The following is a 121,896-nucleotide window of genomic DNA, read 5'->3' as shown; positions in this document are numbered from 1 at the left end:
GGGTTGGAGTTCTGTGAGACGATTGTAACACTGCGACAACATACATCTCCCCACATAATTGTCAGTGTACAGAACCCTACGGATCATGACCTACTGTTAGCAGGCAAGATGGTCATAGGCACAGTGCAACCTGTACAGGCAGTGTATCCAACTGCTACTTGTGAGGGACCTGACTTAACTTCTGTGAGGGTCAATCAAATAACAAATGAAACCAGCCATAACTCTGACATCGCATGGGAACCACCGCTGGACTTAAGCCATCTCAGTGAGTCGAGAAGACAAATTGTAAGACAGATGCTGAGAGAGGAAGCAGCTTCCTTTTCAAAATCCGATGATGACATTGGCTGTATAGATGGGCTGCAGTTGACTATCAAACTAACAGACACGATCCCAGTCGCACGCACTTACCAGTCAGTACCGCGTCCCCTGTACAAAGAGATGAAGGATTACCTACACGATCTCATTGCCCAAGGATGGGTTAAACAGTCAAACTCGTCGTATTCCTCACCAGTGGTCTGCGTCCGGAAAAAGGATGGTAGCTTGCGATTGTGTATTGACTACAGAGAATTAAATCGGAAAACAACCCCCGACCGACAGCCCATTCCACGTGTTCAAGATATCATGGACAGTCTCGGAGGAAACAGCTGGTTCTCACTACTTGACCAAGGAAAAGCATACCATCAGGGTTTCATGGCCAAAGAGAGTAGACCCATGACAGCTTTTGTAACGCCATGGGGATTGTATGAATGGATTCGTATCCCTTTTGGTCTGATGAACGCTCCCGCGGCTTTCCAACGCTGCATGGAAGAGTGCCTGAAAGATCTCCGAGACGATTGCTGTGTCCCCTACCTTGATGACACGCTAGTGTTCAGCAAATCCTTTGAAGACCATGTCAATGATGTGAGAAGAGTCCTGCAGCATTTAAGGCGATATGGGATCAAGCTCAAGCCTAGTAAATGTGAGGTGTTCAAGCGGGAAGTTCGTTACCTGGGGAGGATTGTGTCCGCGGAAGGAAGTAAAATTGACCCTGCTGACACCGAGGCTGTGAGAGCCCTGAGAGAGAAAAGACCTAGCACGGTGGGTCAGTTGAGAGCCGTACTTGGCCTGTTAAGTTACTATAGGCAATACATCAAAGATTTCTCCAAGATCGCCGGGCCGCTCTATGACTTGCTGAAAGGAGAAGTGGAGACAAAGGGCGAAGGACACAAAAGAACCACCACCAAGTGTACAAAAAACAAAAAGAGAGGAGTGCCTTCCCAGAAGCTCATTTTATGGACAGAAAAACATCAGCAGAGATTGGAGACACTAATAGACTGCTTGGCGGAACCTCCGGTCCTTGGATTTCCTGATTTCTCACAGCCGTTTATACTCCATACAGACGCCTCAAACCAGGGACTTGGTGCTGTTCTGTACCAAAGGCAAGATGGGAAACTTAGAGTAATTGCTTATGGATCCCGTACACTGACAGCCTCTGAAAGAAACTATCATCTTCACTCTGGGAAATTGGAGTTTTTAGCTTTGAAGTGGTCCATCACAGAGAAGTTCCGTGATTATCTGTACTACGCACCTACCTTCACTGTGTACAGCGACAACAATCCGCTGACTTATGTATTGACCAGTGCCAAGCTCAATGCGACTGGATCCAGGTGGGTTGCGGAGCTCGCGGATTTCCATTTCACCATAAAATACCGCCCTGGCAAAGAAAACATTGATGCGGACAGTTTATCCAGGATGCCACTGGAAGTTGGAACAATGATGGAGCAATGTACGGAGGAACTCTCATCCGATTGTGTCGAAGCAACCATACAGGCTGTAGAAGTTCAAGATCTTGCCATGTCATGGACAGCCATGAGTTCGCCATATGACCCTACGGAGTGTGCTGAGTCCGGCCAGTCTTTTTCCACCGATGATATACGTCAAGCGCAGAGTAGTGACACCCACATTGGACCTGTAGTACAATGTAAGATGGCTGGCGAAAAACCCTCCAGACACTTATTAAGGACATTCAGTGCACAGGGTAGAAGTTTGCTGCGTCAATGGGACAAACTGTGCATTGGAGAAGATGGAATACTCCGCCGGAAGACAGCTACCCGATCTCAGCTTGTGCTGCCTGAAATATATAAACAACGGGTCCTTCAGGAGTTACATAGTAAAATGGGGCATCAAGGAGTGGAGAGGACGACGTCATTGATTGGAGACAGATTCTTCTGGCCAAAAATGCAGGGTGAAATTGAACATTTTGTGACCAAGAGTTGTAACTGTCTGAAACAAAAGAAACCAAGTAGAGAAACCAGAGCACCACTCATGAATATTGTCACCACTCACCCATTTGAACTCATTTCCATTGACTTTCTGCACCTGGACAGGAGTAAAGGAGGGTATGAATATATCCTGGTGATAATTGATCACTTCACAAGATTTGCACAAGTGTACGCCACCACATCAAAATCTGCAAAAACTGTCGCTGATCGAATATTCAATGACTATGCACTAAAATTCGGATTTCCCCAAAGGATTCATCATGACCAGGGAGCAGAATTCGAGAATCAGTTGCTTCACCAGTTAAAAAAGAATTGTGGAATTGCAGGATCGCGAACAACCCCATATCACCCGCAAGGAAACGGACAGGTTGAACGTTTCAACCGGACGTTGCTCCAGATGTTAAAAACCTTGACGGAAACGCAGAAGTCCAACTGGAAGGAGTCATTGAACAAACTTACTTTTGCCTACAACAGTACGCGATGTGAGGTTACTGGATTTTCGCCATTCTATCTCTTGTTTGGGAGATCGCCGAGACTACCCATTGACTTGCTCTTTGGATTAACGGCAGCGGAAGGGACTAACAACCATAAGGAATACGTTAAGAGATGGAGGCAAGGAATGCAGGAAGCTTTCGAGATTGCCAAAGAGAACAGCAAGAAGACAGCAGAAAGAAACAAAAGGAACCATGAGGGTAAAGTGAGGAACTCAGTGTTGCACCCGGGAGATCGTGTTCTGGTGCGAAATCTCACACCTAGAGGAGGTACAGGAAAGCTTCGCAATCACTGGGAAGATGATATACACACAGTTATTCGTCGAGTGGGAGAAGAAGGCCCTGTTTATGAAGTCAAGCCGGAACGAGGGAAGGGAAGATCAAGAGTCCTACATCGAAATCTCTTGTTACCGTGTGATTACCTGCCAATGGAATTGGAGCTCAGAACACAGCCAAAAACAAAGAAAAAAGTGGATAAACCTACCTCTGTAGAAAGAGATGATTCTAGCTCAGAGGAAGACGATGAAGGATGTAGTCAGTGGTACTTACCTGCGGTCCAGTCTCAGCAACCTGTGGAGGGAAAAAGTGAGTTAGCAAGTGGAAACTTACCAGTTATCTGGCCCAGTGAACCTGAAAAGGAAAGGGAAGAAATTGGTCAAAAGGTCGTGGAGGAACAGGAAACAGAAGTTCAAAAGGAAAATAAGGAGATACCTCAACAGGAAGCTGATGTGATGGAGGAGGAACAACTTGGAGAAAAATCTGACGACACAGCAGATGGACATCGAGTCCTGTGGGAAACAAACAGTGAAGAGGAACAGGAGTGTAGATTGCCTAAGAGAGAGAGGAGACCACCAAAGACATTCACCTATGATTACCTGGGTACCCCTGCATGCTATAATGTAGAGCATATGAACACAATAGCGTTTCAGCCCACGCCATATGAAATACACAGCATGACTCCATGGACTTACCCAGCATCACAGTATCAGCCAGTATACTTTTACCCATACAAAGACTTGTATGCACACTGAAAAGAATGGATTAGAAAAAAAAGCAGTATTAGGAGGACAAGAGATACACATACCTTTATTGATGAACTGAACATACAGTTAACCGGGAGTGCATACATAAATTAGAACATTTGCATATAAAACAGCACCACCTAAAGAAAGAAAGTGAAAACAAAGTAATGTCGGGACGACATGTATTTTCGAAGGGGAGAGTGTGGTGGTTATAAAAATATATAAAACTAGTAATAATTAGTGTCATCAATATGTCGTCATTGAAAAATAAACTGAATGTCATTAATGCACAGTATATGATTTTGGATGATGGCGATTGGTATTCCTTGCCTAGTATGGATGATTGATCATTTGATTATTTTTGCCTTGGGGATTTTCACCTGCTGGGGGAGGGGCGCGCTGCTCAGACAATACAGAGACTCAGAAGATATTGCAGCAGCTCCGTGTCCTGTGTCTTTTATTGACTCTTTATCTCCCCTAATCAGGTATGATATTACTAAATTGTAGTGAAAATACACTTTATATAAGTCAAGGCTGTGAAAAATGGCAAGTGTCATTGTTTGAAGTGTATTCATTGTATATATATATATGTCTAAAAGTTCGGTTCAAGTTTCCCGCGTGTATCACATGTACAACTGGTGAATGCTAAACTGATGGCAGAGACCATGCGGTCATAGAAATGTGAAAACGGAGTGAATTAATACCATAATATTGGTGTTATTGTGAACTAATTTAACAGTTAAGTTACAGGTGATAGTGCTTAAAGAAAAGGAATCTGTTGGTTCATAAGAGAAAGTGTAATATGTGTTCATGCTAATGGTGTGTAAAGAGATAATTAGTTTTGCTAATATGCAATAATTCCTGAGCTAATTTAAGAAGTTTAAATGAGTTGAAGATATGGTAAACGGCACATATGTTTAAAATGTAGAGTATCATATGTGAATATTGTATGTAATATGCAGTAAGTATTATTAATATGCATTGTGATTCAAGTTTGTATTGAAATTATTTGTTTAATTGATGGAAACCGTATCTGAGAAACTATATGTGAGTAATTCTATATTTTTTTGTATTGTTTTTCTCTAAAAGAGATATGTTGTTATACTTTTCATTGATATATGAGAATGCAGAAATAATTGCATTAATGTCAGACAATACAGAGACTCAGAAGATATTGCAGCAGCTCCGTGTCCTGTGTCTTTTATTGACTCTTTATCTCCCCTAATCAGGTGGTTAGGGTGCTACACTTTCAGGTGATATTAGTCTCTAAAATCACACGGATAATACACACAACTGTCTTGACACTTCTCTTACTTGTAATTGATACGCTTATGTTGAATAATTTACTTTTATAGACATGGCTTTGTGTCTTCGGAAAAAGTCCGTTAGCATCTCAACCGTTTTCAGAAGAGGTAAGTTAAGTTAACGTTAACTCGGTTGAGCTTTTGTTTATGAAAGTTTGGGCTTTTAATCACCTCTTATGTGTATATGAGAGGTTTTGTAAAGGTTTTACTTGGAAGTGAGCTAATTTATTTTACACAAACGTAAACATAAACGTATGTAATCGGTGACGTCACTTATATGGAGAACTTACACTTAAGTTACATGGTTGAAACTAGCTCAATGGTAAACAAATATTGATTAAACAAAATGTTCTGTGCAAATTTCAGCAGGAACAAAATAACCCATAACAGAGGGAAAGCTCCACGACTTCAACATTTCTGAAGAAAGCTACTGCCGGAGAAGTAGGAAATACAGGTAGGTAGGTAACGTTAGGAAATCCAAAACTAAAGAATTAATTACTGATTTTAGGAAACAGAGTCCCCCTCTTCCCCTTACTATCATAACCTATTGAGATAATACAAGAATACAACCTTGGCACAATAATTGATAGTAAGCTATGTTTTGAATCACACACTGATGCTGTTTGTGCCAAAGCCCAGCAGCGAATGTATTTTTACCGTAGACTGAGGAATTTTAACATTGACCCCACTTTGATGAGAATGTTTTATTCTTGTTTTATTCAGTCTGTTTAACCTTCTGTTTTATCTGCTGGTTTGGTTCCTTGTCTACAAAAAACGATTAGAGAGTATTGTTAGGACGTGTAGCAAGATTGCAGGCTTTAACTTTCCCCCTCTCTCACACATTTAGCCACTACTCCAACAGAGTGGCAAAGAAGGCACTATCTATTGCAGCTGACCCTAGTCATCCTTTGTCCTGCCAGTTCAAGCTACTTCCCTCAGGCCGTAGTAGGTACTCCATGCCCAGATGCAGGTCAAATAGATGCAGAAACTCATCTCAGAAAAACATTTCACCTCTGCTGTAGCTTATATATAATATAGCTTAGCTATAGCTTCTTACTTGTAATAAACCTGGCATTATATAATAATATTGTTGGCTCTGTGACAAATGGTTTGTTGTGTTCCTAGATCCTTCAATGTTGATGCCCTGGCCTCCACCTTAGCAGAGTTGGGCGGATCATCATCTCTAAGGCGCCATGAACCATATGATTAGTAAGTAAAACTTCAAACATACACTAATGTCTAACATGCACTAATTGTGTTGGTAAAAAAATTATGTTTTGAAAGAAGTCTCTTATGTTCACCAAGACAGCATTAAAAACAATAATATTGTGAAATAACATAACAAATTTTAAATAACTGTTTTCTATGTGAATATATTGTAAAATGTAATTAATTCCTGTGATCAAAACTGAATTTTCAGCATCACAGCTTCATATGATCCTTCAGAAATCATTCTAATTTGATGATTTGACGCTCAAGAAAAATTTATGATTATTACCAGCTTTCATTTTCTCAAAGGCGTAGCAGGATACCCAGGGCTTGGTTTACACCTATCGCAATTTCTAGCCACTGGGGGACCACAGGCAGGCTAGGGGAACTCATTAATGTTAAAAAAACTCATAAAGTGAAATTTTCATACCATGCAACCTTTAAGTGTTTTATACTAGTTTTCTATGTGAGGAAAATGCTTAACTGTACATAGTAGTCTATTTTTAATTAGTATGGTGTTTACAGAGTTATCATTTATTTATTTTAATATCACTGTCTATGCGTTAAGTCACGTTCTGCAAGTGCAAATCTCTAAATTCAACTTTGAACTTTGGTATTTTACAGGGGACAAGTTCTCAAATTCACATCTTTATGCTCTTGAGTTTTGCTACTCTTTTACTTTCATAAATAACCTTCCTGATATGTTCGGGGCTCAGACACACTCTCCCAATTTAAATCTAGACTAAAGACACAACTCTTTAGCCAAGCATTCAATTAACACATCTCATAATCTTGTTTTACAGTTAATATGTGATGAAAAAGTGCACATGATCATCCTTTGCCTGAAATAATATGAACTGCAGCTATGCTAATCTTTCTCCTGTTGCTTCCCTGTTTCTATCTCAGGATGCTCAGCAAGTTCACTAGAGATTATAGCAGCTCCAGTTTGGATCCAGCCTCACTTGTGAAGACTTCAGATGATGGCAACTATAGATGGACATAAAAAAACTGCCAGATATTAAGGTGGGGTAAGCGATATTTCAAAAACGCTGTTGGACACTGTTGATATTTGGAATTAACCCAAACAAACACACCCCTCTCTTCAATGCTCCACCTCCAAAACTCACCAGATTTCCCAGCAGCCGCATCACCTTATTGGTGTAAATAACTAATTTATGTTATTGCATGACCTGCTCAATAAAAGCGCAACACTAAGAACGTTTCAGGAAACACGTTTTTAATTATGATAAGGGCTGGATTTCCCGAAACCTTCTTAACGCTACATCATTCCTAAGTTATACCTTAAACTGTACCTTATCGTTAATACGTGTTTCCCGAAACGTTCTTAGTTAATTGTACCTTCTGTAAGTCATACGTTCGGATATTTCCCCACCGGTTAATCAAAGTGTGACAACACCGGTAATACCATAATAGAAGTGACGTGCATGCGATGCGGCGTGCTCGTTTTTCCAGGCACGCATATGCCACAGCAAGATGAAAACATCTCAACTTTTCAGAATGCCACAAGCGCACCGCGGGTCATGTGACAAAAACCAACCGATCAGCTTTGGCCTTTCCGTAACAACATGGAAAACTCGGCCGAACAGCCGATCATAGCTGTACAGGGCGAGTTTTAATTTCTCATCTCCATAAATATATCTAGTAGTAAAGCTAATGCAAGGGCTAGAAATCAATTAATCCTTTGCTGATACTTCCTCGTCATCATGGAGAGCGCAGTTCATGGTTGCATAGCAACGACAGACGCCACAGGAGCGCAAGAGCTTGTAGAAAGGAGAGAGCGCTTTCCACACGTTTTAGACGCGATATGTGAACGGCTCCTAATTCAGGATAAACTGAGAATCTATTTGGTTTAAAATCATTTTTGTTTTGTTTAAAATGGAGATCACGATAACATACATCAGAATAACATGTTCTAGTCTATTTAAAAAAAAGATACTCAATTGAATCATTAATTCAAACACTTTTAAAACCAATTAATTCAGTGTCTCATTCATAAACACCTGGGCTGGGTTTCCCGATAGCGTTGTCTCTTAGCATGCTACGAAGACTCTTAAGGTATAACTTAACTAAAGGTATACCATTTATAGGCGTGTTCCCCGGACCATACCTTAGAAAGCTGCTAAAGATATTCCTTCTTACGTGTGACGTTACCCAGTGCTGCCCGTGGCGATGGTGCTGAATCTGCTGATATCGATGGCTCGAGAATCAATTATTCTCTCGTGCAGGGGCTGCTTCACTGCGTTAACTGAGAAAGCGGTGTTCTTTATAAAAGCAATTAAGAAATGTATGCGGGTTGGGTGAAAATAAACACTGACATTATGGATTCGGATGGCAATAAAATCACAGACTTACCCCTGTAAATGTTTAAAATACCATACGAACCCATGAGAAACAGTTAGCGTCTACTTACAACTTAACTGACAGTATGCTTTCACTGGCCTTTGAAAGCGCTCCGCGGACGGCGCCGTCTTTTAGCACAACTATTCGCTGTATCGCTGCCATAGTTTGAGCAAACTCCCCACAACAATCATTCCCTTTAAATAGACTATTAAACCTATTAAACTATTAAATGGTTTGCCAGCTGATGTACCTTTGATTGTTGTTAGATTTTTAATTATATTATCCAGTGTAATGACAATTTTATTCTTAGCTTTAGTCCTAACTGCATTTTCTCAATGTTTTTCACTCTGTTACAGGTTGCCAGGAAGAATCCTTCTCTACATTGTTGCAGTTCCTTTTTGATCCCTTTTCTCCTGGAGTTCTTTCTGGTGTCATTAAAATGTCTTAACTTGAATTGTGTCTGCTCATTATATACTAGAGACAGTTACACACAACATTAAGAAGATATTTTTCAATGTCAGTATAGCCTACTTTTTTCATATTGGATAGTCAAGTAACTCCAGGGCTGTATATATGTACATAGACATTGAGGGGGACAAGTCCTACACTGCAAAACATGCTTTTCTTACTTAGTATTTTTGTGTTGTTTCCAGTCCAAATATCTAAAAATTCTTAAATCAAGAAGCATTTACTAGAGAAGTAAAATGACATAAGAAATTCTATTTTGTTTTCAGATAAACAGAGTAATTTAAGTAATTTTTGCTTAAAACAAGCTAAATTATCTGCCAAAAAATAATCTTGATTCAATTGGAAAACAAGATTATTTTTTCTTACCCCACTGGCAGATAATTTATCTTGTTTTAAGCAAAAATTACTTAAATTACTTTATGTTTATCTGAAAACAAAATAGAATTTCTTATGTTATTTTACTTCTCTAGTAAATACTTCTTGATTTAAGAATTTTTAGATATTTGGACTGGAAACAACACAAAAATACTAAGTAAGAAAAGCATTTTTTGCATTGTATAATTATACGTCAATAATAACAATAGTATGTCAATAGTTAGAAATGGCCAAACTGGAAATTCAATATTGGAAATTCTTGCTCCGCTCTGTTTTTAGGATGGCAAAAAGGTTTAAAAGTTACATTTTAGGCTGGTCTACCTTACAGAGACCATCCAAATAGATAGCCAATCAAATCATAGAAGGCGGGGTTTACTGTTCACAGAAGCAGAGCATGTATTTCATCGGTTTAACGTTGAAAGAGTGCGAGGTAAGATGGAAGTGTAAAACTGCTCCACTTTTTTTTCTTGAATATGGCCATTTTGAGGGATGAAAGTTGCATGTGTTCAGTATCAAAGCTATTTTATCAATTTAAGTCTCGGGGCAATGTTGACAGTTTATGTGCTGCTGAGTGAGTGTTGCAGCGCGATCTCCGCGCTCTGTGTGTGTGTGTGTGTGTGTGTGTGTGTTCGTAAGTGCGTGCGTCAATGAAAGCAGCGCATGGTGTCTAATGTAAAGAGTAGCCCGAAAGGTCCGACCTATAAATAAAGGTCCTATAAAACCCATGCAGAGCTGCCAAAAGATTTACAGCTTTGCATCGTTCAAACATCGGCCGGAGATCATTTGCGATCAAAGGCCGACGTCGAGGAGACATATTGCCGATGAGCAAACGATCTCTGAGCGACATCGTGCCGATGGAACTTTGTACATCGGGCCAACGTCGGCCCGACGTACGTGTGCTATCTGGGTTAATTAGTTATAGTTAACTGTCTAAATATGCCCATTTAAAATGTAGTTGTAGCCTATATTCTGAAAAGACATTGTTCAACATGTATTTTCACATTAAAAAACGGCTTTTTCCAAGCTTAATCTAATTAGGTTATGTGTGTTTGAGCAAGAGCACCAAACCAGTAGGTGGTGCTAATGTCCAATATTTTACGTGTTAACACGCAATTTACGTGTTAACACGTCATTTACGCGTTAACACGTAATGACGTGTTAACACGTAAATCGCGTGTTAACACGTAAATTGCGCATTAACGCGTAACTACGTGTTTACACGACAGTTTCACACGTTTTGGCCCTTTTGGCCTTCCATATGCAATTTACGCGTTAACACGCAATTCACGTGTTAACACGTCATTTACGCGTTAACACGTAATGACGTGTTAACACGTAAATTGCGCGTTAACGCGTAATTACGTGTTTACACGACAGTTTCACACGTTTTGGACCTTTTGGCCTTCCATAGGACGGAGGAGAGAGGAGAGAGGAGACGAGGAGGGATATTGAGAAGCACCACAGGTGTTGTGCCGAATTCTTACTCCCTGCCAGAATCTGACTCCCCTCGCGAGCACGCGGATGACGTCAATTTGAGTCGCCTCGCCAGTTGCTAAAACAGAAACGCGTCAGACAGCGTAATTACATGATAACAATTTGTGTGTTGATCTTTGATCATGTATTTATTAGTTATGTGTCTTTGATCATGTATTTTATTATTTTTGATTATGTATTTTTATGTATTATTATTTGATCAAACTCGTATAACTGTCTAGCTGTGCTTTTACGCTTGTATTGTGTTTTTTACTACAGTATTATAAATCAGTGTGGTTTTTTTAAACACTACAGTGTTTTTTGTAGTAAAACAATGGTTTAGTTTCTGGTAAAGTTTCTACACCTAAACATAAACATCATTACTAAAGAGATTTGACTTTACTGCCTGCACATTTTCTTTATGAAAACAAAACAGTGCTGCCAAAATCATACTGCCCTATGTAAAATACTTAATATTGAATATAAACACTTGTGCTTTTTTGCAGGTAGTCTTTGGGATGAGATGTGTCTCCAGAATGAGTTTTGTGGGTGTCTGACCCAGCTAAAGTGATCCCAGTGTGGGGGGTGTGAATTCAGCAGTGCTGCCAAAATCATACTCCCCTATGTAAAATACTTAATATTGAATATAAACACTTGTGCTTTTTTGCAGGTAGTCTTTGGGATGAGATGTGTCTCCAGAATGAGTTTTGTGGGTGTCTGACCCAGCTAAAGTGATCCCAGTGTGGGGGGTGTGAATTCGGCAGTGCTGCCAAAATCATACTCCCCTATGTAAAAATACTTATTATTGAACTTATACACTTGTGCTTTCCTGTAGCTTAGTGGTAAGAGCATTGCGTTAACAACGCAGATCCCAGAGGATTGCACATACCAATGTATAATGTATAGGATAATGGAATGTAAGTTGCTTTGGATAAAAGCGTCTGGCAAATGCTTAAATGTAAAATATCTGTTCTTCAGATTTCATTTGCAAATTGTTATTCAGTTGTTATTTAAAGGATAGTTCACTTTAAAATGAAAATTCTGTCATCATATGCTCACCCTCATGTTGTTTTAAACCTGTATACATTTCTTTCTTCTGCTTAACACAAAGGAAGATATTTAGAAAAATGTCAGTAACCAGTTAGTTTCTGGTACCATCGTAGGGAAAAAAATATATACTATGGAAGTGAATGGGACCAGAAACTGTCTGGTACTGACATTCTTCTAAATATCTTCCTCTCTGTTCAGCAGAAGAAAGAAATTCCTACAGGTTTGAAACAAAATGAGGGTGAGTATATGATGACAGATTTGCATTATATAAAAAACAATCTATTTCAAAGTGAACTATCCCTTTAAGGCATCAGATATTTTACACCCTATTACATATCAGATAACATTCTACCATACATAGTTCACTTGTATTTTCAGTAGCCTACTACTCAATACTCCATATTTACCATCCTTGTGCATTGAGGTACACTTTTGCAGTGTCATTGTATTGTAGTATCTTTTGTTAATAAAATATATATTTTTTTACAACTGTCTGTTGTGTTGGTTATACAAAAAGTTACCTAGAACCAAGGGATTGCCTCCCACTAATTGATTTTTTTTTCTTATTGTATAATTATTTTGAATAATTTAAAGTTATTTCCTGTTGTCTCATCGTAAACCCACCCACCCAGACACTCACTCACCATCAGCTTGCAGACGTTTCTTGGCGTTTTTTTGGTGATTAACATGGATCCTGATATATACAAACAAATATTAAACTATAAAAAGAATGGTTCATACCCTGATGGGTATTCCAAAACGGAGAAATCTAATTTTAGAAAAAAGGCCAACACTTTTGACCTCCAAGGTAAGAGAGCCATACAATATTTCATATTACAAAAAATTTAAAGTATGTTATCAGTTCTCTTTGTTAAAATGGTTTAAAGTTTGATCTTAAATGTGTATATCATATGTTAAAGCCAAGGTGAGGCCAGGCCTTATACAGTCAAATTATATGCTATGGGCCAGGCCAGGTTCACGTGCAGCTAGCCATCCTTTTTGCTTTTAGGTAAAAAAACAAAACAATATACTTTATATTTGTCTGCAACGTATGTTATTTAACGTGACGACATGCATGATTAAACAATGCACACGTTAAAAAAAATATGAACGTTGCAAAGTTGAATCGCCATCAATACAAATTCGCTGATACGTTACTGCGGTCAAACCAGCCGCCAAAAAAAAGAGTGTGCGCCTATTACTATCTATCTATCTATCTATCTATCTATCTATCTATCTATCTATCTATCTATCTATCTATCTATCTATCTATCTATCTATCTATCTATCTATCTATCTATCTATCTATCTATCTATCTATCTTTCTTTCTTTCTTTCTTTCTTTCTTTTTATCTTTTTTCTTTCTTTCTTTCTATCTATCTATCTTTCTTTCTATCTTTCTATCTATCTATCTATCTTTTTTCTTTCTTTCTTTCTTTCTTTATTTCTTTCTTTCTTTCTATCTATCTGTCTTTTTTCTTTCTTTCTTTTTTTCTATCTATCTATCTATCTATCTATCTATCTATCTATCTATCTATCTATCTATCTATCTATCTATCTATCTATCTATCTATCTATCTATCTATCTATCTATCTATCTATCGTTCTGTGAGAGACGATATAATAAGATGTCATATTTCAAGAGTTTTTGCACTTTACTGTGTTATACTTTTAATTTACACTCATGTTGTCTTTGCAAGTTGTGTATTTCTTTGACTAATGTTTTTTTTTCTTTTTTTCTTTATAGGTCACATCTAGAGAATTTTTATGTAGAGGTTTACAACATAATTATTTGGGGGAAAAAAGTAAAATAAAGTATACATTCTTTCTAAATACATCTTTTGTATTTGCCTTTTCATATATATTTTTTACTATATGAAAAGTTTCTGGAATTCAATGTCCCACCTAGTATGCACACCTCATATCAAAACATTTTACTGCAGCATTTTGGAGTTATGTCACATTTTACTACTTCAGAGGCCTATAAAGACCTAATTTCTAATAAGTAGAAAAAACTAATGGTCAGTTCTTAAAGGGGACGTCCCATACAGTATACACACCTCATATCAAAACATTTTACTGCAGCATTTTGGAGTTATGTCACATTTTACTACTTCAGAGGCCTATAAAGACCTAATTTCTAATAAGTAGAAAAAACTAATGGTCAGTTTTTAAAGGAGACGTCCCATACAGAATACACACCTCATATCAAAACATTTTACTGCAGCATTTTGGAGTTATGTCACATTTTACTACTTCAGAGGCCTATAAAGACCTAATTTCTAATAAGTAGAAAAAACTAATGGTCAGTTCTTAAAGGGGACGTCCCATACAGTATACACACCTCATATCAAAACATTTTTCTGCAGCATTTTGGAGTTATGTCACATTTTACTACTTCAGAGGCCTATAAAGACCTAATTTCTAATAAGTAGAAAAAACTAATGGTCAGTTCTTAAAGGAGACGTCCCATACAGTATACACCCCTCATATCAAAACATTTTACTGCAGCATTTTGGAGTTATGTCACATTTGACTACTTCAGAGGCCTATAAAGACCTAATTTCTAATAAGTAGAAAAAACTAATGGTCAGTTCTTAAAGGAGACGTCCCATACAGTATACACACCTCATATCAAAACATTTTTCTGCAGCATTTTGGAGTTATGTCACATTTTACTACTTCAGAGGCCTATAAAGACCTAATTTCTAATAAGTAGAAAAAACTAATGGTCAGTTCTTAAAGGGGACGTCCCATACAGTATGCACACCTCATATCAAAACATTTTTCTGCAGCTTTTTGGAGATATGACACATTATTCGACTTCAGAGGCCTATAAAGACCTAATTTCTAATAAGTAGAAAAAACTAATGGTCAGTTCTTAAAGGGGACGTCCCATACAGTATACACACCTCATATCAAAACATTTTACTGCAGCATTTTGGAGTTATGTCACATTTTACTACTTCAGAGGCCTATAAAGACCTAATTTCTAATAAGTAGAAAAAACTAATGGTCAGTTCTTAAAGGGGACGTCCCATACAGTATGCACACCTCATATCAAAACATTTTTCTGCAGCTTTTTGGAGATATGACACATTATTCGACTTCAGAGGCCTATAAAGACCTAATTTCTAATAAGTAGAAAAAACTAATGGTCAGTTCTTAAAGGGGACGTCCCATACAGTATGCACACCTCATATCAAAACATTTTTCTGCAGCTTTTTGGAGATATCACACATTATTCGACTTCAGAGGCCTATAAAGACCTAATTTCTAATAAGTAGAAAAAAGTAATGGTCAGTTCTTAAAGGGGACGTCCCATACAGTATACACACCTCATATCAAAACATTTTTCTGCAGCATTTTGGAGATATGACACATTATTCGACTTCAGAGGCCTATAAAGACCTAATTTCTAATAAGTAGAAAAAACTAATGGTCAGTTCTTAAAGGGGACGTCCCATACAGTATACACACCTCATATCAAAACATTTTACTGCAGCATTTTGGAGTTATGTCACATTTTACTACTTCAGAGGCCTATAAAGACCTAATTTCTAATAAGTAGAAAAAACTAATGGTCAGTTCTTAAAGGAGACGTCCCATACAGTATACACACCTCATATCAAAACATTTTTCTGCAGCATTTTGGAGTTATGTCACATTTTACTACTTCAGAGGCCTATAAAGACCTAATTTCTAATAAGTAGAAAAAAGTAATGGTCAGTTCTTAAAGGGGACGTCCCATACAGTATACACACCTCATATCAAAACATTTTTCTGCAGCTTTGTGGAGATATGACACATTATTCGACTTCAGAGGCCTATAAAGACCTAATTTCTAATAAGTAGAAAAAACTAATGGTCAGTTCTTAAAGGAGACGTCCCATACAGTATACACACCTCATATCAAAACATTTTTCTGCAGCATTTTGGAGTTATGTCACATTTTACTACTTCAGAGGCCTATAAAGACCTAATTTCTAATAAGTAGAAAAAACTAATGGTCAGTTCTTAAAGGGGACGTCCCATACAGTATGCACACCTCATATCAAAACATTTTTCTGCAGCTTTTTGGAGATATGACACATTATTCGACTTCAGAGGCCTATAAAGACCTAATTTCTAATAAGTAGAAAAAACTAATGGTCAGTTCTTAAAGGGGACGTCCCATACAGTATACACACCTCATATCAAAACATTTTTCTGCAGCATTTTGGAGTTATGTCACATTTTACTACTTCAGAGGCCTATAAAGACCTAATTTCTAATAAGTAGAAAAAACTAATGGTCAGTTCTTAAAGGGGACGTCCCATACAGTATGCACACCTCATATCAAAACATTTTTCTGCAGCTTTTTGGAGATATGACACATTATTCGACTTCAGAGGCCTATAAAGACCTAATTTCTAATAAGTAGAAAAAAGTAATGGTCAGTTCTTAAAGGAGACGTCCCATACAGTATACACACCTCATATCAAAACATTTTTCTGCAGCTTTTTGGAGATATGACACATTATTCGACTTCAGAGGCCTATAAAGACCTAATTTCTAATAAGTAGAAAAAAGTAATGGTCAGTTCTTAAAGGAGACGTCCCATACAGTATACACACCTCATATCAAAACATTTTACTGCAGCATTTTGGAGTTATGTCACATTTTACTACTTCAGAGGCCTATAAAGACCTAATTTCTAATAAGTAGAAAAAAGTAATGGTCAGTTCTTAAAGGAGACGTCCCTTACAGTATACACACCTCATATCAAAACATTTTTCTGCAGCTTTTTGGAGATATGACACATTATTCGACTTCAGAGGCCTATAAAGACCTAATTTCTAATAAGTAGAAAAAAGTAATGGTCAGTTCTTAAAGGGGACGTCCCATACAGTATACACACCTCATATCAAAACATTTTTCTGCAGCATTTTGGAGTTATGTCACATTTTACTACTTCAGAGGCCTATAAAGACCTAATTTCTAATAAGTAGAAAAAACTAATGGTCAGTTCTTAAAGGAGACGTCCCTTACAGTATACACACCTCATATCAAAACATTTTTCTGCAGCTTTTTGGAGATATGACACATTATTCGACTTCAGAGGCCTATAAAGACCTAATTTCTAATAAGTAGAAAAAAGTAATGGTCAGTTCTTAAAGGGGACGTCCCATACAGTATACACACCTCATATCAAAACATTTTTCTGCAGCATTTTGGAGTTATGTCACATTTTACTACTTCAGAGGCCTATAAAGACCTAATTTCTAATAAGTAGAAAAAACTAATGGTCAGTTCTTAAAGGGGACGTCCCATACAGTATGCACACCTCATATCAAAACATTTTTCTGCAGCTTTTTGGAGATATGACACATTATTCGACTTCAGAGGCCTATAAAGACCTAATTTCTAATAAGTAGAAAAAAGTAATGGTCAGTTCTTAAAGGGGACGTCCCATACAGTATACACACCTCATATCAAAACATTTTACTGCAGCATTTTGGAGTTATGTCACATTTTACTACTTCAGAGGCCTATAAAGACCTAATTTCTAATAAGTCGAAACAGTAATGCCCGGGCTTAAGTTTGGGACCCCCGGGTTCGCCTGGTGCACGGGTGAGGGTCCCTGCCCGGAGCTCTGGTTCTCTGAGTCGGGCAGAGGGTGGACCAGGGTGGGGGTCCCTGCCTGGAGGTCTGGTTCTCTAAGAGCAGTCACTTAGGTGGCACTTTAGGCACGCCGTGGACGAATTGGTGAAAAATAGGCACTTAGGTGGCACTTTAGGCTGTTCGTGGATCGTGAGGAAGACTACGGTGAAGAGTAGTCACTTAGGTGGCACTTTAGGCACGCCGTGGATGAATTTGTGCAAAACAGGCTGCTAGGTGGAGGTTTATGCGCTCCGTGGACAAAATGATGAAGAATATGGAAGCTAGGTGGACAAAAAGGCTGTTTGTAGGATTGTCCCCTCAGCACAGCTCAAGAGCACCCCCAGAGGTGTCCCCACGGTCCCTATTGCGCAATCTTGCATCATATACGTTATTAAGCAAAATCCTCCAATTCGTAACATATTTAAGTGCGAAAATGGATCCAAATGCAACTTGCACAGCCTATGAGTTAAATGGCAACTTTTTTGAATGGGCCGAGCTCCCATGAAGTGAGTATTGGTCCTAACTGTGGTCAGGGGTTCTCAAAACTCATCAGGCATTATAGGAGAAGACTCAAGAGGAAAATAATTTTTCCCAATGTGTTTTGGAGAAAAAAAAATATTTCCTAATGCCCCCCCCCCCCCACTACCACACACCCTCAATAAATTTACTTCAATAAAAGGTTAGAATTTTGCTAATTATTTTGCTAAAATAACAAAAGGATTAACAATGCAGATTTATTTTTTACAGCCATCTTTGATCATATTTACCAAGGGTGAAAATCATTCTGGCCAGCACAGTATATACACGTTGTATATTTTTTATTAATTTGTCTCTTTTGTCTATTTTTTCTTTTCATAGATGGTGAATTGTATTACATTCGAAACAAAGGCAAAAAACAACAGATCAAACCAAAAGTTGTGTGTGGGACAGAAGAGGCAAACAAAATATTCAAGGAGTTCCATGCAAGTAGCCTCGGAGCTCACACAGGACAAAAAAAAACACGCAATGCAATATCAATACGATTTTACTGGCCTGGCATGTCACAGGACATTGACACCTGGGTAATAACATGTACAGAGTTAATAATTTTGCAATATTGTAAAATGCAAATGATTTCCAACATTATACTGTTTTGATCACAGGTGGCACAGTGTGTACCATGTCAGGCCAGCAGGTCATCAGTTAAGGAACAAAGTGAAATTATTCCAATTGTGGTATTCCTTTCCATCACACACTTATATCATATATATATATTTTTAATTAATTTAGAAATCACAATTAAATTATATAATTAATTATCGTTTTTCTATTTAATGAACTCTAGGTTAAACAGCCTTTCGAACTTGTGGGGATGGATCTAATTGGAAAATTAACACCTACAGAAAATGGAAATCAATATATCTGTGTCATCATCGATTACATGACCAAGTGGCCCCAGGCTTATCCCCTCAAGACAAAGGCTGCCAGGGAGGTTGCTGATTGCCTATTGAAATTTGTGCATCAGTTTGAGGCACCGAAGAGAGTCCTCACCAACCAGGGGAAAGAGTTCGTTAACAAAGTGAGTCATACATGTTCACTGTTAAATCATTGATAAACAATGATTAAATGTAAACTTTTTTCAATATACACACCTTTCATCTTTTCCATGATAAATTTAAGAGTCTGTTTTCTTTTATAAATTGCAGCTGAACAGTAATATCTGCAAGGTTTTAAATATTAAAAGGTCCTTGTGCGCACCCTACCACTCACCGGCATCTCCACCACCACCACTCCCTGGCCCGTCCTCACCGGCGTCTCCACCACTACTTCCTGGCCCCTCCTCACCGGCATCTCCACCACCACCATTCTCTGGCCCGTCCTCACCAGCGTCTCCACTACTACTTCCTGGCCCCTCCTCACTGGCATCTCCACCACCACCACACCCTGTGGTCTCTACAGGCCCCTCCTCAACGGGATCTCCACCACTACCTGGCCCGTCCTCACCGGCATCTCCACCACCACCACTCCCTGGCCTGTCCTCACCGGCGTCTCCACCACTACTTCCTGGCCCCTCCTCACCGGCATCTCCACCACCACCATTCTCTGGCCCGTCCTCACCAGCGTCTCCCCCACTACTTCCTGGCCCCTCCTCACTTGCATCTCCACCACCACCACACCCTGTGGTCTCTACAGGCCCCTCCTCAACGGGATCTCCACCACTACCTGGCCCATCCTCACCGGCATCTCCACCACCACCACTCCCTGGCCCGTCCTCACCGGCGTCTCCACCACTACTTCCTGGCCCCTCCTCACCGGCATCTCTACCACCACCATTCTCTGGCCCGTCCTCACCAGCGTCTCCACCACTACTTCCTGGCCCCTCCTCACCGGCATCTCCACCACCACCACACCCTGTGGTCTCTACAGGCCCCTCCTCACCGGCATCTCCACCACCACCACTCCCTGGCCCGTCCTCACCAGCGTCTCCACCACTACTTCCTGGCCCCTCCTCACCGGCATCTCCACCACCACCACACCCTGTGGTCTCTACAGGCCCCTCCTCAACGGGATCTCCACCACTACCTGGCCCGTCCTCACCGGCATCTCCACCACCACCATTCTCTGGCCCGTCCTCACCAGCGTCTCCACCACTACTTCCTGGCCCGTCCTCACCGGCATCTCCACCACCACCACACCCTGTGGTCTCTACAGGCCCCTCCTCAACGGCATCTCCACCACCACCACTCCCTGGCCCGTCCTCACCAGCGTCTCCACCACTACTTCCTGGCCCCTCCTCACCGGCATCTCCACCACCACCATTCTCTGGCCCGTCCTCACCAGCGTCTCCCCCACTACTTCCTGGCCCCTCCTCACTTGCATCTCCACCACCACTCCCTGGCCCGTCCTCACCGGCGTCTCCACCACTACTTCCTGGCCCCTCCTCACCGGCATCTCCACGACCAGTTCATGTGGTCTCTTCAGGCCCCTCCTCACCGGCATCTCCTCCACCACCACTCCCTGTGGTCTCAGGCCCCTCCTCACCAGGATCTCCACCACCACTCCCTGGCCCCTCCTCACTGGCATCTCCACCACCAGTTCATGTGGTCTCTTCAGGCCCCTCCTCACTGGCATCTCCACCTCTAGCCAATGCCACAGTATCTTCAGGAGCTTTAATTTTTTCAGGGTCTTCAGATATAGAATCACGTATGTACTTAAACAACAATTTAGACAACAATTTAGACAGTTATAATACTACTACTACTGAAAATAATACAAAATACACATAGTAGTTACACATGAATTCACCAGTTGTGAGTAACACCAATGCATAATTTAAGATAGACATGTAACCTCAATTAGGATTTTTCCTCAGAGTTTCATTTTCTAACTTTTCTGGACTTTGCATTGTTTTTCTTTTTTTTTTACAGGTGTCAAAGCAGCCTGGGAAGGAAAAAGCTTATATGTGCTAATTTCCAAAATAGGGCCTTTCAAATTGTTTTACTCGGATATTCATCAGACTGCACCCACACGACATTTTGAAAGTGAGGTGAGTTGATTCTTTTAGAAGCACCAACTCACTTGGAAATTGTTATCTTGCTAGGTTCTAAAGTTTTAACTAGCCATTATAATAATGTGTTTGTACAACATGTTATGTTGGCAAAATAAGTAAATATGTTTTTGTTTCTGAAATGGTTTGTGTTTTCTTATTGGTTTCCACAGTGTACATATTTGTATACGTTAAGTACACATCTTATATATAATTGTGTTAATAAAATCGAACAGTTTGTGAATGAAGCCACTTCATATCAAACTGTTTCAACATTTTATTCATTATTTTGTTAAAATAATGTTTTACAAACACATATTGTCCAAAGAAAACTATCTAAAGTTCAAAATGAAAAAGTAAACATTAAACATCATTAAACAGATCACCTCTGTGAATATTTTTTTCTAATAGGAAACTAATATGTCTTCATTTATTGCTGTCAGGTCATGAATGCTTATATGTACCTTTTGGTACAAAAATACAATAAGGATTCAACAAAAAAGGCTGTGTGCATTGATTCTTATGAAATGAGCGACATCTGGAAGCACAAAAAAGCAAAGGTCAAGGTAAGTACAACACAACACTTTTTGAAAACTGCAATATAAATGTGATTAACATAGATGTAACTCATGTAGTGATCTTCATACAAACATCAGTTGTGTATTATATCATACAACAGACAATAGAGGTAATGTGAGTTTTGGTATAAGGAAAAAAACTTATTTCTGATGAATATATTAATGAATTATTATTATTATTATTTCAATAATAATTATATATGAATTTCTGATTCTAAATAAACAGTCCAGTGTGGCCATGTCAGGCCGGGCCATGTCACATTGGAGAAAGTGTCAGATTTCATTTAACAGCAATCAAACATGGGTCATGGAATGCTTTTTTGTTTGTTGCTCACTAGATCTTAAAATACTTGTTGATTTTATTTTAAATGAAATTTCAGATGGATCCAAACAAATTTAGGTACATTTTTGGGGTCATTAATGAGAACCATCACTGGACTCTGACGGTACGTGTTATATGTTTTATAAGCAGTCTTAATTATCTTTTAAGTGGTTGAATACAATATTTGTTTAGCGTTTAAGGTTTTGTTGTAATTATTTGCAATATCTTTATTATTAAGATAATGATCCCACAAGAGAAGAGGGCTCTGTTCTTTGATCCTCTTGGAGAGTCCACAACGAACATCAAGAGGTGTCAGAATGTAACAATGTAAATCAACATTTTAAACAAGATCTTCTGAAATTCTAAAGGTGTTTCTTAGTATTCTATTTAATTTAATAAATTCCAAATTCAAGATTTTTATTGTCATGTGTATCTATGTACAATGAAATTCTTATTTTGTTTTTACCCCATAATCATAAATATTACAGGTCCTTCATGATACAGAAGGGCTACAACGTGCCCAAATGCACTGAAAAAAATGATTCTGACCCCTTGTAAATGTTACATGTTTTTATCTGGTTAATTTCACTGATTATAATGTGTTATTTAATCCTACTTATTTTTTATTATTAATTTTCAAATTCACTGCCCTTGTTTAAAACAAGTTAATTTCATTCAATTAAAAGTAATTAGAAAAAAATAAGTTTAATTTAATTTCCATATACACTGTAAAATTAATACGCTATATCTACTCAATAAAATTGTGCAGATTACAAGCAATATTATTAATTAAATTTAACACATTAGAATTGAGTAATAATTAATCAAATTAATTCCTTAAAAGTTAACCATTTAACAATTTTTAAACAAAAATATCTGAATAACAGACAGACGTAAAAGATTAATTAAAAACTCTTTATTTTGTATTGCCAACATTGAAGACATTCAAGAAGGAGAAAACTGTAATGTTACAACCGTAATTTTAAGTTACCATCATGGGGATCAGTGTGTGTTTTAGTTGGGCTCTTTACCCTGAAACCATCAACTTTAGATTTTGTTTGGCTGCTGTACCTGAGTTATAACAGCCAGCTGAACAAATAGAAAAGGGGATCTGATGGTGTTGGTTGTGTTTTAACATAATCATTATTTCATAATCGTTTGACCTGAAACACTGAAACCGATCACCTCTGAACATAAGCTCATTATTTATTCATGCAGCAATGCATGATGGGATCCATGAATGATTTTTGATTGGTGGCACCCAGAATGCACTGCAACATGCTTTATAATTGTCACCATTGTTGAGATTCACAGGCTGATTCTTGAAAAAATTTAGTAAATTCAACTTAAAATAGTTTAGCTAAAATTATGAATATTATTAATCTGAAATTACTAATAAAATATAAGTACAACCAATTTACAAAATATAAGTACACTCAACTTAAAAAATATATCTGGATTTAGATAAATTTATTTCGTGCAACCCCTTGACGTAATAAAATTAAGTAAATTCAACATAACATTTTTTTCAGTGTGGGCATGTGGCACGTTACCCCATTCGTGCCAACAAGATGGCAGTTCCTGTGGGCCTTTTGTTTTGAAAGTATGTTAAATTTATCATTATGCCATATATGACTTTCTTTCCTTAGTGTAACACCAGAGGTAAATATTAATGGAGATGGTCATCCTAGATGGTAAATGAATGTCAATGATAAATATTAAAATGAATGTGACTTCCATTGAAAAACAACACAAGGAGATATTTGGAAGACAATAGAAGGGGGACTTCCTTGTAGTTATCATTCTAGTAGTGACATCATTCTTTAGAATTCCCTTACTTCTATTTTATTAAAGACAGTCTTGCAGCCTTAAATCATAAAGAAAAAAAAAAAAGATAAAATGTCATTCTCAATTACATAATCACTTTTCTTTTTTAGTTTGCAGAATGTTTTCTAAATAATGAGCCGCTACTTTTTTTCCACATCTGAGAAAAGTGTGGCAGCCTTGAGGATGACCATAGCGGCTTGTGTCTTACAGAACACTGGTAAGTTTCACATTTCCAATATTCATTAATTCTTTGGTACCTTAACCATTTAACAGTGTTGGTAAATATGTGATTATTCATGTGCTTGTAAAAAATGTGATGTTTTAAGAACTTGTTTTATGACAACAATGTTTCTTCTGCCTTGGCATGATACTCAACTAGCTAACCTTAAGGACTTGTGCCATCTGTGTGGGGACAAGAACAGTGGGAAAAAAGTAACTAACTGGGTAAGCATTGGAAGAAAGAATGTTTTCCTTTATCAAACTTTTATTGAATTTGCCATATGAATTGAAGGTGATATAATAATGTTCATGTAAGTATTGTTCGATATGGATTAAAGAAATACCTATGCTTGACTTCAAAATTTGTTTGTCGACATGTTTAGATTGGCTGTGACATGTGCCCACGCTGGTTTCATTGCAACTGCGTGCAACGCTCCAGGAAAAACAAACACTTCATCTGCCCAGTTTGCGAACCTTGACTCCTCATCATATTTATAATGATTTATGTTGACCATTCATTTTATTTAATGTAAAGTATCTTTTTTTTTCTGAAAACTAAATTGTACACTTAAAATATACCATTTGTTTGCTAGCTTAAATATCTTTATTCTAAATCAACAAAATGTATGTAAATAGTTAATTAAACCCAAATCAGAAACAGATTTTCCAATGTAGAATGTAAATAAAAATATTTAATGATTTTCCCATGACATGTTATTGACAATAGAACAGTGAATTTATAAAAAAAAGTACTAAAAGTATACTGATTAGTAAAACTGGCAACTGATAAGTAACATGACATGATTTGGGTTTGAAGAGGTCTGCGAGAGATAGTAACATTGTTAGTGGCATTGAAAAAAGTGTTTGCCTGAAATCAGTTATAAATAGTTACAAAATTATATAAATTTACCTAAAGGCACAGGGTCATCAGGACACTGTAGTCTATTTTGATTATTTTAATTTTGGCAGTACTGCTTAAATTCATATTTTAGCTAGGTCAGAGACTCAAAAAACTCATTCTGGAGACACATCTCATCCTAAAGACTACCTGCAAAAAAGCACAAGTGTTTATATTCAATATTAAGTATTTTACATAGGGCAGTATGATTTTGGCAGCACTGCTGAGTTCACACCCCCCACACTGGGATCACTTTAGCTGGGTCAGACACCCACAAAACTCATTCTGGAGACACATCTCATCCTAAAGACTACCTGCAAAAAAGCACAAGTGTTTATATTCAATATTAAGTATTTTACATAGGGGAGTATGATTTTGGCAGCACTGCTGAATTCACACCCCCCACACTGGGATCACTTTAGCTGGGTCAGACACCCACAAAACTCATTCTGGAGACACATCTCATCCCAAAGACTACCTGCAAAAAAGCACAAGTGTTTATACTCACTAATAAGTATTTTACATAGGGGAGTATGATTTTGGCAGCACTGCCGAATTCACACCCCCCACACTGGGATCACTTTAGCTGGGTCAGACACCCACAAAACTCATTCTGGAGACACATCTCATCCCAAAGACTACCTGCAAAAAAGCACAAGTGTTTATATTCAATATTAAGTATTTTACATAGGGGAGTATGATTTTGGCAGCACTGCTGAATTCACACCCCCCACACTGGGATCACTTTAGCTGGGTCAGACACCCACAAAACTCATTCTGGAGACACATCCCATCCCAAAGACTACCTGCAAAAAAGCACAAGTGTTTATATTCAATATTAAGTATTTTACATAGGGCAGTATGATTTTGGCAGCACTGTTTTGTTTTCATAAAGAAAATGTGCAGGCAGTAAAGTCAAATCTCTTTAGTAATGATGTTTATGTTTAGGTGTAGAAACTTTACCAGAAACTAAACCATTGTTTTACTACAAAAAACACTGTAGTGTTTAAAAAAACCACACTGATTTATAATACTTTAGTAAAAAACACAATACAAGCGTAAAAGCACAGCTAGACAGTTATACGAGTTTGATCAAATAATAATACATAAAAATACATAATCAAAAATAATAAAATACATGATCAAAGACAAAGACACATAACTAATAAATACATGATCAAAGATCAACATTTCTGTTTTAGCAACTGGCGAGGCGACTCAAATTGACGTCATGCGCGTGCTCGCGAGGGGAGTCAGATTCTGGCAGGGAGTAAGAATTCGGCACAACACCTGTGTCTACACGGCCGAACTGTCACTGAGATTCTCCAGCACAAAAGCGGCTCCGCGGTTCCGAAGAATGGACTATCAGGTAAAGCTTTTGAATTCCCTTGTCTAAATGTTAAGCGTATTTATGTGAAACAATACAATAAATGGTAAGTTTGTGGACTTTTTTTCGGACTTTGGGCTGAAAGTGTTTGTTTAGATAACAAAATATTATTTAAATCCAGCGCACGCGGATGATGATTCATCCGTGTCAGTTACATCAGCCGTCAAGTTTTTGAAATCAAAGAGCGGCAATTTTTGTGCGCGGTGAGAGTGAGTGAGTCTGACTCCATTGAGGTCTTACGGCAAGCCGTACAACATTTAACGTTATCCATAATAAATGACAATCTATTGTTATTATGTTTTATGTATGTATAATGCTATTAACGCTTATTTATGATATACTGCTCACTTCTAGTGACTTTACTAGTAGTTACAACTCGGTTACGAACTAGTACACATTGTTACCAGTTACAAATAATAGAAACTTGTCACTATTTGGATGACAGAAAGTTGGTATTAATATGTAGGCTAATTAATAATTACATTGGATTGGAGTAATCACTTGTAACTAAAAAGTACTAGTAACAATAATAGAAGAATACAAGTAAAGTTAGATACAAGTTAGGCTAAGGGTTAAGTTAAGGGCAATTCCGCGCAAAACTGTCACATCCATAACGCCAACTAAATACCATGGCATTGTGTTGACGTTATGGATGTGACAGTTTTGCGTGGAATTGCCCTTAAGCAATAACTGTCAAAACAGCTTGCCATAAGTATGCAAAACTTATGGCAAGCTGTTTTGACAGTTATTGCTTAAGGGCAATTCCGCGCAAAACTGTCACATCCATAACGCCAACTAAATACCATTGCAGGGTTGCCAACTCTCACGCATCTCGCGTGACAGTCACGCATTCAGCCTCAATCTCACGCTCTCACGCTCAACAAAGAAATCTCACGCAAAAATAGACATTCTTCTGTGCTCTATTTTTTTTCACTCATGTGCACTAAATTTCAGAATTACTATAAACAATTCAGGCTCTTAACTACTGGATGGACCACTAGTTATGGCGCAAATTAGTTAAACATCTCCCAGAACCTAGAGCGAGCACGCATGCGAGACTGTCGTCCAAACCAACCGATAGCGCGCGCACGCACGGCAGAGAGGGAAAGTCTTACAACTGCGCATTTTATCAGTTGCGGCGCCTTCATCTATAGTCTACACTGCAGCACGACGTATATTCACATCAAATGTTAACGCAGAGGAACGGGACACTGCAGAACACAAAAGTTCATTATTTGCATGTGCTTTAAAGCCTTGCCGGTTAAACATGTCATTCGCTGCTGATGCGCTGTTCAAATATGCCCTTTACTGAGCGCGTACACTCGACGCGCACATGCACTAAAAGCCTGTTACTGGACTAAGTTATCTTGTGAGTCTAATATTGCGCTAATACTGTCAAATACAGACAATGTTTACATAAACAAAGTTGGTTATGTCTAAAGTGAAAGCAAACAGAGAAAATTAATTAAAATCTGCTTGTCATATATATATATGCGTGTATATTAGACGCGTCGCGTGCAGTTCTTACAGAGACAGTAGCCCTAATAATAAACATGCTGCCGCTTGTTCTTAAAGAGATAGTTCACCCAAAACCAAACAGTTGCTGGTCCCCATTGACATACATAGTAGGAAAAAAATATACTATGGAAGTCACAGGGGTACATCAACTGTTTGGTTATTGACATTCTTTCAAATAACGTTTATTTTCAACAGAAGAAAGAAACTTATTCAGGTTTAAAACAACTTAAGAGAGTAAATTATGACTTTTTGGGGGGAGAACTATGCCGTTAATGTTAATAAAACAACAAAACACACAGAGGAAATCATTCACTGCTCTTGACTGAGAACTTTAAGTCTGTTGTGTTTTATTTTCATAGGCTATTTGTCCATTTAATTACTTTCTTCAATTCTACTGTTAAATACACCTATAGCTGAAAAAATAAAGCACTGTTTATTTCATTTGTATATTAAGCTGTGTATGTGTAATATGTATCTCTGTTCTTAATTTTTAATAACAAAGAAAATAGTGACAAAGATTTTAGCTTCGCCACTTTGACCTAAATGTCTGCCATTCTTTTTTATTTTATATTTTGTTACCTATATTTTGTTATAAGGCTTTGTTTTTAAAATAGGGACATTAGTTTGGCTGTAATGCTCAGTCACATGCAAAATAGTAAAACCAACATGAAAAAGAATCATGATAAAATCGTGATTTTTTCTGAAAAACAAAACAAAAATTGTGATATTATTGCCATATCGCCCACCCCAGGTGTAAAAAAGTGCCTAGATGTGCTTAGATGCTAAAAATGTGTTATTATTGATCATTATATCACACTACAATTAAACATAATGAAACATTCATTTGAATTGAAATTGTTTTATTAGCTTAGCTAATATTATTTATTAGCTTTTTCTAGAGATTGCAGTCATGCATGACATGGTGAAAAATGACTTGAAATAATACTGAAAATAGGTTAAGATGAATGTTAAAGGTGTGCCCCCTAAAAGCACAAGTGGCCCCTGCCTGCCCCATCCCACCCCCCCCTGCAAAACTATGCAAAACTTATGGCAAGCTGTTTTGACAGTTATTGCTTAAGGGCAATTCCGCGCAAAACTGTCACATCCATAACGCCAACTAAATACCATGGCATTGTGTTGGCGTTATGGATGTGACAGTTTTGCGTGGAATTGCCCTTAAGCAATAACTGTCAAAACAGCTTGCCATAAGTTTTGCATACTTGTGTTCAGGCCATGTGCGAAGTGTGCTGGCAGCCATAACTGAGGATTAAAAGCATTTGTGTGAAGAAAAAAAGATCTTATTTCATTTATAATTGTGCTAGATGTGTTATTTATATCTATTAAAGAATTAGATGGCAGTTAAACATATTATTATCAGCACCCAAGGACGACTTCCTGGAAAACAGCCAGGGAAGCCAGGACAGCATATTACAGCCTCCTATAACACCAGAGCAACAGCCCCTTTCACCAGACACTTTCTCCCTCTCCCCTGCAACGCCACTACTGTGCTTCTCACAGAAAATGGAAGAACTGGTGCATGCTGGAACCAGACTATCCCACTCTTTTGCTGCAAGCCCCCAGATACCAACTAAAAAAAGACAGGCACCATTACCACCAAAGCCTGCGGGCCCAGCTCGCCCTCCCCCTCCTCCTGTGAGAGCTCTTCGGCCTCTGCCACAACGCCAGGGCCCACACCCTCCTCCTTCTGCTCGAGGTGAACCAAAAACAACTGATACCAGCTCTCAGTGATATGTGTCGGGTCCCCGTTTTGATAACAGTAACTTTCTCAAATGTTTACAAAACAAGCGGGAACCCAGTGTGCCTGTATCTTTCTCTATTGCTGTTCTATTACATGATAGAAAGTCTAAGGCCTTCAATAGCCGTACAGCAAACCCAACTAATCTGGTGCCTATTACACGTCAAACTAATATTGCTGTGGGGAAAAGTAAGTCTGTTAAGTTAGCTCTTTTAAACATTCGCTCACTTAAAAATAAATCACTTCTAGTCAACGACTTAATAACCACAAACAACCTGGATTTTATGCTTCTAAATGAAACCTGGCTAGAAGACAGCTTCAGTGCAACAATCCTCAATGAAGCAGCCCCTCCTAACTTTACTTTTATGAGTGTCTGCAGAGCTGTTAAGAGAGGTGGGGGTCTAGCTGCTCTTTTTAAAGATATCTATCAATGTAAGCAAATATCATTTGGGAATTACTTGTCTTTCGAATATCTGGGTATTGTGTTAAAAGGTGCTCCACGCATTTTACTTTTCATTATTTACAGGCCTCCAAAATACTCTCCAGCCTTTGCTGAGGACTTTACAGAACTGTTATCAACAATTACCTCAGAGTTTGACTGTTTTGCCATTGCTGGAGATTTTAACATCCATATAGATAATGCAGAAAACAATATGGCAAAAGAAATCAAAACTGTTTTAAAAACTTTTGATCTGACTCAGCATGTACATGGACCCACACACAATCATGGACACACTCTAGATTTACTTATCAGTAAGGGTCTAAACATTTCATCGATTGTTATTAAGGATGTAGCACTGTCTGATCATTTCTGTATTTTCTTTGATATATTGATCTCTCCTGCCACTGAAGCGAGATCTGTGTCTGTCAAGAAGAGATGCTTAAATGAGAACACTGGTGTCCTATTTATGAAGGCTATATCTTTAACACCAAGCATATCTGCAGACTCTGTTGATTTTCTCCTTGATTCTTTTAACTCAAAAGTTAAAGGTGTAATTGATGATATTGCTCCTGTGAAAGTCAGGAAGAAGAGTGGCAGACAAAAGGCACCTTGGAGAAACTCAACAGCAGTGCAAAATATGAAAAGACAATGCAGAAAAGTAGAGCGCATGTGGCGTAAGACAAAACTTGTAGTGCATTATAACATCTACAAAGACAGCCTTCATGCTTTCAATATGGAACTAGGCAAAGCTAGACAGACTTTCTTCTCAAATATTATAAACAGCAATTTAAACAACACACGCACTCTTTTTGCTACTGTAGAGAGACTGACAAACCCCCCAAGCCAGATTCCCAGTGAAATGCTCTCAGACAACAAGTGCAGTGAGTTTGCTTCTTTCTTCTCTGAGAAAATCAATAATATCAGAAAGGTGATCAGCACATCCTTGACTTGCGCTGGGGTCAGACAGATCAAACCACCTGAGAAAGTAGTTACTATGTCTGATTTCAAAGAAATTGATGGCAAAATTTTGGAAGAAACCGTACAGCACCTTAAAACATCAACCTGCGCTCTTGACACACTTCCCACATCGTTTTTCAAAAGTGTGTTAAACAGTTTAGAAGCAGATCTTCTAGAAGTGGTAAATGCTTCACTTCTCTCTGGGAGTTTTCCAAACTCCCTAAAAACTGCAGTTGTCAAGCCCCTCCTGAAAAAGAGCAATCTGGATAAGACCATATTAAGCAACTATAGACCGATCTCAAATCTTCCTTTCATAGGCAAGATCATTGAAAAAGTTGTATTCAATCAGCTGAACAAATTCTTGAGCTTGAATGGATACTTTGACAATTTTCAATCTGGTTTCCGACCGCACCACAGCACAGAGACAGCGCTCATAAAGATAATAAACGATATTCGCTTAAATACTGACTCAGGCAAATTATCAGTGCTGGTGCTACTCGACCTCAGTGCTGCATTTGACACTGTCGATCACAACATACTTCTGGACAGGCTGGAAAACTGGGTGGGGCTTTCTGGGATAGTCCTAAAATGGTTCAGGTCATTCTTAGATGGGAGAGGTTATTATGTGAGTATAGGAGACCATAAGTCTGAGTGGACATCCATGACATGCGGAGTCCCTCAAGGCTCAATTCTTGCACCACTCCTGTTCAACCTGTATATGCTCCCAATGAGCCAAATAATGAGAAAGAACCAAATCTCTTACCACAGCTATGCAGACGACACACAGCTCTACTTAGCCATATCGCCCAACGATTACAGCCCCATTGACTCCCTGTGCCAATGCATTGATGAAGTCAACAGTTGGATGTGTCAAAACTTTCTTCAGTTAAACAAAGACAAAACTGAAGTCATTGCGTTTGGAAACAAAGATGAAGTTCTCAAGGTGAACGCATACCTTCACTCTAGGGGTCAAACAACCAAAAATCAAGTCAGGAATCTTGGTGTGACACTAGAGTCAGAGCTTAGTTTCAGTAGTCATGTCAAAGCAATAACTAAATCAGCATACTATCATCTGAAAAATATTGCAAGAATTAGATGCTTTGTTTCCAGACAAGACTTAGAGAAACTTGTGCATGCTTTCATCACCAGCAGGGTGGATTACTGTAATGGACTCCTCACTGGCCTTCCCAAAAAGACCATAAGACAGTTGCAGCTCATACAGAACGCTGCCGCCAGGATTCTGAGCAGAACCAGAAAATATGAACATATCACACCAGTCCTCAGGTCTTTACACTGGCTCCCAGTTAAATTTAGGATTGATTTTAAAGTATTATTACTGGTATATAAATCATTCAATGGCCTAGGACCTCAATACATTGCAGATATGCTCACTGAATATAAACCCAACAGATCACTCAGATCATTAGGATCATATCAGCTAGAAATACCAAGGGTTCACTCTAAGCATGGCGAGTCCGCTTTTAGCTATTATGCCAGCCGCAACTGGAACCAGCTTCCAGAGGAGATCAGATGTGCTCCTACTGTAGTCACATTCAAATCCAGACTCAAAACACATCTGTTTAACTATGCATTTACTGAATGAGCACTGTGCCAATGTTCGTCCGACTGTTTGTACTGTATTTTATTTTTTATTTTTCTAAACTGTTTTAATCTTATTTCTTTTTATTATTTTAATTTCTTCTATGTAAAGCACTTTGAATTGCCATTGTGTATGAAATGTGCTATATAAATAAACTTGCCTTGCCTTGCCTTGCCTTGCCTAGTCAGTGTCAACAAAGCTTTATTAGCATAATTGTTAACGTTTGGAATATATATACAAAAATTACAAATATTATATTTTATTATATTATATTACAAAAATGCGACGTCTTATGTCTGCAAGAAACTTTTTTACCTAAGCAGGATCTAGAAAAATTAAACTTTTTTAATGACAGTTTCCACGGAGCTGGGGAATCCACAGCGGACCTTACTATGGGTATAGTGAGAGGTCGGATATCAGGGGGTGTGGCTATTCTATGGCACAAGAAGCTGGACTCAGTGATAAATGTCATTAGGACTGGGTTTGACTGGTGTATTGCGGTACAATTGAGGTTTAATAATAAAGAACTTACTATTCTCAATGTATATACACCTTATGAGTGTTTGCAGAATGAAGATTTATATTTAAATAGGCTTGCTTATATACATTCCTTTATTCATGAGAATCATTATACAAGTGTTTGTGTTGTTGGGGACATGAACGCAGACCTTACAGACAGTAAGTCTTTGTTTGCCAGGCATTTAGTACAGTTTTGTGATGATAATAACCTCATTTTGTCCAGCCAATTGCTTCTTCCAGCAGATAGCTATTCTTATATAAGTGAAGCATGGCACACAACATCATGGCTTGACCACTGCATTACCACTGCTGATGCCCATGCTATTGTGCAATCTATAGAAATTCTATATGGGACTTCCATGTCAGACCATGTGCCGTTTGCTGTGAAGCTTGATGTGGAAAGTCTTCCTGAGTTGATTCAGGGGGTGAATGATAGCTGCAAGACTAAATTGGATTGGGCTAAATTCACAAATGATGATCTCCTGACATATTGTATGAAAACTGAGGTTCTTTTCAGTAATATTTGTTTACCCAAGAATGCTATTATGTGCTTGGATGTGAACTGTATTGATATCTCCCACCGTGAAACCCTCTCTGCCATGTATGACAGTATTGTGGGTGCAATGTATGAGGCTAGTAGACCATACCTTGCACTACCTGTAAAAACTATCAACATTAAGCCAGGCTGGAACAGGCATGTTGAGGCACATCATTCAGAAGCTAGGGTAGCATTTAAGGCATGGGTGCATGCAGGCAGACCTAGAAATGGTCCGATCCTTGAGCATAAAAAATTTACTAGCACTACACTCAAATATGCCATCCGTTACATTGGTAAACATGAACAGGCTATGAGAGCAAACTCAATGGCTGAGAAACTTAGGGGTAAGGATGTTAATGGCTTTTGGAAGGAGGTGAGAGCTCTGAATAGGGCCAACACATTGCTTCCATGTGTCGTGGAAGGGGTGTCTGGAGCTGAGAATATTGCTGAGCTGTGGAGGCAACACTACTCCGCCTTATTTAACTGTGTTAAAAGTGATCCCTATAGAGTGACAAATATTGCTAACAGTAGTCCAGTGATAATCACCTCCAGTGAAGTCTGCCAGGCAGTAGCACAGCTATCTGACAAGAAAGCAAGTGGGTTAGACCACATTACAGCAGAGCACCTTAAGTTTGCTAGCCCTAAGGTGGCAGTATTGCTTGCCATTTGCTTTTCTGGATTCATGACCCATGGTCTGCTACCTGAATCTATGTTGTCTGTTACCCTTGTGCCAGTTATTAAGGACAAGGCAGGCAAGGTTGGGAGTTTGGATAATTATAGGCCAATAGCCCTAGCCAGTGTGATATCCAAAGTACTGGAAAGGATTTTGCTTGATCGTTTAGGTCCTTTTATTGGTACCACTGATAATCAATTTGGCTTTAAAGCTAAGTTTGGTACTGATTTGTGTATTTATGCTCTGAAGGAGGCAACTCATAAGTACATAAGACAGAACTCATCCATGATAATTGGGTTTATTGATGCTTCTAAGGCCTTTGACAGAGTCAATCACCATAAGCTATTTGAAAAACTGAGACAAAGGGGTGCCCCTGATAGCATTATAAGAATCCTGGCTTACTGGTATGCCAACCAGAGTATGCAGGTTAAATGGGGTAATATAGAATCTGCCACTTTTGGGGTAAATAATGGGGTACGTCAGGGGGGGCTACTTTCACCAGCCCTCTTCAACTTTTACATGGATGAGTTATCCCATCGGCAAATGGAAGTTGATCTAACATTATGCAAATGCTTTTAAGGTTTTTTTTTTTTTTTCTAATCTGTTTGTGTGATGTTTATCTGTGATGTAACTGAATGTATTGCTGCACATTTTGGCCAGGACACTCCTGTGAAAGAGATTTTTAATCTCAGAGAGCTCTTTTCTGGTTAAATAAAGGTCTAATAATAACAAGTTGCAAAACAGGGTGTATGATTGGTAGCACCTTGGTTAATCATTTTATGTATGCTGATGATTTGGCCATTTTCTCTCCCAGCAGTGCTGGTTTTCAGCAGCTACTGAATATCTGCTCTGAATATGGGGTGAAATATGATGTGTTGTACAATGCCAAAAAGAGTGCTGTATTGATATGTAGGACAAAAGGGGACAGAGATCTTTGTTTTCCAGACTTTTATCTGTCAGGACAAGTGATGAGTGTCTGTAATAAAATTAAATATCTGGGTCATTACATTACAGATCAGTTATCTGATGATGAGGATTTGTACAGGCAGCGTCGCATATTATATGCCCAAGCTAACATGTTGGTAAGAAAATTCAACATGTGCACGGATGATGTCAAAATTAGCCTGTTTAAAGCATATTGCACTCCTTTGTATACTGCTCCTTTATGGACTAAGTTTAAAATGGCAAGTATGCAGAAGCTTAAGGTTGCTTATAATGACTGTATGAGGATACTGCTCAACAAACCCAGGAGCTCCAGTGCAAGTGAACTGTTTTGTAATGCAGGGGTCAGTACCTTTCAGGCATTATTAAGGAGACTCATTTACAAATTTATTTGTCGCTTGAATGCCTCCAAGAACAGCATTGTTATGCGGTTGGTAAATCCTGGGTTTAGTACCATACGATATCAATCTTCACTGTGGAAACACTGGTATAACTGTCTTTTATAGAAATGTTTTAGTGTTGTTTCTCCTGTTTTTACCTCTTTGTATATGTTTATCTTTCTCTTTTTCATGTATGTTGTATGTCATGTCTCTGCCTTCTGAATGGACCATGAGTCTGGAATAAAAGTTGATGATGATATACCACAGTGCAGTAATGTTACTTGTTAAATAAGGTGGACAAATGTTAGAAATAACGAGAATTATTAAAAAAACAAGGTAAAAAAATATCATTGTTGTGTGTATGTATGTGTATATATACACAGGTTTCTTGTATACAAACAATACCGGATGCGCGCGCATCCAGGAGGCAGAAAACCGCTAGCTAGTTATGCCGAGTTCTGTAAAAGAACATTGTAATTAACGTAGATTTTGCATTGTTTGTAATTTCTTGTTGACTCAATAATAAACTGCAATTTCAGAGTTGGATCTGTTTGTTTGTGTCTCATATTAATATAACATTATGTAAAACGTCCAACTGTTTACGAATCAAAATCCGGACATACTGTGATGCATGTATGAATTATCATGTTAGACTAAGTTAGTAATGTAATAGCCAATGTTAGCAGTGCAGCATCTATTTTAGCCCGAATTTGCTTTTATATAAGTTAACCTTGTTTACGTTACTTTACGACCTGCAACATTTCATTACACATATAACGTTACTTTACTGTAAATCAAAGATTTGACGATGGATTATGTGGGAAGCCATTAGTACCTCCGACTGTGGCGATTATATTAAAAAACTTACTCTCAGCAGTGGTGAGATCTTGCCGGTGTTGTGCCGAATTTCGACCCCCTCGTTGAAGTCAGTACCTGATTGCCTAATCCTAACCCCACAACTAATCCTAAACCTACCAATACTAGGGGGGTAATAATTCGGCAGGGGTCGAAATTCGGCACGACACCTGATCCCTACGCAATACATGACGATCTTTGGATTGTGGATGACAAGAAGTGGCCAGCAATTGTATGGCCTGATATATATAATTATCTTATTCAGACACCAAGTGTGTATACAAGAGAAATGATTAGAGCGTACAAATCCCTTGATGCAAATAACTACGCTATGTGGTCGGTCATGTGCAGCTCGTCAAATTATGAATAGAAAGAATATAACATACAACTTCCTCCTTCTGTCCCACTCTTCCATTCGCCTAGATTTGGAGTTACTTACAACATGTATAATTTAAATGAGCAGATAAAACACAACAGATAGGCCTGCATGTAAATAAGTTACGCAACAACTCCTTGGCATTTTGACTTAGCGACAACACCACCACTTTGTTACTAGCCTAAACCCTTTACTCCGGTACGAAGACCGCGGGTCTTTTGCCTCTTGGTTGCGTGCGCAAGCAGTGATGACGTCGCCGAGAAATCCATGTATACAGTAGTCGATTAGAAAATTACAAATAAACTTTTTATTTTACTTTTGTCTGAGATTTCCCTTATATTTGTTATGGTGTCAGGACTAGATTCACCTCATCTTACATTATATATGTGCCAGTTGCTTGTATGATTCATCTGATCAATTTTACCAACCAACCAAAACATTTAGCAGCTTTACATATTTAGTTTTCATTAGTCAGTTGTAATATGATTGTAGTACATACACCAGATCTGGCTAAACATTGACTAAAACCGTATTATGAAAGAGTTCAGAAGTTCAGTGTGTCTATCAAAGCAACAGTAAAGCCTCAGTTTCACTAGTTCACACTTACAAATAAGTCAGATAGAATAAATGCGTATTTGGCGTGCTGTCCGAGGAGAGGGCTCCGGGCTCGGTATTCGGCCCGAACCCAGAGTACTCCCCCCGTATTCCTGGCTGTGAAAGAACAAGCCAAGGGTGAGGAGTCGGGGTGGTGGAGGGATGCTGAAACTGTCAAGGAAGTTAGGTGAGTTGACAGAGTGAATATATATATGCTTCCTCTCATGCTGATAGGGTAGACATGGTAATTGTTTGATGAGATGATTGATAGATTGGTTGATTGACTGATTATTTGAACGTGCTCCTCCCCATATGAAAAAAAACCTGCATGGTTCATATACAGCAACCATATATCTTCCTTACTTAAATCGGCCAGAATTACCTTCTGTGTTTCATATAAGACCAATATATGTCCTATACAAAATCAGACCGATTATGGCCACTTTCATACTAAATAGCACACATACAACTTGTAGGGGATTTTTGCGTTATATATGAATACTGTTAAAAGACTTATATGAGTTTTACATGACAAAAGTATGCAAATGTGTATGGTATTAGTAGAAATATATAAAACTCATATAAAATTCATATATAAATCATTTAAAGTTCTTATATTGAATCATATGCTAGTCAAATTAAAGTCATATAGAATTTATACACATTTTGTGTCATTTGTTTATGTGTTTCATACAGATTTCATGTGTTGATGACCAACATCTGATTCACTTATATGCAGTTGGCAAATTTTTAAAGGGATACTCCACTTTAAAATGAAAATGCTGTCATCATATACTCACTCTCATGTTGTTTCAATCCTTTATGAATTTCTTTCTTCTGCTGAACAGAAAGGAAGATATTTAGAAGAATATCAGTAACCAGTTTCTGGTCTCATTGACTTTTTTTCCTACTATGGAAGTCAATGAGACCAGAAACTGTCTGGTTACTGATATTCTTCTAAATATCTTCCTTTCTGTTCAGCAGAAGAAAGAAATTCATAAAGGATTGAAACAACATGAGGGTGAATATATGATGACAGAATTTTCATTTTAAAGTGGAGTATCCCTTTAAACTGTACAGTGCAGAAGCCGGTTCGAGGATTACTAGCTGTCAGAATATCACTGACCTTTATGAAGACTGTTAATTTTCCTACAGGATTTGAAAGAGCAGTTATAAAGCAATGACATTGTAAGACCGTGCATTTACATTAATTGTGAACTGTCTGGGCCTGTTGTTTGTGAACAAATCATAACATATTATTGCAAATGAACAAAGTTGAGTCAAATATGTTTCTAGAACAGTGATTAAAATGTTGAAAATTGGCTGGAATATGCTTTTGTATATGAACTCTGGTGGTGATGCACTCTAAAAACTTTTAATATTATTTACTCAATTTTTTTTGGTGAAACATTTTTACACTTAGAATATTTATTAGATTTTTAAGCAGTGAAATAAATTACATACACTGTATTAACTGAGTAAATGTAAGTAAAACTAATTAAATAGATCTGAGTAACTGCATTTGGTACATTAACAAATAAAATTGAGTAGAAATAATTTGGGGAGAACATTTAAAAACAAATATTTATGAGTAATATTAACTGTGTTTATATGCCAGTAATATTAACTTTTTTTATTTCCTCTAAACCTCTGTAAAAAATATTCCATACAACCACCGGTATAACTACATGACATTGGCCTTTATTGTCGATGAGTAGCCTACAGCAATACAGCATATTTTATAATCTTTTTAACACGTATACAATATTTAAACTCATGTAAGAAACATTTTCGAAGTAAAAATTAAACATTTAGGCCTAAACATTCAAGTAATTCAAGTGTAATCAACCGGTCTGTTATCCAGTATCCACCGGATCAGCGCTGGTTCCCATCCCGGAGATGGACTCGCCTCTGCGGGGGAGCCTCTAACTTTACACCGCCGTCCTGCGTCACTCACAGCCGAAAGATGCTGCGACGCGACTGACTCCATAACCTGCCAATAAACAAATAGTGCACAGTTATGAGGACATTTTATCATCCAAATTAGTTATATTCATTATCTTTAGGAATATAGTCGTGTGTTTATGCAAGGCGTTACAATCATGCGAAAAGGCAGACGCGAGCCGACACTCGGTGAGTAACATTGCATCTCTATATGTTCTTTCGCATTAAATAAAATGATTTAAAGCACATTAATGATTATACAGATCAAATAAAACATGCACACACCTGAATTTCACAGAGGAAATGCACCAATTCTGCGCCGCTGAGAAGAGAAGAGAAGAACTCTCTGAAGACTGAAGAGAATTCAAACAGCGCGCGCTCACTCAACCGCTGAGCTGTCGTCACGTCCCGTCAGGGGGGAGGGGGGAGGTGCGCGCATTGTTTTAATTGAGTAAACTTAATTTCTTATGCGTGTTAAATATTAATAATATTGATTTTATTTAAGTAATATTTGTGGTTCTTGAAACAGATCATTTTAATTATCCATTCTCAAATATGGTGATGGAAATTTCACAAATATATTAGCTCAGTGTATTTTAAATAAATAATTGGTTAGTCAAATACTAAATTATTTTAGTGAAAAACTTCAAACTTAAATATAACTGTAAATTTCAGACACAATTAATTGTTGGAGTTTTAGTCAATTAGCCTATTTCGGTACGTTCAACTCAAACTATCAAGTAAATGATATTCAGAGATTTTATTAAGTGAATAAAGTTAATTATTGCTGTGATATTTACTAAGCCACTGAATTATTTTTTTTAGAATTTATTTTTTATTTTAACCATAAGAATCACTTCGACATTTAGGAAAGTTATATGTTAAGAATAGAACTGCATGTTGCATACAATAGTACTGTGATAATGTTTAGAGAAATTTTCACAAATGAAAATGAAATCTGGTGATGCAGGATTTAAAATGAAAACTATTTATATGTGAAATATGCAACTGTATCTTGTAGAACACACTCTAATAAATGTGTGCTTGTTAGTGTAGTTTAAATGTTGTGTTTCATCTAAGGCTGATTATACAGTATATACAGTAACCATGATTGACTACAGGCATAGGGCTTGACTTAGGACAAGATAAGAACAATGAGTGAAGTACAGCCTTATACTGATTGGTAAACTGCACTGTTTTATACACATCCATGTTGGACATTAATATTAAATTAGCATTATTTTCCTATGTTTTTACATCATGAAAATCTATATGGATTCAGTTGTATGTAGGACATATATGACATAATATGATTAAAAATACACTAATATTATACAATTTATATATGTGGTTTTTGCAGCATATATGTCCCTTACAATATTCTGTTGGAACATATAAGAATCACAGGAGTTTTTAGCAAACCTTTTCCATATGGGTCCCGAACTTTGTTTATAAAACATCATTTGTAGAGACTAAAAAGCTCCACATGGATATCTAGCTATCCTCTGAATTTACTTCCAGCACATGTAATGCGAGTCATAAATCTGGATTTGATGTAAACATGAAATGTTCTGGAGCCCCGGAGCTGGTGTTTTGCTCCATTGGTTGGGGTTTGAGGTGTTGAGATGGCATGAAGTCTTTGAGATCCAGCTGTAGCGTCATGAATGTCTTTCAGGATGCGGTGTGCACCCTCAACACACTCCAGACCAACGCCAGCGCTCTGGAGCAGTTGATGAGAGAGAGAGGTCATCCTCAGCTCCGGCTGCGGGCCATGAGAGGCTTTCTCCAGCGGGCAGGACTCAAGGTATCGAACACCGCTACACGACACGAAAATTACTCATGACGACGGTATGACCAAAATCCTTTTATCACAGTAGGAGTGGTTTTATATCACGATAACTCTATTATCACAGATGATTGATAATAACGAAATAACCATTCCTCCTTAGCCGATTAACATTTCTATTTTAAAATCTTGGTTAGTAGATAATATGCAAATTTGGTGTTCAAATATTTTTTGAGTGAGTTAAGTTGATATTGTATATAAATATTTGTTAATTTTCAGTGTATATGCGTACATTACATTTCTATAATTACATTGCATTGTCTTTTGTATATTTTTTGTATGTTAAATAATGTGGTAAAGCCTATTTGTGGATAAAACAGTGCTTTATAAATGAAAGGTGCTTAATTTTGTTTAATTATTGTCTCTTTATTTGCAACTTAACAGACACAAAACAAAAGAAACGCTACATAAATGATTGATAAGTTTGATATCACCGTGCAAAAACAGCTTCATATTATGCATGTCATTTAAAATAAAAGGCATTATAAATAGTAAATATATGCCTAACTGACGGCACATCAGCAGCTAAAATCAACTCAACTCTGCTTTGCATCGTGAAACCAAGTTCTTCCTACGGTTGACTTGTTGAAACATGTTCAATTCAGTATTTTAGTTACAAATTATTTTTATAAATAACCATTCAACTGATGTGCTCTGTGTGTCCTCAGGTAGAAGAACTTGATTGTCTCAATATTATTCACGTAACTGGAACAAAAGGAAAGGTAAGCCAGTTCATGAATGATTTAAAGGGATAGTTCACCCAAAAATGAAAATTAGCCCATGATTTACTCACCCTCAAGCCATCCTAGGTGTCATTACGTCGTGCGTCAAGTTCAAGTGTCACTCTTTTGGCGTAAATCGATGCGTACGGCCGTCTGCCGGAAGCTAGTTATTTTAGTCGAAGTTTTAAATATTAATATTTTTCTTACACGAACGCATCGCTTCACTTCAGAAGGCCTTTATTAACCCCCGGAGACGCGTGGAGCACTTTAATCATGAATAGATGCGCTTTGATGGACTTCCAAAGACAAACAGCCATTCACTGCCATTATGAAGCTTGGAAGAGCCAGGACGATTGTATTCGTCTGAAAGAAGCATGTCATAAACACCTAGGATGGCTTGAGGGTGAGTAAATCATGGGCTAATTTTCATTTTTGGGTGAACTATCCCTTTAATCACTGAATGAAGTTACAAAAGTTCAGTGAAATCTCAATCTCTGTTACCTTAAATTATACGTTTATCTCTGTAAAGCTGCTTTGAAACAATCTACATTGTTAAAAGCACTATATAAATGAAGATGACTTGACTTGAAATGCTGATTATTATTCTTTATTTGTTTCAGGGTTCAACGTGTGCCTTTACAGAACAGATTTTGAGGAACTATGGCTTCCGCACTGGATTCTACAGGTATTATAACCAGTCAAAATAATGCAGTGTTTGGAGATGAAGTGTGTGTATAGTCATTCTGTAGTGATTGTGGGAGTGGTAGGGTTTTTAAACCAGAGTAAGTGTTGTGTAACTCTACTGTTCATTGATGCATGCAGTGCACATACATTCATGCTGAACTTTGCTTGATCTTTCCACTTAAATAAACCAGCTCTCAGAGTAAACGGTAAAGCTATGTGTTGCGTCAGTATTACCTTGTAAATGATGTAATCGATCAGTCCTAAGTTTTGTTTAGTTGAACTTTATCTCAAGCTTAGTGATTTACATAGTCACTGACCAACCATTGTTCACAGTGAGACATCAGTGGGTTTTATAGGGCATAAACAAACACTGTAGTAAAGTCGTTACATTTACTGCATTATCTTATGTCAGTTTGATGTTTTATATGATGTCTTCATTTTTAGTTCACCTCATTTGGTGCAAGTGAGAGAACGAATCAGAATCAACGGGCAGCCAATAGGAAAAGAGCTTTTCACCGAATATTTCTGGCAGGTGTACGGGCGACTGGAAGAGACAAAGGTGAGCCGGATGTTATTCCCCCCCCCCTCCCTTTTGAAATAAAAGTCAATATGCAATGTAGACTTTCACAACTCAAACTCCTTCTTAGTTGGACAGTTTATTATGTTTATACACCAGAGCATTTGTGAAAACTAATGGTAAAAAGTCATAAATCACCATGTGGTTATGACACAATCCTGAACACATTAACATATGATGACAGTGTGAAATATGCTGATAGGTGAAGATAATATTTGCATAAATTTGTACAGTTACAAAAAAGAGCCTGTCTGGTTCTGTCTCAGAGAGAGGATAGGAAATGGCCATGCAAAATAGTGTTATGAACACTTTTGGTGCAAGAAATTACACAAAAATAATAGAACATGAACCCCTAAATTCCTTTGAATGAAAATGTGCAAATGTCTGAGTTTTTTCCCTTGGAAGAAGATTAACATATGCGTTAGTAGTACTAAGTAGTAGCTTTATGCAATGATCTGGTTGCTTTCTCTACTTCTGCTAATGCTAATTCCTATGAAAGGATTGCGTGTTTCCTGCTGACTGCTCCTCTGGGTTTGTGTCTGTACCATGTTAATTGTGTTAAGTGTAAATGTGAGGCGTCTGGTCACGTAACTGCATAAACAGCATGTCAGTCATGTGAGGAAGGAAACAGTGCCGTTTGTTTAGACACTTGAACCTAAAATGCTTCTTTAAACATTCACATCCATGTGTCTTACATGCGTGACAAAGCACAGCAATAATATGAGTGATATCTAAAAGACTTTTGTGTCATAAGAGTTTGTGTTTGACCTTTCAGGATGCCAATGGCGGCAGCATGCCTGCTTATTTTCACTTTCTCACCATTTTGGCCTTCCACGTCTTTCTTCAGGAGAAGGTGAGTAACATCACTGATCAGTATTACCTGATTCGTTTTATTATAACGATTGAGCATGTAATGGAGCCCACGTATATTCAGCTCAAGCATTTGATAGTGATAGTTTTTATCATCTTTTATCATCAGTGTTAAAGTTGAATAAATTGTCTTATAGATCATGACACTTGTCCTTTTATTATAGATGCTGGTTATTAATTGAGCTAAATTCTCTATTTCTCCCTCTCTTGCTCAGGTTGATTTGGCTGTCCTCGAGGTGGGGATTGGTGGAGCTTATGACTGCACCAATATTATTAGGTACCAGAGCTCTGATTTCTATTCTCCCTCCCATCTGCTTCAGTGTAGCGTGTCTAATTATCTCTTTGTGCCGCGTTAGCCTAGTTTCAGCCATTTCATCTTCATTCGTCTGGCTTCATGGTTTAAGCGTGACACATTCCTCTCAAATCAACCAAATCATTGATCTGCATTCTTTACTGGTTTAGTGTATCCTCAGTAGCCATATCAAACCAATCACCAACAATCAAGTGCACAACAAATAAAGCTATTGTCTCCTAAGAGAAAGAACCGATTCTAAACTGCCTGAAACAAGTCGCCAGTAATTTCAGTCTCACTGCCTGAAACGAACCTATGAAGGTTTGTAACAAATTTGCATAATGCCAGCCTATGTTCTTCATTGGCTGCTTGCGAACAACAATCTACTTTGAATCGCCCTCAAACGCTGTAGTTGTAGCTGATGAGGCCTGGAAGAGTTTGGTTCATGTTGTCAACATGGGAGAAGGAGCTGTTTTCTGGTGCCAAAGCAAATCCACTTTGCACGCTCTTCCAAAACATGAGGACTCGGACTCGGATCAGTACGGTAAACATTATGCCATCGTTACTGTTCATATCACTGTGTATCAAGCTCTGAGCCTCTAAGCCTCCGGAGATGAAATTTAGATATGATAATGGGTGCAAGTAGATCAATCACAACAGACTGGGCCGCCTGACCAATCAGAGCAGACTCAGAGTAAACCAATCAAAAACAAACTGGGCTGTCTGACCAATCAGAGCAGAGTAGACCAATCACAACAGACTGGGCCATCTGACCAATCAGAGCAAAGTAGGCTCTCTGAAAGAAGGGGTTTAAAGAGACTGAATGAGTTTTTTTTTACCTAGTATCCATGTAAACCTATTGTAGGAGCTTTCAAAACAAAATGAGGAACATTTAAATTGCATAATAAGGGCACTTAAATTTTTATAAGAAATGACTCGCTTCACTTAAAAGATTGAATTTGTTGAAATGCCTCTCGTGTTTCCCAGGCATCCCTGGGTGTGTGGGATCTCCTCTTTGGGCATAGATCACACCAGCATACTGGGAGACAGCATTGAGAAAATTGCTTGGCATAAAGGAGGGATTTTTAAGGTAACTATCTGTGAGTTGTGACTGTAAAAACCTGAGTGTGTTTTAAGGTATTCAGTGAATGTGTGTTCATTGCAGCCGGGGGTTCCTGCGTTCACAGTCAAACAGCCTGATGGGCCGATGAAGGTGCTTAGAGAGAGAGCAGAAGAAATTGGGGTAAGAAATACGAACATGCTGCAGATACACAATTCAAAATGCAGTTCATTTTCTGACATTGTTCTCTGTTTTTCTCTCTCAGTGTTCGTTGTCAGTGTGTCCTGATCTGGATGAGTATAAGAGCGAGGGCTCGCTCAGGTTGAGTTTAGCCGGTCACCATCAGCGCAGTAACGCTTCTCTGGCTCTACAGCTCTCACACACCTGGCTGCAGAGACACATCCTCACAGGTGTGTGTTTCTGACCCTGTGGATTAGCTCACATCTCTTTTATAGTGTCTTTAATCAACTGTTTGTTCCTCAGATCCTGCGTCGTCATCTCTAGTAGAGTTCAGCGGTGTGAGTCCAGGTCCAGCGTTCCAGCCTAGTCCTGCAATGATCAAAGGTCTGTAAAAACATACTATACAGCCTTATTAAAAGCTTTTTTCTAAAACCTATTGAGCAGTCTTGATGTCTACAAGGCAACTGCTTCTCAAGACCCCGAAATACTCACATTGAAGTTCTTTTTCATTCTCCACTTAGGGCTAAAAAAAATACCTGAGCGGCGAAATACTATTAGCAAACATCCCAATGCCGTGCGCTGCTGAGACTGGCATTGAGATGAATATGTAAATATGAGCTGCATGCTTTACTTTGAATAACAAAATAAACAAAAATGTACAATGTTGAGAAAAGAGCAGTAAAGAAAGAATCTGGGCCCGGTTTCCCAAAGCGTTCTTATCTCTAAGTAGTTCTTAATCTATTCCTTAACCTCTCTCTTAACCTTATGGGACGGTTCCCGAAACGTTCGTACGCTAAGTATATCTTTTGTAAGTCACACTTTCGTAAGGTTGGTCTGGACCATTCGTAGCTCTCTCTTAGCGTTGTTGCAGGTCTACATGAATATAATTCTGAAGTTTTAATACACCCAGACAGTATTACATTAGGCTAATTCAAGTGTTTTCATGCAAAGAATAAAATTGTCATTACACTGATTGTTGTTAGATTTTTAATTATATTATTATACAATATTATTAATTGAATTAAAACGCTCTTTTAAAGGCCAGTGAAAGCATAGGCTACTGTCAGTTAAGTCCTATTCGGACGCTAATATTGTTTCTCATGGGCTCGTCCGGTATTTTAAACATTTACAGGGGTAAGTCAGTGATTTTAGTGCCGCCCGAATCCATAATATCAATGTTTTTCTCACCCAATCCGCGTAAAAATCCCTGGCCAAATTAGTACCTTCTGTTTTTTTGACAAACAGGTCGTGTGGTAATTTAATTGCCGTCTGAATCCACATCTCCGAGTTTACAAGAGATTCAAAATTCACGGTTTAAATCCTTTTTGATCACTGCTGAGCACCGTACGCAAGATGTACACTTTTATTACTGAAATGCTGGAAAGTATTTACACAAGAACAATATTTCATCGCAGCTCCACCTCAGCGAACAAAAATGGGAAAGAAAAGGCGGCATGTAAATTTTTGAAAAGGTTATTGTGGCAGCAATATATGTTACAATTTTAAAATATGTAGGCTACGCTTTTATAGGCTATTATAGTTTGAACTTTGAATTATTTTTTATAATATCCAATAATCATAATAAATTGAAATTTCAACTATTTCTGAAGTGCTTCTTTTATAAAGATCACCGCTTTTTCACATAAACAGCCCCTGCACGAGAGAATAATTGATTCTCGAGCCATCGATTTCAAACAATTCAGCACCATTGGCACGGACAGCGCCTGGTCACGTCCCACGTAAGAAGGTATATCTTAAGCGGCTTCCTAAGGTATAGTTCGGGGAACACACTTAGGAAAATAAACAAATTTGGTAAGATATATCTTTCGAGTCTTCTTAGCAGGCTAAGAGTGAGCGTTATCGGGAAACCGGGCCCTGATCATAGAGATGTGGATTTGTTTGCACCAGCTCTGCGATTCGGCTCTCCAGTCAAGTCACGTTTATTAATACAGCACTTTGTACAATGGATTGTTTAAAAGCAAGCAGCTTTACGGTATTAAACATGAGAAAACAATGTCAGTGTTTCGAACTCCCAAAGTTTTTGCCTGATTTTGTTCAAAATGTCACATCTGCTGCTTTCAGACCAGATATTTAACCACTATGATAGAAAAATACTAAATGGTCTTTAAGTCAAATATGCATCTAAGTCAATACACAATATATGATGTTTTGACAGGTCTTGCAGAGACTGAGTGGCCTGGGCGCAATCAGACGCTAAAACACGGCCCTGTGACGTATTTCCTGGACGGAGCTCATACCAGACGCAGCATGCAGGCCTGCGTCCGCTGGTTCACTGAGATCGCAGCACATCACGAGAGAAATGCTGGGTGAGAAGGCCTTGCTCTTTATTTTTATTTCTGTTTTATACTATACCTTCTATGATTGATGGCTTCAAGACTGAAATCTTTAAACATACAGTACAAAAGAGAACCTACAGCAGTGGTGTTATTGTTAAAGGGGTCATATAATGCCATTTTTGTACAAGCTAATATGATTCTTTAGGGTCTAAATTAAAAGTTTGTAATATACTTTAATTAAAAATTCTCATTAGTATTGTAAGAAAACACTCATTTTTCCTGGTCAAAAACAGCTGTTTTCAGCACGCCGTTTAAGTGCATGTGTCTTTAAATGATAATGAGCTTTGCTCACCCCGCCCCTCTGTTCTGTGCATACACCCTTTGTAACACAATAACCATAACGCATTGTTCATTATAAACGTGGGATTATGAATTATATTGAGAACGTCGTACATAGAAAACATGCCGTAATGTACCCTGAGTGTAAACAGCCGCATTCATCGTGAAGCGTGCAGCAAGCGATTTGCAAAGATTAATATATTAATATAAAGGTTAATAAAACGTTACACTCACTTCTTCTTCTGGAGGTGCAGCAGGAACACGAATAGTTGGTACCGATCCTTTTTTCAGGAGCAGCTTCTTAGCAAAACCAGCTTTATAACGTTACTGACCCTCGTTTGTAAAGCGGTCTGGTGAAATGATTCGCACAAGTACATGAAAGCATTGACGTTGATCGCGGGGAATATTCCCTTCGAAAACAAAACTCAGCCACTGCGTCTTCAGCGGTTCGGATTTAGGAACATCAAAATGACTGCTGTGTTCCTTATTACACCCAAGAACAGAACACCACAATCGCTTAGACGCCATTCTGCTCATAGACAGTGCTCCAGCGTATCAACAATGACCGCGCCGGTCCGCGCGGACTATGATTGACAGCTCGCTCACAAGCGAGGGCGGGTCTGTGTTGAAACTGCTGTCAATCAACAATCGTGGGAGGGGTGTCGATTTCAGTACAATCAACTTGTAAAAGTGCATGTACCATTATATGACCCCTTTAACTAAAACAAAAATATTTGTAAAATGTATTAATTAAAATTATATCAACGTTAACTGAAATAAAGTACTGAAATATATTTTAAAAAATGAATAAAAGTGAGAACAAAAATTATACATTGTAAAAGCTATAATAGTATATTAATAAAATAACACTGACATACGGCCAGCCTTGCAGTGGTTCTGAAACGTTGCATATCTGCAGATATCTGGTAAATGTGTTGGTGTTTAATGTTGTGTGTGTTTGTAGGGGTTCGGTGGTGAGGGTTCTCCTGTTCAACGTTACAGGAGAGAGAGACTGTGCTACCATGCTCAAACTGCTCACAGTGAGTTATCATTTCATGCTCTTAAATCATGTTACTCTTCTGAAGTAACCCAGAGACTCATTTTCAAATGCTGTATGTTTTAGCCCTGTCATTTCGACTTTGCCGTGTTCTGTCCGAACATCACAGAGGCCATAGCGACCTGTAATGCAGGTAAGAGATCCAGAGATCTAGTCCAGGGGTGTCCAAACTCTGTCCTGGAGGGCCACTGTCCTGCTGTGTTTCGCTCCAACTTGCCTGGAAGTTTCTATTATGCCTAGTAAGACCTTGATTAGCTGGTTCAGGAGTTTAATTGGGGTTGCAGCTAAACTTTGCTGGACAGTCAGTGGCCCTCCAGGAGCAGGATTGGACACCCCTGATCTAGTCAATCAGAAAGACAGGCGATAACTATAAATGTGATTGCTGGATCAGCTGGACCATTTAGCTACTTTAATCAGGACTGCTTAACGAACCGTGTTTGTGTGTTTTTAACCACCGCAGCTTAAGCACTCTTTTAAATTCAAGTACGCTGTCTACTTAGGCATGATTGTTTCATTCCTAATGCTAATTAATAGTGAGCAACAGAATTATGCCTTTGGGCCCAAAATGTGCAGCACAATCAGGCAATCCCATAATGCATTGAAATGATATTGAAGTTAATATAACATTAATATTATGATATATGATTTAATATAAAATAAATTCTAAAAACATTTGATAAAATAATAATAAACTTTATATAAATTTATTTTGTATTATTTTATATTTATTTGTATTTATATTTAAGCACTGTGAAGTATGGAAACTTCTTTTTTGTATTCCGTTATGAAAACAAGCTAATTGCTACTTCTTATGTCACAATTCTGACTTTTTCCCGCATTTGTGAATTTACATCTCGCAATTCTAACTTTTTTTTATTTTTTTTACGAATTGTGAGAAAGGCGCAATTGTGAGTTATAAAGTCTGCAATAAACATGCAGTTGCTAGAAGTTAGAATTGTGAGTTTATATCTCACGATTTTGTGGAAAAGTCAGAATTGTGAGATAAAAAGTTGTAATTACCTTGTTGTTTTTTATGGCAGAAACAAGTTTCCATAGAAAAACATGTCAATATCAGACTTGTGAATTTTAGTTTCTCATGTGCTGTTTCTTGTAAGTGGCTATTAATATTTCAAATCAGTCTCTTATGAGATTTTATGTCAGTTAGCACGCTGCCTTACAAAGTATTTTTTGTGCTAGTGTGGAAAAGTTCAGTGTATTTTACTAACATACTCTGTCCTTCAGATCAACAGAACTTTGACGTTTCCGTGGAGAACATGCTCACACGTTGCCTGGACAACCAGCAGAGCTGGCGCGTTATAAATGGCCAGGAGAAGAAGCCAGAGGCGGAGCTTCTGATCGGGGCAGGTTTGCCTTTAGTGGCAGAAAGGCACAGCGACACACTGGTGTTCCCCTGCATCCTCAGCGCCCTGCAGTGGATCAGTCAGGGAAGAGACTCGGTTCTGTCAGACCCAAACAGATGCGTCATACCCGTTAAACCGAGCATAAGCGCGAAAGCCGCACCGTTACGAGAGGCCGTGAACATACACGTCCTCATCACAGGGAGCTTACACCTGGTGGGAGGGGCTTTAAAACACTTGGACCCTGCTTTAAACCAGAGCCCGTCTACGGAGAGCCTTGGCACTCCCTATTCAGCCCCATTGTATTGATTTTGGTTGCAGTTCCATTAGAATTCCACTGGGGGTGATCGCGAGCGAGTGCAGACTGAATGGGAGTCAATGGGGCTATACGGCTAAATGTGTCTCTTTCACCCGATTGCTGTTGAGAAATCTCAGATTTTATTGTAGGCTTTGCAAGTTCAACATAGGTTATAGGTCGAAAGTTGAATGAACGAGTACTTATTTCTTTTCGATTTCTTACAGGTTGAGTTGTTGTTGCCCATAACACGCTAGCATTCTGCTAATGACGTCAGCATTCTGACGTCATTGACATTTTAAAAGACTTTTTAAACCAAATAAGTGGCTCTAAAAAATCTAACACCCAGCAATGTGTAATTTCTTTGCATCTCCTTTCGAATACAACATTCAAATTACTAGACAAAAAATTATATCCTGAGAAAAGTGGATTTTGAGGGTTTTTCGCCATAGACCTCCATTCATTCTGCACTCGCTCGCGAGCGCCCCCGCATGGACAGAGACGTGTTACTGCAGCCAGTCCAGAAACCGGAAGTAAGCAGAGAGTGCCAATTCTCTTCCTATTAGACATTCTCTGTTTAAACTCATAATGGACATATGAGCATCAGACATTCAGACAAACACAGCAAGTGCGCCACCTAGTGCCTAAACCCTGTCACTCTACAGTTCAGTCTGAGAAGATTTACTGCCCGGATGAACTCATGAAAGCTTGTTCTAGAATCCATGCATTCTACATCATGACTTGAGAAGAGCATTGCACCAGTTCTTTGAGCATTCATCAGTTTATGTAAAGAGCACATACATTCAAAACGACTTGCTGTTCATGTTTACTTTGATTCAATGTGCATTCAGTTAACTTTCTGTGTAAGCTTCTTTGTTTTGCATTTCAATTTTGATGTTTTTTAACCGGATCTTTCCATTTGTGAAATAGAAAGTCAGGTTACTTATCCATCAGTGGTTGGGTTTTTTTTTTTTTTTTTTATTGCACTGAAAGAACTGTGCCATATATAAAACACTGTTCTCTAATAATGTAATATCAATGTGTAATTTCTAACACATTTATGGGAAAGTTTGCATTCATACATTCAAGTGGATGCGAAATGATATTCAAAGCATTTCAACACTGAGGTGCCCACATCTGTTCATAGTAAATAAATAAGTTAAATGTTTTGTGTGTGTGTATATGAAGAGTTCAGATGCAAAAGCCTCTAAGTGCCATCTGAAATTTTCTTCTAGAATGATCATTTTGATAAAGCTTGTATATTTAAGTTCAGTAATTTCACTTAAATGACAATTAATAGGTAATTTGCATTGCTATTTAAGTGAAATTATTGAACTTAAATATACGAGCTTGATTAAAATGATCATTCTAGAAGAAAATGTCAGATGGCACTTAGAGACTTTTGCATCTGAACTCTTCATATATACATCCGAGGACTGGCGGTGTATAAAAACAGATTGTTTTCCATCAAATCTGCAAATTAGAGTAATATAATTTTTGGTAGCATTTTATGTACTATAGTTAAGATGGGAGGGTGTGTACTAGTCTAAATAGAAACTGCTATCTTGGAACATTTTTCTTTTCTTTTTAGATGGTAAAAAAGATGGTTTAGATGGTTTTGTTATCTGTGAAAGTTTGCTAATTATATCAAAAATGTGACTAACTATTTTGATCAATAAAGATGCCACTCTTGTCTTAAAGTGCCATAGGATGCTATTAAAAAAAATCTTAAAGTACTGTACATACCACAGATGGAAAGTGAATAAAAACAATGTTAAGGTTTTTGGTCTAATGTTCAATCATATTTTACCTAAATATGTACGTTGTTTAATTCCAAGTTGAGCTAATAAGATATAATGCATGCACACATGAATATATGGTACAATAACTTACTGTTTCGAAAAGGTTTTTTAAATATATTTGACTGTAAAGTAGTTTTGCGCAAGACTTCCGGACGGTAGGAGGCGGTAGAGTTTTTCTTGCCGGGTTTGAGAGTCCGTCCTGGGATCCGCAGAGGAACAGCAAGGATGCAGCGCCATAGATATCATCAGAGAATGTCTAATATGGCGAGAAGTTTCACTCTCACTACACTTCCGGCTTCTGAACTGGTTGCAGTTCCACTCTGATTCCATATGAGGGCGCTCACAGGACGAGTGCAGAATGAATGGAGGTCAATGGCGGTATACCCCTCAAAATCCACTTTTCTCAGGATATAATTTTTTGTCTATTTGAATGTTGTATTCGAAAGGAGATGCAAAGAAATTACACATTGCTGGGTGTTAGATTTTTTAGTCACTTATTTGATTTAAAAAAGTCTTTCAAAATGTCAATGACGTCAGAATGCTGACGTCATTAGCAGAATGCTAGCGTGTTATGGGCAACAACAACTCAACCTGTAAGAAATCAAAACGACATAAGTACTCGTTCATTCAACTTTCGACCTAAAACCCATGTTGAACTTGCAAAATCTACAATCACATCTGAGATTTCTCAACGGCAATCGGGTGAAAGAGACAAATTTAGCCGTCTAGCCCCATTGACTCCCAATCTCCCATTCATTTTGCACTCATGGCGAGCGCCCCCAGTGGAACTCTGGTGGTACTACAACCAAAATTCGGTACAATAGAGCTTAATAGGGAGTGGACAGGCTCTCCGTAGACGGGCTCTGATATCATATAAACGCTAGATGTCTTATGGCGCAGTCACTTCCGGCATCACCGTTCGGCCATCTTACGGCAGTGCTCTGTGCATTAAGGTGAATGATCAGCACGTACACAAATCCTCATATCTCGATGAAATCTCGACGGATTTACAAACGGTTTGGTTTCTTACAAACGTTATTAACATGGCTATAATTCCGAATGCTTGAACATGCATGTTATAATTTTTCATATGTATGCAGTTTATGTATGCAGTGTCGTAACTACATCTCTGACGTTTATAACAAACCAAACCGTTTGAAAATCGGTAGAAAATTGAGCAAGTTATGGTTATCTTATTTTAAAGTACATGCACCATTAAACGAGTGAGCGAGCACCCTGTCGCAAGATGGCCGCCGTGTGCGGACGTCGACCTCCATTGGCCAACAGCGCGTACGAGGTATCTAGTGTTTATATATATATCTATGTGCAGCGCGACAAAACCGGAAGCTCCGCCGGCGCGGAAAAGTACGAATATTTTAATAAATTTCTATCTCTTATCAGTCACTTAAAATATTAAAACATCACTTTTGTTTATCTTGAACATGTCAAGCACCCATTTGTACTGGTTAAATATATTTAGTCTTTTAAACGACACTATATAGCTGACATTTCTGTGTGTGGGTCTGGTTTTGTGTTGGTCAGGCCCGAATTTAACAACATAAAAAATTACCCACACAACCAAAACAGTTTCATAAAAGACTAAATATTGTCTTAATTAAAACAGAGTTCTGCCAAAATGCGTCTGTAAGTGTATTGTAATTGTGATTATCTCAATGTAAGAACGACAGAATGTAATGAGAGCTCCTCATGTGTGTGTGTTAGGCCGGACAGAGAGACGGCCATCATGTCTAAATACTATGATGGGGTCGAGTTTCCCTTCTGTGATGAATTCTCTAAATATGAGAAGCTGGCGAAGATCGGCCAGGGAACTTTCGGGTGAGTGTTTGATGCTTGTGTTAGTAAATATATCACCTTCATGTTTATTCCTGCTGTAATCCACTGTCAGAATAAAACATGGCTGAAATAATGACTGTTGTGATTAAACCTCTTGTTATATGTGCTTGCTGGCTGGGTTAGCAGTGAGGTTTAGTGGATCTCTGATGTGTTTTCTCTGTGTAGGGAGGTGTTCAAGGCCAAACACAGACAGACGGGGAAGAAGGTGGCTTTGAAAAAAGTACTTATGGAGAATGAGAAAGAAGGGGTGAGAACATGCAGCCGGTTGTACGGTTGATTATGCAGATGTCACACACTTTAGCATCTCTTGTCATCCTGTGTTTTGTTCTGAGTCCGTGTTTGTGCTTCTTCCTTCTCAGTTTCCCATCACAGCTCTGAGGGAGATCAAGATCTTACAGCTGCTGAAACATGAGAACGTGGTGAATCTCATCGAGATCTGCAGAACAAAAGGTGTGTGTTTAAGTAAATGCGTCTAATCTATACTAATCTATCAATTTCCTCAGTCATAGAAAACCTGGAAATGTCAAGGTTGTGATTTTCAGACTTGAAAAAATCATTTAAATGAGTAAAATTGACATGAATAAAAGTCATGGGCATTTTTAGTTAATAATATGTTTTTTGTTCTGCTGAAATATTTTATTGTTTAGAAAAACTGGTGTGATTAATTAAAGGAGAACTCCGGTCAATTTTAACATTGAGCTAATTTTTTTGTACATTTGGAGTGCTGTCAGTACAGAGAACAACGACAAAAATCGGTGTTGCCTACACCGTGTTATCCTCTTTTTAAAATTTGCACCCTGTTGACTTCAATGGGGCAAGTTTTAAACCTGTGTCATTACAAGTGCACAGGTCATGTGAGTGATTCCTTCGGAGTGAACGCGGGTGAATCTGACTGCACTAGATGTGAAAGATATATATATATATATATATATATATATATATATATATACATACATACAGGATGTAAATACAGGTATGTGCGCTGGCTGAATAAACATCATTTTTTATATATTTCTTTCACATCTACTGCAGTCAGATTCACCCGCGTTCACTCCGAAGGAATCACTCACATGACCTGTGCACTTGTAATGACACAGGTTTAAAACTTGCCCCATTGAAGTCAACAGGGTGCAAATTTTAAAACGAGGATAACACTGTGTAGGCAACACCGATTTTTGTCGTTGTTCTCTGTACTGACAGCACTCCAAATGTACAAAAAAATGAGCTCAATGTTAAAATTGACCGGAGTTCTCCTTTAAGCCCCTCAGTGGACAGACTGATGACGTTTGTAATTATTATAGTTGTGGTGTGAAAGTCTCTATTTTAAATGAATTAGACCAATTATTAAAACTTCATTGTTATAGTTGTTGTCCTTTAGTGTGAACGGCCCTTAATGCAGTAATCATGAAAAAACAATTAAAATGAATGAATCAAAAAGTGTGGGAGTCTAAAGCCCTATTCGGACGGGACTAGTTTTTTCCGAACGACGTTTGAGTTACAATTCTTATCAACCTACGTCTCTGTGATTTCATGTACGGATTCGGACGGGACTAACATCTCCGTGTTTATTACCGAGGTAGGGGGTCTGTGCAGTTGTCATGCTGCAAACTATATACAAGTACATTTCAGGAATATAACTTGAAAACTGCCATTGAACACAATTTATGAAATTTGATCAAATGTATTTTGAAATGAAGCACTTTGAAATATAAAGTAAAACGTCTTGACGTATTTAGTGTTTTGTAAACATTTTATAAAAATTGTAGTATAAAAAACGAAACATACATTTATCATCATGATTTTATAGAACTGGGTTCTTATAATAAACCCACTGGAATAAAACGTTTTAACTTATATAATTTACACGTTATGTAATTAAGTTCAGAAATGAAAGTAATCTTACCTGAAACTGGTATTACAGTAGCCAGTCTTAACAGTTTACGTAATTTCGGCTCTTCTTGTTGATTTCATTTTTTTTATTTCTTCGCAGTGTACCGAACACATCTACATCCATTATCGGTGCGCAAAAAGCAGAAACTTGAATACCGTCGTGATAGCGAGAGATTGTACGGTAGTTCACGTTGACCAAAACACACAAGAAAAAGCGTTTTGGGAGAAAAAAAAAATCGGCAATCACAGACATTCGCATTCGGACGGGATTAGATTTCTCTGAGGACCGCTGAGTTTGACGAAAAACAGTAGGTAATTTGCTCTGGAATTTTTACAGAGGTCGTGTGAGAAAAAGACAGACATTGCAGATTCGGACAGGATTAAAATCTCAAAGTACGTCTGTGAAACAGAAATTTCTCTAACGTCCCCCTGTGAAACTAGTCCCGTCCGAATAGGGCTTATGACTAATTAAATTAAATAATTTTTTGGTAATTAAATGACCATTACGTCTAGCTATTGATTGAAGGATTATAATGCCGGTAACAGAGTTTATTCTGCTTTCCTCCTTCTCTCCAGCCACCCAGTTTAACCGCTATAAGGGCAGCATCTATCTGGTGTTTGACTTCTGTGAGCATGACCTCGCTGGACTGCTGAGCAACGCTAATGTTAAAGTCACCCTGGCTGAGATTAAGAAGGTCATGCAGATGCTGCTGAACGGACTTTACTACATACACAGAAACAAGGTAAGACGTGGCAATTTACATGGCCAGATTATCAACAGGCACAGGGTTGTCCTCATGTTTACAGGCTCAGACTGAAGTGTTTTGTATATTTGTGTCAGATCCTCCACAGAGACATGAAGGCTGCCAAGAGATGGCGTTCTGAAGCTGGCTGATTTTGGTTTGGCCAGAGCGTTTAGTTTGGCCAAGAACAGTCAGGGGAACCGCTACACAAACCGGGTCGTCACACTGTGGTACCGACCGCCTGAACTACTGCTGGGTGAGTGAAGTAAAGCCCTGTTGAAACCTTGTATTCCACTTTCTTTACAAGTGGTAAATGGAAAACAGATCCTGTTGACAAAAATATGATGAGAAAAAGTTTGATTATCAGGTATTTCCTGCTCACTGAGAATTAAGAACACAAAGAATTGATTCATATGCTTTGCACATGTGCACTGAAAAGTGCCGTTTTCTCAATATCACTCGGCTGAAGCACTTTCTCTCAGGCTGCATCTGCAATCGCATACTTCCCTTCTATATAGTAGGCGAAAAAGAGTATGTAACAAAAGAAGTATGTCTGAATTGACAGTACTCATAATAGAGTAGGTAAAAAGTACCCGGATGAGATTCTGAAGTCTGCATACGATAAACACTTTACTCTCCCATGAGGCCACAGGAGAGGATTTATGAATGGAGATGAAGCAACTGGCGCTGTAGGTCACATGATAATGACAACATGGCGAATGTAGTACGTCCAGATTACTTTCATACTACACACATTCATACTATATAGACAGGGTTGGGGAGTAGGAATATATGTAACGGCGTTATGTAATCAGGATACAAAAATCCAGTAACTGTAATTCGTTACAGTTACGTCAAAAAAAGTAGTAATCGGATTATAGTTACATTTTGAAAAAAGGGGGAATACTTTCAGGATTACAGTGGTTTCATTTAAAACTAAATAAATAAGTATTTTGGCATAATAACACTATATTAAAGTCCCACTCCGATGAAAATCATATTTTTCTAGGTGTTAACATGTTCTTGTGGCATTTTTCTGATGTTAGAGGATATATCTTGAGAAAAATAAGCTCAAAGTTGTATTTCTGAGTCTGCATTCAAATGGCTTAATCATAATTTAAAGACCACTCAGAATGTTTAAAAATAGCTCAAAATATGATCGGAGTGGGACTTTAAGCGCTGCTTGATTATACAGTAGTGCCTTGTTCCGTTGCCAGTAATGACTTTCGTGTGCCACGCGCTGGTGCATGTGCAAATAACAGCTGTCTACAATCTCCTCAGACGCAGATTGAATCGCTGCTAGTAGAAATGATGCTGCCTGCGGGGAAAAACGCTTTTAATTCATGGAAATTCCACTGCTATTTTGTAGAAATTAGGAGAGTCGCTTTTTTAGTACCCAAAATGTCCTTTCTTAATCTTTTCTCACGTAACGGGAAGTTCGCTGCCTAGGTAACGTCGTAGGGGAACTCCCAAGTGCTGCCAACGCCCCAAGTTCAGTCAGGCATATTAAGAAAGATCACGGCTTTAGTCAACATGTAGGCCTATTTTAAAATAAAATGATATATGTAGATTGTGTAAATTTTTTAAATGTTGTGTTTTAATTTTTTTGTTAAAAATTAGTTAAAAATAAAACAAAATAATCTGTAATACCATACATTAGCCACTAGATGTCTGTATAGCCCTTTACATAAATATATATTCAGGCCTGTGTGTATATTTTGCAAATATTGTACACTGGACCAAATTCTTAATAAATAAAAGTTTTTTTTATTTAAAAAATAATATTTCTTCTTGCTTGACTTTATTTATATACGTGACCTTGAAGTAATCCAAAAGTAATCCAAAAGTATAGGTGGTGGTGGCGCAATGGATAAGACACATGCCTTTGGTGTGAGAGACCCGGGTTCGAATCCACTGTGAGACACCAATGTGTCCCTGAGCAAGACACTTAACCCCTAATTGCTCCAGAGGCGTGCGACCTCTGACATATATAGCACTTGTAAGTCGCTTTGGATAAAAGCGTCAGCTAAATGAATAAATGTAAAATGTAAATGTGTAATCAGTTACATTACTTTCATATTATAGTACTTGGATTACGTTACTGAATACTTTTTTTATGAAGTAATTTGTAACTGTAACAGAATACATTTTTAAAGTAACCCTCCCAAGCCTGTATATAGAATTTTTTTTGGACTACTGGTCCTGTTTTTTAATAAAATATAACTGCTTATTGTTTTCCATTTTTTTTGTGCGGTATTAAGTTGATGGTTTCTCACTCTGTGTATTTGTGTGTTCAGGGGAGAGAGACTACGGGCCTCCTATAGATCTGTGGGGTGGAGGGTGTATCATGGCGGAGATGTGGACCAGAAGCCCCATCATGCAGGGCAACACAGAACAACATCAGCTCACACTCATAAGCCAGCTGTGTGGCTCTATTACTCCTGAGGTAACACACACAAACACAAACAACATTAGAGATCCATTAACATCTGTTGTGGGCGATCAGATCACAAATAGTCAAGTGAGAACGATTACCGTTTTATCTGATATTAGCATGTTTCAAATGTGTCTGAAGTGTCTGTTTGTAATGTATAAAACCACTTAGAGTAACATTTTATAATTACAGAATTTTAGGAATATGTTTGATTCGTAAAGCTCTAAAAGTATTACAAATGGTCTCAGCTCCTTGATTAATAAAGCTGAAGAAGTATCCTAACCTAGTTAAGAGTTGTAGGATGGCTGTATTGCGCACTCAGAGGACCAAAAAAGTTTTATACATATGACCCCTGGTTTTGACAAGATAGCTTCACATTTCATCATGAGACACACAAATGCTAGTTTTATTTTCTCTTTCTCGAGTTCTAGTTTTATGTCTTAATAGTTTCCCTCCAAACCTTGATTCACAGATTCAAAACTTGAATCCATGATAATTAATGTATTTATTTGCATATTTTTAACATGTATTGTGTGCTATCTCAGGGTTGGCCCGGTGTGGATAAGAAGTATGAACTGTATCAGAAGATGGAGCTTCCTAAAGGTCAGAAGCGGAAGGTGAAGGACAGACTCAAGGCGTATGTGAAAGACCCGTACGCTCTGGATCTCATCGACAAACTGCTGGTTCTGGATCCGGCTCAGAGAATCGACAGCGACGACGCTCTCAACCACGACTTCTTCTGGTCCGACCCCATGCCCTCTGACCTCAAAAACATGCTCTCCACGCACAACACCTCCATGTTTGAGTACCTGGCAGGAGAGGTCACATGCCCCAGCAGCCAGCCAATCAGAACAGAAACCCGGCCACCACCAGCCAATCAGAGTTTGACAGGGTCTTTTGATTGAATCAGTCACGCTTGGACAGTCTGTGATTTGTCAGGAAGGAGAGAGAGACTTTGGACTAAAACTTTAGTGGTCTCACTCAATTATGAAATATAATACTTTTCCACAGATATTGCTTCCTCATAGTGATGTGTTGGACATCTATAAAGTAAGCAGATACAACTCCTGTTGTTCAGTGTTTGCGCTCACAGAAGCTTTATTAAGATTACAAAAAACACTGATTGAGGATGAGATGAGATTAATTGAAATGACTTGATGCTTTACTACCAGAGCTGATCCAGGAACAGCTTCAGCACTGAGATATGAGTGTCTTATTGTGCTGCCAGTGCATTGTGGGAGAGAGAAAAAAGTGTTGTTAGTGTTTTCATGGTCAGGTTTCTGTTTTTATGCACAGATTCAGTCCTGTATTAGATTAGCCGAGTCGAGTCGAGCCGAGCCGAGGCGAGCTGGTACTGTGTAGTGGAAAAGCCCTAGTTAACTTCTCTGTTCAGATTTTATTGTTAATTTACGTTCTTGTTCTTTTTAAAGATGGTTTTATTTGTAAGATCGTGTGTTTGGGTTTGTTGTAAAGTATTTCTTTCTTCAAAGCAGACCAGGAGACGTTGGGATCACGTTCAAACAGAAGAGTTTCTTTATTTGAGCGCGGCTGCGGTTTCGTCCAACATAATCTAACTCTAATACAGTATGCATTGTAGTTATATACATTCCAAGGGGGAGGGATTACATAGAGGTGGAGACTCTGAACAAAGCATGCAAATGAAGTAGGAACACACCCTACTCTGAGTCCAATTGAATCAGCATAACTATTCACATGCTGATACTGGCCAGGAGCTCCAATTCCAAGGGCCATCCCAGAGCCATTAAAGAGAAAAGGTGAAAGTAAATCAACCTAACGATTCAACATCTGGGCTTCGAAAGGTGAGAATCAAGTGATCTGACTCATTTAAAACACAATAGAGAAAACAGGTCTGGCAGGAAAGGAGACTTTATCAGTTTATATACTATTGCAGTGGAAAAACTAAATTAAACCTTTAATAAAAATGTAATCCAACAGGTTCTTGGTGTTTAAGTTACTTGTAAGTATAATACACCAATAAAACATTCACTTTCCTACCATTCATTTGTCTTACTTGGGTCATATAGATGGTAACGCTAGAAGTACTGACATGTTTACTCCTTCTGTTGTGGAAGATATATCAGACACAGTAAGAGTGTTACTGGAAGCAAACAATCTAAGTTACTCTGGTTGTCACTCTAACAATTTTTAGAAAAGCATTGATTTTAGAAAAGTGTTTTAACTCTGACTTCACTTTATATTAGCATACTTTTATGGAGACATACTGTGGTAACACCTTATTTTCCTTAAATTCTGGTACTCTTTTTGGTATTTCATCAGAGATCAGCTATGTAATCATAACTGGGCCGATGTCCTTGAAATAGTTATGAAGAAACTCAATCAGGGCCAGTTTGCAAACTTTGCAAAATTATGAAAGAGTGCATTTTTTTTATTATGATGAATTATTTAAAGATATTAAACCTTGTCATTGTTCTTTTTTCCTGTTTATAATTTCTCATATTATGATTTATGCAAACCCATGAAATTTATGTTTTCTGTTTTTGTCATTATGATTGTTCATTGATAAATATACAACCATGATATCTTTCTCTGTATTGTATATATCCCAAGTTCGGCAATAAAAAAAAAAAATGATATGAGCGACAGGTGCACTAACACCTCAGTACACTAACTCGACAGCCCTACCTAGAATGGTTTTCCACAGCGTTTGTAATGTCTGCACAAAGGAGACGGGCAGCTGCCTGAAGATCTCACCTTTGGAGAAGACTGTTGATTTAATACTCGAAAAATTGAAGTATCACTCCTTAAAAAATTATATTACCCCAGAATAAACTGTATTGCTAGCCCACCCCAAAACTTACACACAATAATAATGATAAATGCTGACCAATACTTAATTATATTACTTATTTATTTATTATTACTGAAAATTATATAATTTAATAAAACAAGCAAAATGTAATTTGTTTTGTCATTTGACATAGCTATGCATGAATACACACTAGATACATGCAGTGATCTCAATTTTCAGTCAAGCAATGAATTAATGCATAAATTAATTAAATAGTTATATTTTATTGACAACAATAAGAAACATGAATAAATTAGTAAAAGAACGGATTCAATTAACCATCAATAAACAAATGCATATACAAGTCAACAACACATGAAACAAAGCTTTATTCAAACTACAATCATGTATTTCCAGGCGTTGAACCCCAAATCCTACTGTCATTATTCTGGTGAATCAGCTGACCGCCAGAGTTGAGCCTTCGTGCCTGAGGTTGTTGTGTGCTGCACTGCGCTTCACAATCTGAGGCAATAAGGGCAGGTGGAGTGATGGAGGGTCTCTGGACTCATAAGGGCAGGTGGAGTGATGGAGGGTCTCTGGACTCATAAGGACAGGTGGAGTGATGGAGGGTCTCTGGACTCATAAGGGCAGGTGGAGTGATAGAGGGTCTCATAAGGACAAGTGGAGTGATGGAGGGACTCATAAGGGTCTCATAAGGGCAGGTGGAGTGATGGAGGGTCTCATAAGGACAGGTGGAGTGATGGAGGGTCTCATGAGGACAGGTGGAGTGATGGAGGGTCTCATAAGGACAGGTGGAGTGATGGAGGGACTCATAAGGGTCTCATAAGGGCAGGTGGAGTGATGGAGGGTCTCATAAGGACAGGTGGAGTGATGGAGGGTCTCATAAGGGCAGGTGGAGTGATGGAGGGACTCGTAAGGACAGGTGGAGTGATGGAGGGACTCATAAGGGTCTCATAAGGGCAGGTGGAGTGATGGAGGGTCTCATAAGGACAGGTGGAGTGATGGAGGGTCTCATAAGGACAGGTGGAGTGATGGAGGGACTCATAAGGGTCTCATAAGGGCAGGTGGAGTGATGGAGGGTCTCATAAGGACAGGTGGAGTGATGGAGGGTCTCGTAAGGACAGGTGGAGTGATGGAGGGACTCATAAGGGTTTAAAAGGGCAGGTGGAGTGATGGAGGGACTCATAAGGACAGGTGGAGTGATGGAGGGACTCATAAGGGTCTCATAAGGGCAGGTGGAGTGATGGAGGGACTCGTAAGGACAGGTGGAGTGATGGAGGGTCTCATAAGGACAGGTGGAGTGATGGAGGGTCTCATAAGGACAGGTGGAGTGATGGAGGGACTCGTAAGGACAGGTGGAGTGATGGAGGGACTCGTAAGGGCAGGTGGAGTGATGGAGGGTCTCATAAGGGTCTCATAAGGACAGGTGGAGTGATGGAGGGACTCGTAAGGGCAGGTGGAGTGATGGAGGGACTCATCAGGACAGGTGGAGTGATGGAGGGTCTCATAAGGACAGGTGGAGTGATGGAGGGACTCGTAAGGGCAGGTGGAGTGATGGAGGGACTCATCAGGACAGGTGGAGTGATGGAGGGTCTCATAAGGGTCTCATAAGGACAGGTGGAGTGATGGAGGGACTCGTAAGGGCAGGTGGAGTGATGGAGGGACTCATCAGGACAGGTGGAGTGATGGAGGGTCTCATAAGGACAGGTGGAGTGATGGAGGGACTCGTAAGGACAGGTGGAGTGATGGAGGGACTCGTAAGGGCAGGTGGAGTGATGGAGGGACTCATAAGGGTCTCATAAGGGCAGGTGGAGTGATGGAGGGTCTCATAAGGACAGGTGGAGTGATGGAGGGACTTGTAAGGACAGGTGGAGTGATGGAGGGGCTCGTAAGCACAGGTGGAGTGATGGAGGGGCTCGTAAGCACAGGTGGAGTGATGGAGGGTCTCATAAGGACAGGTGGAGTGATGGAGGGTCTCATAAGGACAGGTGGAGTGATGGAGGGACTCATAAGGGTCTCATAAGGGCAGGTGGAGTGATGGAGGGTCTCATAAGGACAGGTGGAGTGATGGAGGGTCTCATAAGGGCAGGTGGAGTGATGGAGGGTCTCATAAGGGCAGGTGGAGTGATGGAGGGTCTCATAAGGGCAGGTGGAGTGATGGAGGGTCTCATAAGGGCAGGTGGAGTGATGGAGGGTCTCATAAGGACAGGTGGAGTGATGGAGGGACTCATAAGGACAGGTGGAGTGATGGAGGGACTCATCCATGGCACTGTTTCCAGGATTCAGCTCTGGGCTCCTCATCCTCAGTGCTCACACCAGTCTGCAGAGATTTCAGATCCTACAAAAATACACCAACATAATACAAAAGCAGTCATTTTAACAGCACAATGTCATTTGATTTCAGTATTAGAAGTAACAAAATTATCTTACTTTATATTTTAGTAAGATCCCTAAAATATAAGCTACCTCCACCAGATTTTCTCTACCAGTTGGTCAAAGGGTTGTCCATGGCTTGCTTGTAGAGACGGACAAAATTTCTACAAATTTCAAAAACCAGCATTCACTGCTTCGAGTCAGCCGCCGATCGTTCTGCGGCTGCGCAGAGCTGCATGTGGCGGAACATAGAAATATACATGGCGACATTGGCGAAATCTAGTGCGACATCGGCGTCATCTAGTGTATATATCTATGGTGGCGGAAAATGTCTCTTGTTCGGTTCTGTTTTCAACTTGTGGTGAAGCTGGGACACGCATCGACGGACACGCATTGACAAACATAGGCTATAACTCATATAAAGAAGACATGAGTTGACTGAGTGATGACATATTATTGTGTGAATTATTTCTGTACAATGAAAACTTATTATCAGTGTTTGTTTTTAAACAATCACAACCCAGTTTCAGAAGGAATCGCCAAATAAAGAACATTCAATAGGGGAGAGCGGGGCACAAAGTAACGCTTTTTGACTTTCTCAGTTTGTGTAAATCTACTTATGGTTCAGAGTATTTATTTTTTCCCACATTAATTTCCCACATGTCTAGTACAATTACGTGTTTTTGTTTTATTAATACAGTATATACTTTTTTCTTGATATACCCCGAAAGAATGGAAGTGAAATGTGACAACATGCCCCATAGGTGGGGCACATTGTAACATAACATATGACAGCTTAAAATGTTATCTGATCTCCATCCATCCATCCATCCATCTTCTACCGCTTATCCGGGGCCGGGTCGCGGGGGCAGCAGTCTAAGCAGGGATGCCCAGACTTCCCTCTCCCTAGACACTTCCTCCAGCTCTTCCGGGGGGACACCGAGGCGTTCCCAGGCCAGCCGGGAGACATAGTCTCTCCAGCGTGTCCTAGGTCTTCCCCGGGGTCTCCTCCCGGTGGGACATGCCCGGAATGCCTTCCCGGGAAGGCGTCCAGGAGGCATCCGGAAAAGATGCCTGAGCCACCTCAACTGACCCCTCTCGATGTGGAGGAGCAGCGGCTCTACTCTGAGCTCCTCCCGAGTGACCGAGCTTCTCACCCTATCTCTAAGGGATCGCCCAGCCACCCTGCGGAGAAAGCTCATTTCGTCCGCTTGTATCCGGGATCTTGTCCTTTCGGTCATGACCCACAGCTCATGACCATAGGTGAGAGTAGGAACGTAGATTGACTGGTAAATCGAGAGCTTCGCCTTGCGGCTCAGCTCCTTCTTCACCACGACAGACCGGTACAGGGACCGCATTACTGCAGAAGCTGCACCGATCCGCCTGTCAATCTCCCGTTCCATCCTTCCCTCACTCGTGAACAAGACCCCAAGATACTTGAACTCCTCCACTTGAGGCAGGAGCTCTCCACCAACCTGAAGCGGGCAAACCACCCTTTTCCGACTGAGAACCATGGCCTCGGATTTGGAGGTGCTGATTTTCATCCCAGCCGCTTCACATTCGGCTGCAAACCGTCCCAGTGCATGCTGGAGGTCCTGGTTTGATGAGGCCAACACGACAACATCATCCGCAAAGAGCAGAGATGAAATCGTGTGGTCCCCAAACCTGACCCCCTCCGGCCCCTGGCTGCGCCTAGAAATTCTGTCCATAAAAATTATGAACAGAACCGGCGACAAAGGGCAGCCCTGCCGGAGTCCAACACGCACCGGGAACAAGTCTGACTTACTGCTGGCAATACGAACCAAGCTCCTGCTCCGGTCATACAGGGACCGGATAGCCCTTAGCAAAGGGCCCCGGACCCCATACTCCCGGAGCACCCTCCACAGGCCGCCGCGAGGGACACAGTCGAATGCCTTCTCCAAATCCACAAAGCACATGTGGATTGGTTGGGCAAACTCCCATGAGCCCTCCAGCACCCTGTAGAGGGTATAGAGCTGGTCCAGTGTTCCACGACCGGGACGAAAACCACACTGTTCCTCCTGAATCCGAGGTTCTACTATCGGCCGGATTCTCCTCTCCAGTACCCTGGCATAGACTTTCCCAGGGAGGCTGAGAAGTGTGATCCCCCTATAGTTGGAGCACACCCTCCGATCCCCCTTCTTGAAAAGAGGGACCACCACCCCGGTCTGCCAGTCCAAAGGTACTGTCCCCGACCGCCACGCGATGTTGCAGAGGTGTGTCAGCCAAGACAGCCCCACAACATCCAGAGACTTGAGGTACTCAGGGCGGATCTCATCCACCCCCGGTGCCTTGCCACCGAGGAGTTTCTTGACTACCTCGGTGACTTCAGCTTGGGTGATGGACGAGTCCGCCTCCGAGCCCTCAGCCTCTGCTTCCTCAATGGAAGACATGACGGCGGGATTGAGGAGATCCTCGAAGTATTCCTTCCACCGTCCGGTGATATCCCCAGTCGAGGTCAACAGCTGCCCACCTCCACTGTAAACAGCGTTGGTAGGGCACTGCTTCCCCCTCCTGAGGCGCCGGACGGTTTGCCAGAATCTCTTCGAGGCTGACCGATAGTCCTTCTCCATGGCCTCACCGAACTCCTCCCAGGCCCGAGTTTTTGCCTCCACAACCACCCGGGCTGCAGTCCGCTTGGCCCGTCGGTACCCATCAGCTGCCTCAGGAGTCCCACAAGCCAGCCAGGCCCGATAGGACTCCTTCTTCAGCTTGACGGCATCCCTTACTTCCGGTGTCCACCACCGGGTTCGGGGATTGCCGCCTCGACAGGCACCGGAGACCTTACGGCCACAGCTCCGAGTGGCCGCGTTGACAATGGAGGTGGAGAACATGGTCCACTCGGACTCAATATCTCCAGACTCCCTCGGGATCTGGTCGAAGCTCTGCCGGAGGTGGGAGTTGAAGATCTCTCTGACAGGAGATTCGGCCAAACGTTCCCAACAGACCCTCACAGTACGTTTGGGTCTGCCGAGTCTGTCCAGCTTCCTCCCCCGATCTAATCTAATAAAAAAAATATACAAAACAAACTAAAATATTTTCTAAATAAAATACAATTAAAAACTTTTTCATATAAAATAATGGCAATTTTTAATAATTAAATATAAACTCATTTTTGAGTTTTGACTACGAACACATGAAAACACAGCTGAGCTATACAACATAGTTCAAAACAAATAATTAGTAATTTCTGAACATTGACTCTCAGTCTTTATTCACCTTTTTCTCACGTTTTCTCAATAAAATTAATAAAAGTATAGAATATAATAGCATATTTCGAATAGGGTCACATTGTAACGCAGTGTGACAACATGCCCCGCCTGCACAACTAGGATTTACTTAGGTAAAGTTGGTTTTATATTCGCACATTCGCACTTTTTTCTCAATAACAATAACAAGCGCAATAAAGCACATTTTTGAAAAATAAAAGCAGCTACATGATCTTTAGGACAAAGATGGTGAACTACAACACTCTCCACAATCGATCAAAATGGGCAAATATTGTTTTAATGGCATACAAAGTTGCGACTGTTCACTGAACATTCAATGTGTGTGGTAAAGAAGATAGGGACCGTCTAAAAAGTTATATTTTTTTTCATTGTGTGCAAACAGACAACTACATTTTTGCAAAGTACAGATGTACCAGCAAATCTCTCTCACATTATGTGTTCTAATGCTATTGATTGTACTTTAGCAACAATAAAAAGTGTATTACAATGATTGTATTTAGGAAACCTGCCTCACTGTACATAATGTACATAAATATTTTTAGAATAAAATTACATTAATTCACCAAAGGGATTTTTTACTATCCGAAGGTTGTAGCATGTTCCTAGTGACCACACTGACTTACTACAGGTGAAATTTTGACAAAAAGTCCCTTACTGTACGTACAGTTGACAAATATGTTTTTTTTTTAATTACTGTAATTCACCCTAAGTATTTTTTCGTGTTCCAAAGGCTGTAGTGTTTTCCTATAGACCAGACTGACTTACTACAGGTGAAATTTTGACAAAAAGTCCCTTACTGTACGTACAGTTGACAAATATGTTTTTTTAAAAATTACTGTAATTCACCCTAAGTATTTTTTCGTGTTCCAAAGGGTGTAGTGCTTTCCTAGTGACCACACTGACTTACTACAGGTGACATTTTGACAATACCTCCCTCACTGTACAATTATCAAACATGTTTATGTACTGAGCATATTATTACATATGGTTATTACATATGTTTATGAAATAAACTGTAAATCACCTATAGTGTTTTTTTTTTATATCCCAAAGGTTGTAGTACTTTCCTAGTGAAAGCACTGACTGACTACAGGTGAAATTTTGACAAAAAGTCCCTTACTGTACGTACAGTTGACACATATGTTTTTTAAAAAATTACTGTAATTCACCCTAAGTATTTTTTCTTGTTCCAAAGGGTGTAGTGCTTTCCTAGTGACCACACTGACTTACTACAGGTGAAATTTTGACAATACCTCCCTTTCTGTACAATTATCAAATATGTTTATGTAATGAGCATATTATTACATATGTTTATTACATATGTTTATGAAATAAACTGTAAATCACCTATAGTGTTTTTTTATATATATATCGCAAAGGTTGTAGTACTTTCCTAATGACCAGACTGACTTACTACAGGTGAAATTTTGACAATACCTCCTTTACTGTACGTACAATAATCAAATATGTTTATAAAAAATTACTGTAATTCACCTAAAGTATTTTTTCATGTTCCAAAGGCTGTAGTGCTTTCCTAGTGACCAGACTGAGTTACTACACATGAAATTTTGACAATACCTCCCTTACTGTATGTACAATAATCAAATATGTTTATGAAAAAATTACTGTTATTCCCCTAAAGTATTTTTTCATGTCCTAAAGGTTGTAGTACTTTCCTAGTGACCAAACTGACTTACTACTGGTGAAATTTTGACAATACCTAATAATACTGTTTTACATAATAATATAATACGGTAATTTTTTTTTGTTTAAGGTTGTAGTACATTAATAGGGGCTACATTATTATTAACAGTAGTGACTGAACCTGTACGCATTGGTGCAGTAAATCTGACAGATAACTAGATGTACCGCATGGCGGTACAAAATATGACCGCCGCTCAGGCTTGCACTGGCTTTCCACAAAAATAAATGACGTGGAGCAATTTGGCTGTATTGCGTGTTTATGTATATACCTAAAAAAAGTAGTAGTATGTGCATGTCTGTCTGTCTGTGTGTGTGTGTTTGTGTGTGCGCATGTGTGTTTGTGTGTGTGTGTCTGTGCATGTGGATTTGTATGTGTGTGTATGGGTGTGTGTCTGTGCGTGTGGATGTCAGTGTGTGTGCATGCTTGCGTTTGTTTGTATTCCTGCATGTGTGTGTGTGACAGTATCATCCTAAACCAGCAACCCTTCGCTCAACAGCACCATCTACAGGCCGATGAGTGTACAGTCACTAAATGTGCACATAAATGAATTTATTTTATACCCCCCCATGGATGAAATTCTACGAAACTTAGCATACCCCCAGAGGATGTCAAGTTAATCATACACATGAAATATGGTGCAGTTCTAAACATCTCCACTGAAGATAGGGGCGATTAAAGCAGAATAATATTGCATTTTCATTTTTTATGGGAGGGGCGCAAATCACAAATGAGTGATTATGGGCTAGGTTGATGTGGGCCCTTAAGACCAACATACCATAAAAATGTCTTCATCCTCGGTTCCACGGTTCAAGTAGTTATTTAGGAAAAGCATTTTTTGGGTTTGGGGGGGCCCAGCGCGGGGGGGGGGGGGGGGGAGTGGCCCCCGGGGACCAAACGAAATTTTTCCGTAAAAGTCTAGTGGGGCTACATGCCCACCAAATTTCATGTTACCCGGTGTTTCGGTGTCCCTGGTATCGTTGACGAAAAATTCAGTAGATGACGGAAAAAAAAACTAAAAAACTTTGACAATCGATTATGGGCTAGGTTGATGTGGGCCCTTAAGACCAACATACTTTGCAAATTTCTTCATCCTCGGTGCCACGGTTCAGGTAGTTATTTAGGAAAAACTGCATTTTTTGGGTTTGGGGGGGGCCCAGCGCGGGGGGGGGGGAGTGGCCCCCGGGGACCAAATGAAATTTTTCCGTAAAAGTCTAGTGGGGCTACATGCTCACCAAATTTCATGTTCCCCGGTGTTTCGGTGTCCCTGGTATCGTTGACGGAAAATTCAGTAGATTGACAAAAAAAAAAAAAACTTTGACAATCCCTATATGACCGCTTTCGCTAGCTATGCTAGCGGCGGTCATAATGAACAGCAAGATCATGGAGGCATTCAAGATACTGTACAGTGCACTGTTTTATTTCTATTATCTTTCTAATTGTTCATGGAATACCACTGGGATTATACATAAAAGTTGTAATTAATTTCTTGTGGTTAGAGTAATATTTCAATTTCACCTCTTCAAAATGTTGCTGTTGTTTATCTTCTCTTGGTTTAAGTTGTTCTTATATTATCATAAACCCTTTAACTGATTGTTTTGTCAAGTACTTTTTACTTTACTATATTTCCGTTTAGTGAAGTGACGTAAAAGTTTAAGTAAAACAACTGTGTGTGTTTGAATACAATTTTTTCAAATGTTTTCAGTCAGGACTACTTTAAGTAAACAAAAATATTTAAGCAATTGAACATGTTATTTAATATTTATTCATTGCATTATGTAATTGGTTAACACACATAACTATAACTGTTAGTGGTTTGTTACATAATTAATCCTTGTCATGTTTATCAATGTGAACAGTGCCAAAGATGGTACCCAATGTATGCTGCATTGGACTATCACCAGACAAGCTACCTGGAAAAGATGCCCAATGGTTGTGCTCACTGTGTACCTTAAACAGTGGAACATCATTAAAGGTGCATTGCGCAAGTCTCTGAGTTTTTGCAGAGCTATGCCCCCTTCTGGCGACACGCGAAACTGCAACCAGAGTTGTGCACGCGGTTATGTGGAGTTTGCGTTGGGGTTTGGGATGAACTAGAAGCCGGTCTCTTTGAATCCATCTTCTACTTTTGCAAAAGTCGCTTGAGTTGTCTTCGCTGATGCGGATAATGGCGGCGAATACACAAACCTGCCAGACATAGCCAGGTGAGCGTGAACGCGCATGACGTCACGCCCAGTCGATTCCGACCCGAATCCCTCTTATTTATTTTACTGTACAGGATTATAGAGGCAATCGCAGTGATCATAGAAGGGCTCATTCAGCCCATCAGGCAATTGTTTAAGCATGTATGGGTTAGAAAAATGGGTATTTTTAACATGAAATGTTGCGCAATGCACCTTTAAAGAATATCTGCTGAAACTTCTGCTTTATTGTCCTTGTTGCAATATGGATTACCACTGTATATCTGTATTTTGGGACTTACAGTTAAAGACCCACGGACCAGATAGGATTTATTAAGACCAGGCATTAGAAGTGCAGTCAATTTAAGACAAGAGTCAGAATTATAATAAATTAAAGGAAATTTTACAGTTTCATCAGGCAGAAGTCAGCTTCAAGAATCACAAGGAGTGATTACTCCAGTGATCAAAAGTAGGCCGCTTCCCCTTACATTTACAAAAATCACAGCAATTATACCCTTCACCAAGGTCTAAGCTTTGTCATTGCTTCAGGTTGAATGATTCTGATTGGCTAATAAATAATCACACTTTTTCTACACATAGATAGACTGAAGCATATCTCCATCAATTATGCGGCTGACATTCGGACCCTGAATTTAGGCACGTCGTGACCTTCCACACTTGTAGTGATTGTAATGAGTAGTAATTGTACCAATTTTTGAGTCTGTAGGACCAACTCTATAGCGCCACCACCAGTTCAAATATTCCACATTAAAAGGATTATAGCTTTTGAACCCTTTGATGTAGATGTGAATGTAAATAGATGTAAAATGAAACTTAGTACACCTGATTCCACTCATTATGGTAATCACAATCAATATCTTACAATAAGACTCTGCCCATTACAATAGTGGCCGTTTTGAAAAGTACAGTGTTCAATTTTTTGTGCTACTCATTCACATTTTGTTAAATTTTTACGAAAATTGGCTCAGATGATCTTTGGACCTAGCCACACAGAAGTGACTGAACAGATTTTAAAATGTTGCTACCGTCACCGATATATTTTTCTCCAAATTTGACCTGTATTTGTTGCCTTATGGTAGTTAGCTTAGCATGCTAATTGGTTAGCATGAACCATGAACCATTCCGGTTGTGGGTTTGAATGCTGTGTGGTACATTCCCAGATCGCAAGAGGTATTGTGGCCTTAAGTGGTGGAAAAGTTGCTTCTGTTCCAGACATGGTGCCTATATGTGAACGATATATATATGAAATACAACATGCAGCAAATTTATACAAAAATTATTCATTTTGAATTGCTTCTCACTTGAACTATTGGACCTTCTTCATCTTGCCAAAAAGACAACTTCCCAGTGGCGCAATGATATGAGTGACAGGTATCTGACCCAGAGATAATGGGTTCGAGCCCCACGTGGCATGATTTTAAAAAAATGAGTGTAATGTTGTGTCATGTCAATTCCTTTATTATTCAACGTTGTACTAATCTTTCTTCCTTTTGGATTAATGTATGTCTTGTTCATTTTATGTTCATTCTCATCTGAACTTCTGTTCATTTTGAGTTCATTTTCACCTATACTTCTAAACCAGCTCTTTTTTCTTCAATTTCTGCTGTTTTTACTTTTCCTGCTCTTGCTGCTGCTTCAGGGGCTTGGCCCCGTTTCGCTACTTGCAGCTATATTTCCACTTGTTCCTTAACCTGTAACCAAGAATACTAACACACACAGACACAGTTTCTTCAAGATTGGATTTGGTGAGGAGGAGAGTCTTCTCAAAACATTAAGATAACATGTTCTTTCTCTCAAGGAGAGGATACTTTAAATCTAACTGTAAAGTAAAGACTTTAACTAAGAAATGGTCTCTCAACTATAGGTTTCAATGACTCCTGAGACCATTGCTATCAGGGTAGCCTAGAAAAGTAGATGGATGTAGTGACACCTGTTAAAGAGTCCATATTTCATCTCTGGAAGCCAGGCTAAATGAATAAGCACTATTACTGCATTCCTGGCATGGGCCAGACCCTTCAGTTACCTCAGATATCAAATACAGACATTTAAAGGATACATGAAATAACATTTTCGATTATCACACTGGTAATTTCTATAACAAAGTAAAATCTCATAAACCTAGAGAAGTCATTCAACTCATTTGATATTTAGAATGAAAACTATTGATTAATACCTTGATTATAATCACTCATTAGATATACATTGAAGCAGCAGGGTGTTCCAGAATCCACTTTTTCAGGACTTCATATCAAAAACTTAACTTGAATCATTACAATAAGGGTGTTGCTTATTTATAATGTTGAAAATATGATTAACCTAAAATATCTGCATTTTTTTAATCAATGAAAGAAATGTGTTGTACAATGAACAGCAGTTCTAATACCTACTTTTACCTAATACATTTATCAAAGTTAATTGAGTAGAGTGATCACTAGGAACATACTATAAACTTTGGAACATGAAAAAATACTTTAGGTGAATTACTGTAATTTTTTCATAAACATATTTGTTTATTGTACGTACAGTAAGGGAGGTATTGTCAAATTTTCACATGTAGTAAGTCAGTTTGGTCACTAGGAAGCACTACAGCCTTTGGAACATGAAAAAATGATTTATAGGGGAATTACAGTAATTGTTTCATAAACATATTTGATAATTGTACATACAGTAAGGGAGGTATTGTCAACATTTCACGTGTAGTAAGTCAGTCTGGTCACTAGGAAGCACTACAGCCTTTGGAACATGAAAAAATACTTTAGGGGGATTACAGTAATTGTTTCATAAACATATTTGATTATTGTTGGTACAGTAAGGGAGGTATTGTCAAAATTTCACCTGTAGTAAGTCAGTCTGGTCACTAGGAAAGCACTACAACCTTTGGAACATGAAAAAACACTTTAGGTGAATTACTGTAATTTTTCCATGTGGATTTTTGTGTGCTGTATGTACAGTTAGGGAGGTATTGTCAAAATCTCACCTGTAGTACTACAGCCTTTGGAACTTGAAAAAACATTACAGTATTTTTTTCAAATTAATATTTGTGTACTGAACGTACAGTAAGGGTGGTATTGTCAAAATCTCACCTGTAGTAAGTCAGTCAGGTCACTAGGAACATTCTACAACCTTTGGAATATCCCTTTGGTGAATTATTGTACGTTTTACATAAAACAATATGTGTAATAAATATGTGTAAATGTTATTTAAATAAAACATATTTGCGTACTGTGTGTACTGTAATAGCCTACACAAAAGTACACTAAAGCAGTCTAGGTGAATACGCAGCAAATATCAAACCTGAAACTATTTTTACCCTGGTTAGCAACCTTTTTTTTTACTTGACTATGTTCATGGTGCTGTCCACGTATGTGGTACTGAAGGTCCTACATGATTATAGGCTTGTTCGACTTGAACCGGCGCTGCAGAGACCGATCGGTGAATGACATCAAAGTACCGCGAGAGCGAACAGAAAGTAGACGGCACCTATATGCTTTTGAATTGCTCTTGCGGTACTTTGATGTCATAAACCGATCGGTCTGTGCAGCGCCGGTTCAAGTCGAACAAGCCTTAAGTCTGCAACTTGTGTAAAGTTGGTTTTATATTCGCATATTCGCGGAGTTCCGCGTTCAATATCTCGTGAGCTGAATATTGTTACTACACAAATAACATTGTTTTAACATTTAAATCTTCCTCAAAACGAGCTTTCCTTCGGGTTTGCACTTTGCAGATGGTCCTTTCTCAGCAGCCTGCGCATAGAGATCAATGTATTTTGTCCAGCGCGAAGGAAAGATCGTTTTGAGGAAAATTATGTTGTAGCTTCTGGTGTTTTATCTGTAGTTATAGGTGTTTTGTGTAGCAACAACGTTTAGTTCACGAGTTATTGAACGCGGAAGTCCGCGAATGTGCGAATATAAAACCAACTCTAGGATCTAAACCCTGCTAGTGTCTTCTGCTAGTTAGCGAAGCATTAAATAACTATCTCAACTGTTAAATAACATCTTGAAGATTAAAATAATATTAGATTTGTCTTATTTTAAATAAACACACAAAATAGAGATGAAAAATTAACTTAAATAAGAAATTTACTTTTGCTATGGTTTAATAAATGTCTATGGATATCTTCCACAAAAAAAAAAATTTGGGCGGATTTTTTTTCTTCTATATAGTGTTGATATGGCAACTAGTAAATACACAAAGTTTCGTCATCCAAGCATGTGCGGAAGTATTTAAAGGTGAACTAAGTAACTTTTTTACCTTAACTGAACAGCTTCGGAGTCATTGGAATGGTTATAATACTTATTTCGGGTTGAATGGTGGTCGTTTCGCACCCCCCTGGTGCCCGTGAGCGGAAAATACGCACTTGCAACTTTGGGGCGGCGGGCCGCCGGCCGCCGCGTCAGGAAGTCTCGCGTGATATCAGGTCTCGCGATGTAAACAACTGCTTTACGGCCAAAAGAAATCTGCTAAAATGCTGTCATTATCGCGCTCCCTCACACTGTTTGAACCCGAATGAAGAAGACGTTTTAAAGAATGTCCCATCTGCTTTGATGTCGTTGATCTACTAGCCTCTGGTGTCTGAGAATCACCAACGAGTTTTTACAACAGTGTTGTCAAATATCTATTCCGAAGCTGTGGGGGGAGCTCTAGAGAGAAACCTGCGAGCAAAAAGCGAGAATACAGCGTAGAAATCCCGAAGCTACTGAGTGCTGCTTTAAAAAAAGCGTGTTACAACTAACCCCGTGTTACGTTGTGCCCCGCACTCCCAATAAATTAAGCTAGACAATAAATTAATCAAACATAAAATATTATAAAATGAGTTCCCCCTGTGATGTTTCTTGATTGATTTGTAATAGACTAACTACATACATCCTATTTCCCACTCCTATAATCAGGGTGGCATATGGTCTGGTAAAACAACAACAACCTAGTTATAATATTTACCTACCAGAGAAAACGAAGGCAGAATAATCAACAGCGAAGTCTTGTTCTAGTCTGTAGTCATGAATAGAGAATTAGGCTATTCAAAAAGTACGCAATTTCAAGCGAACATCAGGAAGTTACAATTATGGGTGACTGAACCTCAAGCTCCACCCATCTTCGGAAACTTTTTGGGACAAAAATGGGTGGAGCTCATAGACAGTATGGGTGGAGCTTGAGGTTCAGCGAGAGGCATCCAGCTGCAGCCCCGCAGACTCACTTCTTGCTAGACACCAGTGGCTAGACACCAGTGGCTGGACCATGGCATAGACTGTAAAAAAATATAGACATAGTGTCCGTGACGTCACCCGTAGGTTTCTGAAGACCGTTTTTGAAGCCTAAAGTGGGCGTGGCCGACCGTCGCCATCTTGGCAGCGCGTCACTCCCGGATTGATTTATTTTTACAGTCAGGCAATGAGCTGAGGTAACGTGACGGCTAACAGACAGCAGACAAATGGCTAATGATGACTAATGACCACAGAAGCGGGAATCCACCTGTCACTCAAAAGTGGACACCCTTAATTATGCAGAAATTTTAAGGCTTATTATAATTTAAACGGATGAGATATAAAAAAAATTCACCCCCCTCACAGTTGTCATGAAGGGCACAATTAGCAGTATAGACCAAAGCCACATACAGACACCAGGCTGTAAACACGTTTTTTTAAGAAAAAATAATAAACTGTCGATGATTTATAGGTCATGTCAGAATTCAAATGCACAAACTAGCTAGTTAAAAAAAATCGTCTTGTTTTCAAGGTACTATGTCGTGTTTTTTTAAAGGTATTAGTGAACTCTGGTGTGCCTCAATTCTAGAGCTAGGTTGCTACAATAGATTTTCCAATTAAATCGTTCCCACCCAGCAAAAACTCGTTGAAAAGACGTCGAAAAGACGACATTGCCAGTCGTCTAAACAACGTTAAAATTTGGTTGAAAAGTGAAAGGTGAAAAGACGTCTTTTTCAGGTCGTTGAAAGTGAGTTGAAAAGACGTCTTTTTCAGGCCTAATTTTAACCGTGAATTCATGATTATATTTAATATTCATAATAAGAAAATTCACAAAAGAAGTAGCAAACCATTTATTGACACACCAAATACATCTTTCACATAAAAAACACTTTCCTGATCACATCTTAAGCCTGCATTTGATCAAGCATACCCTAAAAAACAGTTATATTGTGAAATATTACTACATTAAAAATAACTTTTCATAAATATACATGTAAATATATAAAGTGTGTAATTTATTCCTGATGCAAAGCTGAATTTTCAGCATCATTACTTCAGTCTTCAGTGTCACATGATCCTTCAGAATTCATTATGATGATTTGATTCTCAAGAAACATGATTATTATCAGTTGTAAGGCTTCATATTTTTGTGGAAACTATGATACAGTTTTCAGTATTCTTTGAATAGAACTTTCAAAAGAGCAACATTTATTTGAAACATTTTTTTAAACAATTTAAAAGTTTTTACTGTGACTTTTGATCAAATTAATCTATCTTTTCTGTATAAACATTTTTTCAAAACAATAAATCTTTCAAATATTGAAAATGTTTATAAAACAGAACAATGACCAATTATAACCAAATTAGAAAACATTAAAGGGATAGTTCACACAAAAATGTAAATTCTGTCATTAATTACATACCTTCATGTCGCTCCAAACCCATAAGACTTTTGTGGAGAACACAAATGAAGATATTTTTAACAGATGTCTTGTGTGCGCAAACAATTACGTCTTTATTCACAAATGATGTATCTCCGACGCATGTTGCACCATGAGATGGCCGGCTCTCTCGCCAACACAACACTGATGAATCGTGGTGCTGCGTGAACACGTGTCAGAGATGTATATTTTGTGAATAAAGATGCAATGTTTTTTTTTTTGCACACACAAACAATTCACTTCACTTCATAAAGTTGAGGTTAAACCACTGGAGTCATATTGATTATTGTTATAATGTCTTTACTACCTTGGAAGTTGTAGTTGCATAAACTGTGAAATGGAGGGACAGAAAGCTCTCAGATTTCATTAAAAAGATCTACATTTGTGTTTCAAAGATGAACGAAAGTCTTACAGGTTTGCAACGACATGAAGGTGAGTGATGAAAATGTTTGGTAATGTTTGACGCATTAGGTAAATCAGTTCCTCAGGGGCACCAGTAGATCTCTTCCTGATCTCTGATCTGCTCCTTCCACCATCCCAGTCCTGGATTATTGAGTCACGAAAGAAGTTTCCACTTTGAATGCTTTAGTCTGGCTATTTTTTCTCCAGCATCTAAAGTGAGAAAGAGAACAATAACCAAAATGTAAATGTAAAAAAACAATGGTTGTCCAAAATGTGAAGTATACACTTGAGTTTTCCCTCTACATATTTGTGCAAGATTTCAGTCATAGATATATTGTAAATGTTTGATTGATTAGACATTACCTGTCTAGCGATGTATGTTTATGCTGAAATATAATATTGGTTTGTGTTTTAAAATCAGCTATCACATGTCATTTTGTAGCGAACTGTCTCGTGTGATAAAGTTTTATGCTTCAGAACTTCCGATAACATATGGTGCTTTTCCACTACACAGTACCAGCTCGCCTCGGCTTTGTTTGGTTTTCCACTGTGTAAAAGTTGTACCTGTACCTGCTTCCAGGTACTTTTTTTCGTACCACCTCCGGCGAGGTTCTGAGCGAGCTGAGGCGATACTAAAATGTGACGTGAAAAAACACGGCAGACTGCTGATTGGTCAGAGAGAATCGTCACTATTCACTGCGTCATCATTGCACGCGCCAGACGGAGTATCCTAAATAAAAAACAGCAAAAACAAAAACATCCAAAAACAGCATACACATGATTTCCTCCATTGTCCTGTGTGTGTGGGTAGCGGGTGTGTCTCGCGTAGAAGATTAAGTCACGGCAGTTTCCTGCGGCGTCGCTATGACGACTAGGTACTATTAATTGTGGAGGTACTATCTGCAATGGAAAACGGAGCGAAAAGCGAGACGAGGCGAGGCGAGTTGAGCTGGTACTGGTAATGGAAAAGCGCCAATAGTGAGTTTTTAGGGAGCGAATGTTTCAGTGCACTGTAAGGATTTTGTGATAAAGACATCCCTTAACCACTGACTACTGAGCTAGAGACCTGAGTGATATGCACTCAGAGTTTAGCACCTTGATTAGCTTGTTCAGGTGTGCTGGACTAGGTTGGAGTAAACCTCTGCATGTAAGTGGACCTTGAGAGACAATGTTGAGATCTCCTGCAATATGTTCTGAACTTACATCACTGGTGTCCAGACCAAAGTTCTGCAGAGTTTCTGGTGATCCTGGATCAGCTGCTCAGGTCTGCTTAATTGGGTTTGGAGCTAAACTCTGTGATCAGGACTAGATGGCAAACAATACTGTAAAGGGGAGAAGACAAACAATATTATTTTGTTGTAAATAATTTGTTCTGTGTTCATCTGTTTACCTGTACAAAGTATGCATCATGAATAAGAGGTATATATTGAATTTGATCTTTTAATAACACTGTTTTACTACATTAATACTAACTACAAACCTGATAAAAATGACTGGGCAGTGGAGGAAAGCCTTAGGCTTGTTTGAGATGCGCCTTGCCTCGCCTGAAATGTAGCCGAGAGTAGGCGGCTGCAGTGAGAGGAGGAGTGAAAAAAGCGCAGGCAAGCCGGACAGATCTCTCTTCTCGTAGTGGATCTGACACCTGCGAGATCAAAGATGGATATCGCGGGATTCACGCTCGTGCACAGTGTTGCTAATAAACTGGATGTAATTAAATTTATGTTGCTTTTATATGAAAATAAATAAAATTAACAAGACACCCAAAGTACTTGTTATTTAATTCCATTCCAAATTCGTTTATCAATATTTTTTTTTCTTTAATACAGACATATGTGTTTTTATTTATTTATTTTTTATAAAAATTAAATTGCATAACCCATAGAGATCGCACTGTTAGATAGTTTGGGAATATTCACACATAACGTATACACATAAAACATGATATCAGAGTTTTAAAATCAAACATTTTAAAAGAGAACAATACATCACGGTTGTTTAAACCAATGAACATTAAGCTGTGTCGTCAGCAAGTCGTTTCCCATCATGCTTTTGATCAGCGCAGTCGGTGGAGAGCAACTGCGCTCAACTGCAGAATCCGACAGGTGTGCCTTGCGCTCGCGAGAGATTTTTGACATACGTCAGCATGACATCAGAGCAAGGCGGACCGCACTCGGACATATTTCTAACCGGCATGCATCTCGCGCTGATCACCGGTGATCGATTCTGCGCAGATTTTGCTCATCTCAAACAAGCCTATTAGGCTTGTTCGACTTGAACCGGCGCTGCACAGACCGATCGGTTTATGACATCAAAGTACCGCGAGAGCAATTCAAAAGCATAAGGAGCCGTCTACTTTCTATTCGCTCTCGCGGTACTTTGATGTCATTCACCGATCGGTCTGTGCAGCGCCGGTGTGGTATAGTATCCAGTAACCGTATAGTATTCGGTAACCCTGAGGACCCAATTAGTATGCCAGTAGTATGCCTGATCTAAATCTGTTCTCGCGATAACTTGTAGCTAACGTGAGCTGTTTTAGTGTTATTATGTGGTAGCTTTATGTAGAATGCTAAATCCCGCTGCTATATGCAAGGTAAGATTAAATTAAATTGTATATTGTATATGTAAATTGTGTATATTCTATAGCTAATATTTAAAATCTCAAGTTGCGTCAATAGCAGGAGAAAGACCGCGAAATTTAAAAATACTACTGTTAATGTGTCACGAAATGTAGTTTTAAGAGTTTTTCAGTCGATAATGTAGTTGTTTCAATCTCAAATATGTTGTTTGTTTATACAGATAGCGCCTATTTAAAAATTTGATCTGACGTTTTCGGAGATGTGAGATCGAAGGGATCACCGGGTGCTCAGCGCTCATGTATCCCGCTTGGAACAACCATACCTCGGCTGATGAGATGCTGAAGTCTGCCGCTGGTCTTGTGTATCGATCGTGTACGATCTTTGATATCATTAATCTATAATTTGTTCCCTGGCAAATCGTTTTGGCTGAGGGCAAAGTTTTAGTTTCATAATTTTATATAACGTTAAATTATTTAGGCTATTTATCTTTAACGTTGTAGCCTGCTGACTTATGTTTGACTGAATCGTTTTACTTCATTTATTTCTTGACTTGTATAGCTTCTTATACCTTTTAGGCTGCTTTTATAATGGCTATTATTGATCAATAAAACTGAAATTATAGGCTGCAACTAATGCAACCACACATACACACAAGTTCACACATAACTATGAAAACAATCTACAACATAGCGACACTTTATAGTTAACTTAATGAATTACTAACGTAATGATAGCAGTAGCACCAAAACATACTTTGCAAGATTAAGCGCTGTTTTATATGGATTAACCCTTTCATGCATAGTGGTCACTACAGTGGACAGCTATTAAAAAAACATTTGCTTAAATTTGCACGGGTTTTGATGGCATAGTTGCACATCAGCCTCTTTATTGGACCCGGGTGCATCATCCTATACATTGCAACCAAGTGGCAAGCCGTTGTGTTTAGATTTTTTTCCCCTCCAAACCAAGATGGTCAATGGTCAGTCAGAAATGCCAAGTTGCTCCGGAATATTCAACCATTCCTTCTTTCCTAGGAGACTCTTGTAGGTAAAAATTTTTTTGCAGCATCAAACAATATCTAATGAGTCATATCACAGTTAAAATTTTCAAGTTTTGATTTTAGATTGGGAGAAAAATCTGATCAATTATCTGTCCACTGTAGTGGACCTCATGCATCAATGGCTATATTTCAGCTACAATTCATACTTATACTGTGAATAGTGTTTTTGAAAATACTTAATCTGCAGTGACATTCATGTAAATAAATGTATTTGTATTATTAGAATGTAACGTGCTTACATAATGTATGTGATTTTATTGCATTTATTTACTCATAACATCAAAAAGTGATCTGATTATGTAATGCATGTTACTTGTAATGTATTACTTTGCTTGTAAATGAGTTATAAATGAGAAGAGTTGTAAATGAGAGAAAACTTCTTAATGAGTTTGTCTTAAAAGCCCTTAAAGTGATGAAAAAAAAAAGAATGCAATAAATATTGTTTGCATTAAAGAAGAATATGATTTACAAAACAAAAACACAACCAGCCCCTTTAACCTTTCAATCTTTTTTGTTTAATACTATGATAATTATTTTTCTTGTTTTATTTGTATTTCTTTTATGCACCTGTTCTGTATATTCTAATGCAAAAAGTAATGATATTGCCATTCCGGTTGTACATGACAGAAAAAAAAGAAAAAAAACGTATTAGAGATAACGTTTTTCACCAATACAATATTTTTGCACACATCGAAAGGGCAATTTATAATATATATATGTTACACAGGTTTAAAAAAACAAAACAATGTAACGCAATTCATCAATAAAATATTGTCATTTTTAAAGACACTTGAAAATGACCAATGAGAATGTCTCATCACTTTTCTTTTTTTTAAATGCGGGACTATATATACGATTGCCATGTTTCACAGGTCCCTTTCGTCAGAAATTCTACAAAGTATCTCTGCGAAAATTTCATCTTTGGACATCTGTGCATCTCTCTGGACAGTTTCATCTCTGTGACCAAATATCTCTGGACAATTTCATCTCTGCGACCAATACATTTACCTTACTTAATTCAAAAATATAATTTAATTATCAATTTAACTTTACATTAATTATTGTGTTTTTTTTTCTCATCATCCAACATTTCAGTAAGTATATCCATCACCCGGTGTATTTTAATAATGTTTAATTGTAGTTATATTTTAATAAAAACGAAATTATCGGCCTGTAATAATTTTTACCGTTATAGATACTTAAGACACAGTTCAACATTATTGCATGAGCATGCTTTTCTTTCGGAAAAAAAAATATATTTGCAATGTTATAGAGGCCTAATACAATTTGGACGAAAGTCTTTTTTGCCGAATGAACAATTAAAAATTAAAGGCCTCAGCTCGTGCAGGCACTTGCATAAATACATCAAAGCGAGTTTGAGCACCTTGGCACAGTTGCATTGAATATATTAATAACTCGTGCTATCAAAGTTAACGCATGCGATTATTTTAGTCCAGTTTAACGCGATAAAAATAACGCAGCATTCGTTTTTTTTCTGTCATTCTTTAGCTAGCTTTACATTTAACATGCACTTAAAGCAAATGGTTTAAAAACATTCGAGCGCGAAAAGACACACACATGTCCTGACAGTCACGCGCACCATATGGTGCGCACTGCGCAGCAGTAATTGGCAGTCGGCAACTGCAGGTCTTAAAGGGACAGCACCCAATATAGTTGTCTCACACGAGGTCAATCAAATAACAATGGGAACAGAGAAAATTACTCACTGCTCCTAACTAAAGAACTTTTGTAGCTTTAATAAGGATTCATTTATATCTAATTTATAAATTATGCAGTGCAGAGTGTTTTACGTTTTATTCAATTTCTTTTTATTTCCCATATTTATCAAGACATCAGTAGCTGTATTAGTATCAGTGATACTGGCCTTCATTTATATATATATAAGTTATTAAACAAGTATTTAAAATATAATGTCTTTATTTAGTTATTTTATGTTTTTCTACATTAATCTGAAGATTAAATGTGAAATGATTAAATTATAAAATATAGTAAAAACGTATAGAGACTTGGGTAACACTTCATAATAACGTTCAGTTGTAGGTCATTAATAAGTGCTTAGTTAATGATGAACTAATCATTTACAAAACATGCATAAATGATTAGCATGTGATATACTAACATTTTATGTATGCTTTGTAAATTTTTTTTTTTTTGAGTGATTAGTAAATGAGTAACTAATTATTTATGAAACATGACTATGCGTTCATAAATGATTAATAAGTAATATACTAACATTTTATGTATGTTTTGTACATTTCGTTACAAGTAATTTACAAATGATTAGTTAATGATTAACTAATCATTTATAAAATATGACTATGCGTTTCATAAATGTTCATTATGTTAAATTTTTTTGTATGTTTTGCTCACATCAGGTGCACAGTGGTTAAAGACTCCATGTGTTTCAGAGAAGACAGCTGTCTATACCCTCACCAGTCAGCACTTACACTGCAGTGCACACTACACTACACACGACACTACACACTACAGTGTTCAACACCTGTTATAGATGTGTAAACGCATGAATAAATCATTTACAACACTTTTTGCATCCCCTAATCTAAAGTGTAAAATATTCATTACTTGTAAATGTGTTACACTTACCTGTTACAAATGATACTTACCTGTTACAAATGATCTGTATGTGTATTCAAGCCATTTACAACACTTTCTGAACCCTCTAATTACTACATACATACAGAAAAAATAACATTATTTATTAAACATGTATGAAACGCATATTCATGTTTAGTAAATGATTAGTTAATCATTTACTAATCATTTGTAAATGACTTGTAACGGAATTTACAAAACATACATAAAATGTTAGTATATCACTTGCTAATAATTTATGAATGTTCTGTAAATGATTAGTTCATCATTAACTAACCACTTATAAATGACTTACATCTGAACGTTATTATACAGTGTTACTGAAACTTGAGTGTTTATGATTGTGATCAATCACGCTTAATCAGAAAAAAAGTGTATTTAATCGAGTTAATTTTTTGGATCGATTGACTGCACAATTAATACGTTTAATCAACCTAATATCATTACTTTTGCTTTGCATTAAAGTTATGTTACAGTTTGCGTTGCATGCTGAGGTGAAGGAGTACCTGGAGCGTGGAGTTTACCAAGGGAACGCCGACACCGGACGGAAGAGAATTGTCAGGCGTTCTGCTAAGAAGTTCATTGTGCAGGGGAAGTAGAAAAATATCATTGCCTTTTAATGTGTTATGTATTATGTAATTTACAGTATCCGCTACGTTTGCTTATGATAAAACAACTAATTTTACGTAATATTTTCTTCAATAAATAACATGATTTACTGTGTGTTGCGTTCCCTCACATTACCTCTTTATGTCTCTAACACAGGTGGACATCTTTATTACAAGACTGCAGACGGATCAAACCGTCTAGTTGTCATGGATGAGCAACAGAAGGAACGAGTCCTTCGGGACTGTCATGACAGCCCAGCTACAGGTGGGCATCAGGGGATAACAAGGACATTTAATAAGATTGCAAGCGCATACTACTGGCAAGGCATCTTTCCGGACGTCATGAAGTGGGTAAGATAATTGTAGACTCAAATTCTTGACCCACGAGATGGTTTCATACAGCCCCTCAAGTGTAAATAATTAACTCATTGGTACGTTATGTTGAGGCCACGACATATTATATTGAGGCCACAAGATCATATTATAATAAATACTTAATGGTGTTAAGTCGTGTCCTCAAAATCCTATGTTGAGTTTGAGACCCCTGATGTAGTTGTACAAAGTAATGTGTTTCTGTTGTTTGTAATGTTACAAACACCTACAAATTTTTTTTTAGATTGCCCAATGTCCACAGTGTCAGCGCACTGATACTATTAAAACAGTGGCCCCAGTGTTGCACCCTATCAAGGTCACTAAAGCCTGGACTGTAATAGGAATGGATTTGATGGGACCATTTCCAACCAGTCCTCAGGGGAACATTTATGTCCTCACAATGACTGACCTCTTCACCAAATGGGTTTTCGCCAAATCCCTGAAGTGTAAGACCGCAGTTGAGGTGGCTACAGGGGTCTTACAAGCATTTAATGCATATGGACTGGTTGAAAGAATAATCACAGACCAGGGGAGGGAGTTTGTGAACCAGGTTATTATTATTTAGTTAAGAAGATTTTATTATAAAATTTTTGGGCTATATGTTATAAGAATCTACCATGTCTTTGATACCTTTTTGATAACAGCTAAATGCGGACATATTTAAGGAATTGGGTGTGAAGCAGTGTGTCACGTCAGCTTACCACCTCAGTCAAATGGACAGGATGAGAGGACAAATCAGACTATAAAGAGGTCATTGTCAAAGTACTGCAATGACATGCAGAATGACTGGGACGAAAAACTGGAGGATGTGGTGCATGCCATCAACACCTCAAAGCAGGTGATTGGAACTGCTTTAAAAAGAAATGATTAAATGCAATTGATTATGTAAAATGTAATTTGTTGAAACACTTTTTTTAGGGCTCTACAAAGTATACACCATTCTTTTTGATGTTTCACCGGCACCCAATCACGCCAGAGCTTCTAAACACAAAGGTAGTATCTGAGACAGATTGCTTTGTAGGAGAGGATCCGAATATTGTAATGCCCACAAGGATAGTAGAGGTGACAGCAGTACAGGCAAAGGTAATTGTCTGTAGTATGAACTATAATTAAGCAATAATTCACATTATTTAAGGTATTCTATTAAATCTGTTTATTATACATTATTTTCATAAGGTGCGGGGTCACATTGAAAAAGCACAGGGGAAGCAAAAGGCGGAGTACGAGTCCCGGAAAAGAAAAAATGTGAAATCATTTCACATCCACGAAGGAGAGGAGGTACTCAAAGCAAACAAAAGAAAAGAGGGACGCAAAGGTGGACGTTTAGAGGGGAACTGGACAGGCCCTTTTGTGGTCGAAGACATTACCGAAAAAGGGGTTGCTACACTTGCAGACAAATCAGGCAACATTCTCCGCCAGAAAACCAATGTGTATAAAGAATTGTTGGTGGACAGAGCCCCGAAAAGGGAAACCACTTCATTTTGTGGGTATGTGTGTTTTTTAAAAAATACATTTTTACTCAACAGTTGTTACTTTGGTTAAAGCGGTTTCTGTTTATGTTGTAAAGGTCTTGGATGGTTTGCTGAATCGTATTCGAGTTTACGACCCCACTGGCAACTACAAGTCAATTTCTGCGATGGACCTGACTATACTATGGTATTATGTGCTTTATAAATGTCAAAATTGTTATCTTTATTTACTAATGTACATTTATTAATTATTTTTTTCTTTTGCACAAAAGCAATGCCTTCCGAAAAACTTGGGACTTGGGAAAATGGACTGTTGAGTACCCAGAACAGTGGAGGCTGGCTGACTCTAACAACTGTGGGGTTTTGGTTTGTACAGTAAGTTAAATAAATGCTTTTATTTATTTATTTTATTTTATTTTTATCTACATTACTTTAACAACTGTGTTTATTGCATTAGATGGCAGAAATGGAGGTGAGGGACAAATGGACCTCTATGAAAAACGAGGTGATACAGGGAGACGATCTGTGGCATCTGAGAAGATATCACGCAGCATCAATGGCAGCATATGCTGTTCAGCATATGACGTATAAAAGGTATGTGTAAAATGTGTGTCCTCATTCATACAAATCAACTTAAAAGTTTAATAAATCAAGTAGATCGATGATTTTGAAAATATAGGACAGTCGAGGAGGTGGAAAAAAAAGGAATTTGTTCTCTTGTCAGTGATACTGAAATTCAGGTACATATAAGACTTTACAAAATTTAAAATGGCTAGATATTGTTTGCTATACTAAATATTTTTTTCAGGAGTTGTTTCAAGGAATTGTGAAAGGCTCACTGAAACCCACGTGGAACAAATGGTGGCAAATGAAGACTGGGAACATGGCAAAACCTAAGAGCTTTCATCCAGCCTTGTCAGCACATGTTGAGGAACTTCTAGGACACATCGACAACATTGTGTTTGAGCAAAAGAAGGACAAAAAGCTTGAACATATCGACCTTGTAATGTGTGAACTGATTCCTGAGGTAAGCATTGATGAGAAACTGATGGCTGATTTTTATATGTTTTGGTGAACTAACTCATTAAGGAAATTTTTTTTTTTTTAATCTTTTGTTGTACAGATCAGCCTTATAATACTGAGACGAACGGAAGGTTTCAGTCACTTTTGGGCTGATTTATCTTATCTTGTGGAGTGTGTCATTAAAATAGCCTTTTAATGTCACAACATCCCTGGTTCAACGAGCTAACTACGTTCTGCTGCTGCGTTGCACCTTTGGGCTTGCATATCAAAGCAAAAACAGTGAGTGGTGTTCCACAGCACTAAAGAAAGACTTTGCAAGTGTACAGTTGCACATGACGTGTTGCAGCATGTTTGTGTGTTTTTGCAGAGTTCCCTCAAGCATGACACCAGGTTCAACGAGCTAACTACGTTCTGCTGCGTTGCACCTTTGGGCTTGCATATCAAAGCAAAAACAGTGAGTGGTGTTTCACAGCACTAAAGACTGCAAGTGTTCAGTTGCACGTGACGTGTTGTTTGTGTGTTTTTGCAGAGTTCCCTCAAGTCAGTCCATCCATGACACCTCAGGTTCAACGGGCTAGCTGCGTCTGCTGCTGCGTTGCACCTTTGGGCTTGCATATCAAAGCAAAAACAGTGAGTGGTGTTCCATAGCACTAAAGAAAGACTTTGCAAGTGTACAGTTGCACATGACGTGTTGCAGCATGTTTGTGTGTTTTTGCAGAGTTCCCTCAAGCCAGTCCAGCCATGACACCAGGTTCAACGAGCTAACTACGTTCTGCTGCGTTGCACCTTTGGGCTTGCATATCAAAGCAAAAACAGTGAGTGGTGTTTCACAGCACTAAAGACTGCAAGTGTTCAGTTGCACGTGACGTGTTGTTTGTGTGTTTTTGCAGAGTTCCCTCAAGTCAGTCCATCCATGACACCTCAGGTTCAACGGGCTAGCTGCGTCTGCTGCTGCGTTGCACCTTTGGGCTTGCATATCAAAGCAAAAACAGTGAGTGAAGTTCCACAGCACTAAAGACTGCAAGTGTTCAGTTGCACGTGACGTGTTGTTTGTGTGTTTTTGCAGAGTTCCCTCAAGTCAGTCCATCCATGACACATCAGGTTCAACGGGCTAGCTGCGTCTGCTGCTGCGTTGCACCTTTGGGCTTGCATATCAAAGCAAAAACAGTGAGTGGTGTTCCACAGCACTAAAGACTGCAAGTGTTCAGTTGCACGTGACGTGTTGTTTGTGTGTTTTTGCAGAGTTCCCTCAAGTCAGTCCATCCATGACACCTCAGGTTCAACGGGCTAGCTGCGTCTGCTGCTGCGTTGCACCTTTGGGCTTGCATATCAAAGCAAAAACAGTGAGTGGTGTTTCACAGCACTAAAGACTGCAAGTGTTCAGTTGCACGTGACGTGTTGTTTGTGTGTTTTTGCAGAGTTCCTTCAAACTACAGCTAGTCCAAAACGCAGCAGCTCGAGTTCTTACCAGAACCAGGAAGTATGACCATATTAGCCCGGTTCTGTCAACACTGCACTGCACAAATTTTAAAATATTGCTGATTACTTACAAAGCACTAAATGGTTTAGCTCCCCAGTACTTGAGCAAACTCTTAACGCATTATAGACCTTCACGTCTATTGCGATCTCAAAATTTCCGGCCAGTTGATAATTCCTAGAATATCAAAATCGACTGCTGGCGGTAGATCCTTCTCCTATTTAGCACCAAAACTCTGGAACAGTCTTCCTACCCCAGCCGGAACCGGGAACACTTCCCATAAATCCTGATGTTCTCGTTCCATCATAAGAAGAATGGCGTCTACGTTAATATTAGTCTCTCTGCTTATACCGAGGTTTACCGCAGTCCGCCGGATCCAGGCCGTATCCAGATCAGATGAAGGACCTACGCCTGGACGCGACGACAACGCAGTGCTGAATTGTCAACCAGTCTCTCCGTTTCTGAAGTGAGGTGGACTCCGGCCGTATCCAGACTAGATGGTGGACCTGCACGTGGACCCAACCATGACGCATCCCTGAAGTGCCGACCTCATCGACACAACCAATCTGACCTCTGACCTGTAATGCTGCCTGGATCATAATCATACACTGTTCGCTCGTTGGCCAGAGGAGAACTGAGCGACTGAGCCTGGGTTCTCCCAAGGTTTTTTTCTCCATTCTGTCACTGATGGAGTTTTGGTTCCTTGCCACTGTTGCCTTGGCTTTGGCTTGCTTATTTGGGGACATTTAATATTCAACAATATTATTGATCTGTCTAATTTGGGTGGACAATGATGCAATTTTCTTCTAGAAACAAACTTTGTTGTATTATTTTCATGTTATCAATGTGAAGCTGCTTTGATACAATCTGTATTGTAAAAAGCGCTATATAAATAAAGGTGACTTGCCTAGACAACATGAATTTACTTCAAACTAAAGATTTGACTTTTCATACAGCAAAATACACTGCATCTATTTGTCTCATTAGCTCTCAAAAAACTTTAACCTTACAGTTCATTAAATATTTTAACACAGCTAACTCAACATTAATGGTTTTTAAATCTTCACAATCTATAGCCAGAGGACTATCACAAAAGTGTTTAGGAAAGTAAAGACATACTAGAGTATGTTTGTTTAAAGCTGCTTTGTATTGTTGTGTATTTTAAAAAGCTCTATAAATGTCCTAAAACGATGTGCATTTTGCTTGTAGTTTTGTGTTAATAAAAATGTAATATATTACATCTCATAATTCAGTTTCAGAATTCATTATGTATTGTATTGTGTAATTTAATACAATTTTTATATAAGTTTTGATTCTCTAATTTAATTACATTAAATGTTATTGTGTTGTATGATGTTCTGTATTAAGAATTATTATGACATAAATCATATGCATTAGTACACAAATTACATGCTTGTAATAAAAAAAAACATATTATGCCCTATTTCTTTAAAACAAATAATTTCGTCACAAAACATACTTTAACATGTTATTTCTTTAAAATAAAGATTATTATATGAATTAAGGTGTTTGATTAATTACATTAAGATTGTGATTCCATAATTACATTATAGTGTTCTTTAGTCAAGGCTAGACAACCAATTAATATTTATGCCCACAAAACATAGCTAGCATTCTGTAATTTATTTAAATGTAATAGCAAAAATAGTAATATACACAAATAAATATTATTTTATGGCTCTTTTAATAAATAAAAGTGTACTTGTAACATATTGCGCTGATTATTGAGGATAAAAAATAATTACATAATTATAATTGCATTACGAATGGCTGTGAATACGGTAAGGCAGTATCAGTGCAGTTTAAGCTCATAGCACGATCATCGGATAACGTTAGCTGTATGCTATGCTATTATCTAAGCTAACTAAAAAACACACGAACAACAAGAAATGTTTAATTTCACAATCTATAGCTTCGGTTAAATACTAGTATATGAAACGTATCATTTAAAATACATTAAATACATTAATGACTCGTTAAAACGTAGTACAAACGTCTTCTATAATAAAATAATTTTGTATGATTTATAACCAGGCACTAAAGCGATTACCCATAAAACGTGCTTTGAACCAATCGGATTGCTTGGGTCCTCAGGGTTACCGAATACTATAGGGTTACCGAATACTATACCACACCGGTTCAAGTCGAACAAGCCTATTATCTTGCCCTCCAGGTGGGCGTAATGGTGTGACGTCACGTGATAACTATGAATTACTAACCATACAGTGCATACTTTTAGGTTAAATAAATTAGCTTATTTCCATTCATCCATTGACCAATTGTCAGCAAAACCATTACAAAACTATCAAAATATCTCATCTACACATAAGATGTGATTAAAAGCCCAAACTTACAGCTCAAGTCTATAGTTAACCTAACGTTACCTCTAGTTAGCTAGATGCTAACGGACTTTTTCGAAGACACGAAACCATTTCTATAAAGTAAATATTCAACGGAAGCGAGTGATTTACATGAAAGAAAGTCTCAGAAACATTTGTATGTACTATTTGGGTAATTATATGGACTAAACTTACCTTAAAGTAGTTCAAACAACAGTGAGAGACGGAGTTTCGCTGATTGTCAGTTGAGCTGCTGTCTCGTTTCCATGGTAACGCCCTCCGCTCCAGTTCAAATGCGGCTTGAATGTTCAGCGTGCGCGCGAACATTATTAAACACGTAGAAGTCACGCAGCATTTACATACATTTAGATTGATGGGGTGGTACAAAATGAATGGGAGTCAATGTAGGCCGTGGGCCAAGTCTGTTTTTCTCCTTTAGTTTTCGATTTGATAGATCTCCTCCAGGGAACTGGTTAATTTTTTATAACTGGCTATAGAAATTGTTGTTGAGCACATTACTGCTTGTTTCCAACGTCAATTGTTGCACATTAGAAATATAATGTAGATATAATCTCGCTAGCTAACCACAAAATGTTAGCCGGAGTAAGAACCAATCAAAGCTCGTGTTGTTACCTTGTCAACTTGAGTTGGCCAATCACGTCATTATTTGAACCGGTGCGGCGGTGCCCGAAGACCCGGATGTGACCTGAAGTCGCGGGCGCGGCGGCCGGTCAGTGGCGAGTTCTCCGTTGGACATAATTTTTGGCTACAGCGTATGGCTGCACCACACATCGTGGAAACGGTAGGTAACTGATAAAGTTAAGATTTAAAGTTTTTTCCATCGTTCAGCCCCTTCCGTGTAACGTTAGACTAGCTGAATGAATTAATCTTATTTGAAGTAAAGCTTATGTACTGCGACAGTGTTTCCCAAACTTCTCCAGGAGTAAGTTACACGTTGTCATGCCTGTTTTAGACATCTCCCTGCTCCAACACAGATGATTTAAACAGCTTCCGGAGTTCATAATGAGTTGACAGTTTGAATCAGCTATGTTGGGGCAGGGAGAGATCTAAAACACACACAGTCATATAGTTAGCTTACGTTATCTCCTGTTTCCTGTCTAATCGCACATTGTATTATGTATATTTTGCATGCGTTTCCTCTCCTGACGGTGGAGCCGACCTTAGAGTGGAGCTTTTTATATACAGTCTATGGAGTGGAGCCTACATCTGGAGGGCAGAAGGCAGACGCTCTTGGAACACCTCACTTGGGTGAAGTAGGCAACGTATTAACGGTATCTCCATGAGGCAACGTCCAGGTGGGATTTGTTTTGTATAGTTGGCTAACGTTACAGTAAGGCAAACGTTAGATCAGGGGTTTTCAAAGTCTGAGACTGCGTGCCTTCAACCAAAGCCCCCCACCACCACATCTTTATTTTATTTGGTAAATTTCGCTCAATTCCTGGATGCCTATGGGATCATAATTATATTTTTTGATCCCATAGACACTAACCATTTTAGCCAAAATAGCCTAATATCACTGAAACTTCTTACTACACCATATAGTTATAAACAAAGGTCTGTCCTAAGGCATTTATTAGTTTCTGACTGATGGGGGTAAAACAGTTCCCAAAAACTACTGTATCTCTGAACTCTCACACATGTAGGCTATTCTGTGTGATCTCCTTTTGATAACTAATGCAATAAGTAATGTAATATTGTTTCACTTCCATTGATCCTCCCCTGAAACTGTTTGGAGCCCCCCTAGGGAGGCCCGTCTCACACTTTGAAAACCCCTGAGTTAGATTATCAACGGCTAACTAGGGCTATTTAGTGAATTAACAACACCACACAAAAAAATGAAACTTGAACCAGATTAACTTTATAAGTGTCATGTTATTTAAACATGCACTTAGGCCATGGCTGCACTCTCACAATGTTGTGTGTTGCGTCCTTAGACAGCATTGGAGCAGTTCCTACATAGATACATGTCTGTGCATGGTAGCTGGTGCTTTCTACTGGTAGGAGATGGGAGGCTCTTTTTGGGAGGCTTGGGCCATCTGATGCAGAACGCAAAACCCGAACCTTGGATGCAGTGTCATCACTGACTTCCTCTGGCAGCAGTTGGGCTTTATCTACATGGTTATGGGACACCAGGTAGGGGACAGAACAAAGGGGACAAAGAATGTGTTTATCCAAGTTTGTTACTTTTAATCTAGTAATCTCACTGTTTAGATATGGAAGAATACCATGTAATGTCTTTGTTTCAAATAAAACATTCTTAAAAAAAACAATGACTTTTGTGTTCAATTCATTGTCAACCTTACACTATTCACTGTAATCTTATATTTAATCTATGCTTTTTGCCCTTGTTAAATGTCCAGCTTTTCAATACAAATTTTAAGATACAAAGTGTTAAAATATACATTAATTAAAAATCACATTGTGTAATTAAGATTAAGATTCACTGGTATTGTGAGGTTTATTTAACATACATTTTTAAACTAACTACAATACACACATATTTGTTGCCTTTGGCTTGCTCAGTTGGGGATATTTTGGGAATATTTAATTTAATTTTATCAATCAATAAATTTCACTAGAAACAAACCTTGTATTATTTTAATTTAATACTGTGAAGCTGCTTTGATACAATTTGTATTGTGAAAAGCGCTATACAAATATACTTGACTTAACATAATAGCCTACATGATGCACCAATACACAATTATCTTAATAGAGAATTAGTAGAATTGATGGATTTGATGCATAACTTCAGTATCTGTGGCTGCCTTTTCTCTCCTACATGCTCTTGCAATGTGATCTTTATTAGTGAAGAGCATGTAGCATTCCCTATGGAAGCCCACATTAACTGGCACATCTTGGTCTTTCCAGGTTTCTGTTAAATTAAATGTTGCTATGGCTTTCAGCTATTAAACTCTCAGCAGTGTTGAGGTTAACCCATTTCTGGGCACACTGAACAAATGATGCACAAGTTGGGCATCATTTGTTCAGTGTGCCCAGAAATGGGTTATGTGTGCCCAGAAATGTAACCTTATGGGAGAAAATAAGGTTATTGGGCTTTTTGCCTTAGAAGCAACATGTGCACTTCATATTGTGGCATACCGGCTGTCAATCACGTCCCGCCTTGTTATGCGGTCTATGTAAATAAATTAGGTGACAAAAGCCCACCCACGGGTGATCAATAACGTTAGAGTCTTCTGACGGTAAGTGCACAATGTATAGTATACAGCTCGTGTAGACAAAAAGTATATAAAGCCTATTTTAATAGGATTTCGTTATCAAGAGAGCAACGTTACGATATCAACTATGCTGGTTGTCATGGAGACGTGACAGGTTGTCAAGGAGACGGGTGATTTGTTTACGTTTTCTGACGCTACGATTTAGTAGTCCTACAAATTTGCCCGTTTAAAAATTTAAGAGTTTAGATCGATATCTTCATCAAATGTGCACACATCAACGTTGGAAACAATGCTTACACTACTTAAAAGAATTTTTACATGCCACCTGTAAACAAATTACTTAGTTCCTTGGCAGGGATCAGTGAAATTCACAATTTCGGGGTCCGGCCCACGGCCTAATGGGGCTAGACAGCTAAATGTGTCTCTTTCACCCGATTGCCGTTGAGAAATCTCAGATCTGCTTGTAGATTTTGCAAGTTCAACATGGGTTTTAGGTCGAAAGTTGAATGAACGAGTACTTATGTCCTTTTGATTTCTTACAGGTTGAGTTGTTGTTGCCCATAACACGCTAGCATTCTGCTAATGACGTCAGCATTCTGACGTCATTGACATTTTGAAAGACTTTTTAAAGCAAATAAGTGACTCTAAAAAATCTAACACCCAGCAATGTGTAATTTCTTTGCATCTCCTTTCGAATACAACATTCAAATTACTAGACAAAAAAATTATATCCTGAGAAAAGTGGATTTTGAGGGGTATACCGCCATTGACCTCCATTCATTCTGCACTCGTCCTGTGAGCGCCCTCATATGGAATCAGAGTGGAACTACAACCAGTTCAGAAGCCGGAAGTGTAGTGAGAGTGAAACTTCTCGCCATATTAGACATTCTCTGATAGTACGCTCCGTCTCTACGGTTAGAGTCCATAGCAACGCTCTGTTTTTCATGCCAACGGTCTGTTATACTCCGCACAGCGGTCTGTTATCAAGAAATAACACACCGCATTCTACATTGGAATTCAACCAAGCCATGTAATAAAATAAATTAGTAATAAAATAAGCATATATCACCACCAGGTGATATGCTTTAGTTATTTTGTTTATCCTATTTACCTGCTGCATTGCCCTGTCAATTAGATGCAAATGTGCGCATTTTAACTAGTTGATGCCTAATTTGCATACAGAACGTCCCCAGTCCCCACAGTCCCCAGACTTACATCAAGAGTCTTTCCCCCTGAAATTTAGAAATCTAAATTGGTGAATTTAGAAGAAATCTACAGATGCAAACAGATGGAGGATACACTCTAAAAAATGTAGTAAATCTGAGTAACTGCATCTGGTACATTAATAAATAAAACTGAGTAGAAATAAGTTAACATTAAACATTAAAAATAACAATATTTATAAATTAACTTTTTATTTATGAGTAATTTAACTTTTTTTTATTTCCTCTAAACCTTTATAAAATAGTATTCCATACAACCACAAATACATACATGACATTGGCTTTTATTTCATTTTTACTCAATTATTTTGGTAAGTTTAATTCAAACAATCAAGTAAGATTTTCAGAGATTTTATTAAGTTAATAAAGTTAAATATTTCTGTAATATTTACTAAGCCACAGCATATTTTTAAGAGTGTAGTAGGTTTAAAACAAACTCCATCTAAATGTGGATTTTGAAGGTTTTATTTGATGATGATGATACAGTCCTCCCTCAAATGTAAAACTAAGTCCATGTCAGTCACCATCAGTTATTGTGTATGTGTGTGTGTACATGCATAGCAATAATAATATTAATGTATTTGATTAAAACATTAAGGCAATTCAGTATTCTGATGCTTGGTTGTGTGAAGCTAAAAAGTTATTTTGCTTGTGAAACAAAAAGTATTTAAACAATTAATAAATATATATTTGAAACTAGTAGCATAGAAAATGTTTTCAAAACATGCACATTGTGGAATGGTTTCCTTTGCTGCTATAAACCTAGTGAATACTAAGGAGACCATGGTTTCTGTGTGAACTGATTATTTTGTAGACATCTTTTGAAAATGAAACAACTGCGTGAGTTTGAGGAAGATAAAATTAATTAACTTTTTTAATTAATTTTTTAAAAAGGAAGTTAGAGTTGCGTACATATATATACTTTTTTGTAAAAAAAAAAAAAAAAAAAAACGTAATTATGAGAAGTGCCCTTTATTTCACTTGAGCCCCTGCCCCTCAAAATGTCTGTGCACGTCCCTGGTAGGGTGACATGGGGTAAGATGTTCCCCCATGTTAAGAACCATGTGGATTTACTTTTAAACAGTAGGTCTAGGCCTAACATATTTAGAGATATAAGTTTAGCATGATGATGCATCAGCTAATGTGTTATTATAGGTAATAAATTGAAACATTTGCTAATTTAGATGTAATTTATTATCAAAACAAAATGTAAAATATAAAAAGAGGGGTAAAATGGCCCCTACTGGGGTAAGAAGTCCCCCCTGGATAAACATTTACAGAATGTGTAAATTAGGCTACTTTTGATATAATTCTTATTTATATAGGCCTATATATATATGTATGTATATCGGGACGTACTCGGGATATATAGCCTATATATAATTTTTTTAATGTAAAATACTAAATCAACTATACTGTTTGAAATTTTATATTTTGACAATTTAGTTGAATAATTCAATAACTAATGACAGAAAAAGCAGAAAAGAGATTTATCTGAAAGGTAAAATTATTCTGTACAGGCATATCAATATTTACTTATTTAATTACCCATATTTTATATGAATAAATGTCATAATAGCAGCACTATGAATATGAATGCAAATTGAATGATTTCACTCAACTAACCTAAAGGTTTTAATGAAGGTGAAGATGTCTAAAATGTTTATTTAATTCATGAAAATACTGAATAATAACCCCATTAATTACAATAATTATTCAGTTGAACAAAAAATACTAACAACATGCCACTTGGCACCTTCTGTGCCAATTCTGGGTGGCTCATTTTACCCCAATGATCTAATTTGAACCTTTTACTTCAAAATAAAAACTATACATTTTACTCCACAAATCCCTCATTAACAAATAGATGAAAAAAAAAAAAAAAAAAAACACACAAAATATTCAACATGTCATAGATCACTATTTTCCAGAGACTAGCAGAACAGCATAGGCATTCATCAAAAGATCTGAGATGAGATTTTGTGTCATCTATAGTCAGGAGAAAAAATTCTTCATCTTCATGTTACCCTAATACCTTCTGAGGAATCAATTCAATTCAATTTCCTTTTATTGTTATATGTAATACAATGAAATTAATTAGAAAACCTTCCAGTGCATCCACACGTCACGTGACAACACAACAACAGTAATTAAGACACAATAAATTTAACATACAATTTAGAAACTTGGCAGTTTCGTGTAAAGATATTGTACATTGTTATTATAAAGTGAACCTATCTAATTATTATAATTAGTGCAACTGAATCATGCCCATCGCTTATCAACCCACATTATTAGAAACGTTTTCTTTTCTGAAAGACTTTAACAAACAATTATACAATATATATATATATATATATTTGAATTTTTAGAAACAAATCATGTGTTTATGTGGTGAATACGACAGTCAATCATAATGTGGGTCTTCTATCAAGCTTGATTCGTATTCATCCACTGTCTTTTGGCGACATCGACTGGCCATTTATCAAAATTGAGCGAGAGGAAACCTTCTAGAGTTCAAACTCAAACCCTGCCAGAGCACATCTGTAAAAGTCCAGTGAAACTTTTTTTAACTAGTTTAAAAAATTTGATCCGAATACCGAATTAGACTTTGATTCAGAAAAGATTCTGCAGGAACACTGATCTCCAGTCCAGAAGTTGGCCTACAATTGAGAACCCTGGTTTTACACTTTGCTTTCTGATTGTGAATATTCAATTAACTAAATGATAATGTGATTAACTTTCTATGTACCAAAATATATATATATATATATTAATTAATTTTAATTCAATTTAAAACGTGTAATGAAACGGTCATGCCCAGTAGGCGGCGGTGCAGTGTTGTAGGCGATAATACGCATGCGCAGTACGATGTGTGCACTAGCCCTTCTGCTCTAGAAGACAGCTGACACGTGAGCAGTGTTTCAGCAGCACTGCATGGCAAACTAGAGAAATCCAGTTTTTTTTAACATGCAGCTGTGCAGCGCGACATGTTTCTCTGAGATTATGAACACACAACCTGGTTAAAACAGGATGTCTGCTGTGGTTTTAATCGCCAGTGAACTGGAAATGTTATGCTGATTCAACTGTCCGCTTTTGCAGCCTTTTGACTTTGTAAAACCGCCTTCCTCGAATCACAAATCATCATTTACTTCTTCTCTATTTATCCGAAAGCACCAGATTGTTGTCATTCGCGCTGGCAATAACAATAAACAGTAGTGAAGTCTGTATGGTGAGCAGAAAGGAGGCGTGGGATGACGCGGAGGTCCATATTGACAGGAAAACTCCCCAAATTTGGTGCTGCTTCCTGCACTGTACGGGTCACCACGATGCGCCTGTTCCGCGCGCTAGAGCGTTTACGCGCGTGGACCGGAGTCTACACGGCCGAACTGTCACTGAGATTCTCCAGCACAAAAGCGGCTCCGCGGTTCCGAAGAATGGACTATCAGGTAAAGCTTTTGAATTCCCTTGTCTAAATGTTAAGCGTATTTATGTGAAACAATACAATAAATGGTAAGTTTGTGGACTTTTTTTCGGACATATGGGCTGAAAGTGTTTGTTTAGATAACAAAATATTATTTAAATCCAGCGCACGCGGATGATGATGATTCATCCGTGTCAGTTGTTACATCAGCCGATAAGTTTTTGAAATCAAAGAGCGGCAATTTTTGTGCGCGGTGAGAGTGAGTGACTCACTGACTCCATTGAGGTCTTACGGCAAGCCGTACAACATTTAACGTTATCCATAATAAATGACAATCTATTGTTATTATGTTTTATGTATGTATGTATAATGCTATTAACGCTTATTTATGATATACTGCTCACTTCTAGTGACTTTACTAGTAGTTACAACTCGGTTACGAACTAGTATACATTGTTACCAGTTACAAATAATAGAAACTTGTCACTATTTGGATGACAGAGAGTTGGTATTAATATGTAATTAATAATTACATTGGATTGGAGTAATCACTTGTAACTAAAAAGTACTAGTAACAATAATAGAAGAATACAAGTAAAGTTAGATACAAGTTAGGCTAAGGGTTAAGTTAAGCAATAACTGTCAAAACAGCTTGCCATAAGTTTTGCATACTTGTGTTCAGGCCATGTGCGAAGTGTGCTGGCAGCCATAACTGAGGATTAAAAGCATTTGTGTGAAGAAAAAAAGATCTTATTTCATTTATAATTGTGCTAGATGTGTTATTTATATCTATTAAAGAATTAGATGGCAGTTAAACATATTATTAGTCAGTGTCAACAAAGCTTTATTAGCATAATTGTTAACGTTTGGAATATATACCACAGTGCAGTAATGTTACTTGTTAAATAAGGTGGACAAATGTTAGAAATAACGAGAAATATTAAAAAAAACAAGGTAAAAAAATCATTGTTTTGTGTATGTATGTGTATATACACGGGTTTCTTGTATACAAACAATACCGGATGCGCGCGCATCCAGGAGGCAGAAAACCGCTAGCTAGTTATGCCGAGTTCTGTAAAAGAACATTGTAATTAACGTAGATTTTGCATTGTTTGTAATTTCTTGTTGACTGCAATTTCAGATTTGGATCTGTTTGTTTGTCTCATATTAATATAACATTATGTAAAACGTCCAACTGTTTACGAATCAAAATCCGGACATACTGTGATGCATGTATGAATTATCATGTAAGACTAAGTTAGTAATGTAATAGCCAATGTTAGCAGTGCAGCATCTATTTTAGCCCGAATTTGCTTTTATATAAGTTAACCTTGTTTACGTTACTTTACGACCTGCAACATTTCATTACACATATAACGTTACTTTACTGTAAATCAAAGATTTGACGATGGATTATGTGGGAAGCCATTAGTACCTCCGACCGTGGCGATTATATTAAAAAACGTACTCTCAGCAGTGGTGAGATCTTGCCGGTGTTGTGCCGAATTTCGACCCCCTGCCGAATTATTACCCCCCTCGTTGAAGTCAGTACCTGATTGCCTAATCCTAACCCCTCCCCCACAACTAATCCTAAACCTACCAATACTAGGGGGGTAATAATTCGGCAGGGGTCGAAATTCGGCACGACACCTGATCCCTACGCAATACATGACGATCTTTGGATTGTGGATGACAAGAAGTGGCCAGCAATTGTATGGCCTGATATATATAATTATCTTTTTCAGACACCAAGTGTGTATTAGACACACTAGTAGTCGATTAGAAAATTACAAATAAACTTTTTTATTTGACTTTTGTCTGAGATTTCCCTTATATTTGTTATGGTGTCAGGACTAGATTCACCTCATCTTACATTATATATGTGCCAGTTGCTTGTATGATTCATCTGATCAATTTTACCAACCAACCAAAACATTTAGCAGCTTTACATATTTAGTTTTCATTAGTCAGTTGTAATATGATTGTAGTACATACACCAGATCTGGCTAAACATTGACTAAAACCGTATTATGAAAGAGTTCAGAAGTTCAGTGTGTCTATCAAAGCAACAGTAAAGCCTCAGTTTGTAGAGACTAAAAAGCTCCACATGGATATCTAGCTATCCTCTGAATTTACTTCCAGCACATGTAATGCGAGTCATAAATCTGGATTTGATGTAAACATGACATGTTCTGGAGCCCTGGTGTTTTGCTCCATTGGTTGGGGTTTGAGGTGTTGAGATGGCATGAAGTCTTTGAGATCCAGCTGTAGCGTCATGAATGTCTTTCAGGATGCGGTGTGCACCCTCAACACACTCCAGACCAACGCCAGCGCTCTGGAGCAGGTGAAGAGAGAGAGAGGTCATCCTCAGCTCCAGCTGCAGGCCATGAGAGGCTTTCTCCAGCGGGCAGGACTCAAGGTATCGAACACCGCTACACGACACGAAACTTACTCATGACGGTATGACCAAAATCCTTTTATCACAGTAGGAGTGGTTTTATATCACGATAACTCTATTATCACAGATGATTGATCACTATTTATGCTAATAAATCAGCTGTTATTTGGCCTTTTTTGTATCAGTCTTGGCAAATAACCATTCCTCCTTAGCCGAATAACATTTCTATTTTAAAATCTTGGTGAGTACATAATATGCAAATTTGGTTTTCAAATATTTTTTGAGTGAGTTAAGTTGATATTGTATATAAATATTTGTTAATTTTCAGTGTATAGCCTATGCGTACATTACATTTCTATAATTACATTGCATTGTCTTTTGTATATTTTTTGTATGTTAAATAATGTGGTAAAGCCTATTTGTGGATAAAACAGTGCTTTATAAATGAAAGGTGCTTAATTTTGTTTAATTATTGTCTCTTTATTTGCAACTTAACAGACACAAAACAAAAGAAACGCTACATAAATGATTGATAAGTTTGATATCACCGTGCAAAAACAGCTTCATATTATGCATGTCATTTAAAATAAAAACAATAAAGGCATTATAAATAGTAAATATATGCCTAACTGACGGCACATCAGCAGCTAAAATCAACTCAACTCTGCTTTGCATCGTGAAACCAAGATCTTCCTACGATTCACTTGTTGAAACATGTTCAATTCAGTATTTTAGTTACAAATTATTTGTATAAATAACCAAACTGATGTGCTCTGTGTGTCCTCAGGTAGAAGAACTTGATCGTCTCAATATTATACACGTAACTGGAACAAAAGGAAAGGTAAGCCAGTTCATGAATGATTTAAAGGGATAGTTCACCCAAAAATGGAAATTAGCCCATGATTTACTCGCTCTCAAGCCATCCTAGGTGTCATTACGTTGTGCGTCAAGTTCAAGTGTCACTCTTTTGGCGTAAATCGATGCGTACGGCCGTCTGCCGGAAGCTAGTTATTTTAGTCGAAGTTTTAAATATTAATATTTTTCTTACACGAACGCATCGCTTCACTTCAGAAGGCCTTTATTAACCCCCGGAGACGCGTGGAGCACTTTAATCATGAATAGATGCGCTTTGATGGACTTCCAAAGACAAACAGCCATTCACTGCCATTATGAAGCTTGGAAGAGCCAGGACATTTTTATAATATAACTCCGATTGTATTCGTCTGAAAGAAGCATGTCATAAACACCTAGGATGGCTTGAGGGTGAGTAAATCATGGGGTAATTTTCATTTTTGGGTGAACTATCCCTTTAATCACTGAATGAAGTTACAAAAGTTCAGTGAAATCTCAATCTCTGTTACCTTAAATTATACGTTTATCTCTGTAAAGCTGCTTTGAAACAATCTACATTGTTAAAAGCACTATATAAATGAAGATGACTTGACTTGAAATGCTGATTATTATTCTTTATTTTCTTTCAGGGTTCAACGTGTGCCTTTACAGAACAGATTTTGAGGAACTATGGCTTCCGCACTGGATTCTACAGGTATTATAACCAGTCGAAATAATGCAGTGTTTGGAGATGAGGTGTGTGTATAGTCCTTCTGTGATTGTGGGAGTGGTAGGGTTTTTAAACCAGAGTAAGTGTTGTGTAACTCTACTGTTCATTCATGCATGCAGTGCACATACATTCATGCTGAACTTTGCTTGATCTTTCCACTTAAATAAACCAGCTCTCAGAGTAAACGGTAAAGCTATGTGTTGCGTCAGTATTACCTTGTAAATGATGTAATCGATCAGTCCTAAGTTTTGTTTAGTTGAACTTTATCTCAAGCTTAATGATTTACATAGTCACTGACCAACCATTGTTCACAGTGAGACATCAGTGGGTTTTATAGGGCATAAACAAACACTGTAGTAAAGTCATCACATTTACTGCATTATCTTATGTCAGTTTGATGTTTTATATGATGTCTTCATTTTTAGTTCACCTCATTTGGTGGAAGTGAGAGAGCGAATCAGAATCAACGGGCAGCCAATAGGAAAAGAGCTTTTCACCAAATATTTCTGGCAGGTGTACGGGCGACTGGAAGAGACAAAGGTGAGCCGGATGTTATTTTTCTCCCCCCCCCCTCCCTTTTGAAATAAAAGTCAATATGCAATGTAGACTTTCACAACTCAAACTCCTTCTTAGTTGGACAGTTTATTATTTTTATACACCAGAGCATTTGTGAAAACTAATGGTAAAAAGTCATAAATCACCATGTGGTTATGACACAATCCTGAACACATTAACATATGATGACAGTGTGAAATATGCTGATAGTTGAAGATAATATTTGCATAAATTTGTACAGTTACAAAAAAGAGCCTGTCTGGTTCTGTCTCAGAGAGAGGATAGGAAATGGCCATGCAAAATAGTGTTATGAACACTTTTGGTGCAAGAAATTACACACAAAAAAAACCTTTAAATTCCTTTGAGTGAAAATGTGCAAATGTCTGAGCTTTTTCCCTTGGAAGAAGATTAACATATGCGTTAGTAGTACTAAGTAGTAGCTTTATGCAATGATCTGGTTGCTTTCTCTACTTCTGCTAATGCTAATTCCTATGAAAGGATTGCGTGTTTCCTGCTGACTGCTCCTCTGGGTTTGTGTCTGTACCATGTTAATTGTGTTAAGTGTAAATGTGAGGCGTCTGGTCACGTAACTGCATAATCACAACAGCATGTCAGTCATGTGAGGAAGGAAACAGTGCCGTTTGTTTAGACACTTGAACCTAAAATGCGTCTTTAAACATTCACATCCATGTGTCTTACATGCGTGACAAAGCACAGCAATAATATGAGTGATATCTAAAAGACTTTTGTGTCATAAGAGTTTGTGTTTGACCTTTCAGGATGCCAATGGCGGCAGCATGCCTGCTTATTTTCGCTTTCTCACCATTTTGGCCTTCCACGTCTTTCTTCAGGAGAAGGTGCGTAACATCACTGATCAGTATTACCTGATTCGTTTTATTATAACGATTGAGCATGTAATGGAGCCCACGTATATTCAGCTCAAGCATTTGATAGTGATAGTTTTTAGCACTCTTTTATCATCAGTGTTAAAGTTGAATAAATTGTCTTATAGATCATGACACTTGTCCTTTTATTATAGATGCTGGTTATTAATTGAGCTAAATTCTCTATTTCTCCCTCTCTTGCTCAGGTTGATTTGGCTGTCCTCGAGGTGGGGATTGGTGGAGCTTATGACTGCACCAATATTATTAGGTACCAGAGCTCTGATTTCTATTCTCCCTCCCATCTGCTTCAGTGTAGCGTGTCTAATTATCTCTTTGTGCCGCGTTAGCCTAGTTTCAGCCATTTCATCTTCATTCGTCTGGCTTCATAGTTTAAGCGTGACACATTCCTCTCAAATCGACCAATCATTGATCTGCATTCTTTACTGGTTTAGTGTATCCTCAGTAGCCATATCAAACCAATCATCACCAATCAAGTGCACAACAAATAAAGTGATTGTCTCCTAAGAGAAAGAACCGATTCTAAACGGCCTGAAACGAGTCGCCAGTAATTTCGGTCTCACTGCCTGAAACGAACCAATGAAGGTTTGTAACAAATTTGCATAATGCCAGCCTATGTTCTTCATTGGCTGCTTGCGAACAACAATCTACTTTGAATCGCCCTCAAACGCTGTAGTTGTAGCTGATGAGGCCTGGAAGAGTTTGGTTCATGTTGTCAACATGGGAGAAGGAGCTGTTTTCTGGTGCCAAAGCAAATCCACTTTGCACACTCTTCCAAAACATGAGGACTCGGACTCGGATCAGTACGGTAAACATTATGCCATCGTTACTGTTCATATCACTGTGTATCAAGCTCTGAGCCTCTAAGCCTCCGGAGCTGAAATTTAGATATGATAATGGGTGCAAGTAGATCAATCACAACAGACTGGGCCGCCTGACCAATCAGAGCAGACTCAGAGCAAACCAATCAAAAACAAACAGGGCTGTCTGACCAATCAGAGCAGAGTTGACCAATCACAACAGGGGCACGTTCAAGTTCAAAACGGTGTGCAAAGGGGTTTGAGATATGTTTTCTCTTGTTTGGTGGGTGTGTCAGAACTGCAGTCCAATCAGCAACAACATGTATATAAAGCACGCGGTATTAAAGTGAACTCGCACAATGGGTTCAAGGAAAGTAATTTACAAATGTGTCCGATGCAGCTCGGTATACGCAACAACTGAGGATATTAGAAGACATGTTTGTCATAAGTTTTATTGTAAAAATATAGGATATCAACATAATGATGTAGTTGTTTATATTTTTAGCTTCATTGCAAGTGTATTGGTATAGAAATAAACAATGGTAATTAAGTGCTTTTCCTAAAAATGAGAAAGAAAATACAGGGTATTAAAACAGTATGAACTACAAATAAACTCAGTATGTGAGGCTAAATAGATGTGTTTTAGTCTGAATTAGGTAAGATGTGTGCTTCCATTTCAGTTTCAGCAATCCCTTCACTCGATTGGGATGTTCTCTTTAGTTCTGGGCGGCAAGTGCAGTAACTGTGACATCGGGCATATTTTGTAGTATTAAACACATATTTATACCGACTTCACCAATCAGAGCAGAGTAGGCTATCTGAAAGAAGGGGTTTAAAGAGACTGAATCCTTTATCAAAAACGTTTCAGAAATTGAGAAAATGCACATGCATATTATGAGTTTTTTTTTTACCTAGTATCCATGTAAACCTATTGTAGGAGCTTTCAAAACAAAATGAGGAACCTTTAAATTTCATAATAAGGGCACTTTAAATTTTTATAAGAAATTACACGCTTCACTTTAAAGATTTAATTTGTTGAAATGCCTCTTGTGTTTCCCAGGCATCCCTGGGTGTGTGGGATCTCCTCTTTGGGCATAGATCACACCAGCATACTGGGAGACAGCATTGAGAAAATTGCCTGGCAGAAAGGAGGGATTTTTAAGGTGAATATTTGTGAGTTGTGACTGTAAAAACTGAGTGTGTTTTAAGGTATTCAATGAATGTGTGTTCATTGCAGCCGGGGGTTCCTGCGTTCACAGTCAAACAACCTGACGGGCCGATGAAGGTGCTTCGAGAGAGAGCAGAAGAAATTGGGGTAGGAAATATGAAGATGCTACAGATACACAATTCAAAATGCAGTTCATTTGCTGACATTGTTCTCTGTTTTTCTCTCTCAGTGTTCGTTGTCAGTGTGTCCTGATCTGGATGAGTATGAGAGCGAGGGCTCGCTCAGGTTGGGTTTAGCCGGTCACCATCAGCGCAGTAACGCTTCTCTGGCTCTGCAGCTCTCACACACCTGGCTGCAGAGACACATCCTCACAGGTGTGTGTTTCTGACCCTGTGGATTAGCTCACATCTCTTTTATAGTGTCTTTAATCAACTGTTTGTTCCTCAGATCCTGCGTCGTCATCTCTAGTGGAGTTCAGCGGTGTGAGTCCAGCTCCAGCGTTCCAGCCTAGTCCTGCAATGATCAAAGGTCTGTAAAAAACATACTATACAGCCTTATTAAAAGCTTTGTTCTAAAACCTATTGAGCAGTCTTGATGTCTACAAGGCAACTGCTTCTCAAGACCCCGAAATACTCACATTGAAGTTCTTTTTCATTCTCCACTTAGGGCTAAAAAAAATACTTGAGCGGTGAAATACTATTAGCAAACATCCCAATGCCGTGCGCTGCTGAGACTGGCATTGAGATGAATATGTAAATATGAGCTGCATGCTTTACTTTTAATAACAAAATAAACAAAAATGTACAATGTTGAGAAAAGAGCAGTAAAGAAAGCATCTGATCATAGAGATGCGGATTTGTTTGCGCCAGCTCTGCGATTCGGCTCTCCAGTCAAGTCACGTTTATTAATACAGCACTTTGTACAATGGATTGTTTAAAATCAAGCAGCTTTACGGTATTAAACATGAGAAAACAATGTCAGTGTTTCGAACTCCCAAAGTTTTTGCCTGATTTTGTTCAAAATGTCACATCTGCTGCTTTCAGACCAGATATTTAACCACTATGATAGAAAAATACTAAATGGTCTTGAATCAAATATGCATCTAAGTCAATACACAATATATGATGTTTTGACAGGTCTTGCAGAGACTGAGTGGCCTGGGCGTAATCAGACGCTAAAACACGGCCCTGTGACGTATTTCCTGGACGGAGCTCATACCACACGCAGCATGCAGGCCTGCGTCCGCTGGTTCACTGAGATCGCAGCACATCACGAGAGAAATGCTGGGTGAGAAGGCCTTGCTCTTTATTTTTATTTCTGTTTTATACTATACCTTCTATGATTGATGGCTTCAAGACTGAAATCTTTAAACATATAGTACAAAAGAGAGCCTACAGTGGTGTTTTTTAACTAAACTATTTTTTTTTAATTAAAATTATATTAACGTTAACTGAAATAGAGTATCAGAAACCGAATAAAAACTGAAATATATTAAAAAAAATTATATATTGTAAAAGCTATAATAGTATATTAATGAAATAACACTGACTTAAGGCCTCATTATACTTCTGCGTCGGACCTACGCCGGAGCCTATACGCCGTAGGCAACGTGTTGGTTTTAATTTATACTTCTGTGTCGTTGTCCGCGTTGACGCGTACCTAGGGAGCGTGTGAAACCCCGAGGGAGGGGTTCTGGCAGACCAATCACAGCGCTTGTGTCCGCGTAGAATTGACGCGTTACATTTTTGGAGAGGTGCACGTCAGGGTACGCCGTAGGGTACGCGCGCTACACACAGCCTACGACGTAGCTACGGCGGCAGTTCGACGCAGAAGCATAAAACAGGCTTTACGGTCTTGCAGTGGTTCTTAAACGTTGCATATCTGCAGATATCTGGTAAATGTGCTGGTGTTTAATGTTGTGTGTGTTTGTAGGGGTTCGGTGGTGAGGGTTCTCCTGTTCAACGCTACAGGAGAGAGAGACTGTGCTGCCATGCTCAAACTGCTCACAGTGAGTTATCAATTCATGCTCTTAAATCATGTTACTCTTCTGAAGTAACCCAGACTCATTTTCAAATGCTCTATGTTTTAGCCCTGTCATTTCGACTTTGCCGTGTTCTGTCCGAACATCACAGAGGCCATAGCGACCTGTAATGCAGGTAAGAGATCCAGAGATCTAGTCCAGGGGTGTCCAAACTCTGTCCTGGAGGGCCACTGTCCTGCTGTGTTTCGCTCCAGCTTGCCTGGAAGTTTGTAGTGTGCCTAGTAAGACCTTGATTAGCTGGTTCAGGAGTTTAATTGGGGTTGCAGCTAAACTTTGCTGGACAGTCAGTGGCCCTCCAGGAGCAGGATTGGACACCCCTGATCTAGTCAATCAGAAAGACAGGCGATAACTATAAATGTGATTGCTGGATCAGCTGGACCATTTAGGTACTTTAATCAGGACTGCTTAACGAACCGTGTTTGTGTGTTTTTAACCACCGCAGCTTAAGCACTCTTTTAAATTCAAGTACGCTGTCTACTTAGGCATGATTGTTTCATTCCTAATGCTAATTAATAGTGAGCAACAGAATTATGGCCTTTAGGCCCAAAATGTGCAGCACAATCAGGCAATCCCATAATGCATTGAAATGATATTGAAGTTAATATAACATTAATATTATGATATATGATTTAATATAAAATAAATTCTAAAAACATTTGATAAAATAATAATAAACTTTATATAAATTTATTTTGTATTATTTTATATTTATTTGTGCTTATTTAAGCACTGTGAAGTATGGAAACTTCTTTTTTGTATTCCGTTATGAAAACAAGCTAATTGCTACTTCTTATGTCACAATTCTGACTGTTTCCCGCATTTGTGAATTTACATCTCGCAATTCTAACTTTTTTTTTTTTTTTTTTACGAATTGTGAGAAAGGCGCAATTGTGAGTTATAAAGTCTGCAATAAACATGCAGTTGCTAGAAGTTAGAATTGTGAGTTTATATCTCACGATTTTGAGGAAAAGTCAGAATTGTGAGATAAAAAGTTGTAATTACCCTGTTGTTGTTTTTTATGGCAGAAACAAGTTTCCATAGAAAAACATGTCAATATCAGACTTGTGAATTTTAGTTTCTCATGTGCTGTTTCTTGTAAGTAAGTGGCTATTAATATTTCAAATCAGTCTCTTATGAGATTTTATGTCAGTTAGCACGCTGCCTTACAAAGTATTTTTTGTGCTAGTGTGGAAAAGTTCAGTGTATTTTACTAACATACTCTGTCCTTCAGATCAACAGAACTTCAACGTTTCCGTGGAGAACATGCTCACACGTTGCCTGGACAACCAGCAGAGCTGGCGCATTATGAATGGCCAGGAGAAGAAGCCAGAGGCGGAGCTTCTGATCGGGGCAGGTTTGCCTTTAGTGGCAGAAAGGCACAGCGACACACTGGTGTTCCCCTGCATCCTCAGCGCCCTGCAGTGGATCAGTCAGGGAAGAGACTCGGTTCTGTCAGACCCAAACAGATGCGTCATACCCGTTAAACCGAGCATAAGCGCGAAAGCCGCACCGTTACGAGAGGCCGTGAACATACACGTCCTCATCACAGGGAGCTTACACCTGGTGGGAGGGGCTTTAAAACACTTGGACCCTGCTTTAAACTCATAATGGACTTATGAGCATCAGACATTCAGACAAACACAGCAAGTGCGCCACCTAGTGCCTAAACCCTGTCACTCTACAGTTCAGTCTGAGAAGATTTACTGCCCGGATGAACTCATGAAAGCTTGTTCTAGAATCCATGCATTCTACATCATGACTTGAGAAGAGCATTGCACCAGTTCTTTGAGCATTCATCAGTTTATGTAAAGAGCACATACATTCAAAACGACTTGCTGTTCATGTTTACTTTGATTCGATGTGCATTCAGTTAACTTTCTGTGTAAGCTTCTTTGTTTTGCATTTCAATTTTGATGTTTTTTAACCGGATCTTTCCATTTGTGAAATAGAAAGTCAGGTTACTTATCCATCAGTGGTTGTGTTTTTTTTTTGTTTTTTTTTGCACTGAAAGAACTGTGCCATATATAAAACACTGTTCTCTAATAATGTAATATCAATGTGTAATTTCTAACACATTTATGGGAAAGTTTGCATTCATACATTCAAGTGGATGCGAAATGATATTCAAAGCATTTCAACACTGAGGTGCCCACATCTGTTCATAGTAAATAAATAAGTTAAATGTTTTGTGTGTGTGTATACATGAGAGGACGGGCGGTGTATGAAAATGGACTGTTTTCCATAAAATCTACATATTAAAGTAATTTTTGGTAGCATTTTATGTACTATAGTTAAGATGGGAGGGTGTGTACTAGTCTAAATAGAAACTGCTATCTTGGAACATTTCTTTTTTCTTTTTAGATGGTAAAAAAGATGGTTTTGTTATCTGTGAAAGTTTGATAATTATATCAAAAATGTGACTAACTATGTTGATCAATAAAGATGCCACTCTTGTCTTAAAGTGCCATAGGATGCTATTAAAAAAAATCTTGCCACAGATGGAAAGTGAATAAAAACAATGTTAAGGTTTTTGGTCTATTGTTCAATCATATTTTACCTAAATATGTACGTTGTTTAATTCCAAGTTGAGCTAATAAGATATAATGCATGCACACATGAATATATGGTACAATAACTTACTGTTTCGAAAAGGTTTTTGAAATGTATTTGACTGTAAAGTAGTTTTGCGCAAGACTTCCGGACGGTAGGAGGCGGTAGAGTTTTTCTTGCCGGGTTTGAGAGTCCGTCCTGGGATCCGCAGAGGAACAGCAAGGATGCAGCGCGACAAAACCGGAAGCTCCGCCGGCGCGGAAAAGTACGAATATTTTAATAAATTTCTATCTCTTATCAGTCACTTAAAATATTAAAACATCACTTTTGTTTATCTTGAACATGTCAAGCACCCATTTGTACTGGTTAAATATATTTAGTCTTTTAAACGACACTATAAAGCTGACATTTCTGTGTGTGGGTCTGGTTTTGTGTTGGTCAGGCCCGAATTTAACAACATAAAAAATCACCCACACAACCAAAACAGCTTCATAAAAGACTAAATATTGTCTTAATTAAAACAGAGTTCTGCCAAAATGCGTCTGTAAGTGTATTGTAATTGTGATTATCTCAATGTAAGAACGACAGAATGTAATGAGAGCTCCTCTTGTGTGTGTGTAGGCCGGACAGAGAGACGGCCATCATGTCTAAATACTATGATGGAGTCGAGTTTCCCTTCTGTGATGAATTCTCTAAATATGAGAAGCTGGCGAAGATCGGCCAGGGAACTTTCGGGTGAGTGTTTGATGCTTGTGTTAGTAAATATATCACCTTCATGTTTATTCCTGCTGTAATCTACTGTCAGGAAAAAAAACATGGCTGATATAATGACTGTTGTGATTAAACCTCTTGTTATATGTGCTTGCTGGCTGGGTTATCAGTGAGGTTTAGTGGATCTCTGATGTGTTTTCTCTGTGTAGGGAGGTGTTCAAGGCCAAACACAGACAGACGGGGAAGAAGGTGGCTTTGAAAAAAGTACTTATGGAGAATGAGAAAGAAGGGGTGAGAACATGCAGCTCCGGTTGTACGGTTGATTATGCAGATGTCACACACTTTAGCATCTCTTGTCATCCTGTGTTTTGTTCTGAGTCCGTGTTTGTGCTTCTTCCTTCTCAGTTTCCCATCACAGCTCTGAGGGAGATCAAGATCTTACAGCTGCTGAAACACGAGAACGTGGTGAATCTCATCGAGATCTGCAGAACAAAAGGTGTGTGTTTAAGTAAATGTGTCTAATCTATACTAATCTATACATTCCCACAGTCATAGAAAATCTGGAAATGTCAAGGAATTTTCAGACTTGGAAAAAATCATTTAAATGAGTAAAATTGATATGAATAAAAGTCATTTTTTAGTTAATAACATGTTTTTTGTTCTGCTGAAATATTTTAATGTGTGATTAATTAAGACCCTCAGTGGACAGACTGATGACGTTTGTAATTATTATAGTTGTGGTGTGAAAGTCTCTATTTTAAATGAATTAGACCAATTATTAAAACTTCATTGTTATAGTTGTTGTCCTTTAGTGTGAACGGCCCTTAATGCAGTAATCATGAAAAAACAATTAAAATGAATGAATCAAAAAGTGTGGGAGTCTAAAGCCCTATTCGGACGGGACTAGTTTTTTCCGAACGACGTTTGAGTTACAATTCTTATCAACCTACGTCTGTGATTTCATGTACGGATTCGGACGGGACTAACATCTCCGTGTTTATTACCGAGGTAGGAGCGTCTGTGCAGTTGTCATGCTGCAAACTATATACAAGTACATTTCAGGAATATAACTTGAAAACTGCCATTGAACACAATTTATGAAATTTGATCAAATGTATTTTGAAATTAAGCACTTTGAAATATAAAGTAAAACGTTGTCTTGACGTATTTAGTGTTTCGTAAACATTTTATAAAAATTGTAGTATAAAAAACTAAACATACATTTATCATCATGATTTTATAGAACTGGGTTCTTATAATAAACCCACTGGAATAAAAAGTTTTAACTTATATCATTTACACGTTATGTAATTAAGTGCAGAAATAAAAGTAATCTTACCTGAAACTGGTATTACAGTAGCCAGTCTTAACAGTTTACGTGATTTGGCTCTTCTTGTTGATTTAATTTTTTTTATTTCTTCGCAGTGTACCGAACACATCTACATCCATTATCGGTGCGCAAAAAGCAGAAACTTGAATACCAGTGCATTAGCGAGAGATTGTACGGTAGTTCACGTTGACCAAAACACACAAGAAAAGGCGTTTTGGAAAAAAAAAAATCCGGCAATCACAGACATTCGCATTCGGACGGGATTAGATTTCTCTGAGGACCGCCGAGTTTGACGAAAAACAGTAGGTAATTTGCTCTGGAATTTTTACTGAGGTCGTGTGAGAAAAAGACAGACATGGCAGATTCGGACAGGATTAAAATCTCAAAGTACATCTGTGAAACAGAAATTTCTCTAACGTCCCCCTGTGAAACTAGTCCCGTCCGAATAGGGCTTATGACTAATTAAATTAAAAAAATTTTTGGTAGTTAAATGACCATTATGTCTAGCTATTGATTGAAGGATTATAATGCCGGTAACAGAGTTTATTCTGCTTGCCTCTTTCTCTCCAGCCACCCAGTTTAACCGCTATAAGGGCAGCATCTATCTGGTGTTTGACTTCTGTGAGCATGACCTCGCTGGACTGCTGAGCAACGCTAATGTTAAATTCACCCTGGCTGAGATTAAGAAGGTCATGCAGATGCTGCTGAACGGACTTTACTACATACACAGAAACAAGGTAAGACGTGGCAATTTACATTATCTGAGGGAAATGTAACCTAATATTGTAGGAAGCAGGCACAGGGTTGTCTTCGTGTTTACAGGCTCAGACTGAAGTGTTTTGTATATTTGTGTCAGATCCTCCACAGAGACATGAAGGCTGCCAATGTTCTGATCACCAGAGATGGCGTTCTGAAGCTGGCTGACTTTGGTTTGGCCAGAGCGTTTAGTTTGGCCAAGAACAGTCAGGGGAACCGCTACACAAACCGGGTCGTCACACTGTGGTACCGACCGCCTGAACTACTGCTGGGTGAGTGAAGTAAAGCCCTGTTGAGATTCATTTTCATTCATTCTTGTATTCCACTTTTTCTCAGTGGTAAATGGAAAACCGATACTGTTGACAAAGGTATAATCATAATAATCAATATCACTCGGCTGAAGCACTTTCTCTCAGGCTGCATCTGAAATCGCATACTTCCCTTCTATATAGTAGGTGAAAAAGAGTATGTAACAAAAGAAGAATGTCTGAATTGACAGTACTCATAATAGGTAAAAAGTACCCGGATGACCTACTACTATCGATGAGATTCTGAAGTGTGCAAACGATAAACACTTTACTATACCATGAGGCCACAGGAGAGGATTTATGAATGGAGATGAAGCAACTGGCGCTGTAGGTCACATGATAATGACAACATGGCGAATGTAGTACGTCCAGATTACTTTCATACTACACACATTCATACTATACTACTCAAGTGAGTATGCGATTTCTGTCACATACTTTTACAGATTAACGTGCATGTATGCGAAGAAGAGAGAGGCTAATGTAACAAATAAAGATTATTAAAAAGAGAGTCGACGGGTGAACTTTTCCACTGTTTATCAAGTGTGACAGGAAATTAAATTAAAAAAAATTTTTTAGGACTACTGGTCCTGTTTTTGAATAAAATTGAACTGCTTATTGTTTTCCATTTTTTTTGTGGGGTATTAAGTTGATGGTTTCTCACTCTGTGTATTTGTGTGTTCAGGGGAGAGAGACTACGGGCCTCCTATAGATCTGTGGGGTGGAGGGTGTATCATGGCGGAGATGTGGACCAGAAGCCCCATCATGCAGGGCAACACAGAACAACATCAGCTCACACTCATAAGCCAGCTGTGTGGCTCTATTACTCCTGAGGTAACACACACACACATTCTTGTACTATCTTTATGAGGACTTTCATTGACATAATGCAATCTCTAGCCGCTTACCCTTACCTTACCCATCACAACTAAGTGCCTAACCCGAACCCTTACCCTGAACCGACCCTTAACCTAATTATAATCTTATCCCTAAAACCAAGTCTTGATCCTCAAACAGGCCTTTAAAGGGATCTCAGAAAGTGAGGACCGGCCAATATGTCCTCACTTTACTCTCTTTGTCCTCACTCCAATGGTCTAAAACTCAAACTGGTCCTCACAAAGATAGTTGTACAAGTACACACACACACAACATTAGAGATCCATTAACATTTGTTGTGCGCGATCAGATCACAAATAGTCAAGTGAGAACGATTACTGTTTTATCTGATATTAGCATGTTTCAAATGTGTCTGAAGTGTCTGTTTGTGATGTAGAAAGCCACTTAGAGTAACATTTTATAATTACAGAATTTGAGGAATAAGTTTCATTCGTAAAGCTCCAAAAGTATTACAGATGGTCTCAGCTCCTTGATTAATAAAGCTGAAGAAGTATCCTAACCTAGTTAAGTGTTGTAGGATGGCTGTATTGCGCACTCAGAGGACCAAAAATGTTTTATACATATGACCCCTGGTTTTGACAAGATAGCTTCACATTTCATCATGAGACACACAAATGCTAGTTTTATTTTCTCTTTCTCAAGTTCTAATTTTATGTCTTAATAGTTTCCCTCCACACCTTGATTCACAGATTCAAAACTTGAATCCATGATAATTAATGTATTTATTTGCATGTTTTTAACATGTATTCTGTGCTATCTCAGGGTTGGCCCGGTGTGGATAAGAAGTATGAACTGTATCAGAAGATGGAGCTTCCTAAAGGTCAGAAGCGGAAGGTGAAGGACAGACTCAAGGCGTATGTGAAAGACCCGTACGCTCTGGATCTCATCGACAAACTGCTGGTTCTGGATCCGGCTCAGAGAATCGACAGCGATGACGCTCTCAACCACGACTTCTTCTGGTCCGACCCCATGCCCTCTGACCTCAAAAACATGCTCTCCACGCACAACACCTCCATGTTTGAGTACCTGGCACCGCCACGCAGGAGAGGTCACATGCCCCAGCAGCCAGCCAATCAGAACAGAAACCCAGCCACCACCAGCCAATCAGAGTTTGACAGGGTCTTTTGATTGAATCAGTCACGCTCGGACAGTCTGTGATTGGTCAGGAAGGAGAGAGAGACTTTGGACTAAAACTTTAGTGGTCTCACTCAGTTATGAAATATAATACTTTTCCACAGATATTGCTTCCTCATAGTGATGTGTTGGACATCTATGAAGTAAGCAGATACTCCTGTTGTTTAGTGTTTGCGCTCACAGAAGCTTTATTAAGATTACAGAAAACACTGATTGAGGATGAGATGAGATTAATTGATATGACTTGATGCTTTACTACCAGAGCTGATCCAGGAACAGCTTCAGCACTGAGATATGAGTGTCTTATTGTGCTGCCAGTGCATTGTGGGAGAGAGAAAAAAGTGTTGTTAGTGTTTTCATGGTCAGGTTTCTGTTTTTATGCACAGATTCAGTCCTGTATTAGATGTAAGTCTCCTGATGAGATGATTTTGTATTGAAAAGCTAAACTGCTTTTTGTTTAGGAGACTGTTTGACATTTATTTAAAGCCCTGGTTAACTTCTCTTTAGATTTTATTTTATTTTTAATTTACGTTCTTGTTCTTTTTAAAGATGGTTTTATTTGTAAGGTCATGTGTTTGGGTTCTTGGTGTTTAAGTTACTTGTAAGTATAATACACCAATAAAACGTTCATATTTCCGCCATTCATTTGTCTACTAGGGTGATGTTGATGCTATGGCAACAATAAGGCTCATAGGAAAACATGTGTCACCAGAAATCTTCGAACGACCGTCCGTCATTGCCCGCTCCTTTCCCTGCCTTCAGCAATGCGCGTCCCCGCAGCCGAGCCTACACGTTCAGGTTCAAACGTATGTTTCCTCATGCTAAGCTGACATACCTCTAGCGGTAGCTGCTGGTCCTACCAGACTTCTTTCTTCTCTCAACCTCTCATCTTCTCTTGACAGCACCTGATCGGTGTTGAAAGTGACCAATCAAATGAGCGGAGAGCGGAGACATCAGCCACACCCGCCTCCAAAGTCAGCTTGGTTTGTTTTTGTTTGGCTTCCCATACGTCACAGCCCCGTGCACGCGTGAGGGCTCAGAAACATCGCGCAGATACTTTCTGCGTGCTCGGGGTGCAGTGCAGACAAGCGCACGCACGAGGATGGCATTTTGGGCGCGAATGCTGTTCTTTGCCCTCGTATCCGGTGCACGCGCCTAGATTTTATGTGCGCGAGTTTTGAGACTAAAACGCCATATTAAACGTTCGATTATTCGATATTTTATGACTGTGATTGTTATAATTTTCACTTTCCATCATAATTATTTCAGCAATTTCAGCAGAACTTAGCTCACAGGAACAGTAATCTCTTCAACGGTAACACTAGAAATGCATAACACATTATCTTCAGAAATGATTCAGAAAATTCATTATTCAACGCATTATTACACAGAACGTAACTTGAAATATAATTATATTCATAAATGACTGTTAAAACATCCCAAAACAGCGCCCAAACCTTGCAAAGACCTACCTCATTAATTATTCAAATACAACAGCCAATGGCAAGTCTCCAGCAGCAGACCTTTCAATATGTTATTTTTGTGTTAGTAGTTTTATTTATTCAAATTACAATATGCAGTTGTGTGTAAGTATATATATATATATATATATATATATATATATATATATATATATATATATATATATATATATATATCATGCAATTCATTTAGTTAAGCATACAGTTTTGTTTAAACGTAATTCCTTTGCGCAGCTGCGCATTGCATGCGATCTCAGAATCAAATTTTGGCGGTTTTGTACAGCAAAGCTATGGATATAAGAAAGTGGTTTAAAGATTCGTTGTTGACAAAGACGACTTTGACCAACAACAACGTGTGTGGAGACGACTCTGGAGCTAATGAGATGGTAGGAATGGAGAATTTGTCTAATGAGACACAAGTTCACAGCGCAGCGGGTGTAATTATGAATGGGCCTACTACTAGTGACGTGATCGCCGTCGCTGTGGCTGTGACTGGGCCAAAGCTGCAGGCCATTGATCTTGGAAATGAAGGACCGAATCAGATTATTTTACAGCGATACCCTGCTCGCTTGTATAATAATAAAAATCGCTCCTTTGTGTCTTCATGGTATCAGACGAGTAATGATATACGTTAGCCTACGTTGATTGTGCCTGTTACTCAAGAAAGCCACTAGATGACACTGTGTTGTGTATGTGACGAAAAATGCAAAAAAAATAAAAATAAAAATAGGCTACTAGCTAAATGTGGAAATGTTAAGAGAAAATAAACAGAGACGTTGAGATCATAAGGTGAAGTATTTTATTTGAATAATTGAACAAAACAAGACTATTGTGGTCTATTTTAGTTAGAGCCTAATATGGGTTGTTGTTTTGGTCTGTCTCAGATCATTAAAAAAAGTGTGAAAATTAAATGCCCCGCCCCATTTGGTTTGTTCTGGCGACGGCCCTGACCCCAGAGTGCAGTCTGATGTGTGGACCAAAGTTGGGCGGGGTGACACATATTGGGGCGGGGATTAGCCTAGTGCAAAATTAAAAGTCAGATTTTTTTTTGAGTCGGTAGGCTACATCTTGACATTCATCAAACAGAAGAAGACACAGAAAAGCAACAACAATGAACGGAGACAGATGGAAAACAGACACGAGAATTCACAAACATACAGATCAAGAGAAACAAACAGAGGAGCGCACAGTGTGTTGTAAGTATTTTATAACATTAAGTCTTATAAGATTTCACCACGTCTCCATTAAACAATTAGACACGGTAACTTAAGGCGTGCAAAATTAGTGTGTTGGTCTAATTTGGTCTAAAAACGACACATTTCCACACAGTTAAATAAATGTTTTTCCTAAGTATGATTTTTTTTTTGTTTTTGTTTCACTAGTGATTAGTCAGTGCTGTCGTTGGTCAAATTGGTGTCCCTAAATTCCGCAAGGGAAATATGTTTATAATGTTTGGCTATGTTTAGGCATTTAAACGTTTTTGTTGTTGTGTTGAAAAGTAGCGCTTTTGCTTTTTGAATAGACGTGGTCACACACTCAAATTGTCTCAACCGAACTTAACAGTTTCGTGAGAGCGCATGTTGCACGTCGACCGTCGACGTGAGCGCGCTTGGTGCTTTGAAAATTCGTCATCGGGGGTGCGCGCGGAGGCTCCTTGCGGACAGCCGCGTGCCTCCCGTTTTTTGTGGGCGCGCGTTCATTAGGTTAAAACCGTGAAAGAGATGGAAATAACATGGACGTCGAATTTGAAGAAAACATTGCTTGAAATAGAACCAATGCCTATGCAAGCGTGTTGGAAGCGTTTCCAGGCAAAATAGAATAGGAAAAGATGTTTCTATGTCATTTTGACACGAATACATGTTAATAAATGTCATTTTGATGTTTTAAAGTGTCTAGGTTTTGACATAAATGCAAATATAAACTATAAATATAAAAGGCTTCACAGTGCATTTTCACAGTGCATTTCCCTGTTGATGCCCAGCGTCCATTGACTTCAATGGGGCTGCTCTGAGTTTTTTTCAGTGCTTCTAAACTAGACGGTCATTGGATAAATGCTGCGATTATGTCCCGCCCACGGACGCTCAGCGTCTCTGGGAGTGAATGAGGAGTGGGCTGGCCTGGACTCCGGCTTCTGCGTGATGATTGGAGGGTCTGTCGAAAGGCTGCATCTCCTTTTGATTGACAGCGATTTCATACAATAAAAAGCCGCTGATGCTGAAGCTATTCGAGCTCAGTCCCATTGCAGATTTTTCAGTATGGTTGTCGAAAGACAAACTGCTGCAACCTATTTCCTGGTATTTGCTTGTCGAAATTGCTAGCCAATTTTCATAATACATTTCACACAATTATACATTTATTATATTAATACTTATTATATTTTTTATATTATTATTAGTAATAATTAAAAAATAATTATAAAAAAAATATATATATATTATTATTATTATACTTTATACTTTATTATTATACCTTTATTATATTATTACATTTATACAATTATACCTAACTCTGCTGGCCATTAGGAGGACACTGGTTAAGTCACTGGAAAAGATGCCTAGTTGGTACAACAGGGTCACAGAGCATTTTCTTGAAAGGGAATGTCGAATTTACATATAAATAAATGGACAATTTTATGATGTAGGCCGAAAATGAGCTTCCCCTCTTTGAAAAACTAGCAGCCGCCACTGTGCAATTCCTGTGTCTTAATAAG

At 38.4% G+C, this 121,896-nt stretch overlaps 5 protein-coding genes, 3 long non-coding RNA genes and 1 pseudogene across 12 annotated transcripts in view; 8 read left to right on the top strand and 1 right to left on the bottom strand.

Annotated features, from left to right (window-relative positions):
• The first annotated feature begins 4,578 nt into the window (after nucleotides 1–4,578).
• Nucleotides 4,579–9,100, top strand: LOC311277775. The gene is made up of 7 exons (XR_014625319.1): nucleotides 4,579–5,027; nucleotides 5,130–5,186; nucleotides 5,445–5,532; nucleotides 5,926–6,023; nucleotides 6,204–6,287; nucleotides 7,194–7,310; nucleotides 9,005–9,100. It is a non-coding gene; the product is annotated as an uncharacterized lncRNA (long non-coding RNA).
• Nucleotides 9,101–26,316: 17,216 nt separating this feature from the next.
• Nucleotides 26,317–52,785, top strand: LOC311276951 (folylpolyglutamate synthase, mitochondrial-like). Of its 2 annotated transcripts, XM_084387014.1 has the most exons (15): nucleotides 26,317–26,396; nucleotides 41,184–41,312; nucleotides 42,023–42,076; nucleotides 42,697–42,761; nucleotides 43,205–43,319; nucleotides 44,113–44,190; nucleotides 44,423–44,484; nucleotides 45,487–45,589; nucleotides 45,665–45,742; nucleotides 45,825–45,969; nucleotides 46,043–46,123; nucleotides 47,916–48,066; nucleotides 49,340–49,415; nucleotides 49,499–49,565; nucleotides 50,675–52,785. In XM_084387014.1, the coding sequence occupies exons 1-15, from the start codon at nucleotides 26,385–26,387 to the stop codon at nucleotides 51,097–51,099; spliced, it is 1,641 nt and encodes a 546-aa protein (XP_084243140.1). In that variant the 5' UTR covers nucleotides 26,317–26,384; the 3' UTR covers nucleotides 51,100–52,785. The 2 variants fall into 2 exon arrangements, with proteins under 2 accessions (XP_084243140.1, XP_084243139.1); XM_084387013.1 differs by lacking the exon at nucleotides 26,317–26,396 and having other exon boundaries at nucleotides 41,144–41,312.
• A 1,727-nt stretch (nucleotides 52,786–54,512) lies between these two features.
• LOC311276996 (cyclin-dependent kinase 9-like) lies at nucleotides 54,513–60,845 on the top strand (annotated as a pseudogene). The gene is made up of 8 exons (XR_014630334.1): nucleotides 54,513–54,531; nucleotides 54,610–54,723; nucleotides 54,907–54,988; nucleotides 55,101–55,191; nucleotides 57,208–57,374; nucleotides 57,473–57,630; nucleotides 59,672–59,820; nucleotides 60,354–60,845. The product of XR_014630334.1 is annotated as a cyclin-dependent kinase 9-like (transcript).
• A 17,833-nt stretch (nucleotides 60,846–78,678) lies between these two features.
• Nucleotides 78,679–93,045, bottom strand: LOC311277596. Its single transcript, XR_014625299.1, has 3 exons — nucleotides 92,943–93,045; nucleotides 80,372–80,490; nucleotides 78,679–79,378 (listed from the first exon to the last, which is right to left on the bottom strand). It is a non-coding gene; the product is annotated as an uncharacterized lncRNA (long non-coding RNA).
• LOC311277507 lies at nucleotides 81,589–82,550 on the top strand. The gene is made up of 2 exons (XR_014625273.1): nucleotides 81,589–81,758; nucleotides 81,965–82,550. It is a non-coding gene; the product is annotated as an uncharacterized lncRNA (long non-coding RNA).
• LOC311276594 (uncharacterized protein) lies at nucleotides 87,862–91,635 on the top strand. Its single transcript, XM_084386374.1, has 13 exons — nucleotides 87,862–87,905; nucleotides 87,986–88,074; nucleotides 88,160–88,262; nucleotides 88,345–88,481; nucleotides 88,567–88,627; nucleotides 88,696–88,914; nucleotides 89,011–89,189; nucleotides 89,278–89,364; nucleotides 89,440–89,540; nucleotides 89,629–89,725; nucleotides 89,801–89,901; nucleotides 89,977–90,077; nucleotides 90,153–91,635. The coding sequence occupies exons 2-7, from the start codon at nucleotides 88,055–88,057 to the stop codon at nucleotides 89,104–89,106; spliced, it is 636 nt and encodes a 211-aa protein (XP_084242500.1). The 5' UTR covers nucleotides 87,862–87,905; nucleotides 87,986–88,054; the 3' UTR covers nucleotides 89,107–89,189; nucleotides 89,278–89,364; nucleotides 89,440–89,540; nucleotides 89,629–89,725; nucleotides 89,801–89,901; nucleotides 89,977–90,077; nucleotides 90,153–91,635.
• A 6,957-nt stretch (nucleotides 93,046–100,002) lies between the features above and the next one.
• Nucleotides 100,003–112,548, top strand: LOC311277041 (folylpolyglutamate synthase, mitochondrial-like). The gene is made up of 15 exons (XM_084387155.1): nucleotides 100,003–100,619; nucleotides 102,885–103,013; nucleotides 103,780–103,833; nucleotides 104,474–104,538; nucleotides 104,979–105,093; nucleotides 105,888–105,965; nucleotides 106,199–106,260; nucleotides 107,871–107,973; nucleotides 108,048–108,125; nucleotides 108,208–108,352; nucleotides 108,426–108,506; nucleotides 109,115–109,265; nucleotides 109,911–109,986; nucleotides 110,068–110,134; nucleotides 111,251–112,548. The coding sequence occupies exons 1-15, from the start codon at nucleotides 100,425–100,427 to the stop codon at nucleotides 111,625–111,627; spliced, it is 1,776 nt and encodes a 591-aa protein (XP_084243281.1). The 5' UTR covers nucleotides 100,003–100,424; the 3' UTR covers nucleotides 111,628–112,548.
• A 158-nt stretch (nucleotides 112,549–112,706) lies between these two features.
• On the top strand, nucleotides 112,707–118,346 carry LOC311276730 (cyclin-dependent kinase 9). Its single transcript, XM_084386599.1, has 8 exons — nucleotides 112,707–112,834; nucleotides 113,191–113,304; nucleotides 113,490–113,571; nucleotides 113,686–113,776; nucleotides 115,181–115,347; nucleotides 115,467–115,638; nucleotides 116,360–116,508; nucleotides 117,334–118,346. Exons 1-8 carry the CDS (start codon nucleotides 112,794–112,796, stop codon nucleotides 117,697–117,699), a joined length of 1,182 nt encoding a protein of 393 aa, XP_084242725.1. The 5' UTR covers nucleotides 112,707–112,793; the 3' UTR covers nucleotides 117,700–118,346.
• Nucleotides 118,347–120,145: 1,799 nt separating this feature from the next.
• Nucleotides 120,146–121,896, top strand: part of LOC311276735 (uncharacterized protein) — a 66,935-nt gene continuing 65,184 nt past the window's right edge. The window contains exon 1 of one of the 3 annotated variants that reach the window (XR_014625121.1): nucleotides 120,146–120,382. Coding sequence is in view for 1 of the 3 variants with exons in the window: in XM_084386607.1 (XP_084242733.1) it covers nucleotides 120,298–120,382 (85 nt within the window). In the remaining 2 variants the exon portion in view is untranslated. Of the gene's footprint in view, nucleotides 121,481–121,896 lie in introns of all 3 variants that reach the window. The other 2 variants (XR_014625122.1, XM_084386607.1) reach the window with 2 other exon arrangements.

The sequence above is a fragment of the Rutilus rutilus genome, assembly GCF_951802725.1.
Source record: "Rutilus rutilus genome assembly, chromosome: 18".
NCBI lineage: Eukaryota > Metazoa > Chordata > Actinopteri > Cypriniformes > Leuciscidae > Rutilus > Rutilus rutilus.
The sequence above is the reverse complement of the archived record's forward strand: the minus strand, read 5'-3'. Positions and strand labels throughout refer to the sequence as shown.

Excerpts from the sequence above, each read along its gene's own strand:
- LOC311276951 (XM_084387013.1), top strand. The coding sequence starts at position 41,169 with ATGAATGTCTTTCAGGATGCGGTGTGCACCCTCAACACACTCCAGACC. Across the intron at positions 48,067-49,339 it reads CATCACGAGAGAAATGCTGG|GGGTTCGGTGGTGAGGGTTC; the intron begins GTGAGAAGGCCT and ends GTGTGTTTGTAG. Across the intron at positions 49,566-50,674 it reads CATAGCGACCTGTAATGCAG|ATCAACAGAACTTTGACGTT; the intron begins GTAAGAGATCCA and ends TCTGTCCTTCAG.
- LOC311276594 (XM_084386374.1), top strand. The coding sequence starts at position 88,055 with ATGGACCTGACTATACTATG. Across the intron at positions 88,263-88,344 it reads GTGGGGTTTTGGTTTGTACA|ATGGCAGAAATGGAGGTGAG; the intron begins GTAAGTTAAATA and ends TTATTGCATTAG. Across the intron at positions 88,628-88,695 it reads TCAGTGATACTGAAATTCAG|GAGTTGTTTCAAGGAATTGT; the intron begins GTACATATAAGA and ends TATTTTTTTCAG.
- LOC311277041 (XM_084387155.1), top strand. The coding sequence starts at position 100,425 with ATGACGCGGAGGTCCATATTGACAGGAAAACTCCCCAAATTTGGTGCT. Across the intron at positions 103,014-103,779 it reads TCCAGCGGGCAGGACTCAAG|GTAGAAGAACTTGATCGTCT; the intron begins GTATCGAACACC and ends GTGTGTCCTCAG. Across the intron at positions 104,539-104,978 it reads TTCCGCACTGGATTCTACAG|TTCACCTCATTTGGTGGAAG; the intron begins GTATTATAACCA and ends CTTCATTTTTAG.
- LOC311276730 (XM_084386599.1), top strand. The coding sequence starts at position 112,794 with ATGCAGCGCGACAAAACCGGAAGCTCCGCCGGCGCGGAAAA. Across the intron at positions 113,572-113,685 it reads TGGAGAATGAGAAAGAAGGG|TTTCCCATCACAGCTCTGAG; the intron begins GTGAGAACATGC and ends CTTCCTTCTCAG. Across the intron at positions 115,639-116,359 it reads ACCGCCTGAACTACTGCTGG|GGGAGAGAGACTACGGGCCT; the intron begins GTGAGTGAAGTA and ends TTGTGTGTTCAG.